This window comes from Callorhinus ursinus, unplaced genomic scaffold (assembly GCF_003265705.2).
Source record: "Callorhinus ursinus isolate GAN/ISIS: 27379988/994484 unplaced genomic scaffold, GSC_fseal_2.0 scaffold14, whole genome shotgun sequence".
NCBI classification, from domain to species: Eukaryota; Metazoa; Chordata; class Mammalia; order Carnivora; family Otariidae; genus Callorhinus; species Callorhinus ursinus.
The window spans coordinates 14,001,624-14,125,393 of NW_027397076.1; the positions used below are offsets into that span (position 1 = coordinate 14,001,624).

At 39.6% G+C, this 123,770-nt stretch overlaps 2 protein-coding genes and 1 long non-coding RNA gene across 7 annotated transcripts; 2 read left to right on the top strand and 1 right to left on the bottom strand.

The window, feature by feature from the left end:
- Window positions 1-1,689: 1,689 nt before the first annotated feature.
- On the top strand, window positions 1,690-46,189 carry NR2C1 (nuclear receptor subfamily 2 group C member 1). 5 transcript variants are annotated; one of them, XM_025881250.2, is made up of 14 exons: window positions 1,691-1,923; window positions 11,924-11,997; window positions 14,526-14,756; window positions 17,687-17,768; window positions 19,310-19,489; window positions 20,525-20,672; window positions 20,771-20,861; window positions 24,970-25,154; window positions 26,735-26,900; window positions 33,133-33,254; window positions 38,809-38,948; window positions 40,290-40,427; window positions 42,631-42,736; window positions 45,486-46,189. In XM_025881250.2, the coding sequence occupies exons 2-14, from the start codon at window positions 11,944-11,946 to the stop codon at window positions 45,658-45,660; spliced, it is 1,818 nt and encodes a 605-aa protein (XP_025737035.1). In that variant the 5' UTR covers window positions 1,691-1,923; window positions 11,924-11,943; the 3' UTR covers window positions 45,661-46,189. The 5 variants fall into 5 exon arrangements, with proteins under 5 accessions (XP_025737039.1, XP_025737041.1, XP_025737035.1 ...); XM_025881251.2 differs by having other exon boundaries at window positions 40,305-40,427; XM_073900504.1 differs by lacking the exon at window positions 1,691-1,923 and adding an exon at window positions 2,691-2,829.
- A 5,914-nt stretch (window positions 46,190-52,103) lies between these two features.
- Window positions 52,104-58,387, bottom strand: LOC141374151 (uncharacterized). Its single transcript, XR_012380796.1, has 3 exons — window positions 58,318-58,387; window positions 52,625-52,653; window positions 52,104-52,528 (listed from the first exon to the last, which is right to left on the bottom strand). It is a non-coding gene; the product is annotated as an uncharacterized lncRNA (long non-coding RNA).
- Window positions 58,388-58,458: 71 nt separating this feature from the next.
- On the top strand, window positions 58,459-88,273 carry NDUFA12 (NADH:ubiquinone oxidoreductase subunit A12). Its single transcript, XM_025882599.2, has 4 exons — window positions 58,459-58,625; window positions 59,734-59,816; window positions 62,237-62,324; window positions 87,995-88,273. Exons 1-4 carry the CDS (start codon window positions 58,540-58,542, stop codon window positions 88,173-88,175), a joined length of 438 nt encoding a protein of 145 aa, XP_025738384.1. The 5' UTR covers window positions 58,459-58,539; the 3' UTR covers window positions 88,176-88,273.
- Window positions 88,274-123,770: the final 35,497 nt, after the last annotated feature.

Here is a 123,770-nt window from a genome sequence, read left to right on the forward strand (position 1 = left end):
CAACCTTTCTTCTTTGTTCTCACCCTCTTCCCAACCCATTTCTGCCTGTGTACCCAAGACTTTTCTTTCTGTGATAGTTGCTCCTAGTCCTTCCTCCCTTATTCCTCAGATTTAGTCTCTCCTTTCTCTCTGTCTCCATAGCCTTTAGCTAGAAACACACTTTCATTCGGTGCCTATCACATTCTATCCTTGAGAATCAGACTCCTCAGCATCTGGCAGAGTACCTTGCATGCTATGGACACCCAGTATTTGGTGAGTTAAATTACTCCAAATGGATACTTTCTGATTTTTTTTTTTTAAGCTCCCCTTGAGCTTTCTCCAACCCCCGTCTCTTCCCGGAATTCCATATACAAATATTCTGGAGCCTATGCCACATTTAATATTCTCTAAAGGAAAATCTTATCTATGACTTTCCCTTTTAAGAAAAAAGATAATTTCTAGTAGGATTTAATTTTATTTTAAGATAAAGGTAGTAGAAAATTTTCAAAAAGCCTCAATATCAAATTCCCTTCGTGGGGGGAAATGAAAGGGGGCAACTCTCTTTAATATGAGTTGGTCATAGCATGTTAAGAACCAATCTTGAAATACTATATTTTTTTTAAAATGACATGAATTTCTAGAAACACTTTTTACTTAAAGTGATAATAGTTTGTATCTTATTGTCCATATAGATATAGATCCTTTATAAATACTAGTATTGTAAATAATGTCCATATGTATTATATTTATACAAAATAAATTTACTGTATCTACTTTTGGTGTGATGATGTCTTTAAGCCATATATTTTTCTAGAGTCATAGTTAAAGACGAACCACAAAGAGGGGTTTTCAGAGAATGAGGCATAAAGCATATTCCCCTTCCTAGGGATTGTTGCATGACATTTTTCTGTGTCCTGCTGCCTAGTTCCAGAGGGAAAGGACAGAGGAGATGTTCTCCTTCCCAGTGCACCTTTGTTTTTCCTGACTTGGGTTTCTGGCGTGAATCTGGAACTGCTTTTCTAGTGCTGATCAATACTAAAGAAATTTCAAGGACCCCTTCTCTTAAAAGTCCAAACCACAGTGCTTTGCACACAGGACAGCTCTTCCTGCCACACCTCTGTGCCGCAGGTGGTCACCGTCATAATGTTCTGTCAATGCCTCTTCTTTTCATGAATCTTTATTGACCACTAGGCATTGTCCCGTATGCTTGGGAATACACCACTGGACAAAAAAGCCAGCCTTCCAGAAGTTTACATACTAAGTGATAATAATTCTTTTTCTCCATTTAGCCATTATACGTATTTACCCACAAGAGCTGATAAGTAAATCTTTGCCTGACTAGAGGATTCTGCCCTAGCTTGTTTTATTTAAGGGAATTTTATTTTATTGGGATCTACCCAGACTTGTTAACTCCTAATAAACTATAAGGTAAGAGATACCCTAAAACAGAGCCCAATTTTCCACAAGTTAGAAACCAAACCGCCCCAAAATGATGAGGTTATCTAGTATTACTGAAATCTGAAACGTCTCAAAACTTCCTTTAACGACCTTTGGCAAAAGGGATGCTAAGCGCACGCGGCTTCCGAAAAGTCCTTGATGGGGCTGCTCTGGCGGGGCAGTTTCCCTCCCAGCCGATAGGGGGCACCGGCCTTTCTGAGGCTCGGTTTTCTCTTCCGACCCAGGGAACGTCACGATCTCCTCACCGCTTCTCCCCCAGTAATGCGCAGGCGCGGACGGGAGCACGTACTGCAGAGCCGAGGGAGGGGTCACGAACTCTGACCCCCCAAATACACAAACCCAGAAAGCTCCCTGCCCCCACTTTTCTTTACCCTACCCCCTTGAGCTTTTCTCCAACCTGTCTCTTCCCGGAACCCCAAGCAGCCACCAGAGCGGGACTGTCCGGTCTACGCCCAGCGCGGGACGTAGCTCGTCGGAGAAGCGCCGGTAAGAAGTGCCGAGTAGGGAGAAAAGCAGTCGTGGCCGTGCCTGGGGCGGAGGGCGGGGTGTCCCTTCCTCGCAACTGCCAACGGACGCACCCCCTGGTCCCCCAACAGCCTCCGGGCTGCGGCCGGCACGACCGGCCCGTATGGCAGCGCAGCGGCAGGCTGCTCGGGTCGGGAACGCGCAGAGTGGCCGGAGTGGCGGGACGGAACGTGCGGGGCTCCCAGAGTGGCTGAGGCAGTAGCCGGAGCGCGGGGCACGGAGCGGGGCCGGGGCGCGGGAGGCAAGTCCGCGAGCTGCACGGCGCGCGCAGCAGCCTCTCCCCCGGCGCCTCCTGCGGCGCCTCTGACCTTTCACCTACAGGAAAAGCTTCCGTCTCGGCGCCGCTGCCGCCGCCGCCGCAGTTTTCCCCGCCTCAGAGAGCCGCGCGCAGCGGCCGGGCTCCGGGGGCGCACCGTGGGCTCGAGCGTCCGCGAGCCGAGGCCTCCGTCCCTCCCGGAGGCCGCTTACTAAACTCGTGCCTGCGCGGGACGGACGGAGCAACGCCCTTGACTTTCACGACAAATAGGGCGAGAGCAGCCGCTGCCTTTGGACCCGTATCTTTTGAGAAAAACGGAACGGCCCGGGGTCCTCACTGCCCTGGGCATGTCTAAACTTCCAGGAGTTCTTTTGTTAAGGAACTCTGCCTGCAACTCTTGCACCTAATCGTTTTATGAGTTACAAATGTTGCCAAGGTGTCTCATAACCTTCACTAAGTAGGTCGGCCAGTTTAAAACAAACAAATAACTAGAAAGGAGAAGCAAAAAGACTGGAAATTAAGGCCTTTCAGGTTTTTGTTCCTCTGGATGTTGTAAAAAGGCCTTCGATTTGGACGTTCTTGAACAATGTTGTGTGGTTGCTTGGTACACGGTGATTGATTTGAAATTTTGCTTTTATGTCCAGTTGGTAGATCTAGAAGAGGGATGTTTCTGTTCTTGTATATATTTAAAAAAAAAGGTGGATCGCATATAAATGTAACAAATTTCATTATTTGTAGGGGCATTTCAGTCTTTTAGGAAGAGTTTTGAGGGAGACGCAAATCAAAGGCATCAAACATTCCTAATATATGTTCTGTTTGTGTTTCTGCCACACAAAGCCTTTAATTCCTGACCTTGGTGGAATAGAAAAGACAAAAGAAACAGCATAAATAATGGTATAAATATAGTTACCTTTTTTTGATTCATTGGACTCTGCAACTTAAAATCTTTTATGAAAGCCCTGGGGAAATGTATCTTTACAGAAATTTTACATATGATACTAGAAGTTAACAAAAGTCTCAGTGAATTCTGGTCGGTTGCTTTAGTATACACAATAAATGCCGGACCCATCTCAAAGGACTGGATTTTTTAAAAACTTGAACTGAGTGTTAAAGGTCAGGTGGAATTTAAGGGAAGGAAGAGGAGCTTAGAATGGTACATTGAGGCATAAAGAACATCCCTGTTTGACCCAAAGAGAGGCCCCTCTAGGGAGCCATAAGAGGTAAAATGGGAAGATGGGGAAGTAAGACTATAAAGAAACTCTGTGTCCACAGTGGCAGGCATGTTTCAGATGCTTAATAAATACTGAAAAAATAGGAGAAGGACCGAAACTTTATCCTTTGTCCATTAAAAAGACATTGATGGTTCTGAAGCAGGGGAATAAGGATGTTTCAGTCTTTAAGTGTCCTGAGATACTGTTGCTTGTCAAGGATGCTGAACACTAATGGTTTTTGCCTTCTTGGCACTTCAATATACACAAAGATGGTTCTTGCCTAATAGGGGCTTTTCATGTACACAAAGTCGTATATATTAAATATATGTTCCGGAAACTCAAAAGTAGCTGAAATTTTACCTGAAGAGTTAACTAGAAGGCCTTCAAGGCTACGAGAGGCTTTATGAACCCCTTGAAATTCAGCATATACTGTCATTTGTAGTGTGAGTGAATGTGAATTTGTGTTTTCTAGTGAGAGAAACCTTACCTTCCATCAGTTTTCAAAGAGAGATTTGACCCACTCTACTGGAAAAAATAGGATCATTGTTTTATGTCATATTTATATCATATTTTCAAACTTTGCATCCCCCCGAAGGAAATACATTTTGCATGATGACTCAGCACACTCACAGATTAAACTGAAATAAAGTCTTAATGAGACTATTCTTATCCTCACTATATCTGATGCAGTCTTCCATTTTCCTTTTAAAGAAAATCTGACCTAATAAATTAATTTCCCCATCCATAAGTGGCTCACAACACAAAGTTTGCAAAATACTGTTTTGGATAATAGCAGCATTCAGTTGATGGTAGAGGGGCTGGTGGGGAAAAAATGAACTGTTTCTGTTGTCAAAATGCACAGACTTAAAACTTTGAATGGAAAAAGGATAGCACCATTCATACTCTGCTTTTCTGTGGAAATAAGTAGAAATGAGATCTTGGTAAATTGGAGAAACCCAGGGCCAAAAATGCAGGACTGTTTGTTTTCTGTATGTTAATTAGCTCTAGAGCAGTAAAGACAGCATCCTCATGCTTTTTGCTTTGTTCCTCAGGCTGGTGAAAATACTTAACCTTCAGTGCCTAACTCAGATGTCTCTTCTATAAGGTTTTTCCAGAGCCTACCTCTCTAGTGTGGTGGTTCTGAGCTCCTCTTGTTCATTTATTGAACACTGTTCATTCAGCTTTCAGGAAATAGCTCTTTCCTATAAAGAAACTTAACCACTGGGGTAGATATTTTCACTGACATTGAATTTTTACAACCTTTTGAAATAAATTATATTGAATCCATTTCATTTGTGAGGAAACAGCCTCACAGTGAGTGACATGTAGTCATTTAATAAATAGTAAAATGGGTTTGACTTGAGGTCTAAGACACAACCACCTATGTAAACTTTCGCCGTTTCTCTGTTTTTCTCTTCATCACTCCTTCCTAGTGTGCTTCATAGCATTTAGCACATGGTAATTTTTAAAAATCTGTTTTCTCACTAAAATATAAGCCCTGTAGGGCAGAGATCTTTTCTGCCTTGTTCACTGTCAAGTCCCAAAGTCTCACAGTGCCTGGTAAATATGTTCCAGTAAATACTTACTGAAGTTAGATATGAATACTAGGCACTGCTAAATACTAGAGGTTCGTTGAAAACTACAGTTCTTTTCCTTAGAAGTCTGTTAGAGATGGGTCATCTACGCAAAGGACAGGGTGCTGTAGAAGATAAGTGGGCACAAGATACAGTAGGCTAAAAATGAGGGAATGCTTACTTTATCATTACAACTGTAGATACCCATTCAAAAAGCAGAAAAAAAAGTAAGTAGCTTATAATTCTCACCTAGAAAAGTCACTTAACATTTGAGAATGTTTATTTTTAGTCCTTGTGTGTTTTGCATAGTTAAAATCAGTTAAATAACATTCTGTTTCTTGATCTTTGCATTTAGTTTGGCATTGGCATTTTCTCTTTGTCATTAAACATTTTCCTCATGTTAGCAAAAAAAATTTTTGTACAAATCTTTGTTCTTTGTCTTTGCTAAGATGTCACCTCAGAAAGGCCATCTCTGACCTCTTAATTTAAAAAAAAAAAAGTTCCTTTCCTGCCCCAAGCATTTTGTCACTAGTCCCTGCTCTACTTTTCTCCATTCCACTTTTTGCCATTTATTGGTATCGTGTATTTATTTGTTTGTTGTTTGTTTAACCTCACCAAAATAGAAACTTCACAAGGGGAAGTTTGTTTTAATACTATCTGCTGTATCCCTAACACTTAGAAAAATGCCTGGCCTATAGTAAGCACTCAGCAAGTATTTGTTGAGTAGAATAGTGAATGAATTATTGGGTCAGTGAACCTCTTGATACACATTGGCAAATTAACTTTTCAAGAAGGTTATAACAATTTAGACTTCCATCAGTATGTGAAGAATGCTTGTTTTGCCTAATTTTGGGAGTTAAATTTAGTCTTAGAAAACAAACATTGATCTCGTGATTTCTTGGTCATGGTAGAAAGAGAAGCCATTAGCAAAGACATGAGAAACATGGTAAATTCAAGGAATTACAAGTAGTGTGTATGGCTAGAATATAAGATTTAACAAATGACACCTCAAGTCCTATAGATGAAGGGAGGGCTTTGAAGAATATTAAGAGTTGAAATATTAAATACATATTTAATCTGGCAGCAATATATAGTTGCGATTGGGTGGGTATTATTGGACTTTTAAGTCAAGAAATATCGGAACTAGATTGGTTGGTAGTTTGGATTGTCAGTGGTCACTGAAGTCATCCATGTTGGTGGCAGGAAAGGGACAACACTCAGTGTCAAAATTTTCGATGAATAATGGTATTAGAGCAGAAGCTGATGAATGACAGTAATAAAGTCGTTAGAAGTATGCTATAACTTAAAAGAATCTCAGAGGAAGTATTTTTGGTGTGGGAGAAAATAAGCCTTGTTCAGAGGCCTACAACATTAGCACTGTCCTTGAGCTGTGTACATGTATACATATACATATAAATACAAGATAAATAGTTTCATGCTCATTTGCCTATTTTGAAGTATTTTATTGACTTCATTAAGAATAATGAATGATTCCTTTAAGAATAATGATATCTTTTAAATTTAATTTTTTTAATTTAGATTGAATTAATTAACATATAATGTATTAATTGTTTCAGGGGTACAGGTCTGTAATTTATCAGTCTTACACAACTCATAGTGCTCATCATAGCACATACCCTCTCCAGTATCCCATCACCCAGCCACCCCATCCTTCCCACGCGCCTCCCCTCCAGCAGCCCTCGGTTTGTTTCCTATGATTGAGTCTCTTATGGTTTGTCTCCCTCTCTTGTTTTGTCTTGTTTCATTTTTTCCTCTCTTCACCTATGATCCTCTGCCTTATTTCTTAAATTCCACGTATCGGTGAGATCATATGATAATTGTCTTTCTCTGATTGACTTATTTTGCTCAGCATAAATTTAATTTTCTGTAGAAAGCATCAAGACTGTATCTCTTTACCCTGTTACTGAATTCCACTTTATGAGCTTCCTCATTTTTTAACTTGAAAGCTGGGAATAAAATCTGGACTGGAACCCAAAACTAATTTGATTCTTTTCTAATGTCAGTAGTCTCTCCTCATCAGAAAGATTCTGTTTATCAATATATCAGGGTAATTGGTAACCCCTAATATCTTTTTGTTTCATGAGAAAGTTTAACAGCTTCCAGTCCTTAAGGCTCCAGGCCTCAAGTTTTTAATATGGAGGATTAAAAGCTGCCTTGCCCTCACTCCTTATGCCTTTTTATCATCTTAAAACAAAAAAGTTTTGTTATGTTCAGAAAAAATTCAAAATTAATTTATTTTGTGAATGCTCTAGAAACTGGAGGTTGTTTTAAAACAATATGGCTATAAAACTAAATTTGTCTTTTACTAAACTCACAGAGCAAGAAGTTAGAAGGACTTTGATCTGGAAGTAGCCAAAAGGAGAACTCTTGATAGAATATTTTATAAGTGTAAGGGTTTTTTACCCTTCTTTTTTGGGGGGGATTTCTCCACTGACAACAGAAAATTAGAGTCAATGCTGAAGTAAGCTTTTTGAGCAGCTTAGTGTTTAGTGGACTTCTGATTGAAAAATTCTGTGTATCAATAGTAGAAACAAATTGAAGTGGTTGTCTGGCTCATGATGATTGTATCAATAGCCATGTCTATGCTAGTCTCCCATCTTTTGGTAAATAGACCTTCCAAAAGTGGAAGTTGCCAATCATTCCTTTCCCTTTTCCTGGCCTGCCTACAGTGATTAATTCCAGAGATAAGCACATAACCTAAGCTGGGCCAATCACAATCTATTAACCAAATTTTAAAATTGTGATTAGAGAAGACTGCTTTTCCTTTCCTGGTGCTTTACTACAAAGTAGAAAATAAGCCACATAGGTGAGAATAGAGATAATAAAAGTAATAGAGATAGAATAGAGATAATAAAAAAAAGACAGAGATAAGGAGATTCCTGACAGCATCAAACCCAAGCTCCAGTTTTTCCCAAGGTCCGCTCTCCTTGGGTCCTCGCTGTGTGTATCCTTTTTCCCCCACCCCCTGCCTTTTTGCTTAAACTAGCCATAGTTGAGCTTTTAGCACAACCGAAGTGACTAAATGCATTATCATAAATGCCTAATTTTATGCCATATACCTACTTCATTCTTACCCATTTTTAACATTTCCCCCTTGCAAATACTTTCATTTATCAGAGTGAATAATCCTATCCTCTGGGAATTTCTAAATTTTAGTAAAACTTAATACATTTGGATACAATTTGTAATTTATTTATTTATTGTTTTAGAGTGAGAGAGAGCACATGAGGGAGGGGGGCAGGCAGAGGGAGTCTTTAGCAGGCTCCATGCCCAGTGCGGAGCCGACACAGGGCTCCATCTCACAATCATGAGATCATGACCTGAGCCAAAATCAAGAGTCCTGATGCTTAACCAACTGAGCCACCCAGGCACCCCATAATTTGTGATTAATTTAGATATTCTGCCTCTTTTTTGCAAAAGGTGGAAAAAATTTTTAATGAACAAGATTATATGATGTATTTGAATTATTCTGTGGATTTATTTACACGTAAATATGTATTGTATTCCTTGATAATTTAATGAGAAGAATAAGTAATAATGAAAATGAGATTACAGATTTGACTTTATATCATTGTGTCTGTGCCTTTCTAGACTCGAATCTTAATAAGCTGGCTTTACAGACACATAACAGGCTTTACAAGTAGGATAAGTAAGTAGTTTGATACTGCAACGTATGCACCATACATATCTATGTTTGGTTGGAGAGGGGTCCAAAGGGGAAAAATTGTTCTTAATCCACCTTTCTGGTCAAATCTATTCCCTAAATTCCTCTCATTTCTGTTTCACTCAATACAAATTTAGGTATATGCTCATTGAGGTAAGTATTTCAAAAAATTTCCCTAAGCATTGGTTTGCTAACCAGTTTGGATTATATGGATCTATCAAACAATATGAGATAAGGGCTCTAGACTACTGCAGTAATGCGGAAAGTTTATATACAAAGAAGTAGAAAGAGGCACCTGGGTGGCTCAGTCAGTTAAGCATTCGACTCTTGATTTTAGCTCAGGTCATAATCTCAGGGTTGTAAGATCAAGCTCCACATTGGGTTCTGTGCTGGGCATGGAGCCTACTTAAGATTTTCTTTACCTCTCCCTCTGCCCCTCTCCCTCCAAAAATAAATAGAAAAAAGTAGAAAATTGATGTATTGGATCACAAAATGGAATCTACCAAATACATGCATGTGTACGTTTTTCTGAAGAGGGTGTATAGCTTTTGTCAGATTCTCTAAGCTTAGAGTTTGTAACTCTAGAAGTTAGGAATCCAGTATCATTTCCTGCTCTTTTCTTCAGAAGCAAAAAAAATCCAATCCGAATATCCCTGAATTCAGTACTCAAGAATACTATTCCAAGAATATTAACTTTCAAATCCTTTAGCTTTGTATTACCTGTAGCATTGCTGATGACAAAGTATACAATTAAGCATGAACCTATGCATTTGTATATATATATATACCATGCACATAGGTGCATCACACATAATACCCTAATACTCTTTGGTCTCTGGCTAAAATGATAGTTGATTTAGTGTAACTGTTTGCTCATATAATAGCACTGAGATTTGACTTCAGTCCTTTCTATTCATACACTTTTAAGTAATCTAACAATAACATATATCAATAGTTTATCTACCAAAGTTTTCATTATGAAGTAGCTTCTTTGGGTCTGATGTGCTGATAACACTGTGTTGATTTTAGGATTTCTGGAAAAGATTCCTTTAAACTGGCTTTTTGTTTTCTACTTAAAATTAGTTTTTTTGTGTATGGTAATACTTGTAGGTAAAATTTAAAAGAAACAGACACTTATTCAGTGAAAAATAAGTCTGCATTCTACCCCTGTTCTAAAACTTCCAGTTCTCCCTGGAGGGAGTCACTATAATCATTTTCTTTGGTGTTCTTTCAGCTAGTTTTTCTTCTCTCTAGGTAACATTTTAAAGCTTTCCTTACATATATCGTGCGTGTTTCCTGTTAGATTTGTGCCTAAGTGTTATGGGCTGCCCCCAAAATTCATATTGAAGGCCTGGCCCCCAGTACCTCAGAATGTGACTGTATTTGGCCATGAGGCCTTTAAAGAGATAACTGAGTTAAAATGAGGTCATTAGGGTAGGCCCCAATCCAATGTGACTGTTATCCCTATTAAAAGAGATTACAACACAGGCACAGAGGGAAGACAGCCATCTACAAGCCAAGGAGATAGGTCTCAGAAACCATCCCTATTTGACAGCTTGTCTCAGAGTTCTAGCCTCCAGAATTGTGAGAAAATTAATTTTTAAAAAATTTATTTTAGAGAGCTCGCACAAGCTCGGGGTGGGGGGAGGGGCAGAGGGAGAGAATCTCCAGGAGACTCTTGAGCTGAGCATGGCGTTTCATCTCATGACCCTGAGATCATGACCTGAGCAGAAACCAAGAGTCAGTTGCTCAACTGACTGAGCCAACCAGGCGCCCCTGTGAGAAAATTAATTTTTGCTGTGTGAACTACCCAGCCAGAAGTAGCCCTGTTAAGCCTTTGTTATGTCAGCCCTAGCAAACCAATATAGATTTTGGTACTGGGAAGTAGGGTGCTGCTGTAACAAATGCCTAAAAATTTGGAGCTGGGAAATGGGTAGAGGCTGGAAGAGTTTTGAGATGCATGCTAGAGAAAGCCTGGATTGCCTTGAAGAGATTGTTGGTAGAAATATGGATGCCAAAGGCAATTTTGGTGAGGGTTCAGAAAGAAAAGAGAACTGTAGAAAAGCTGTTCTCTTAAGAGATACACAGATAGCTTCGTGAATGGAATGTTGATAGAAATAGTAAACATTAGGGGCGCCTGGGTGGCTCAGTTGGTTGGGTGTCGGACACTGGTTTCAGCTCAGGTCATGATCTCATGGGTCGTGGGATCGAGCTCTGCTTGGTGCTTCGTGCTCAGTGCTCAGCAGGGAGCCTGCTTGAAGATTCTCTCCCTCTGCCCCTCCCTCCACACATGGGCACTCTCTCTCTCAAATAATAAATAAATAAATCTTAATAATAATAATAAAGGGGCACCTGGGTGGCTTAGTTGGGCCTCTGACCCATCTTTGAATCTTTCTGCCCTTTCCTTGAAGGATAACAGATGTTTGAAACTGAATAGCTCTACTGGCCCATCTAGAAGAATCACACAAGTCTGACAGTTTTTCTTCATTTCATCCCATCTGTGTCCCCTTCATTCCAAGCTGTCAACGTTTCTGCTGGTAGAAAATTCTCAGAAATTTTACTGCCTTCCCTTCAGTTCATGGGGGTGGAGGCCCAGAGGACACAGGCCCAGGGAGCAGCTCTGTTTCCTCAGTTGGTTCCAGAGAGGATGAAGCCACTGCTTTTCAGTCTAGTGAGAAATAGTTGAATAAAGCTAAATATTGAGCATTGCTTTTAGTACAACTAAAGTGAATTTATGACAGATATTATATAATGTGACAAAGTCAAATAATTTTTGTGTTCTTGTCTGATAGAAAAAGCAAAAGTCAAAGTCAATGCGTTAATCTTTCAGTCTCTCAAGGCCATTTGGAGAAAGTTTTACCTTAAATGCAAATTAACCTTAATATTTAAGAAACTGCCACTAATGAACAATCACATAATTCTGGAGAAATCTTTCCTTCTGAACAAATGCAATTCTTTTGTCAGTTTTTACAATATATTCATAAAAGAGTGTGTCAAGTAAATAGATATTTTCAAAATATATAAACGCAGAATAATTTCATGAACCCCTCGATAAACTTCATCAGTTTTTAGTAATTGTCAGTGCATGGCCAGTCTTGTTTATTCCATCCTTCCCCCACCCACCCCAACTGGATTATTTTGAAATAAATCTTAGCTATCATGTGATTTCATTTGTAAATTCAGTATATATGTTTTATGAGTATAATTGTGAAAAGGCATCTTTTTATTCTGGCAGGACATTTTGGCAATTAGAACATGGCAACCATAGAAGAAATTGCACATCAAATTATTGAACAACAGATGGGAGAGGTATGTTTGATTTACAGTTCATTTGCAGATCCATCAAGCCTATTTAAATCAAATGTATAGGGGCGCCCGGGTGGCTCAGTCGGTTAGGTGGCTGCCTTCGGCTCAGGTCATGATCCCGTAGTCCTGGGATGGAGCCCCACATTGGGCTCCCTGCTCGATGGGCAGCCTGCTTCTCCCTCTCCACTACTTGTGCTCTCACGCATGCTCTGTCTCTCTCAAATAAATAAAATCTTTTAAAACATAAATCAAATGGATATGCTACGTTCTGAAGGTACAGAAACAAAAGATATTCTCAACTTTCAGGTAGCTTTAAATCTAGTGGGAGATAGTCAAATCATCCTACAGTCACAATACGGTGGTAAGGGCTCTAACAGATGACTGTGTAGAGTGTTACGGGAGTGCAGAAGAAAGCCAGCTAACAAAGAGTTGTGGAGGGGTGATGAGACCTGGAACAGTGATGCCCAGTTCTTTAGTAAGAGGTACCATAATCCAGAGGCTTTCAGAGTATCTTCTGGGGACTCCTCACAGAGGGTCAGCAAGGTCAAAACCATTTTATAATAATACTGAAATGTTCATTGCCCTTTTTCCCCCAGGGGCTGCCTGCCATGTAATGATATGGTATGATGAAACATGTCAACATATAAAAGATGTACATCACTCAGTGGGCCAGTGTGATACTACAAAATCACTGACAAGTGAAGGATCCATTCAAATTACAGGATAGATCAGTGGATTTTGATACAGTTTCTGATTTCACATTACAACTAGCCTTTAAAAAGCTACCACTTGTGAAATTTGAATGTGCTGTCAAAGAACTACCACACGTTGCATGCACCTAAAGCTCTTCTCTAAGAAATAAGTTTGTCAGCCATTAGAATTTTGTTTACTTCACAGTAATAATACTGATAGAAATAATCCACAGTGAAGCCTACAACAGCTTAAGCTTTACATGGTAAAATTTGTTATAAACCGATTCAAATTCACATCATAGAGATAAAATTGAAAATTGTTAGGGAAGATAGTGGTGGAAATAACCTATATAGAATAAAATTGACAGAAAAGTACACCCAGAAAAATAGGACATACTGGCAATAATGGTCAACAAAACTCAAATTGGCAGCAGTTATAATTGGTACAGTTCTACTCTAGACAAAAACTGATTAGTAATTTAGAACTTTGCTGTAAATTTTGCATAGAAAAGAATCTTGAAAATAATTTCAGGGAAAAAGTAGGAAACAAACCAACTTTGCCATTTTAAGTTTGAACCAAGGGATTAAATTGGGTTAATGAATTTACTCTGTAAAATATTTGCTCAGCAACAACAAAAGCCCTCAGTGCTGGGCTGGTTCTCTTTATTAATGAACTTGCTCTTCCCTAGGCTCCTCCAACTCAGTAGATAGCAATCCTGTCCTCCCAATTGCTCAGAGCAAAATCTGGTAGTCATCCTTGACTCGTCTCTCCTTATATTCCACATCTAGTCCATCAGCATGTCGTGTCAAATTTTCCTTCATAAAATATCCCAAATCCAATAATTTTTTCCTCCAGCATGGCTACTACCCTGTACCCTGCCAGCATCTCTGCCCATGTATAAATCCCAGATATTGCCAGTGCGTGAGCAATAGTATCCTTTCTGGTCTCCCTTAATTCTTCTCTGGAACATCACAGGCTAATCTACACACTAAATCTAGAATTACCCTTTTTGAAAAAGATCTTGCCACTGTGCTCTGTGACCTTCCAGTGGATATCCATTTCACACAGGAGAAAATCCAGATTTTGTAGTCCTTATGAAGCCCCGTACCACGTGGCTCCTGCTGTCGCTCGGATCCCGTCTTTTACCATAATCCCTTCTGCCACTCTGTCTCACTCACATAGCTCTCTTGCAGTGTCTCTTGCCTCAGATGTGTCACACTGCCCCACGGCCTTCTCCCTGTGTCCCAAGTAAAGGATGCACTCCTCTAGCTAGTCCTAAGCTTTGGTCTGCTACTTCACTCAGGTCTGTGCAAAAATGTCATCTCCTCATGACTTTTGTTCCATCAGTGACTCTCACCATCTCTGCCCTGCTTGATTTTTTCTTTGTAGCACTTGATACCATCTGACAATATTATTTGCTTGTTTGTTTTTTATCTGCCTTTCCTCACTAAAATAGAAACTTTATGAGAACAAAGGTTTTGTTTTGTTTATTGCTGTATTCCAGGACCCAGAACAAACAGTGCTTGGCAATCGGAATGTACCCAATAAGCATTTGTCTAAATGGAGGGTGGGAGGGAAGGGGAAGGAAGGAATCAAAATAGGTCCAAATGTTTTTACTATTGTACCTTTATTTGCACATTTGTTTTTCTATAGGATGGGATTTTGTGGGAGTAGAATTGCTAGTTTAAAAGGTATGTATGTATGTACGTGTACTGTATTGAATATATATGTAATGGTATGCTTTCCTAGCTTTGTCTGAAGGTAGGAGAAAATTGTGCCCTTAGAAAAAAAAAAAAAGATAAGTTGAATTGATTACTAATTTGACATGATTGTGTTAGATTGTTACCGAGCAGCAAACTGGCCAGAAAATCCAGATCGTGACGGCACTTGATCATAATACACAAGGCAAGCAGTTCATTCTGACAAATCATGATGGCTCTACCCCAAGCAAAGTCATTCTGGCCAGGCAAGATTCCACTCCAGGGAAAGTTTTCCTCACTACTCCAGATGCAGCAGGTGTTAATCAGTTATTTTTTACAACTCCTGATCTGTCTGCACAACATCTCCAGGTAAATAACTTTAGAGTATCTTTTCATCTTACACTTGAAAGAATTAAAAAGCACGTCATAAGTATAAGTCCTCATGTTAAGACATTACGTCCTCCATGGTCCATAGGAAAAAAAATGTTGCATAAAATTATGTGCTGTGCAGATTATCTGTGGTGACTGCCCTCTCCTATCTGCCACTGTACTTTTCCTCACGCACCCTCACATCCATATATTTTGGGGGAGTTCTTAGTTACATATAGTAAGATCCACTCTGGCTAGTTTGCCCAGGAAGGGGTTTCATAAAGGGTATAGAGAACTCACAGAACTGTTGGGAAGGCTGAAGATAGAGCTCCAGGTCAGGTTTCCAAGAATAACCACTCAGACGTGCTGCAGAACTGGCTTCTAAGAGACTTGCTGCTTCTGCATGGTTAGGAAACTGCCAAATTAAGAGCCTCTTCTGTGGTAGCAGCACTTCCCAAGACCACGCTACCTGGGCAACAAGAAGCTGCCAAACCAAAAAGTCGGTATTATGGCTGCATCTTTGTCACTTTGCCTCCTTGGTTGTCATTTCTGTTTTCCTTGATGTAGCAGACAGTTTTATCCCCACCGTCTGCTTTAACAATGAAAGTCAGTCAGTGGTCTATGATTAACTTCACATCATTTTAATTTTTGCTAGTTATATATTATTTGAAGAGTTAAGGCTTATACACACTGCATGCCTGTGATTATGTAGATAATTTTCACTGCTGTTTGCTGTGATTGAACACAAATCCAACAAACCCTTAAGTTTGCCTTCAGAGACTTTTTGGTGGAGTGCCCACTTAAAATTGAATTCTCTATTTTGTGATGAAAACCTGATCAAAGAAAGTTCCTTTTAGGATTGAAAAACTAATTCATAAAATACAAAATTTTGCCTGTATATCCTGATAGATTCTATTACTCTTCTAATTGCATTATTTATATTATTTTTAGAAACAGCTAAGATAAAAAGTGGATGGGATTTATAAGAAGTTATTTTATCAACAAGACAGAAGTCACTAAAAAATGTGTAACATCATGAATACCTTAATTTCTTTTTATCAACAGATTTGATTTTTTAGAACAGTTTTATAGTTCGCAGAAATATTGAGCAGTTAGTACAAAGTTTCCATATAACCTCTCAACACAATTTCTCCTATTAACATTTTATATTAATATGATACCTTTATTATGATTAGTGAACTAATTTTGATATATTAACTAAAATCCATAGATGTTTTTAGCTTTCCCTGACTTTTACCTAATATTCTTTTTGGTTTCAGGATACCATATTACATTTAGTCATCATGTCTCCTTAGATTCCTGTTAGCAGTGACAGTTTCTCAGACTTTCCTTGTATTTGATGACCTTGACGATTTTGAGGTGTATGGTCAGGTATATTGTAGATGGCCCTGCTATGGGACTTTGACTACTGTTTTTCTAATGATTAGACTGGGATTGTTGGTTTTGGTGAGGAGGATCACAGAGGTTAAGTGCCATTTTCATCACATATCAAGTGTACTTCACTTGATAACTATCTTCATGTTTTATAACTGGTGACATTGATCTTCACCACCTGGCTGAAGTAGTGTGTATCAGATTTCTCCACTGTAAAGTTATTCTTTTTAAAAAAATTTCTGTTTCAAGAAGAAAAGATAGTATTGGTACTTTGCCTACTTTATGGATCACCTCTCAGGGCAAAGAAATAGAAATAAGTACGGGATAAAATTCCCCTGGGCCAAGAAGATTGAATTTCTGATCTAGTGACCTAAAGGATGTGGGCAAGTCCCTTAATCTCAGTATTTCTTCTACCCTTAGGAATAATAGATAAAAGATTAGCACCATTCACAATAGATGTGCTGTTAAGGAAGAGTAATGCCTTTCATAGATGCTTTCAAAGGACAGCTCTTTTTTTTTAAAGACTGTTGAAGACTTTTTTTAAAAAACTGTTAAAGACTAATTTTTATGATGATATAAGAAGAAATGGTGCTATTATAACATAGCAAGGGACAGCTGTTTTAAGGACTGTTTGAAGTTTTTAAAATCAGAATTACTCCTGAAGGCATTCACACCCCTAAGAGAAGAAAAAGAAAAGTGGAGGTTACTTTGTGGGTTGTTTTAAAGCCAGGGGAAGGTGATATGGTCAATGTCCTATCACATTTTTGGGATTGAATTAATTTGTTCATGTTTCAAAAGATTTGAAAAAAAATGATTAAAAGGTTAGAAGATAAACCTAAAAGAAGAAACTGGTATTTCTTTTACAGCATTATATTGGCTATAACTGGTGATTAGCTCTTTATATAATTTATAAAGAGGGTTTGTAATTTGCCCAAGGCCTCTCCACCCAGTCCCACTAACCTGCTACAGTTTATCAGACTCTACAGCCCAGGTTGTCAACGATTACACTAAGATCCAAATCTTAGACAACTCATCGATGAAAAGTTTATCAATCATTTCCATAATTATAAATAACAAAAATTTTTTAACTACTTTTCTATTTAAAAAATTAAATTATCTTTTTATGCTGTTATAGCTTATTTTTCCATGTGGAAAAATTGAGCTGTTCAAAGACACGTCATGATAGGGCTGATAATTGCTGCAGTAATTTGATGTGTTGAATGAATAACGAATAATAAGTGCTTAATAGGTAAGATACATTAAATACTCATGTATTTGAGTGTTTAACAGTATTTAATGAGATTGTTATGGAACAAATTTGAAAGGTATTCCGATCTTTGCTTCTAATAACATTGCAATTTTTACTTAAATATGAAGAAAATTAACAGTAGTTTAATATATGCATAATAGAGTTCAAAGTTTCAGAATAACTTATGAGAAAGAAAGCAATAATTAAGACTTTTCTTTTACATTTTAACTAAGAGCATTATTAACAAATTGTTGTTTTGTTTTTTGTTTTGGGGGGTTTTCTTTAGCTCTTAACAGATAATTCTTCCCCAGACCAAGGACCAAATAAGGTTTTTGATCTTTGCGTAGTATGTGGAGACAAAGCATCAGGTAACATTTTAAAAATAACCTTCTGTATGTGTTGTGTTGTTAAAATAACTACCACACTACCATGTTTCTTTTTCTGAAAGTAAAAAGAGCATGTTGTTTTTAGAGTTCTCATTTGAAGCCTATAAAATTTGACTGATTTGCCCCCAAAGCTTTTTATTCACCTAAAGATTTTTTTTTACTTGAATGCAATTTAATTTGATCTTGCAATGACATAAAATGTATATTTTGAAGAATTGTGAAAAACAGTTTTTAAAAACAAAAAAAGATTTATTTATTGGGGTGGGTGGGGGAGCAGAGAGAGAAGGAGAGAAACTCAAGTGGACTCCACACTGAGCATGGAGCCCCACACGAGGCTCAGTGTCCTGACCCTGAGATTATGATCTGAGCCAAAACCAAGAGTCAGGGGCTTAACCAACTGTGCCACCCAGGTCCCCCAAAGAGTTCTGCTTTTTAAATGTAAACTGAATATGTGGAAATTTTTCTTGAAAGTAAAATCAGTTTTGTCAAAGGAATTGCTTAAAAATGAGTTGTGGTCCTTAATGATACGTAACATTAAGTTGTTAACTTACCTACTGAGCCCTGTTGCTAGTCCAGGAATATAGAGTAACTTAAATTATTGAGATGGAAAAGCTCTGGTTACTCTTTATTTAATGCTGTGCATAACTGAGCAGCATTTCTCCAAGTACTATTACTAGTACTCAGGGTTATGTCATTTTAGTTATGTTCATTGTTATTTTATGCCAGGAAAGCACCCATGTTCACTCATATATAATCTTTAATCTTTTCCATAGCTTTATTGCAAAAATCTCCACTACAGCTTTTCCCAGAGTATGTTCAATTTAATAGATGTTGTATCAAAGAAATGGCTTGTGAAGTGGTAGGTTAATCAAAGTGTGACAGATTTCTCCAGAAATTTAAAAAGTGGAACCCACAATGAGAAGAAATTACTACAGGGGTACCTGGGAGGCTCAGTTGATTAAATGTCTGACCCTTGATTTCGGCTCAGGTCATGATCTCACGTCGTTAGATCAAGCCCTGTGGAGGCTCTGTACAAGGCGTGTAGCCTGCTTAAGATTCTTTCTCTCCCCCTCCCTCTATCCTTTCCTACCCCACCCTGCAAAAAAGAGAATACTATAGCTCAAATACTAATTGATGTATCTTTTTTTCGAGCAGAGTTTGCAGAATAATATCCTTATATAACATGTAAGAGAATTATAATTTGTAAGTGATCTCAGAAGTGAAAATAGTTTTTACTTATGGTGTTATGGGTGGTTTTGTTTTTTCTCTTTCTGAAATTTTCTGTATCATAGGTAAACTTACTTTACAGAATTAAAAATTCATATTATTTAATATATTTATCAAAGAATATGGTTGTTTCATTCTCTGTTTAGTAACTCCTAAACAATTTTTCCATGTCACAAACTCAAAAATCTCCATTTCATCACATATATTATTGTTACTTAAAGAGAAGAAATGGGCTTATTTCTATTTCTGTTCTAAAATATTTGACTTTTGTGTTTCCTTAAACATCTTGTCTCCAGGGCGTCATTATGGAGCAGTAACCTGTGAAGGCTGCAAAGGATTTTTTAAGAGAAGCATCCGAAAAAATTTAGTTTATTCATGTCGAGGATCAAAGGACTGTATTATCAATAAACACCATCGAAACCGCTGTCAATACTGCAGGTTACAGAGATGTATTGCGTTTGGAATGAGACAAGACTGTATGTATTAGCTTTAAAGGAGAAAATAATTTTAAGAATTCAGGCAACCTCTAAAAGTATGTCAAAATTAACACAATGTGTCAATATATATGCTTTTTAATTTACAGATTTCCAATTAACAGTTTAGAAATGTGTACATATGCATGTATTTTTTATTCAACAAGATACTCATCGAATGCCTATATGCTATGCATGTATGTATGTTTGAACATGGTTTTTTAAAAAAAGCACAACTAATTAGATGCTGGTTTAGTTTCCGATTAAACTACTAAGGTGATAAGTAGGGTAGCTAATATTGATTGAGCTCTCACCATACCTAACTCTGTGTATAGCATATGAATTATTTATTTCTATAGTAAAACACCACGCACTAGGTACTACTCGTACCCATTTTACATTTGAGTAAACAGTTTTAGAAACTTGCCCAAGGTCACATAACTAATAAGTGGCAGAACTTGGATCTGAATCTTGGCAGGTTTTTTTTCCCTCAGAAAATGTACATTTAACAACTAAACCATACTATCTCCTAAGTGTCATGAAATAAAATTCCTATAAGTGAAATATACTACCTATATTTTATAAATGAAAATTAAACAGTTGAATTACTTCTCAAAAATCTTGCCCTTAACTAAAAAAAGATTTAACTTTTTGTGGCTCTCTATTAGTATTGTTTTCAATTGATCAAATATTATTTTTTTCAACTCTCACACAGATAGGTAAGAGACTCCTATTTTCAGTTTTTCCTTCTTGACAGTATCTTTTCCTTCTTGACAGTGAGATTTTAAAAAATAAGAATTTCTCTACATTTCTACCACAGCTGGGTCAGGGAGAGAAAAGAGAGCAAGAGATGCAAATTACTATTCTGAAGCAACTTCATTGAAGTTGGAAATAATTTCTAAAGATTAAGGATTACCTTTAGAGTTCACTTATGGTAACTGTCTCCCATGAGCAATGAGCATTGCTGACCGAATGGTTACATTTATAATTGCCTATAAATTCCTCACTGTGATGTAATAGTTTAATGCATTTTTGTAGCTGTTCAGTGTGAAAGAAAACCTGTTGAAGTATCACGAGAAAAATCTTCCAACTGTGCCGCTTCAACAGAAAAAATCTACATCCGAAAAGACCTTCGAAGTCCATTAGCTGCAACCCCAACTTTTGTAACAGATAGTGAAACGGCAAGGTATAGTAAAAACAAGCAAAACATAAATTAAGTAGAGTGGGTCATTTGTTTTTGTTCCCAGTGAAACTAAGGCTAAAATTTATACTTGTTTGTTACAGGTCAGCAGGACTGTTAGATTCAGGAATGTTTGTGAATATTCACCAGTCTGGAATAAAAACTGAGTCAACTGTGCTGATGACACCAGATAAGGTGTGTTTAGTGCAATTAATTTAAAGCTTAAATTTTTTTAAGCTTTTAGTATCTTTTGCCTTTTCTTAATCTCTGCGATTACGTTGGTTAATTGATCTGGTCTTAAATATTCCTATTACAAACTGCTTTTTTTTTTAATATAAATGATCAACTATTTGATAGTGTCAAATGACAGCTAAAACAATTTAGTAACAAATTTGATGCCTTTATTCAAGGGAAAACAATCCATAGATCAGGAGAGCACTCTTGCTGAGGGATTTCGGGCAAGAGTGAGTTTTAGAGAACATTAGAAGCAGCAATATGGAAATGGCCTTACTGGCTAGGAGCTTGAAGATTTCCTTGTAAGGCTAGTGGGTCCTGTTTCTTAGGGTAAGGTGAGCTAGTTAAAGCAGAGTTGCAGATTGTGATTGGTGTATGTTAGGTTTCCTTAACAGGTGTTTTCTGTAAGTGCTTGCTGACTTGGGTTTACATTTGTGACCAGGATAGCTTCCATTTTGTGTGTCCTCATATATGAATAACTATCAGTAGAAACGTTCATTATTCCACTAGGACAATTACAGCTTCAAAATGGAAGTGACAGACAAAAGTCTTCTAGGTTTCTTTCATCTCAAAAGTCCTCAGAAATGGAAATTTATATTAAGTGCAAAATTCCCCTTTTTTTTTTTTAAGATTTATTTATTTATTTGAGAGAGAGCATGAGCAGGAGGGAGAGGGAGAGAGAATCTCAAGCAGACTCTGTGCTGAGCACGGGGGCTTGATCTCATGACCCTGAAATCATAACCTGAGCTGAAATCAAGAGTCCGACGCTTAACCAACTGCACCACGCAGGTGCCCCAGGTGCAAAATTCTTAATATTTCTTTTATGCTTCCCTACAGATTTTATAGTAACAAAATATCTAAAATATTTCAGGTGAAGAGAAATTCCTAGCATACCTTTTACTCAAAACATTGACTTGAGTCAAGAGTAGGAATAGGATTGCAAGAGCTTTCATTATGTGTCTGAGTTATCTGGTTTCTTTTAAAGGTTGGAGTCCTCTTTGAGCAAGGAGTCTCAAGGAAAAAAGGTTTATTTCTGCAGTATTCAGAAACCCCTTATGAGAACAAAAAGAAAAATTTCTCCTGAAGACTTGTCTAGAAACAGATTTTAGGAAGCCTATGATTAGTATTTCTCTCAGCCTGTAATGTGATCTGGTTTTATATAAACTGTAAGATTATTCATCCAATTTATGGCCAAGTTTATTATACATTTGTTTGATATTCTAAAGGCACTCTCTTTTTATGTTAGTCACCATACATTACATCATTAGTTCTTGATGTAGTGTTCCATGATTCATTCTTTGTGTATAGCACCCAGTGCTCCATGCAGAACGTGCCCTCCTTAATACCCATCACAAGGCTAACCCATCCCCCACCCCCCTTCCCCTCTAAAACCCTCAGTTTGTTTCTCAGAGTCCATAGTCTCTCATGGTTCATCTCCCCCTCCAGTTCCCCCCCTTCATTTTTCCCTTCCTACTATCTTTTTTTTTTTAACATATATTATTTGTTTCAGAGGTACAGGTCTGTGATTCATCAGTCTTACACAATTCACAGCGCTCACCATAGCACATACCCTCCCCAATGTCTGTCACTCAGCCACCCATCCCTCCCACCCCCCACCACTTCAGCAACCCTCAGTTTGTTTCCTGAGATTAAGAATTCCTCATATCAGTGAGGTCATATGATACTTGTCTTTCTCTGATTTACTTATTTCACTTAGCATAGTACCCTCCAGTTCCATCCACATCATTGCAAATGACAAGATTTCAGGTTTTTTGATGGCTGCGTAATATTCCTCTGTGTGTGTGTGTGTGTGTGTGTGTGTGTGTGTGTGTGTGTACACACACACACCACATCTTCTTTAGCCATTCATCTGTTGATGGACATCTTGGCTCTTTCCATAGTTTGGCTGTTGTGGACATTGCTGCTATAAACATTGGGGTGCACGTACCCCTTCGGATCACTACATTTGTATCTTTGGGATAAATACCCAGTATTCTTAAGGCACTCTTAATACTTGAGCTCTGGAATCAAATTTCATCTGCCACTTATTAGCTGCATAACCTTAGGCAAGTTATTTGACCTCTCAGTGCTTGTTTCCTTCATCGTCTGTAAAATGGGGCAAATAAGAGTGTCAACCATACAGGTTGGGCTTTAGCATTTTGTTATTAAGTGGGGAAATTTGACCTTTTACCATATATTTTGGAATTACAAGATTTTGCTTCACTTTATATACGTGCTTCAAGGTTAGGACGGTAGTTACGATTGCACTGACGTATTAACTCCTTTAGGAAAGGAAGACAGCTAAGTTTTGTTGAGAAATTATTTGCCCAGACACTACTTTTCTGTATGTCTTTGTATTAAATTATAACAACCTTGCGTGTAAGTTTCTGACAGATAGTCACAAGATGAGGTCTTTTCACATTGCTAAGAGTTTTCATTGGCAAAAGCTTAATCTAGCTAGATAGGCATGTTAGAAAATGGAAGAAAATAGATATGTTTAAGTTTTAGTTGAAATTAAAACACTTAAAAATGTTAACTCCTTTTACTCATGTATACGAAGCCTGGAACAGTGGTTAGAGCACAGGCTTTCCCATCAGACCTGACTTCCCAGTCTTGCCTCCACTATTTGCTGCCGCAGTGACAATGGATTCTTGTCAGTAATAAAGGGTTGATGGTTCCTATTTCACAGGGTTGTTATGAGGACTAAATAAAATACATATATTAGTAGGAACCAAGTGAGAACTCCACACAACTGGTAGGTTTCTCAGTAAATGATTCTGGGACCATTCATTAGTTTAGGAAGCACAAAAATTGTTTCATTGTGTTCACTAAAACCAATTTCACACAAACTGAAGAATTTGATAAAATGTGAACCATCAAGGAAACATGTATTTTCTTAGGATTAAAAACACTAAAAACTGTAAAGGAAGAATTAAATTTCATTAAAGGATTCTGTCAGTTGGCTATATTGAAGCAATTGAAGGGACTCTCATTAGGTTAGAATGGAATAATTTGAGTATTTAAAAAAGAATGATTCATTTAAACACATCAAATATATAAAAATCTATGAATTTAAAGTGATACTTAAAACTCTCCTGTTACCAGTAGAGGTTGCTAAGGGTATTGACTCATTGCTCTGAAAATTGATAAAGAAAAATCAAGCATCTATCTGCCTTTCCTACAGAAATTATATTTCTGGGTAGTCAAAGAGTTAAGGAGAAGAGAATACTTTTTCACAAAATAATTCTAGCTAATTAGTGAATAAAGAATATATACATGATTAACAAAAATATAAACTAAAGACAAATGGGAAAATATGCAGTGTGTAGCAAAAGCCCATTATCTTGGGCTCATGGGTGGCTCAGTCCGTAAGCATTTGCCTTCAGCTCAGGTCATGATCCCAGGATCCTGGGATCAAGTCCTGTGTCAGGCTCCCTGCTTTGCGGGGAGTCTGCTTCTCCCTCTGACCCTCCCTCCACTCGTTCTCTCAATCTCTCTCTCTCTCTCAAATAAATAAATAAAATCTTAAAAACAAAAACCATTATCTTAAATATGAGATTTTTCACCTACACAGCACCTGGTATTTAACATATTTAAAACAGTGGCTGGTAAAAGTTGGCATTCTAAGAATTCTGTTCAGTAATACATTTACCTTTTTTTCTTTTTTCAGTAATACTAATTTTAATACATTCTGCACAACTTTATAGTTCATATAGTAAGTTTTGGAAATTGTCAGAATTTTAATTCTAAAAAGAACTTAAAAGATCATCTAAGATCGTCTTACAGAGGAAGGGATTGTTGATGTGAATAGATTAGTCATTAAGTACAGTTTTTGGTTTAATGTAATTTTTGTATAAACATTTCCTAGGAAATGTACATCATGTTTTTAAACTTATATTTTCCTCAGAAAGTTTTTAAAAGCTCAGAGCTCTTTGATTTTACTTTCTGGGTTTCACTTATCTTAGAAGTACTTTAATTCTGGCATTTCATAATCTAGAATTGGATATTTCAGACAAAAAGTTCTCTGATACCAATTTGCAGATTTTAATACTTTTTTTTTTCTTTTAAGGCTGAATCATGTCAGGGAGATTTAAGTACATTGGCCAGTGTGGTTACATCATTAGCAAATCTTGGAAAAACTAAAGATCTTTCTCAGAATAGTAATGAAATGTCTGTGATTGAAAGCTTAAGTAATGGTGATACCTCTTTGTGTGAATTTCATCAAGAAATGCAGACGAATGGTGATGTTTCAAGGTAAGGTCTGTTTTGATCTTATTAGTATGTCTTACAATATTCTTATGTTGAATACTATTTACAGAAGTTTCAGAAAACAAGTATTTCTGTTAGATTTAGAAAATTTAAAGCATAGTTTTAACTGAAAAAGCACATTCAAGAATTGTAAGATGTTATTGAGCAGGTTACATTCTAAATAATGAGCAATAAATGAATATTATAAGCTTAGAAATGTCATAAAATTAAGGATTTTTTTTTTTTTGCTAAAGGTAATATTTTATCTTCTGTGTATTTTTTTTTTTAGATTTCCCCATACTTTTTTTATTATGTTATGTTAATCACCATACATTACATCATTAGTTTTTGATGTAGTGTTCCATGATTCATTGTTTGCGTATAACACCCAGTGCTCCATGCAGAACGTGCCCTCTTTAATACCCATCACCAGGCTAACCCATCCTCCCACCCCCTCCCCTCTAGAACCCTCAGTTTGTTTTTCAGAGTCCATTGTCTCTCATGGTTCGTCTCGCTCTCCCGATTTCCCCTCCTTCATTCTTCCCCTACTGCTAGCTGCTGCTGCAGCTTTTTTTTTTTTTTTAACATATATTGTATTATTTGTTTCAGAGGTCTGTGATTCATCAGTCTTGCACAATTCACAGCTCTCAGCATAGCACATACCCTCCCCAATGTCTATCACCCAGCCACCCCATATCTTCTGTGTATTTAGAGTTAAACATTTGTCTTACCCTAGGCAGCCATGTTCCTTTTCCCCACCAATTTTTAATGATGAAAATAGATTTAAAACACTTAATTGAATCAACTACAATTTTAAGTTACACTTTGGGAAACTTACATAAGAATTCTATTTTTCATTCTCTTGATATTAATACATGGGATGTAGAAACTGGATCTCTTCAGGCTTTTTTCACACTGTTCATCATCTAAATGTTGAGGAAACTGCATTTAAGAGTCTCAATAAGTACTTTGTTGAACATGAGATTTTAAGTAACTCTAAAAGGCTTCTCATTGAAAAATATGGGGAGCTATTTTAAATAATTATTTGCTAACATTAGTTCATTATTTGCCATCCTAATCTCAAATTTTTACAGATGTAGCTGTGTTAACACAAGTTTTAAAATAGTTTCTGAATTTTTAAATAAAATCTGTTGTGTGGAATGCAGTAAAGTTGACATAAGTTCTTGCCCTTATTCTTTTTAAATAACTTCTGTATGTAAAGTAAATGGGCTGTTTTCTTGTAGTATCAAATGTATAACTTGTAAAAGCATATTTTTAGACCAAAGTATAAGGGTTTTTCCTCCTGGTAATTACATAAATTTTTTTAAAGACTTTAATTCTCTGGTAATTTATTAATATAATACAGCTTTTCATACTATACATATTCAAATTTAATTTGCTTTTGGAAACAGCAAATATGTAGTGTGTAGCAAAATAGAGTAGAAATAGAGTAATCAGTGATACATCAAAGTTCTGTATTCTCAATAATTTTTTTAGGCCTAAATATTAATTCCAGAATTTTATGTAGAATTTTTATTTTATTGTGGAGATTGACCAAGCTCACAGCATCTGATGTCTCCTAATAGGGCATTTGACACTCTTGCAAAAGCATTGAATCCTGGAGAGAGCACGGCCTGTCAGAGCTCAGTAGAGGGCATGGAAGGAAGCGTACATCTAATTGCTGGAGACTCGAGCATAAATTACATCGAAAAAGAGGGGCCACTTCTCAGCGATTCACATGTAGCTTTCAGGGTATTTCCATATTTTTTAATATAGTTTTTATGTTGTGTTATCCATTTTGATTTTAACCTTCCCTTCAGAAATCAAAGTATATTTGTTGTGCTTTTGAAGTCACAAATATTCCTGATAGAATTCAAAATAGCAACTGAAACATACACATCTGGCTATTTAAAGTAATGGCACAATAAAGCATCCTATTTATAAATCATTGTTATAATATCGATTAATGGTTTTAAGTCTATAAAAGCTAGCTTTTAGAACATTTTAGACATAAGTTTTGGATGTTGTTGTTAACTCTAAGTATTGGCATTATGTTTGTATACACTGGTTTTGTTCAGTGTTTTGGTATAAACCAGTATGTGAGATGCAGTTATTCCTTACCATAGTAACTATAAAGAACTCCATTTATTACGTAGTCCCCTAATTAGCTAGCTCTCAGTATTAAGAATGTAAAAATTATTTAATACATTTTAACTTTTGGCTTTTAACTTTTCACACTTTAACCATTTTGGAGGAGGTACATTTGTAGTTTCTTTTTTGCTCCCCTAAATACATTAATTTACGATGGAAACAATACATGCAGAATATCAGAAAATAACTTTGTCAATCAGATAATATTCAGACTACGGCTATAGATACACGACCACTGAGGCCCTGCATTAAGACTCTGATGTTTTGACCCGTCCATTTTAACCACTCTGTGTCTTTTCTGTGTCAGCCATGAGTACTATCAGCAAATCATATGCAGAGTGATTAAAAGTATATAGGAGATTTCAATTAGCAGTACACAGCAGTCTTAGAATACCTCATGGAAATTGTGTATAACTTTATTGTAGATTATAAATTTCCATGGGTTTCTAATGAAAATATAAACAGTTATCAAATAGTGGTTTGTGTGACTGGTACAAATAATACAAATCTAACATTGGCCAAAACTGCATACAATAAAATTTATATTTGTAAGATTTGACTTGGTAGAAGTAGCCACAGAGAAAACTCAGGTGACTTAGTAAATTGTTGTAATTTGATATAGACCATAAAACGTAACAGTGAAACCAATCTTCATATAAAATTTTACCAAAGATAAACCTATATGAAAAAATTAGAAATGTTTTATGTGTACTGTACATGAAAATTTTTTATGGGGGCTGTAAGAAAAGATAATGAGAATAATCAGTGTCATCCTTAAAATTTATGGTAGCTATGGACAAGGGTGGAGCAAGGCAAAACTGATTTTTCCCAATTGCACTTTTTATTCTAAATAAAAGACATGTTTTTGTTGTCTTATTTTCTACCTTTAGATTTAAATAGGAAGGAAAGAAAAAGACATGTAGGAAGAGGACCCATTGCAAGAAAAAGTATAGAGTACTTCTATAGAAAGTAGAAATAGTCCTTTTTTAATTGTTGATGTTGGTCCTCAAAATGTTTGATTCTTTTAAATATTTGTTATGGACAGATGAGTTAGGCAAATTAGAACTTTTTTCCTTTCTCTGGAATTGGTTTTTTTCCATACAGTCTTTGACCTGCTGTTCTCTGGGTGTCCTCAGAATCAGCACTGTGAAGTTTCTTGGTCTCCTGACAAAGACAGCTTCTTTCTCTGATGCTTGTTTACATTTCCAGCCTTTGTGAAATCAAGAGTTTTACTTTTCCCTCACTTCCCAGCTCAGTACTTTGATAGTTGGCTTTCTCATTGAGGTTTTATAGTCATGAGTTTCAAAACCTGACATCTGTAATCAAAAACTCAGTTCTTTCTTAACTGTGCTAAATAGCATTTTGTTCCTATCTTGCATTTTTATGTACAGTATAGTTTGCAGCATGCTTTCATGTGTACATTCTTACATTTGATCCTTAATCACGGTTGTGAAGGTTTGGATTTTTACTGTCATTTGGTGAATGAAAAAAGATTTGGAGGTTTTCAGTGTCTTGTTCAAAGCAATCCAAACAGAAAGGAGAAATAGTCTAATAATGCATCTTGGAATTTGGTTCTGGAGAATCTAGGACAATAGAAATATTAAATATTTTTATTAAATTTCAGAGTTTTTGGTGTGATTTCATATACTTTATTCTTCATTCTTGCAATTTGATTACATAGATCATCAAGGTAGATAGAATTCCCATTTAGAAATAAGTATATGAGACAGAGGTAGGTGATTTCCAAAACTGTTCTCTCATATGTATCATCTCAGTATTAAAACCATAGTCCTTCTGGTCACCATGTTTGATGTTTGGGAGTCATCATCATTTTCCCCATACTTCACTCCCCTCCATTCCCTGAATCCTAACCATTCTTTTGTTTGAATTTCTCCCTTCCTCTTCATTTTTATCACCATATTTCAAGGCCTTTTAAAATTTCTTACCTGAACTGTTAGAGTAATATCTTTGCTTCCAGTCTCTTCATCTTGTCCTGTGCTCTAGTAATAAAGTGATGTTTGTTAAAAATCAGCCCAGTTATGGGACACCTGGGTGGCTCAGTCAGTTACACGTCTGCCTTCAGCTCAGTCATGATCCCAGGGTCATGGGATCGAGGCCCTAGTCAGGCTCACTGCTCAGCAGGAATCCTGCTTCACCCTCTCCCTCTGCCCCTCCTCCCCTCTTCACATGTGTGTGCGCTCTCTCTCTCTCTCTCTCAAATAAATAAATAAAATCTTTAAAAAATCAGTCCAGTTATGTTACTCTGCTACCTAAAAGCTTTCATTAGCTTCCTATTGCCCGTGTGAGATAAAGTTTATGACCTTTTAGGACCTTCCACATTTTTATTCAGTTGCCCATCATTTATCAGAAATGCCATCTCTTTCTTAGCCCTTACTTTTTTCTTTTTTTTAAAGATTTTATTTATTTATTTGACAGAGACAGCAAGAGAGGGAACACAACCAGGGGGAGTGGGAGAGGGAAAAGCAGGCTTCCCGCTGAGTAGGGAGCCCAGTGTGGGGCTCGATCCCAGGACCCTGGGATCATGACCTGAGCCGAAGGCAGACACTTAACGACTGAGCCACCCAGGTGCCTCCTCTTAGCCCTTTCTGTAGCTCATTCTGTTTCCCTTTATTCTTCTATTGAAGCCTCAGCACTTAGTACCTTAGAGTGAAATCTCAGTTGGGGCACCTAGCTGGCTCAGTTGGTAGAGTATGTGACTCTTGATTTTTGGGTTGTGAATTTGAGCCCCACATTGGGGGTTGAATTTACTTTTAAAAAAAGAAAAGAAAGAGATCTCAAGATGTAAGTGCTGAATTATAATGTGTAATCCAGGGTCACACAACTAATGACATGTTGGGAATAGAATTCAGATCTCCTAACTCAAGTCAAATGATTTTTTTAAAGTTCTATCATTTAGCTTATTGTCAGAATTACAGAAAGTGCTATAAAGGTAATGGTAGACAAGTAACTTCTAAAATGGGTAGCCAAGTTTAATTCATGTCAACACTCTTTTAAAAATCATCTCAATATATTGGGGCACCTGGGTGGCTTAGTCGGTTAACTCTCCAACTCTTGATCTCAGCTCAGGTCTTGATCTCATGGTCTCGTGAGTTCTTCTAACCCTGTGTTGGGTTCCATGCTGGCCATGAAGCCTACTTAGGAAAAAAAAAATCATCTCAATGTACTGAATGTGTATCATTTTTAAAATATGTGTATTTCAGTTTTTAAACCTAAAAGTCCACAGGCAGTTTTGGGACGCTCTTTAACATCTTCAGTAGAAACTCATCTTCTCTATATAGAGGAAGAAATCTTTGTCTTTGCAATCTAAAAGACTTGTTGAATAAATTCTTGTTTCTTAAGCCAGTACTGGCTGATTCATGATGCTAGAGGTGTATCTTGCTTTAAGAAAATTAAGTATTAAAACAGATAAATTATGAGATATTTCTTCTTTATAATACATGCATACATACAATGCATGGCAGTCTTTTAAATAATGAATTCCTCTAGTATGTATTGCAAATGATTTCAATTTTATGATTAAAGCACAGAAAGTTTTCAACATTATCACCACTCTTGTGTCAGTCAGGGTACATCTGTATCTTTTAGCCATTTTGTCTAATTTTTAATACTGTAACTATTTTACTTTCTTAAAAGTGACTAAACTATTTGTTTAAACAACAGTTGTTGTTTTACATCTTAATTACTCCAACCCCCTAAAACTAGTAATCTCTGGTAATTCCCCTGATCTTTCAGGCTTTTCTCCCCCCTGTACTCTCCTTGGGCAATTCTGAAAAGGTATGATAGTTCCCAGTTTGTTTTTTATATACTTACATATAGAAACAGTTACATCCTGATAATTACATTTAAGATGTTTAATATCTGCTTGCCTACAGTTCTATTAAGAATTCTCTTTAAATAGTGGCATTTTAATTTGCTGCTCCAGTAAACATTTCTCAAGCATTTAAAAAATATTCTCAGGGTGCCTGGCTGGCCCAGTTGGTGGAGTGTGTGACTCTTAATCTCAGGGTTGTGAGTTTGAGCCCCACATTGGATGTAAAGATTACTTAAAAATAAAATCTTTAAAAAAATTTTTTTCTTTTTTTTTTTTAAAGGTTTTATTTATTATTTATTTGAGAGAGAAAGCACATGAGAGGGGGGAGGGTCAGAGGGAGAAGCAGACTCCCTGCTGAACAGGGAGCTTGATGCGGGACTCGTTCCGGGGACTCCAGGATCATGACCTGAGCCGAAGGCAGTCGTTTAACCAACTGAGCCACCCAGGCACCCAAATAAATTTTTTTTTAAATAAAAAATATTCTTCTCAGAGCACCTGGGTGGCTCAGTTGGTTGAACGTCTGCCTTCAGCTCAGGTCATGATCCCAGAGTCCTGAGTCCCGGGATCAGACCCTGCATGGGCTCCCTGCTTAGTGGGGAGTCTGCTTCTCCTTCTGCCCCTCAACCCACCTGTGCTCACTCTCTCTCTCCCTCTCAAATAAATAAATAAAATATTTAAAAATATATATATATATTCTTCTCATACATGAAATTTCAACTGTTAATTTCTCTGTTAAATAGTTTTATTAGTTGGCACCATTTATAAATAGATAAACCATTTGTGGCTAATAATGAACAAAGGCAGTTAATATTTTTTACCTAACATGTCTGGAGAATTTTTGTATCATTTTGATGAAAACCTTTTGATCTGTTAGGCATCATAGACACTTTGGAGAATCTGATTAAAGCTATCCTTTCCTCAGAAAAATACATATGGGTACATCCACCTACTCTACCCCTGAGGTAGCCACTGTTAACTGTGTGATAGATCTCCATCTGTCCTTTTTATATATACATACACACACACACACACACACTCTCTCTCTCTCTCTCTCTCTCTCGTCCCTTTCTCTTTAACATAAATTAGGTCATCTACATATTGTTTCGTAGTTTTTCCACTTAGACGTCTGTGAGGTATTTTTTTTCTATGCCATTACATCTCAGTTTATCTCACTAATTTTAATGCCTACAAAGTACTCTATAGCATAGGTTATTTTCCTTAGTGATAGAAATTTAGGTCATAGATGAAATTACATTTCATTTATAGTAATGAAAGTTCTCTTTAACAAGCTTTTCAAAAATGCTTCTGATGTGGGATATTTATTTTCAACAGTTGACACACACTTAAAGTAACTACCTGAGGTCAGGAGTACAAACTGACAGCCTGTGAGTATTATAGTCACAGACACATTTTGTTTTACCTGTAGATTAAACAGGGAGTTGCACACAGAACCTGCTCTTTGAAAAATAGAGCAGGCAGTCCTTAGTCCAAATTGCCATATGTTTTCAGTATATGGAATTCGAGTCCCAGGTAAAGGAATATGCACTTCCCAGATGGCACCAGCAGGCCCACTTCACTCATTATTCTCCTGACCCTGTAAGATTTGAATTTGTTAACTGCCCATAGCCTGCATGAATGGAACATTTAACACACAGGGATTGCTCCTTAAACAACTATACCATTATTGATAAAGGAAGAGAAGAAAGGAAAAAAAGCACATTGTTAGACTAAGACAGAAATAACTTAAAAACACAACCAGAGAATATCATACCTGATATTTATTAATGGGATTCTGCTTGTCTGAATATTGCTTTGTTAGCAACTATGATCTACTCATTCTAAATCCTATTTATAGCTGTAAAATCCAGTGACTTGGATTATTTCAAGATTTGCCTTTTGGTGAATATATCAACCTCCTATTTGATATGTTTACGTGTAACTTTTTCAAAGAAATTATCATTTAGAACTGTCATAATTTACCTCAGTCCCTGTTCACACTAGCTCACCATGCCTTCTCCTATGCCTGAGTACCTGAATGTGCACTACATTGGGGAGTCTGCCTCCAGACTGCTGTTCTTATCAATGCACTGGGCACTTTCGATTCCTTCCTTCCAGGCTCTAGGGTAAGTATTTTGAAGTCCTTGAGTATAAATATGATTTTATCGCACAAATGTACACTAAGCAAGAACTTTTATTTTGGATGGATTTGTATTAAAGGAAAAAAATGGTATAACATTATATAAAGTTTTGTTATTTATATGACAGATTATGGCAGTTAGTATTTTCTTATATTATTTTTATATAGGAAGGGTATCCATGTTTCATAATTTGACTGAGTTAATAATTCAAGTGGAATATATGCAGTGGAGCTGATAAATCATGGCCAGCATTTGTAATAGGCTGTCTTTGACCTGAAGATAGGGAGGCTGTAGATATGCCCTGGGTGTTTCCCTCCCAGCCCCACTGTTTTCACTGTTCATCTCAGGCATGTTCATAAGGAGCTGAAACTTGCATACAGTGAATGTTTCAAAATAGAAACAGTTGTTTTCCAATCTGTGATTACAAAAAGTGGGGAAGGGGGAGATACTGTAGACCCCATAGTACCACAGTGATAATTTGGAGATACTCAACCACCAAGAAACACAGCAGTAATCTGTATTACGTCTGTATTACCTGATGTTTGCCAGATCTATTTAGATTGTGTTAAAGTAACTGGTATGAAGAGGCAGAGAGACCATGGAAAAAGTTAAGTCAGTAGTTAGAGAAGTATTTTTCTAGTCACAGGGCCCTACTCACCAACATGATTTCATGAATAATGTGCTTTCATATCCTATACTTCTGTTCTCCCATTTGCCAAAGGAATGATAACTGTCCATCCTTCATTCTTAGAGTATTTAATATGACTAAGAAATATCTCAGTCATGACTTTAAAAAGCATACATAGGGGCACCTGGGTGGCTCAGTCAGTTAAGCGTCGGGTTCTTGATCTCAGCTCAGGTCTTGATGCTCAGGGTCATGAGTTCGAGCACCACGTTGGGCTCTTCACTGGCCATGGAGCCTCCTTTAAAAAAAAAAAAGGCACACATAGAACCCCAGTGTAATTTGGTGTTGGGTATACCATGCATTAAGTCACATACTTAACTAATATAGTTACATAGATTAAAAGCCTAATTTAGAATGGTTAACCTTTAGAACTGTTAGCCCTTTCTCTCAAAATAATATTTGGTTTTCAGAATTTCTCCAGTCCGCTTTTTTTAACAAAGAATTAAAATGATATAAATTTACATATTAGCAGTTTATTTTAAAGGGTTAGGTTTACTTAGTTCCCTAAGCTTTTAACTGGAGTACTTTTGTGTTGAAAAGTAATCTGGTGATATTTGTTATAATAGGCTATCAACTATTATAGTAAAAAAACAAAAACAAAAGGAACGATTTTTAGGGAGTGCTTTGAACTCTTTGAATTATTTATATAACATTGATCTTCAGTACTTCTGTTAAATTAAGTGTGATTATCCTATGGAAACATTCTCCACAGGGCACCTGGGTGGCTCAGTCGTTAAGTGACTGCTTTCGGCTCAGGTCGTGATCCCAGGGTCCTGGGATCGAGCCCCGCATCTGGCTCCCTGCTCCACGGGAAGCCTGCCTCTCCCTCTCCCACTCCTTCTGCTTGTGTTCCCTTTCTCACTGTGTCTCTCTCTGTCAAATAAATAAAATCTTTAAAAAAAAAAAAATTCTCCAAATGTTAAAGATACCAAAAATAAAACCTGAGGTTTCCATTTATAATCCAGTCTTACAGTGGCAGCCACATTTCCCTCTGATCTGTACTGAAAAATGGTTTTAATGTAACAGCCACAAGATTCTTTGCAATCAGAATTAACCATTGGTGTAGCATGTGAGGCCATTAATCGCTACATAAACTCTTACTTACTGTCCCCATCTAGATTGTTTGTAGTTCAAGTTAATCAAATGGAAGAGGACTAAGTACTGATGATGGGAAATTCTGTTGAGTGGTAATAAAAGCTATTCTGAGTCTCCTAGAAACTGACATTGGTTGCATTTTTATCCGTAGACCCAAAACTTGGGAACAAAGCCCTAATATTGCAGAGAGAAACAGATAAGCAACATTAATCAGTTACTAAAAGTCGTTTGTTTTGATTACTTATTAAATGGAGAACAGTAGCTTCAAGAACCTTTCAAACAGTGGGTGGTTAATACTGTCTGTATTGTACAGTCCTTTATGTTTTACAAGGATTTTACTTTTTAAGATTTGTAGTTTCAAAACTTACAGGAATTCAGTTGTTGTTCACTTCTACCTGCATAATTTAGGTGATTACACCGTAGTAAGTTCAGTTACGGGCACTTGGCATGATTTGTCAGCAGTCCTCTCTACCTGGATTCTCATAATATAACCTGAAGTTCTAAACCACCACTATTTGCTACAGGAGACTTTATTTTTTGAATAACTTAAGAAACCTTCCATAAATGCGAAGTCTGAAAGTTGAATCTTTTTTAAAATCCCACTGAAACAAAGTAATGTTTACTATAGATGTGGGTTTAAAACCAGCTTTATTGGGCACCTGGGTGGCTCAATTGGTTGGGCGACTGCCTTTGGCTCGGGTCATGATCCCGGGGTCCTGGGATCGAGTCCCACATCGGGGTCCCCCTGCTTGTGCTCTCACTCTGTCAAATAAAATCTTTTTTAAAAAATTAAAAAAATATAAAACCAGCTTTATTGTTGTATCACTGACTACTTTTCCCTAAGGACCATGCCTTCCTTTCAAACACATGCTGCTAGGTAAAGTGTAATGCCTTGGGTTTATTTGTGTAGAAGAGAAATGGTTAGGTTATCCCCACGTATACGTGACTTCAGAAGTCCTATTTTATCAAAATAAATAGTATAAACAATTATCTGATCTCCAATTCTGAGTACTATGTACATATTTTAATGAACTTAACAATATAGAAGACTAGTTAGAGAAAAATAACCTATGCCCATTTGTAAAAGAAGTTGACATATTTACTGTTATGCAGCCTAATGCCTCTATTAATTAACACTGGCATTGTTTCAGTGTACCTGACTGATACTTTAATTACCCCTATCCAGCTCCTTTTGCTTTTCAAAGGAAAGATGTTTAGAAAATAGGTAGTATAATGTGATTACAATAGTTACTTGTTTTTAACAGAAAAAACAAAGAGCAAACATGCTCTTACTGTCACAAAATACTAGCTGTAAAGGGGAGTCTCTACTGAGAAATTTGACTTTAGCATTTTACTTGCTAAAACTTTAATGAGTTATACAAAAGCATAGATTTTGAACACCTGGGTTCAAATTCTGGATTTGTTCATCTGCTAGCTTTGCTACTTAACTAGGCTCTATTTCTCCATCTATAATTTAAGAGCAGAAGTGCGTTCTTGCTGGCGAGGCTACTTAGCTGAGATGAGTGTAAATCATCTAATGCAGCGCTACTGCAAACTAGATTATCAGTGCTCGTTTTCCTTCATTCTCTTAGGAACCTTCTCTTTAAAAAGGACTTGCCGTTTTCCTTTCCTAATGAACTTTTTAAAAACATTTGAACAGCATAGCTAGCTATACTACAAGGATATTTGGGGTTTTGTTTTGGATGAAGTTGTAAATATATGTGTCTTTCTGCAATTAATCTCCATATTTAGTTCTTTCACTTTTCCTTTGGAAACAGAGTAATCTGGTGGCTTATTCCTCATTTGCCACTTTTTATCATTTTTCCTTTAGGGTACTCATAACAATTTTGGTGTCCCTCATCCTCTGCCCGGTTACTCCTTAATCTTTTCTCTGAGCCTCCCACAACAATGTCAAAATACTTTCATCCTACTAGGTATAACACAGGCCAGAAAGAGCTTTGACTTTTTTTTTTTTTGTCAGTTGGCTCTGTTCATTTTCCTATCCTGTGTCCACTAATTACCTTAGTTAGCTGTTTCCTCTTTAAAACTTCAGACTCAGAGGTTAAGGTGAAAACTGAATTACTATGAACTTTCCCATCATGTTTGCTTTTAACCTTTTCCTCCTGTTTAATAAAATTTTAAAGTAACACTGAAGTATAGAAATATAAAGTAAAACTTCATTCTCCAGAGGTAACTAACCCCACTAATTAACAGTTTGGTGTCCTCCCAGACCTTTCAGTGCCATATTTTAACAATCCATTACACACTTGCATATCCTATTCTTTGCCTTTCTTTTTATACTTAGAAGACGGGTGTCTTCCTATGTCTGCACATGTCAGTTTTACCCTGTTCTCCTTAATGGTTGCCTAGTATTCCCTTTTACAGGATCTGTTATTGATTTACTCATTCTTTATTAGTAGACATTTGGGTTCTTGCTAATTTTCTTATTCTATCCAGTGCTACAATAAGCACTGTAGCATTGTATGTATAATTTGCCTACTTTGTGTATTTCTATAAAATAGGTTCTTACAAGAGGAATAGCTAAGTCTCAGAGGGTATATGTTCTAGTTTTTTGATAGATACTATTAAATTGTCCTCCAAAAAGATGTTGAGCCAGTTAACACCTCAGCAATGCTTACGTGAGAATGAATGCTTATTTCCTCACACCATCCTCAATTCTGGATTTTAGCTGTCTTTTCTGATACATGAAAATACTATCTTGGCCTCTTTTATTTTCTTTGATTTTAAGATTTAAATTTTACATCATTTTTTATATGGAGATTTGAAAATACTGATTTTCTTTTCATTTAAACTTCACTTTCAAATAGATTTTGATTGCCATAAGAAATTGGCAATACCCTAGATCTTTTTGTTTTTTAAGTTCTTTCCCATCTTTCTCTACTCAGATGTCAGCCCCTCAGACGGGCCTTCTCCAGCCACCTTACCTGAACACCTCCCCCCCAGTTTTTTAATGCATAATCCTACTTTATGGTAATGTAGAATTTTTATTACCTGAGAGAAACCTAATGTATATATAACCATATGCATGTGTATATAATATATAAAATATTTGAAATGGTATATTTTTATGTTTACCTTCTGTTTCATGAAGGCGGACTTAATCCATCCTGTTTATTGCTGTTTCTCCAGTGCCTTGAATAGTGCCTGGCATATACTTTATGGCATCCCTTATCCACATAATTCTTACATTTACATCTCATAATAATGAGAGCAGGGAATAGGACGTGTAGTTTCTCTTCATTTTATATAGCTAGGCAGCTGAGACCTGGGAAGCTTATTAGCCAGATTTCAAATGGATAATCAGTAGATCTAGTTTTTAAAACTGTGGCTGACTTCTAATATTTTTTCTACTCTCTCATGCTCTGGAAATTTCTTATTCAGAAGTTCAGGAAGGGACCATTCTTATTTTCATTTCTCCTAGCAAAATCCAAAATTAAGTATCTCATTTATAGGGATACTAATATCCCATCTGAAACATGCTTAAAGAATAAACCGTTTTGGGATACCTAGGTGACCTAGTTAGGCATCTGCCTCCGGCTCAGGTCATAATCTCAAGGTCCTGGGATCCCGCCCCTGCTCAGCAGGGAGTCTGCTTCTCCCTCTCCCTTTGCCCCTCCCCCTGCTCGTGCTCTCTCTCTCTCAAATAAATAAATAAAAATCTTAAAAAAAAAAAGCTTGTAAAGTTTATAAAATACATGTTAATATCCGATATGTGTTTGTTGTGTTTCATTTTAATAGGCAAGAAAATAGCATATCATTGGTGAAAGCTTATTGGAATGAACTTTTTACTCTTGGTCTTGCCCAGTGTTGGCAAGTGATGAATGTGGCAACTATATTAGCAACATTTGTCAATTGTCTTCACAGTAGCCTTCAACAGGGTAAGGAGCATCTTGTTTATTTCTTTTTCCAGGATATAAGAGGGGATGTCAATTTTATAAACTATGTTATCATTAAAGTTAGATAGTTGATTAATGTTTTAGATACCAGCAGCCTTTTTACTAGAGATAACTTTTCCATTTTAATAAATTCACCCATTAATCACCCAAAAATATTTTCAAATGAGAGCATAACAAAATTGAAACAATTATATTTAACTCTGGCAGGCTGCTTCTGAGTAGGCCCCGTGAAGTTTTGCATATTTGGACATAGATACCAAAGAATCCAGGGATTAGCTTACATAGAGGTGACCAGATATTGTTAAATGTTTACTTCTCACCAATTTTCAAACTGCCTTTTTTTAATTATAGTCCTTTGAATCCCAGCATAGGCTGGGTTGTTTTTTGTTTTTTTGTTTTTTTATCAGTTCATTGGGATATATTCTTTCACTTAAACAGAGCAGTCTTTACTCTTTTTTCTTGATCCATGGTGATTACGGCTTTAATTGAGGATACAGGCGGTCATTGATTTGTAAACATTTAATTTTAAATTGGCTTGTGACTAACCATGAGCATGGGAAGAACTGCTTTTTGAATTTAGGAATAATTTACAAATTGGGAATCATGTTTTATTTCCTTAGCATGTCCCATTTCTCATTGTTTTGCGTTATTTTTAAATCATCTGGTTCCACTTCCTGTTTGAGGGCAGGAAAATCACCTTAAAATGTCATCAGCAGTAGATCTGCTAGAAGGTAGCACTACATTCCATCTTATTTATGGACTCCTGGTCTTGATTCATTTCTCATGAATTTGTAATGGGTTATATATAGCTTACTTCTCTAAAGCTGTGGTTGACTAGTCAGATGTGTTTTAAACAAAAACACAATAAATTTTAAAAGTTATAAAATTTTATTATACTCAACTTTTCTTTGGTCTTGGCAGTGTTTTTTTGCTAATGTTTATTTTAGTAGTGTTGGTAACTTTAAAAAATCTAGGTGCTTTTGCTCATTTTTTTCAACCAATTACAAGCTTAAATAAAATCTTGTTACCAAAATTTGAGTCTTTTGTAGGCCACTTTTTCAGGAGGTTATCTTTACAGCTTATCTTCTCAAAGATATATCTTGAAACACTAAATTTCTTGGGGTTTTTGTTTTTTTCTAACAGCTTTTTTTCTTGAATGAGAAAGATCACAAGTTTCATCTTGCAGAGATAATGAATTTTAAACATTTACAGATTGGTTATATTCAAAGCTAGAAATTAGTGAGAAGGAAATATATTGAGTAAAAACAGTCATACATTTTAGCCAAAAACTAGAAGCTTTCGTTTGTTTGTTTTTAATTAAAGATAAAATGTCAACAGAAAGAAGAAAATTATTGATGGAACACATCTTTAAACTACAGGAGTTCTGTAACAGCATGGTTAAACTCTGCATTGATGGATATGAATATGCCTACCTGAAGGCAATAGTACTCTTCAGTCCAGGTACATAAACATTTCTTTCTTATTTAAAACACAGTATTGGGAGAATCTCATACATTACTAGTAGGAATGTGAAAGGATGCACTGAAAGTGGAAACAACCCAAGTGTCCATGAACAAATGAATAAACCAGATGTAATATCTACAGACAGTGGGGTATCAGCCATAAAAAGGAATGAAATTCTGACACATGCTACACCGTGGTTGAAAACAGTATACTAAGTGAGGGGCGCCTGGGTGGCTCAGTCGCTGGGCATCTGCCTTCGGCTCAGGTCATGATCCCACGGTCCTGGGATCAAGCCCCGCATCGGGCTCCCTGCTCTGCGGGAAGCCTGCTTCTCCCTCTCCCACTTCCCCTGCTTGTGTTCCCTCTCTCGCTGTCTCGCTCTCTGTCAAATAAATAAATAAAATCTTTAAAAAAAAAAAAAAAGAAAACAGTATACTAAGTGAAAGAAGCCAGTCACAAAAGACCGCATTTTATATGATTCCATTTATATGAAATGCCTGGAATAGGCAAGTCTGTAGAGACATAAACTAGATTAGTGGCTACCTAGGGACTAAGGAGGGGGAGCATGGGAAGTGACTGCCAGTGGGCACAGAGTTTCTCTTGGGATGACAAAAATGTTCTAAAATTCAGTTGTAATAATGATGGTTGCACAGCTCTGAATCTACGAAAAACTATTGAATTACACTTTAAATCAGTGAATTTTATGGATATTAGACATTGATATAGGTATGAAAAGGAAAGTTGAAGAAATCATTGAAATGATATAATTATGTTCACATCAACATTTGAATTCTTAGGCATATTTTGGTGTAGGCATCATGAGAAGGCAAATGAAAGGTGAGTACTGGTTTGTTAATGGGTTAAACTTCTAAACATTTTATTAGAGTTACCAGCAAATAGAAAAATGTCTCTTATTTTCCTGCTAGTTTCTAGCTTTCACATACAGTAAAGTGACAGTAAGCTCAATGATCAATTTATGAATAAGAAAAATTGACTATTCTCTTAGACCCTGTATTTTTTATTTTGGTATGTATTTTTATTCCTGTGCATCATAATAAAATTATATGAGGAAACCTGCTTCTTAAACTCTGTGATACTAATATGACAATTAAACCTTTTTTTTCCTGTTTCTTATAATGTTTCATATAAGTTAATAACTTGGATTTCCATTTTAATCACAACCAATTTTCCACCTTCATTTTCCTTAAAATTGAAAGAACATAGATTTGATTTAATGTAATTTTATTAAGTATTCCCAGTATTTTCTATTTATTTTTTTTTAATTTTTTTATTGTTATGTTAATCACCATATATTACATCATTAGTTTTTGATGCAGTGTTCCATGTTTTCTATTTATTTTTTATTCTCTTTAGTCAGAGCAGAGCTTTCCATGTTTTTCAATATTGCCTAAGTTAGGCATAATTTTATTGAAGTTCTCCTAATATTCCTATTTTTGTGAAGTTTTATAGTGACTATTAAAATGTTTATATAGATTATTTCATGTTTCTTTGTTACAGTTTTTCTGATAGAAATACTGTCCATTTTTTGATAATTTCAGAAGTATCTTTTTACCTAACAGTGATGGGGAGGTTCTTATGAAAAAAGTAGTGTAGAATATAATCTGCAGATATTTCATTGGATTAAAAATGCTTTTTTAACTAAGCTAAGTCATTTTATTTTTTTGTTCCCGTTGAAGCAAAATGATCAAACTCCCATGACTTTTGGAATAGAGAAAACTATTTTAGTAGAAACCAGAATATGTATATGAGACAAAATCATTATGAGGGTTAAAGCACAGGCGTACCTGGGTGGCTCAGTTGGTTGAGTGTCTGCCTTCAGCTCCGGTCATGATCCCGGGGTCCCGGGATAGAGCTCCACATGGGGCTCCCTGCTCAGCTAGAAGTCTGTTTCTCCCTCTCCCTCTGTCCTCCCCCCCCCAACTCATACTCTCTATCTCTCTTTCCCTCTCCAATAAATAAATAAAATATTTTTTAAAATAAATTTTTTAGAGGGTTTAAAATACAGTGTCTGGCATTTAGTAGGTGGGTTACTAAATTTGTGGAGTGAGAGAACCATGCATAGGATAGCGCCATTTTTTTTTTTTTGACTAAATTTTTTTCCCCCCCCTTCTTTCTCATCTCTCTGTGCCTTATTAAATGAGCATTCAGAACTAGGGTAACAATATATTTAATGTTTCAGATCATCCAGGCCTAGAAAACATGGAACAAATCGAGAAATTTCAGGAAAAGGCATATGTGGAATTCCAAGATTATATAACCAAAACATATCCAGATGACACCTACAGGTATCTAAAAGTTAAATACTATTTAATTAAATCCATCTTAAAATTTTTTATGAATCTATTTCATTATTTTCCATTCCAAGAATAAATCAGTGTTTTAGTCAGCCTGGACCTTTGAAATAGCTAATCCTATTAAAAGCAGTAGTGCATTGTTGCAAGTGATAAATCATTTCTTACAATTTATAGAAGAAGACTTGAGCAGAGAGAGGTTAAATAACTTGCTCAGGGTCACACGCAGATGGCAGGGTCTGCCTGTGAGCTCAGGTTGTCTGGCTCTAGTGCCCAAACTCTGTTTTCTTCAGATGAAATAAAGGATTTTACTTACTTAATTTTTAAGATTTTATTTATTCATTTGACAGAGAGACACAGCGAGAGAGGGAACACAAGCAGGGGGAGTGGGAGAGAAGCAGGCTTCCCGCTGAGCAGGGAGCCCGATGTGGGGCTTGATCCCAGGACCCTGGGATCATGACCTGAGCCTAAGGCAGACGCTTAACGACTGAGCCACCCAGGTGCCCCAAGTAAAGGATTTTATTAGTGAAAGGGAAAAAACAGGAATAAATGAATAGAAACACCATTCGACTATTTTATAAATAATTAGGAATTTGGTTTATGATATTTCTACCAAGATATTTCTTGCCAATGTCCCTTGAAAAGTTATTTTTTTATAAGATCCAACTCAGTTTTTGAAGAGCAACAGTAATGGAGAGTAGTTCTGCTAGCACGTGGCTGTCAGAGCCAGAATACCAGGGCTTGACTCCTGACCCCATCACTTACTAGCTGTATGACCGTTGGCAAGTTACTCAACTTCTGTGTTTCAGTTTGTCTGTAAAATGTAGATAATAGTACCCACAATTATTATAATGATTAAAACAATTGATATATGTAAATAGCTTAGAACACTGCCTATTGTATAGTATATCATATTGCATATAGTGTAACATATGTAATATAATCGCTATATAAATGTTTACTAAGATTATTAAATTAACATGCTTCGTACTAATAAAAGAATGTTTTACATAAAGTAATTGTTTACAGATATTAAATAATAGATTTTTAAGCCAGTTCCATCATGAAAATCACCTTTAGTTTATCTAACCAGTTTTCCTACCCTGCTTCCTACCAGTGTTATTCCTGCAGCTCATGTGGTAGGAACAAATAGGAACTGGGTAATTTGAGGAGGAGACTAGTGACTAGAAAGGTGACTAGGGACGCCTGGGTGGCTCAGTCGGTTGATAAAACATCTGCCTTCGGCTCAGGTCATGATCCCAAGGTTCTGGGATCGAGTCCCACATCAAGTTGCTTGCTCAGCAGGGATCCTTCTTCTTCCTCTGCCTGACGCTCCCCCTGCTTGTGCTCTCTCTCTCTCTCTGACAAATAAATAAGATCTTAAAAAAAAAAAAAAGGTGACTTAATCCTGTTTTCAAGTGGTCACAAATGTTAGAGTGCAAGGCCTTAGAATACAAGAGGGATACACATACCCAAGCTTTTCAGAAAGTTGTTTTTTGTTGGTGGTGGTGGTTTTGTTATGATTGTTCTCAGTTTTTTAAAGTCTCTAAAGTTGTTTTATACCTCATTGTACAAACAAATACAGTATTTAAATTTTTCCTCCTTCTTGACGTATAGCTCTTGGCTGATCTCTGTTCAAGTAGGTTCCAGGTGCTTTGATTGATCTCTGAACTCTCAGTTTCTTACATTCTGATTTATTTAAAAATAATAAATTAGCTTTGGATAGTAGTTTTCAGGTTATACCTTATGGAAAGTATGGTTTTGCCTTTAAGATCCTCAGTAGCACAGAAACTGGCAGGAATCATTCATTTCATTAATTTTTACCACGATACAGAGAGATCGGGAGTAAGTGGCTAACACGCGTTCACATAGGTGGAGCGTTAGTTGAATCAAGATTTGAACCCAGTGGTCTTGATTCCATATTCTGTGCTCTTCCCCAGTCTTCCCAGTAATAACTATTGCCTGTTTTACCATTTCCATTTGTTTTTTGATTACCACTAAGCCCCATGTGTCCTGATAACACAAAACATTGCTCAAAACAACCTCAACTCAATCTCTAAGCCATTCTTAAATGTATAATTTGATCTGTGCTTTAATAACTTAGTTCCATGGTGGAGCGCCTGGGTGGCTCAGTTGGTTGAGCGTCCAACTCTTGATTTCAGCTCAGGTCATGATCCCTCAGGGTCGTGGGATGGGCCCGTGTCGGGCTCCAAGCCCAGTGGGGAGTCTACTTGAGATTCTCTCTCTCTCTCTCTCTCTCTCTCTCCCCCCTCTCCCTCCCCCTCCCTCTCCCCCTCTCCCCCCTCCCTCCCTCTCCCTCTCCCTCTCTCCCTTCCCCCTTCTCCCCCTCCCTCCCTCCCTCTCTCCCTCCCTCTCTCTCCTTCTCTCCCCCTTTCTCCCCCCCACAGCGCTCAAGTGTGCGCATGCGCTGTCTCTAAAATAAATAAATCTTTTTTAAAATATATAACTTCTTAGTTCCATGGTCCATACAGCCAAGTGGAGGCAACACAGTATAGTAGTTAAGAGCAGAGCTTTCCTATGAAGTCTGTTGGACTGCATTTATATCCAGATGATTGTCATACCCTCTAAGGCTTGAGAATACTTAAGTTTTTATTTTTTAACTTTTTAAAATTAGATCTTTATTAAATTAGACCACAACCAATATACATACAGAAATTACTCCTCTATTTTTCTACTAAATCTCTTTTAGATTTACACTCTTGTTTTTCCTTCCCCTTTTTAGGTTGTCGAGACTACTACTCAGATTGCCTGCTTTGAGATTGATGAATGCTACCATCACTGAAGAATTGTTTTTCAAAGGTCTCATTGGCAATGTACGAATTGACAGTGTCATCCCACATATTTTAAAAATGGAGCCTGCAGATTATAACTCACAAATAATTGGTCACAGCATCTGAAGGCTGAGATGTCAGTATAAACTTACTGTTGTTTCCCAGAACACAAGAAGACACCAAATTGAACTCATTGCTTCCAGGGTATTGGGAAATTTTGACTTTAAAGAGTAACCAAAAACCCAGGGTGTTTTTATTTTAACTTCTTAAGAATTTTTGAAGTGACTGGGCAGGTGGCAGGAATTAGAATTTCCCTTCCTGTCTTAAGTGAATAAGAAATACTATGAATTTATTCTTGGTTAAGATGACACCCTAAGCTATCACTTCTTGACATCTAAACTAAGACCACTTACTATATTTTATCTTATGAAACAAATAAATTAGTCTCTTTTTTTTTTTCCAGAATTGTGTTCTATTCATGTTTTCATTATGAATTAGTACAAACATTTAATCTTCAGAAATCCCTAAGGAGGATTTCCTTGCATTTTACTCTTCCATAATATAATCTGTTTTAATTACCATGTAAAAGATTATTTTATGCTTGATGGTATAACGATAACATTAGAACCATAGGAAATAATAAAATATATATATATTTTTTGTCTTTTGTAAATATTATGGCACCCTTAACATATACCACTCTCATTGCTGGCAATGAGACATAAGCCTACATGATCTCAAGACTTTTTTTAGTGTTGTATATTATTAGTTACAAGCACTTTTTATTTATGTATGTAGCAGAAAATTGTTTTTGAGAATGAGATAGGGTTCATGTTTTAATATTTTTGGTTTACTGCTGTGTTTTAAAAGCAGTAGAGACTGAGCCCAAAATGTTTCAGTATTTTAAAATAGATATTAAAATTGTTGCTCTTCCATTCCACAAAAAGCATTGGACTTCTCTCCCTCTTTTCTGACCTGCATTAGAACTTCCTGACCCTTCAGTGAGTTTTAGCCCTTTTCTTTTAGGTCATTAGAAATACCCAGTTTGTTAAATAATGGATTTATCATAGCCAATCTGTGTTTTCAAGGTGAGTTAAACAATTATTTTAAAGCAGATTGATAATTTTTAAAAATTTAAGTTTTTTAATATGTAAGGGAATATGCACTGATGTTTCACTGTAATGGGGCAAAGCTGTTTTAACAGTAGTACGAGCATCAGCCTGAAGCCTTGTTGCCACAGCAAAACCATTCTAGACTCCTTGGATGCCTTCCACAGTAATGTTTTCCTTAGCAAAACTGAGACTGTTAAATCTTTCTTTGCTCTGATTGTCATGATGAATTATTTTGGTATGTCTATGTGTTGATTTAAAAAAAAACAAATATGGAGATTTTATTGCACTCAGTACATTTTTTATAAAGATTTTTGCAATAGAAAAGCTGAATTTAGGGGAGGATGTGGATTTTACAAATTGCTGCTTTATAGTAAATCAGAAGTTTAAAAGTATCCACTTACAGTCTTCACCATCTTATTAAGGGAAACTTTTTTCCCTATTTAAAATGTGATTTTTATCAACAGGTTTATTTATAATTATCAGCTAGGAAAAACTACATTTAGTAGAAAATAATTCAAATGGAAAAATCAGTAGGTTTATATCTTTATAAACCCAATGAAGTAAGCCAAGGATTCAGGAAAATAATTCTTTAAAATAATGTACTAATGGTTAATTAAGATACATATTCCTTTCAGGTATTTGTCCTGATTAAATTTGTAGTTATATTTGGAAGTGTTTTTAAAACTATATTAAAATGTGAACTACATTAAAAATGTCCATTTATTTGATTTCAGAGTCCTGTTTGTTCAGTATTTGGTCATCCATTTGTTCTATTGTTAAGAAATCTCTAACAGGATTTATTAACTAGGAAGGGAAATGAGTGGAAGACATTTCCATATCCACTATTTTAGGACTATTTACAATTCCCTTTGAAGAATTTCTTCTAAAACTGCAGATTGACTATTAATTTATTTTCTGTCTCCTGAAATTTCAGTAAAATAACAGTAAAATGTAACCACCCAATGATAAATAAAACAGGAAACAAGAAATCAAAGGATAAGAGAATTCAGTAAATTCTTGGAAAACAAAATGCAGGTAAAGAAAGACTGACTTATTAGCAGAGCCAGAACGAAGGAAGCTCTATTCTGAGTGCCTGCAAAAGGCAGTTCAGTGAAAAAGGCCAGTATCCTCAGAAAAGATGCTTAGTACTTGGAAGAACTGGTACTCATATTCCGAGATGATGCTTGGGACATTTAAAAAAAAAAAAAAAAAGATTGGTTGAAAGTCTGTGTACAAAATCATTGAATTACCTTTTCCTGCCCTTATTTAAGCCAGCTGATCTCTTTTTGTCCTTCTACCTTTTTGATCAGAGGGTCAGAGGTTAATTCTCTTGAGCAACTGAACTGGAAGATCAGACTTAACGGCACCAGGAATAACAGAAAGCCTGGGTTAGATATGTATAGGCTTGAAAATACGGGTTAAGTGAAAATCTGCATTCTGAATGTGGGCTCCATAATCATGTTCCCACAATGCTGGCCATGGGTATAGGCGCCTCTGCCAGGGTTTTTTTCTTCAGAGAAATTAATTGGTCTTAGAGAAAAGATCTCCAGATACTCACTTTTGGTTGTATCTTGATGCTTGCCACTTTATCATTCTTCAGTGAAGCCCACTAATTTCAAGTCATAGAAGTATACATGCGGTTTCTATTCAATTCTTTATTGCCTACTATTAAATATGAACTTAGAACCAGGATCACCGATAATTGAGGAAAGTATCCAATACATAAGAGATCAGACACTGTTAGGGCTGAGGGCAGGCAAATAAAATCCAGGGATCAGAAAAATATTCACCCTCAAGGGTAATTAACATTTTGAAAGAAAGTCAAATGAGAACAGGATGCTTTTGGGGGGGGGGTTTCAAATTTTTATTTAAATTCTAGTTAACATACAGTGCAGTATCAGTTTCAGGAGTAGAATTCACTTACATGCAAAACCCAGTGCTCATCATAACGTGCCCACCTTAATACCCATCCCCCATCCAGCCCCTCCCCCACCTACCTCCCTCCATCAAGCCTTAGTTTGTTCTCTACCATTAAGAGTCTCTTATGGTGTAAATACCCAGTAGTGTAATTGCTGGATTGCATGGTAGCTGTATTTTCAACTTTTTGAGGAACCTCCATACTGTTTTCCAGAGTGGCTGCACCAGTTTGCATTCCCACCAACAGTGCAAAGAGGGTTTCCCTTTTTCCGCATCCTTGCCAACATCTGTTGTTTCCTGTGTTATTTTAGCCATTCTGACAGGTGTGAGGTCGTATCTCATCATGGTTTTGATTTGTATTTCCCTGATGTTAAGTAATGTTGAGCATCTTTTCATGTGTCTGTTAACCATCTGGATGTCTTCTTTGGAAAAATGTCTTTCATGTTTCTGCCCATTTTTTAACTGGATTATTTGTTTTTGGGTGTTGAGTTTGATAAGTTCTTTATAAACTTTGGATACTAACCCTTCTCTTAGTCCATAGGCTGCCTTTTATTTTTTATTTTTTTTAAGGTTTATTTATTTATTTGAGAGAGAGAGAATGAGAGAGAGCACGAGAGGGAAGAGGGTCAGAGGGAGAAGCAGACTCCCTGCTGAGCAGGGAGCCCAACGCGGGACTCGATCCTGGGACTCCAGGATCATGACCTGAGCCGAAGGCAGTCGCTTAACCAACTGAGCCACCCAGGCACCCCCATAGGCTGCCTTTTAGTATTATTGTTTCCTTCGCTGTGCAGGAACTTTTTATCTTGATGAGGTCCCAACATTTTTGCTTTTGTTTCTTGCCTCCGGCAACATGTCTAATAAGTTGCTTTGGCGCTCTTCTAGGATTTTGATGGTTTCCTGCCTCACATGTAGGTCTTTCATCCATTTTGAATTTATTTTTGTGTATGGTGTAAGAAAGTGGTCAGTTTCATTTTTCTGCATGTTGCTGTCCAGTTTTCTCAACACCATTTGTTGAAAAGACTCTTTTTTCCATTGGATATTCTTTCCTGCTTTGTCAAAGATTAGTTGACCTTATAGGATGCTTTGAAAAGGTACATTTGGAGCAAGGAACTGTCCTTGGAAATTAAAAATGATAGCCAAACCAATTCATTAGAAGGGTTGGAAGATAAAGTTGTTGAGGAACTCACCCTGAAAACATATAACCAAAACATAAAGAAGAAAAAATAAAATTAGAAAATCAAATCAAGAGGCCTAACATTTTACCAGCAAGAGTTTAAGAAGACAGAAAAGAGGGGCACCTGGGTGGCTCAGTGGTTAAGCATCTGCCTTCGGCTCAGGTCATGATCCCAGGGTCCTGGGATCGAGCCCCGCATCGGGCTCCCTGATCAGAGGGAAGCCTGCTCCTCACTCTCCTGCTCCCCCTGCTTGTATTCCCTCTCTCGCTGTCTCTCGGTCAAAAAAAATAAATAAAATCTTTAAAAAAAAAAAAAAAACAAAAGACTTGAGGTAAGGAAATTATTAAATAATACAAGATAAGTTACATAAAAGGATATGTGTCTGTCTCTAGGTTGAAAGGATCCACCCTTTTTTAAAAAGATTTTTTTATTTATTTGAGAGAGAGCCTGTCTAGAGTGGTGGAAGGGGCAGAGGGAGAGGAAGAATCTCGCCGCTGAGTGTGGAGCCCTAATCAGGGCTGGATCCCAGGACTTCAAGACCAAGACCAGAGCTGAAATCAATAGTCGGAGGCTTAACTAACTGAGCCACCCATGCACCCCAAGGATCCACCCTTTAAATGAGAAAGATCCATACTGTCTTAAAATCAGAACAATATAGTCAAAGAGAATATATTATATAGCTGCTTCTAGCGATATAGTGGAATAGGTACTGTGAAGGCCTTTTTTTCTATTGCTGGGCTTGTAAGTTTGGCATGAGTTCTCAAAGAAGGGTAAGTTTGGTGCAGGTCATGAGATCCCCCCCCCCCACCTCTGGTTCTGGCAGAAGCAAATATACATCTTCTCTGGAGAAAATACCCATAATTTAGATAAGTTGGCACACTTTTGTAAAGGGCAGAAAGTAAATATTTTTTACTTTGTGGGCCATCCCTTGTCTGTAGCAACTACTCAAATCTGCTATTGTAGAGCAAAGGAGTCAGTACATAATGAATGGGCCTGGCTGTCGTCTGGAAGAACATTTACAAAAGCAGGTAATGGACTGAACTTGGCCCTTGGGGCATAGGTTGCTGGCCCCTGATTTAGAATCTCAAGGCTGTCCCAGATTAAGCTCAACCATATATGAGCTCACAAAATTATTAAACTCACAAGGAAACAAGCCACTTGAACGAGTCCAAAATAAGCAGCACATAAAGACTCTGAAAGACAATATGAGATACAGAAATTGCCACATCCAGATTATAAATGTATATGACAGGTTTTAAGGAAAAAAACGGAATCAAAAAGTAAGCAAGAAACAGGAACAGCAGAAAAGACCAAACTTTAAAAACAAACCAAAACAACATTTAGAAATAAACTTAATGAATTTTTTTAAAGATTTTATCTTAAAGAGAGAGGACAAGCATGGAGAGGGGCAGAGGGAGAGGGGAAGCAGGCTCCCTGCTGAGTGCAGAGCCAAACATGGGACTTGATATCCAGGACCCCAAGATCATGAGCTCATCTGACACTTAACCAACTGAGCCACCTAGGCACCCCAAAAAACTTACTGAAATTTTAAAAATCTATCCATGGTGGAAGATCATGCTGCTGACACATTTAATTCTGACTCCCTCCTTAAATGTCATTAAAACAGCCAAAGAATTTGTTAAGGCATTATCTCAAAGACAAAAATAATGGGAGAGAAACAAAGCCACAAAATTTTGAAAGCTGGAAAACACATTAGTGGTGGTCATCTTATTAGCAAACCTGAGAAGGTTGACTTAGCCTGCAGTGCAGAAAGCTGGGAAGCAGCCCGATTTGCCCCACAGATCCTCCAGAATGCTTTAGTATTACAACATCTACTTTGGAAGAGGATATAAAGGGATTTGTTGAAAGTCTATTAAGGAGGCAGATACACACTAGAATGATATTTCAAAGTCTGGGGATAAGAAGTGTAGAGTATGTAGAACAGAAGGATATGTGTTGAAGATGGGAGTGTCCATTGATACAAGCATCTCAAAAGTAATTTAACATTACATAGTTAAGTATAATGTGCACAAATCTGCTATTTTACCCTAGAAAAACTCTTTAACATGTGCTGGGAGGCATACAAAAGTGTTCATGTCAGCATTGTAAGAACAACAACAACAAACTCCAAATACCCATTGACAGGAGAATGGATAAGTAAATTGCAGTGTAGTCACCCAATGGAGTATTATGTAACCCCAAAAAAGGAATAAAATACCAACATCAATGAATCCAGAAGTCATGTATGAAAAAGCAAGCCCAAAAGTATGATTTAACTTGTTTACTGAAAACAGATAAATACAATATATTGTTGAGAGGTACTTATGTATGTGGTAAAATTAACTTAAAAAGCAAGGAAGGGGCACCTGGCTGGCTCCATCAGAAGAGCATTGGACTCTTGATCTCAGGGTCATGAGTTCAAGCCTCATGTCAAGTGTAGAGATCACTTAGGTAAAAAACTTAAAAAAAAAAGTAAGGGAATTATAAGTACTTAATTTAGAATTCTAGTTACTTCTGGAAGAGTAAGAAGATACAAACAGGGAGGGACATATAAGGGGGTTTCAAAGTATTAGCACTTTATTCGTTACAAATTCTCTTGCTTTGTAACAAACCACTCAGGCTTAGTGGTTTAAAACAACATTTGTTACTCTCATGAATCTACAATGAGGTTAGAGATTGGCATGGACAGCTTTTCTGCACCAAGCAGCTCAAGGGGGGCGTTGGAATTTTTGGAATCACACACATCTGGAGGTTGATAGCGGCTGTTTGCTGTGCCAAAGTGGCAAACATCTGGAAGAGCATGAAGACCAGAAATATGTCAGCCATTCTTGGGGAAGGATGTATCTCAGCAGCCTCCGGAGAATCTCAATGTAGAGAAGAGATTACCTTGACAAGATTTCCGGATGGGTCTTCGTCTAATGAAGTTGTTTATAAATTGACACAAAAAATTGTAAGAACTTAAAACAATTGTAGCATTTTGGACTAAAAGATACACAACAGTGCAAAATAAAGAGACTTTTGGCCCTTCAAATGTATATGGGCTGGAAGAAGGCTAAGAAAACTACTCAGCTACAGACGTGGGCTCCTTTTGTGAGAAATAAAGGGTAATTTCTGTGTGGCTATTGGGTTGAGTGTTGAGAGAGACAGAGACAGATGGAAGCCAGATAGTCTTCTAACCTAGCCTCAGTGTCTTTGTCCATTTGGGCTGCTATACAAAACACCACAGACTGGGTGTGAAACCACTATAGAAACGTAAAGATGGATGGAAATTAAGATGACTACACTAATGCTTCAGCAAGCCTTGGCTTTAAACTGAACAAATTTTTCTCTTCCTCCTTCCTGAAGCCTCCTCCTCCCCTTCGCTTATTTTTCTGTAGAATCCTTTGTTCCAAGAACTCAGTATCTATACTGACATCTTTGCTGACCTCAGTGTATACTTAGTAATGAGACTCAGATGGCCAGCCCCGGCACTGGTCATGAGACCACCTTGAAGACATGACTAAACGTGGTTGGCAGCATGTACCAGATTCCTCTGAAAACCACCCGGCGGGGGGAGCCTGGGCAGCTCAGTTGATCAAGCATCTGCCTTCTGCTCTGGTCTTGATCCCAGAGTCTGGCCTGTTTCTCCCTCTGCCTCTCTCCCCTGCTTGTGCTCTCTCCCTCTCTCTCTCTGTCAAATATATAAACAAAATCTTTAAAAACAAACAAAACCCAAAAAACCACCCAGATCCTGTATTTTCCTATAAAACTTCTCAGCCTTTTACCCCGGGCAGGTCTGCAGTTTTGAAGGTGTTAGCCTGCTGCAGCCTCCTTTGCCCGGCAAAGTAATAAAACCAGCGTTCCTCTTCGTCTCCAAATTCTGTCTTTGTGTTATGTTTTGGCTCTGGAGCACAGAGGTTGGTTTTTGACAACAGGTCGCTTATAAGTAACAAACATTTATTTCTCACCGTTCTGGAGGCTGAAAAGTCTAAGATCAGGGTGCCAGTATGGTCAAGTTCAGGTGACTTCTTGACCGTGGGTTGCAGGCTGCTGACTTCTGCAGGGTCCTCACATGATGGAAAGAGCTAAGGATCTCTCTGGAGCCTCTTTTAGAGGCACTAATCCCATTCATGAGGGTTCCACCCTCATGACTTAAACACCTCCCAAAGCCCCCACCTACTATCACCTTTGAGGGTTAGGATTTCAACATGAATTTGGAGGAGGGAGCACACATTCAGACAATAGCACTAAGAAACCAAGCATCATTGGGGCACCTGGGGCTTCAGTCGGTTAAGCATCCATCTTTTTTTTTTCTTTAAGATTTTATTTATTTGAGAGAGAGAATGAGAGAGAGAGAGCATATGAGAGGGGGGAGGGTCAGAGGGAGAAGCAGACTCCCTGCTGAGCAGGGAGCCCGATGTGGGACTTGATCCAGGGACTCCAGGATCATGACCTGAGCCGAAGGCAGTCTCTTAACCAGCTGAGCCACCCAGGAGCCCAAGCATCCATCTCTTGATTTCAGCTCAGGTCATGATCTCAGGGTCCTGGGATTGAGCCCTGCATCAGGCTCTGCACTGCCCTCATTGAGGAGTCTGCTTGAGATTCTCTCTCCTCTCATTGTCCATCCCCCCAATCACATGTGTGCGTGCTCGCTCGCTCTCTCTCAAATTAAGCTTAAAAAAAAAAGGCATCATTCTTCTTCATTGAGACAGACACAAAGGCCTCTCAAATTCAGAGGAAGATAAAATATACTTATTTTTAAGATTTATTTATTTAAGAGAGAGAGAGCAAATCGTGTAAAGTGGAGGGAAGGGCAGAGGGAGGGAATCTTCAAGCAGACTCCTGGTGCAGCACAGAACCCAACTTGGGGCTCAGTCCCCCAACCCATGAGATCATGACCTGAGTGGAAACCAAGAGCCGGAGGCTTCACCCACCGAGCCACTCAGGTGCCCCTAGACTATACTTCTTAATGGGAGAGTGGCAAAATTCTGGAACAGTGTAGGGAACCAGAATTTTTTTGTGGCCATTTTTAGAAAACAATCTGTCACAGATAGTATTTGCTTAGGCTCAGTTGTAGACTCTTAAGATTAAATACATACATATATATATATTTCACAATATTTGATAGAAAATAATCCTTAAGTAGAAAAAATTAGGTGGTCTTAGACCCTCAGAATGCCACAATTTCCTGTATCTAGAAGAAGGGAATAAGTTCTTCAGAGGTTGTAAGCACAAATTGGCCTTAAATAGATGTGTACGAAAAAATTCAGTGAACTGTTATTAGGAGAATGGAACATGAATATGTGTGTGTGTGTGTGTGTGTGTGTGTGTGTGTGTGGTGTTGTCAAAGAGCGAAATCCTCATCTTCTATGTTGGGAAGTCAGATAATACCTAAAATTTTAAAAATCTAGAAATAAGAATAATCTAGCATTATGTTAGTGAATACCAAAATAAGCAGTTAAAGGGTTGAAACAATTCTCAGACTGACTTTGGAAGTTGGAAATCAGATCAGGAAGCAGACCTATATGATTCTTTAGACCAGGTATGTATACTAAATGTATTAAATTTTTAAAAAGAAAAAAAATGGAAGAGCTAAACAGCAAATTAGATTGCAAAAAACAGAATTAAGATTTCTGGCGATATTTTTGTTCACATGAGGACAGTATTATCTGGATTCTGCATGTGCCTTTAGGTTTCTTTGGCTCTGTAATAATACTACTAATATCAAGTTAATGACAAAAATCAGAACCGGGTACTATGACAAAAGAGCAACCAGGGATCAAGAAATCAAATAGAATAATGTTGAAATTGAAAAAAAATCTATCAAGACTGTATGGACCATACCCACATAAGGAACAAATGAGTGAACTGGTACATAAAGGTGAAGAAGTGGCTCAGAATGTAAAATGCAAAGGTAGAAATGGAAAATATGCAGGTAAAATTTAAAAATACAGAAGATGAATCCAGAAGGACAAACGTTCAGCTAATATCCAGATTCCAGAAATGGGAGGGGTAATAAATGATAATTCCAGAAATTATCAAAAGAACAATATCTACAACTAACAACGACACATCTCCAAATTTAAAGATGGCATTGAATTCCAACAAGGATCAACCAGAAAAAGCCCAAGATAAGTCCACATGAAATTTCAGAACTTTTAGAAACAAACAGAAAAATCTGAGAAACAAGTTTCTTGCAAAGGAATAAATCTAGTTGACCCTTGAGCAACACAGGTTTGAACTACATGGGTCCACTTAAATGCCGATTTTTTACAATACAGTACTGTAAATTTATTTTCCTTATGATTTTCTTAACATTTTCTTTTCTCTAGCCTACTTCATTGTAAGAATAAAGTATATAATACTTGTAACATACAAAACTTGTGTTAACTGGCTGTTTATGTTATCAGTAAGGCTTCTGGTCAACAGGTTATTAGTAGTTAAGTTTTGGGGGAACCAAAATTTATACATGGATTTTCAACTGTGTGTGGGGGGGTGGTCAGTGCTTCTAATCCCTGTGTTGGTCAAGGGTCAACTGCATTAGGTTGGCAGAAAGATTTTTACCAATGATACTAGATATTAGAGGGCAATGGAGCAATATTTTCAAAGTTCTATGAGAATTCCATGTCCTAGAATTCGTTGAGCCTAGAATTCTATGTCCCTGCAAATGATCAGTCAAGAGGGAAATTTAAAAAAAGGAAATTTTATTTCCTACACACATTAAAAAAAAAAGCTTCAATCCTACCAAAACAAATACAAACAAAACAGAAACAAGCAAACAAATGACAGAATTCCAAGAAAGAAAAATATGCAGGATCCAAGACTCATTCATATAGAAGCATGAATAATAATAGCTGTTCATCAGGCCTAAATACAATTGATCAAAATTCGAACAGGAAATCAAAGTAGTCTGAAAAATTTATTCAATTAGACATATGCCTCTTCTATTATTAAGAAGCAATTTATCCAACTCATGTACTTATAATAATAATACCAGGCACTGGGGTAAGGATTTTATGTACCTTCTTATTTAATCCTCACAATGGTCCCATAATGTAGGTAATATTATTAACCCCATTTTACAAATGAGTAAAATGAGGCTAAGCACCTTGCCCAGTATAGCTAGTAAGTGACAGAGCTGAGATTTGAACAGACAAAAAATCCTAGGGAAGGGATCCTTAGAGAAATAGCTGCTGATAGCATGTCTAGAGCAGAAAACACAAGATATGCTGGGGATCCATCCAAAAGATTGGAAAACAGAATCTCGAAGAGATATTTGTACTCCCCTGTTTATTGCAGCATTATTTACATTAGCCAAGAGGTAGAAGCAACCTAAAATGTCCAATATGTCCATCACAAGATGAATGGAGGAAGAAAATGTGATATATACATGCAATAGAATATTATTAAGCCTTTAAAAAGAAGGAAATCCTGTCATAGCTACAACATGGATGAAACTTAAGGACATCTTGCTAAGTAAAATAAGCTAGTTGCAAAAAGACAAGTACTGCCTGGTTTCACTTATAGCAACTATCTGAAGTGAAATGGAATGGTGGTTCAGTGCATATAGGGTTTCAGTTTTACAAGATGAAAAGGCTCTAGAGATCTGGCGTACAACAATGTGCATATAGTTAACACTACTATACACTTAAGAATGGTTAGGATAGTACATTTTATGTTGGTTTTTTGCCACAAAAGAAAAAAAAAGGTGCTAGGGAACCAACTTATAATTTTGAATACTTGAAAGAACCAAGCACCCATCCTGCCTTTTCTATATGAACTGTATATCAGGAACCAGATAGTTGAAGGGAAGTGTCTCTTTAACAATTATGACTAATGAAGAAGAAAATGAAATTACTTAGGCAATGCTCACCAATGTCTGCTAAAAATCACACAAAGTTAAACACACCATGTATGCTTCCTGATGGAAAGATATCATCAGCTATAAAATATACCTAACAACATAAAAAAAACCCCACAAATCTGGGCAAGCACCTAGGTGTAATTAATTACAAATACACAGGAAATACAGGGGTAGAGGAACACAGGGACATGATCAACAAAATCCAGACTGTGGAACACTACTGGAGAAACCTCCAGTTTTTTCGTCAAATAAATTGGAAGGACACACACACACACAAACGAAACAAAAACAAGTTTAAAGCATACTATGTAAAATAAAATAGTGGAAAACTGAAATATTCATTTAATATCTTTTATTATTTAAAAATTTTAAGTAACACGCACGATTTAGTTTTCTAATAAATTTTTAAGTGTTTAAATTTTGAATTTTAACTTTGCAACTAAATCTGAGAGCAGATATTAAACTTATACTTTTCTATACATCCTCCTCGCTCGCCTACCTACACTAGTATATGTACTCATATCGAATGTATTCAATATCGAATTTGTTAATGGTATCGTTTCTAAAGAATCTTGGCGCTAGAAAGGATTTTTTGAAGTAGTCTAAGCCAATCATTTTAGAGGAGGACACTGAGGTCCCTCAAGGAGGAACCTCCACCTACGGAAGCCTAGTCTGGGTGAACTCTCTACCACATGCCCCGCACTTTAAATAGAGCCCCTAAAAACTTAGTAATTACCGTGCCTTCGCTTCCCAGGGAAACTAGCGGAGCGTTTTCCCGCAAACCGTAAAGTGGTCGCGCAGAGGAGCTCTAGCTGCGCGCATGCGTAGAGCCATCCCCGCGTTTCTCGCGCGCATGCGCGAGCGGGAACTTTTCATGGTCGGTACGGCCAGCCGAGTGTTCGCTTCCTCCGGGTGCGTTTTGAGCGTCGTACCCGGGAGGCTGGGTCTACGGGACAAGATGGAGCTCTTGCAGGTCCTGAAACGCGGGCTGCAGCAGGTCAGCGGCCACGGCGGCCTGCGTGGCTATCTACGGGTTTTCTTCAGGTAGGCGGCCAGAGCCATGCTCTTGGCCTCTGGGATTATGCTTGAGTTAGCTGGTTTCTTGGAAGGAGTCCCGGGCTTGAGTCCCCTTGGCGAATTCTCAGCTCTTGTCAAGGACAATCTGCCCAATCTCTGCCCTGCTTCCCCAGACTGAAGTGTGTGTCCAGGAGTCTCCCTGAGACAGGATCAGAGCCAGCTGTAGAGACAATGTTAAGAGTCGAGGGCGTGTGGACTGCACCCCTGCCCGGCTTCCTGGAGAGTAGTGAGCTTTGCCCAACGCTCTGACCTTGGGAAAGTTTTTACCTTCACTGGCCTTCAGTTTCCTCCTCTGTACTAGTAAGGCATTGTCGGAGATGATTGTAACGGCCCCTACTAGTCCTGACATTCGTTCAGTTGGAGGAGCAGCATCGTCCGCGGGAACCGAATTGGAGACCCAGAATCAAATGAAAGCCTTGGAGACATTCGAATCATTTTAAGATGAAATACTTTGGCTTTGTGATTTCCTGAGGGTTTTTGCTAACTCCAGTGCTTCATGGCCTTGGAGAAATAGATAAAAGTAGTCTTGTAATTTGAAGATATTGCATCTGTATATTTGTAATTTTAAGCATATCCGTTGAGTCGATCTATCTTTTCTATCTTTCTATGTGTTTACCTGGTACTGGGGGCGACATGAGCAGGGATTCTAGAGTTCTTACCTGAAGCTGATTCTTCAGCAGTGGCTGGCTTGATCCTGAAGATGGAGGCTAGAAGTATACAAGTAGTGACCATCCCCACATCTCCTCATTTTACTAGTCGATGCAGCGGACTTTGTTTCTTTTTTTTTTTTTTTAAGATTTTATTTATTTGAGAGAAAGAGAGAGAGTACATGAGAAGGGGGAAGGTCAGAGGGAGAAGCAGACTCCCTGCCGAGCAGGGAGCCCGATGCGGGACTCGATCCTGGGACTCCAGGATCATGACCTGAGCCGAAGGCAGTCGCTTAACCAACTGAGCCACCCAGGCGCTCCGCAGACTTTGTTTCTGAAAGTTGTTGTACTCACTATATTTTGTGCTTTGAACAAAGAATCGTTGTAAAATGTCTCTCTCTCTCTCTTATTTTTTTGGATATTCACAGGGCAAATGATTTGAGGGTTGGTACCTTAGTGGGGGAAGACAAATATGGAAACAAATACTATGAAGACAACAAGCAGTTTTTTGGTGAGTACAGTATTTTTTGTTATAAATAATGAGAATGAGATTGAGACTTGATATTTTTTTTTAAGATTTTTTATTTTATTTATTTGAGAGAGAGAGCAGGGGCTGGGGGGGAGGAGCAGAGGGAGAGAGAGATGCAGACTCTCCATCTGGGGGCCCTGGGATCATGACCTAAGCGGAAGGCAGATGCTTAACCGACTGAGCCACCCAGGCATCCTGAGACTTGATTTGACTCTGTTTTCCATAATATACAAAGAGCTTCTTTATGACTGCATAAACAACATACATTGTTTTTATAATTTCATGGGATTATGTATGTTGCTTGTAAATGGAAATATTTTTACTTAAAACTATGGGCCATTTTTCCATAGTGGTAAGTTGGATGTATCTATAGCATTCTTCTGTTTGAATTTTTGTTTATCTTTTTTTATTAAAAAAGTTAGCATTCTTTTTAATAGCAACACAATATTCCACTGTATGAAAGAATCATTCTTTTTTCAAGCACTTCACTATTGATAGATATTTAGATTGCCTTCAACCTTATGCTATTAGAAACAATGCTGCAGTGACTCGCTTGTAACTACCTCCACATTCATTTAAGTATTGAAAGAATAAATTCCTGGAAGTAGAACTGCTGAGTCTGAGTATGTAAATTTAAAATTTTGATACATGTATATTGTGAGATTGTTAAGGCCCATCTCTATCATCATGGCCTAATAATTCTGTGAAACCTTTTCCAAGGTTTTTTCTCCTGCCTTCACATTCCCCTCCCTAATTGGATTGTAATTTACTTTTAGTTACTTATTCTCAAGATTGATTTCTCTAACAGAAGAAGCAAATCTTGAATTTTTTTTTCCCTGAAAAAAGCTTGATTGTTTCCATTTGGTCTAGGGCTTGGGAGAAGGCTTCAGGATGGTTAAGAAGCTGCCTAAGGCTGTAGGGAGAGGCCCAGGCAGATGCCTCAGCACCAGGGGGATGCCAGAGGGGCCCCTTAAAGGCACCTGGGCTCCAGAGGATCCTAGATGTGCTTGAGAAATCTGTATTTCCTTTAATAGATAAGGTCATATTTAAATAGCATTAGTTGATATTTGTTGATTATGTATTGACCTAGGAAAACTCTATAAAGGGCGCCTGGGTGGTTCAGTCGGTTAAGCGTCTGCCTTCAGCTCAGGTCATGATCCCGCGGTCTTGGGATTGAGCCCTGCATCCGGCTCCCTGCTCCATAGGGAGCCTCCTTCTCCCTCTCCCTCTGCCTGCCACTTCCCCTGCTTGTGCTCTCTCATGCACATGCACTCTCTCTCTCTGTCAAATAAATAAATAAAATCTTAAAAAAAAAGAAAACTCTATAAAGTAAATGCAGATTACTTTTTGTTTATTGGCTTAAAATACATTACAGGGATGAATTCAGTATTTTCTGTTTGGGGGGTAGGGGCGGTAAGGAAGAGGTGGAAGGAATTAACATTTATTATGCACTTTTTTGCCCAGTGCTAAGCTAGATGTATGTGTGTGGTATTTAATTTTCATAGCGACCTGAAGGTGTAGGTATAATCATCCACTTTTTTTTTTAAGATTTTATTTTTAAATAATCTCTACACCCAGCATGAGATCAAGAGTCTCATGCTCTACTGACTGAGCCAGCCAGCGCCCCTATATTCATTCACTTTTAATAGAGAAACTGAGGCTCATAAAACTTATCTAAAATCCACTGATAATAAGTGACAAAGTCTTGATTAGAATCCAGGTCTCTGCTCAACTTAGTAGAATAGAAGCATTCCTATAAATTGTAATTAGGCCCCCAACTATTCCACAGAAATTTGTTAAATAAAGAATGCTGCCATACTGTTTTGATGACATGAGCTGTCTTAATTATCTGACCATTGTTTATAATGTTTGCTTATTATGTATGATCACCAATTTCCAAAAGGATCTCTGGTGGTCATTTTAAAATAATTTATATGGAAACATATAATTTGAGTATGACTACTGTGAATACATTTCTCCTGCCCCGGTCTCAGAAGAGCACTTTCTCTCCTGAATACCCTGAACAGCTGGGAACACATTGCCCTACTGTCCTCTACTCCCTTGGCAGGACAGGGGAGAAGCAAGAGTTCTCCACTCTGGGAAATGCCTGAGCCCCAGCCACAGAGTGGGTCTCAGTCTCAGTGTAGGGATTTTGCTCTTGTAGCTGCCCCGCTATTGATAAAAGCTTGCCATATACTTCCTGAGACATGCCTCCACGAACATACCTAGGGTGCTATTCCTCTAACTTTTCTCTTACGTGAGAGCACATAAAAGTCTTTTATTAATAAAAAATAGTTGTCTTCTTTGATATTATACAATTATGCTTATTTTTGTTTGTTTTTGTTTTGTTAAGGTTGTCTTTATTTCCTCACATCTTTATAAATGTTGATCTTTCCACCCAGGCCGTCACCGATGGGTTATATATACTACTGAAATGAATGGCAAAAACACATTTTGGGATGTGGATGGAAGCATGGTGCCCCCTGAATGGTAAACTAAGTCAACATTTTATTTTATTTGGCTTGGCAGTATTTGTTTCATTACACAAATATTTGTTGAATATCTATTTATAAAACAGTCAGTGGTATTCTGAAAGCGTCTGTCCCAGGTATGGTGACTGTATAATAAAGAACCCTAAAGCTTTGTGTCTTAAAACAGCAAGTATTTATCTCTCATAGTTTTTATGGGTCAGGAGTTCAGGCAAGACGCAGTCAGGATAGCTTATCTCTGCTCCTCAGTGTCAGGTAGAAGACTTAGAGGTTGGATGCCAGAGTCATCTGAAGGCGTATTCATTCAGTATCTGACAGTTGGTGCTGGCTGTCAGCTAGGGGCGTAGCTGGGGCATTGGGTTGGAACACCCTCAGGTAGCCTGGGCTTCCTCAGGCAAGTGCTCTAGAGAGAACACTTGGCAAAAGCCCTATTTCCTTAACTGACTTAGTCTTGGAAATCATCCAGTATCATTTCTGCATTCTGTTGGTTGAGGCGAGTAGAAAACTGTGCCCAGGCTTAATGAAGGAGAACAAAGACCCTACCTTTTAACGGAGGCATGTCAACATCACATTATATGTTGGCATACATAATGGTGTGCCTGTCTTTGGGAAAAACAGTATGCCACATTATCACCTGCCTTGGGTAAAGGAAAAAGCATAAAGAATTCTGACTCTGAATATTTGGCAATTTGACTTTAAGCAAGTTCCTTAATCTTTTGGGGGCTTAGTTTTCTCATCTGTAAAATGAGAGCCCTCAAATTCCTTAGCTCTGTAAAAACTAATTTTATAATATACCTAAAGATTTTATTTATTCATTTGAGAGAGAGCAAGAGAGCACAAGCAAGGGGAGCGGTGGAGGGGGAGAAACAGGCTCGCCGCTGAGCAGGAAGCCTGATGCAGGGCTCGATCCCAGGACCCCGGGATCACAACCCGAGCTATGCCACCCAGGCACCCCTATAATATACCTATTTTGACACTGAATTCTAAATGCTCTTACTTGAATTATCAAATTTTATATAAAATATTTCAAAGCAAAGTACTCATATCTATTTCATAGATTGCTAAAATAATGCCATTTGTTTGATACACAGTTATTAAACTCTGGATATCTGTTACAGTCAGTCTAGAAAATTTCCCCAAAAACTAGAACTAGGGTATGTTAGGTAACCGTGATGTTTTGTTTTAGTTGAACTTGAGCATCAGAAACAGTTTCGGGCTCTGTCGAGTAGAAACTGGAATAATCTCAGAGTATTCACTTCTATTCTGAAGACTCAATTAGAAATCCAGGCATGTAACATGAGTGAGTGAAGTACAGTGTGAGACAGTAGGGAGTAGTGGGGACTATAGACTGAAAAGCACACTGTGTCAAAGAGGACAGCAGTGCTATTCATCACTTCCAGTTCCATCAGCTGAGAATTCAGCCAGTGGTTTCTAGATACGATTTTTCAAGAGAAAGTGGAAATGTGTATTTCATTGGGAGGTTTCTTGTTTTGTTGTTTTTTAAGATTTTTATTCATTTTTGTGAGAGAGAGAGAGAGCACACATGCGCGCCCATGAGCATGAGCAGGGGAAGGGGCAGAAGGAGAGGGAGAAGCAGACTCCCCGCTGAGCGGGGAGCCTGATGCGGGACTCGATCCCGGAACCCTGGGATTGTGACCCGAGCTGAAGGCAGACGCCTAACCAACTAAGCCACCCAGGCGCCCAGACTTCTTGTTTTTTAAATGTTAATTTAAAATATTTGTCAGCTTAAATACAGCACTATCCAATAGAAATTTTTCTGATGATAGAAATGTTCTGTGTTTGTGCTAAGGTAGCCCAGGGCACTGTGAAATGTGACTAATGTGACTAAGGAAGTGAATTTTTTATTTTATTTAATTTAAATAGGCTACTTGATTGGACGGAATGGAAATTGTGAACTAAGCAAAACACATTTGTCAGATTTCACCTATAATCAGTTTTCAACCTCTCGTGTGCTATTTGGACTAATTAGGAGCATTGACCCTTGTCAGTAATGTTGTTTGAAGACCATGAAATAGGCATACCTAGTTTCATTATGCTTTGCTTTATTGTGCTCTCCATATCAGATAATAAGTTTTTTACAAATTGAAGGTTTGTGGCAACCCTGCTTTGAGCAGGTGTGTTGGTGCCATTTTTCTAACACCATTGGCTCACTTTATGTCTCCGTTTGGTAATTCTTGGCAGTATTTCATTTTATTTTTATTGGGGTGGCACTGGGGGTAGAGGGAGAGGGAGAGAGAGAATCTTAAGCAGCCTCCACACCCAGCATGGAGCCTGACGCAGGGCTTGATCTCACAACCCTGGGCTCAAGACCTGAGCCAAAATCAAGAGTTGGGTGCCTAACTGAGCCACCCACACACCCCAATTCTCACAAGATTTCAAGTTTTTTCATTGTTACTGCATTTGTTGTGGTGACTCATAATCAAGTGATCTTTGATATTACTATTGTAATTATTTTGTGGCACCGTGCACTGCACCCATATAAGACAGTAAACTTAATAAATGTTGCATATGTTCTGACTGCTCCACCAACTGGCCACTCCCCTGTCTTCCTGTCCTCAGGCCTCCCTATTCCTTGAGACACAGTATTGAAATTAAGCCAATTAATAACCCGCCGAAGGCCTCTGAGTGTTCAAGTGAAAGGAAGAGTTGCACATCTATCACTTTAAATCAGGAGCTGAAAATGATAAAGCTTGGTGAAGAAGGCATGTCGAAAGCCAAGATAAGCTGAAAGCTAAGCCTCTTCATTCAGTTAGCTAGGCTGTGAATACAAAGGAAAAGTTACTTTCTTTTCTTTTTTTTTTTAAGATTTTATCCATCCTTTTGACAGAGAGAGAGAGAGAGCACAAGCAGTGGGAACAGCAGGCAGAGGGAGAAGGAGGAAAGCAGACTCCTGCTGAGCAAGGAGCCCGATGCAGGGCTGGATCCCAGGACCATGGGACCATGTCCTGAGCTGAAGGCAGACGCTTAACCGACTGAGCCACCCAGGCGCCCTGCAAAGGAAAAGTTCTTGAAGGAAATTAAAAGTGCTACTGCAGTGAACACAAGAATTATAAGAAAGTGAAATAGCCTTATTGCTGATATGGAGAAAGTTTTAGTGTTCTGGAACCACAACATTCCCTAAGCCAGAGCTTAAGCCAGAGCAAAGCCCCAACTCTCTCCAGTTCTCTGAAGGCTGAGAGAGGTGAGGAAGCTGCCCAAGAAAAGTGAAGCTAGCAGGGTTTGGTTCATGAAGTTCAAGTAAAGGAACTGTCTCCACAACATAAAAGCGCAAGGTGAAGCACCAAGTTCTCCAGAAGATCTAGCTCAGGTAATTAGTGAAGGTGGCTACACTCAACAACAGATTTTCAGTGTACACAGAACAGCCTTCTATGGGGAGAAAATGTCATTGAGGACTTTCATAGCTAGAGAGAAGTTAATGCCTGGCTTTGAAGCTTCAAAGGATAGGGGCTAATGGAGCTGGTGATTTTCAGCCGAAGCCTGTATTTATTCACTGTTCCGAAAATCCCATGGCCCTTAAGAATTAAGATTAATCTACCTGTGCTCTATCAGTAGAACAACAAAGCCTGGATTGACAGCACATGTGTTCACAACATGGTTTACTAAATATTTTAAGCCCACTGTTGAGACCTACCACCGAGAAAAAAAGATGCCTTTCAAAATATTGCTGCTTACTGACAATACACCTGGTCACCCAGGAAGTCTGGTGGAGATGGACAGTCAGATTCATGTTGTTTCATACCTGCTAACAGCATCTATTCTCTAGCCCACAGAACAAGGAGTGATTTTGATTTTCAGGTCTCTTTTAAGAAATACATTGCATAAGGCTAGAGCTGCCATAGGCAGTGATTCCTCTGATGGATCTGGGCAAAGTAGATTGAAAACCTTCTCAAGGGGCGCCTGGGTGGCTCAGTCATTAAGAGTCTGCCTTTGGCTCAGGTCATGGTCCTAGCGTCCTGGGATCGAGCCCCGCATCGGGCTCCCTGCTCGGCGGGAAGCCTGCTTCTCCCTCTCCCACTCCCCCTGCTTGTGTTCCCTCTCTCGCTGTGTCTCTCTCTGTCAAATAAATAAAATTTTTAAAGAGAAAAAAGAAAACCTCGAAAGGATTCACCATTCTAGATGCCATTGAAAACATTTGTTTTTTCATGGGAAGAGTTCAAAATATCAACATTAACAGGAGTTTGGAAGAAGTTGATTCCAACTTATCATGGACGGTTTTGAGGGTTCAAGACTTGAGTGGATAAAGTAACTATGGAATTAAATGTAGAAATAGCAACAGAACTAGAATTAGAAGCAGAGCCTAAAGATGTGACTGAATGGCTGCAATCTCATGATTAAGCTTGAACAGATCAATTGCTTCTTTTTTCCAGATGAATTATTTATAAGTTTTAAAATCAATTTATTAAGGCATAAGTTACAATCAATAAATGAACTAATTTCAAATGTGCCTTTAATGACTTCTGACAATAAACATTCCTGTGTAATCACTGCCCAAATGAAGATACAGGATATTTTTATTCTCCCAAACACTTCTTATGCCTCTTTCCTCCTGTGCTTCTTATGGATGAGCAAATAAAGTAGTTTCTTGATACAAAATTTACTTCTGGTGGAGGTGCTGTGAAGATTGTTGAAATGACAACAAGGGATTTAGAATATCACATAAACTTACTTGATAAAGTGGTGGTAGGTTTGAGAGGATTGACTCCACAATTTTGAAAGAAGTTTTACTCTGGGTAAGTGCTGTCAAACAGCATCGCATGTTACAGAGAAATTGTTCATGAAAAGAAGAGTCAATCAGTGTGACAGACTTCATTGTTGTCTTATTTTAAGAAATTGCCACAGCCATGCTACCACCCTGGTCAGTCAGCAGCTGTCAACCTCAAGGCAAGACCCTCCACAGCAAAAAGATTAAAACTCCCTAAAAGCTTAAAAAAAAAAACCCTCTCCCTAAAAGCTCAGATGATGGTTAGTATTTTTAGCAATAAAGTATTTTTAAATCAAGGCATATTGGTTTTTGGTTTTTTTTTTAGACATACTGCTATTGCACATGTAATAGACTATAGTATAGTATAAACATAACTTGCATGTACTGGAAAACCAAAAATACTCATTTGACTTGCTGTGTTGTAATATTTGCTTTATTGTGTTAGTCTGGAAAACCTGCGATTTCTCCGAGGTATGCCTGTATTGGATTATGTCTTTATAATAAAATTTGAGCTCTTAACATGAGAAGGCAGCAGTGATGTTACATTTGAGGCTGCATTTTGTGCTCTTTTTATGTGTTTTTTAAGATTTGTTTATTTAGGGATGCCTCGGTGGCTTAGTTGGTTAAGTGTCTGCCTTCGGCTTATGTCATGATCCCAGGGTTCTGGGATCGAGTTCCTCATCGGGCTCCTTGCTCAGCAGAGAGACTACTCCCTCTGCTGCTTCCCCTGCTTGTGCTCTCTCTCTCCTACAAGTAAATAAATAGAATCTTTAAAAATATATATATATATACTCTCCCTGGATTGGAAGCAAATAAAAAAAAGATTTATTTATTTTAGAGAGAAAGAAAAAAAGAACATGCACACATGAGTAGCGGGGAGGGGCAGAGGGAGAAGGAAAGAGAGAGGCTCAAGCAGACTCCATGCTGAGCATGGAGCTCATTGTGGGGCTCTGTACCATGACTGAGATCGTGACCTGAGCCAAAGTTAAGAGTCAGACATTTAACTGACTGAGCCACCCAGGCGCCCCTGTGCTCTTTTTAATGGGCAGTAATAGCCTATGGTTCTGTTAAGGTCTGGGGGACTGTGATTTTAGGTCAAGAGCTATCTACTTTCTCTGAAGGGACATTTTATATGTCAGAGGCACTATTGGAGTCCCAGGTCTCAAAGTGGAATTTGGTTTTAGGAGGCAAGGTGACCTAGTTATTTGTTTAGTTGATTGTTTTGGGGGCAGGGTTGGTCCTGGGAGGATGGAGAAGGCCTGTGGGTTGTCTTGTTCAGATCTCAGATGGATTGAGATCTGTCTCCTTCAAAGCACTCATCTTTACATCAGTGCTCATGGTCTGTATTTTGGGAGACTGTAGGGTGGGGGCAAGGGGGAACTGATTTAAATTATGTGATGAAACACATTTAAAATGATAAAGTAGTAAAAAATCTGAAAAGGTAAAAGGACTAAAATCAGCCAAGCAGGTTCTTTTATATGATCTGAGATCACACGAAAAAGGAGGTTCAAAGCTGTAGAAGAAACACCACTCCAGCAGGAGCCTGAGGGCAGCTGAGGGTATAAAGCTGAATTTCTTTGTGGAGAGGATCCTCCTAAGGGCTGAGGACCTTTGATGACCCTTGTTTGTAAGGGAAGCTTAGTCTTATGATGTAGGGAGAAGTGCTGTTGGACAAGTTCAGCTGTTTGTTTCTCAGACCCCCCTTTGCTGAGTGTAATAAACTGGAATTCTAAATTTGTGAATTCTTACCTTTGATCCATGAAAAAATTTGAAGTTGGGTTGATTCATCTTTAATTAGAGTCAGGTATTATCTTATATTTAAAGTAGTGAATAACAAACACAATTTATCATCGTTACTCATTCAAATAACTATTTATTGCATGCCTATCAGGTGCCAAGAACTATTGTAGGCCCTGGGAATACAACAGCAATCCAACAAAGTTTTTGCTCATTGCGGGGAAGGCAGAAAAACAAATGTGTTCTATATTTTAGGCAATGATAAATGCAAGGAAGATAACATGAAGCTGGCATTCATAACGAGATAAAGAGTAATGGGAAGGTCCGGTGGCTGTTTTATTTGGAGGTTAGGGAAGGCGTCTTTGAGGAACTGATATTTGAAGAGGGGAGGAAGCAAGCCAGAGAAAGGGGGGGGGAAGAGCTCCAGGCAGTAGGAGCCACAGGGCAAAAGCCTGTGTGTTGAGATTTATTTGCTTATATTCAAAGAGCAGCAATATGGCCAATTTGACTGGAATGGAATGAGTGAAAGGAAGATTTTAGGTAATGAAGTAGGAGAAACAGCTAGAGCCTAGATCATGTAGATGTGGTGAGCCATGGTTTTTTGGCTTTTTTTCTAAGTTTCTTTGAAAGTCACTGGAAGGTAAAGTAGGATGTGATCTGTTTTACAATTTTTTAAAATTGGGAACAGTCCTAAACTTTCTGAGAAGTTACAAGTATCTGAATCATTTCAAAGTAGGTTGCCAAAGGGGTGACCTGAATACTCAAGTGTGTGATTCCTACAAACAAGGATATTCTATGTAACCACAGTTTACCACAGTTTACCCACCAAAGGCAGAAAATTAACAGTGGTATACCACTACTGCCTAATCTTCAGACCCCGTTCCATTTCCATCACTTTGCCAACAAGGTCTTTTATAGCCAGAGGATTTAATCGTGCATTTCATATGGATCTCATTTCTCTGTAGTCTCACTCTAGATTTGTTCCTTAGCTTTTCCTTGATTTTCATGATCTTTGTACTTTTTAAAAAAATTTTTATTGTTATGTTAATCACCATACATTACATCATTAGTTTTGGATGTAGTGTTCCATGATTCATTGTTTGTGCATAACACCCGGTGCTCCACGCAGAACGTGCCCTCTTTAATGCCCATCACCAGGCTAACCCATCCCCCCACCCCCCTCCCCTCTAGAACCCTCTGTTTGTTTTTCAGAGTCCATCATCTCTCATGCTTCATCTCCCCCTCCAATCTCCCCCCCTTCATTCTTCCCCTCCTGCTATCTTCTTTTTTTTTCTTAACATATATTGCATTATTTGTTTCAGAGCTACATATCTGTGATTCAACAGTCTTGCACAATTCACAGCACTCGCCATAGCACATACCCTCCCCAATGTCTATCACCCAGCCACCCCATCCCTCCCACCCCCCCACCACTCTGGCAACCCTCAGATTGTTTCCTGAGATTAAGAATTCCTCATATCAGTGAGGTCATATGATACATGTCTTTTTCTGATTGACTTAGTTCACTCAGCATAACACCCTCCAGTTCCATCCACGTCATTGCAAATAGCAAGATCTCATTCCTTTTGATGGCTGCATAATATTCCATTGTGTATATATACCACATCTTCTTTATCCATTCATCTGTTGTTGGACATCTTGGCTCTTTCCACAGTTTGGCTATTGTGGACATTGCTGCTATAAACATTGGCGTGCACGTACCCCTTCGGATCCCTACATTTGTATCTTTGTGGTAAATACCCAGTAGTGCAGTTGCTGGATCATATGGTAGCTCTATTTTCAACTGTTTGAGGAACCTCCATACTGTTTTCCAGAGTGTTTCCACCAACTTGCATTCCCACCAACAGTGTAGGAGGGTTCCCCTTTCTCGGCATCCCTGCCAACATCTGTCATTTCCTGACTTGTTAATTTTAGCCATTCTGACTGGTGTGAGGTAGTATCTCATTGAGGTTTTGATTTGGATTTCCCTGATGCCGAGCAATGTTGAGCACTTTTTCATTTGTTTGCCATTTGGATGTCTTCTTTGGAAAAATGTCTGTTCATGTCTTCTGCCCATTTCTTGATTGGATTATTTGTTCTTTGGGTGTTGAGTTTGATAAGTTCTTTTTAGATTTTGGTTACTAGCCCTTTATCTGATATGTCATTTGCAAATATTTTCTCCCATCATGATCTTTGTACTTTTGAAGATTACAGGCCAGTTATGTTGTAGAAAGACCTTCAGTGTGGGTCCGTCAGTCTAGTCTCACGACTAGATTCAGGCTTTGTGTCTTGAGCAGGAATATCACAGAAGCCATATCATGTTCTTGTTGCGTTCTGTTAGGTGGCACCTTATTTTGATTTGTCCCATTAGTGATAAGTTCTCTCGCTTGAATAATTCAGGGTAGTTTTTCCTTTCTAAAGTTTTAGTGGCTCTGCCAGGTTTTTCCTTTCTAAAGTTTTCCCTTTGCAATTAATTAGCATTTTGTGTAGTTGTACTTTGAAGTTATATAAGTTACACATATTACTCATCAAACTTACAGTCTGCTCATTTATTTATGTCAGTATGAACTCCCCTTTTAATAATGGGTTATAATTCATTACTATACTTGTTTTATTTATTTATTTACCCACTCCACCTATTTTGCTTATCACCCTATCTCCCTCTCCTCTGGCAACCATCAATTTGTTCTCTGTATTTATGGGTCTGTTTTTGCTTTTTACTTTTTTGTTTTGTTTTTTGTATGTTTTGTATGTTTGTTATACGTGAAATCATATGGTGTTTGTTGTCTCAGTCTGACTGACTTTGCTTAGCACAATACCCTCTAGTCCATCCATGTTGTCACAGATGGTAAGATCACATTCTTTTTAATGACTGAGTAATACTCCACTGTATATGTATACCACATCTTCTTTATCCATTCATCTATGGGTGGGCACTTAAGTTGCTTCCATGTCTTGTCTATTTTAAATAATGCTGCATTTAACATAGGGGTGCATATATTTTTTTGAATTAGTGTTTTCATTTTCTTGGGTAAATACCCAGTAGTGGAATTACTGGGTCATATGGTAATTCTATTTTTAATTTTTTGAGGAACCTCCATACTGTTTTTCACTGTAGTTGCACCAATTTCATTCCCACCAACAGTGCACAAGGATTCCTTTTTCTCCATATCCTCACCAACACTTGTTATTTCTCATCTTTTTGTTGCTAGCCATTCTGACAGTTATAAGGTGATATCTCATTGTGGTTTTGATTTGCATTTCCCTGATGATTAGTGATGTTGGGCATCTTCTCATGTATTTGTTGACCATCTCTGTGTCTTTGGAAAAATATCAGTTCAGGTCCTCTGCCCATTTTTTTTTTTAAAGACTTATTTATTTGTGAGAGAGAGAGAGATCACAATCGGGGGGGGGGCAGAGGGAGAAGCAGACTCCCCAGTGAGCAGGGAGCCTGACGCGGGGCTCAATCCCAAGACCCTGGGATCATGAGCTGAAGGCAGACACTTTACCAACTGCGCCACCTAGGTGCCTCTCTGCCCATTTTTTTTTTTTTAAGATTTTATTTATTTATTTGAGAGAGAGAAGGAGAGCATGAGTAGGGTGAGAGGGAGAAGCAGACTCCCTGCCAAGCCGGGACCCCAACATGGGGCTCATTCCCAGGACTCTGAGATCATGTCCCAAGTCAAAGGCAGTCACTTAACTGACTGAGACACCCAGGTGCCCCTGCCCATTTTTTAATCAGATCATTTGGGGTCTTTCGGTGTTGAGCTCTATAATACATTTTTTATATATTTTGGATATTAATCCCTTATTGGATATATCATTTGCAAATATATTCTCCCATTCCCTAGGTTGCCTTTTTGTTTTCTTGATGGTTTCATTTGCTGTGCAAAAGCTTTTCATTTTGGTGTAGTCCCAGTAGTTTAATTTTGCTTTTGTTTCCCTTGTCTGAAGAGACATGTCCATAAATATGTTGCTAAGGGCGATGTCCAAGAGATTACTGCCTATGATTTACATTTTTAAAGCATCTCTGTCATTGCTGTGAAGAATGAGGAAAGGGGCAGTATGGAAACAGGCTAATCACTTAGGAAGCTGTTGTATGTAGTTGTCTGGGCAAGAGATGTTGGAGGCTGGACTAAGGTGCTAGTAATGTAGGTTGTGAGTTTTGGGGTATTAGTTATCCATTACTGTATAACAGATTAAGCCAAATTTAGCTTAAAACAATAAAGAGTATCTCAATTTCTGTGGGTAAGGAATTAAGTGCAACTTAGCTAGATGCCTCTGGTTTAGGACCTTTCAGACTACATTCAGGATACCATTTGGGCCTTCAGTCACCTCAGGGTTTGATTTGGGAAGGATCCATTGCCAAATTCATTCACAGGCTGTAGGCAGACCTCCAACATTTGCTTCTGCGATCACTCCTGTGGGCCCCTCCACAAGGCCATCTCTGGATGTGGCTTCCTGAGAGCAAGTAAAGAGATCACCTGAGATGGAAGCCACAGCCTTCTGTGTGTGAGTAGTTTTCTTTTCTTTTTTTTTTAAGATTTATTTATTTTAGAGAGAGAGCAGAGGGAGGGGCAGAGGAAGAGGGAGAGAATCCTCAAACAGACTCCCTGCTGAACGCAGAGCCCCATGCGGAACTTGATCCCAGGACACTGAGATCATGACCTGAGCTGAAACCAAGAGCTAGATGCTCAACCGACTGAGCCACCCAGGTGCTCCTCTCTCTCTTTTTTTTTTTAATTGAAGTACAGTTAACACAGTATACATTAGGCCACAGCCTTTCTAAAACCTAATCTCAGAAGTGACATTCTACACTCAACTTGTATTTTAGTTATTAGAAGTGAGTCAGTGAATGCAGCCTGTACTCGTGGAGAGAGGGTGAAAGGGGAAAAAAACTTCAGTCTTTTCCTTCCTTAGGGGAAAAACCCCATTCTTCCCTACTGTGTTTTTCTCTTGTGAGTCTCCTTTACTACTTGTACAAAACTCTTCACTTCTGACACTTCTGGTCACCAAATGTGTAGAGATTTTTACCCCACAGCGAGTAAGTCTCGGACACCAGCGGGGTGTCCTGTAGTTTAACCCATTTTTGACACTGTCAACCCTGGAGGTAGCTAGCATCAGATCCCACAGGTAAGGTTCACTTCGCACAAGACTGCGTGCATTCTCTACCTCTTGTTCAGATGCCACTCACAAGCCCTGGTTATCACCTGTGCATCTGACCAGTCAGCTATAGATCGGTCAGGGAGTTAGGGGGTGAGGCCGAAAATTTCAAGCTTTTGATCATGGCTTGGTCTTTCTGATGACAAACCTCATCCAGGACCATCCAGGAGCCTACCCAGAGTCACCTTGTTAGAGCAAGAGATGCTCTTACTGCTCTTACTACTTAGGAATTTATAAGGGTTTTAGGAGCTCTGTGTCAGGATCAGAGTCAAAGACAAATATTAAAACAGTAGATGCTCCTAGTGTTACCACTAGGAAATTATGAGAGTTTTAGGAGCTTTGTGCCAGGAGCTGGGTGCAGAGACCAGTATATACATTTTCTATTATCTCACAGAGGTTACACAAGGATGTGCATACCAAGAGTCTGTGATCATGGAGGCCATCTTAGAGGCTGCCTACCACAGGGATAGATTTTGAAGTAAGAGGATTTGCTGATGGATTAAATTTTGAAAGAAAAGAGAGTGAAGGGTAACTTGAGAATTTTTGACCTGAACTATTAATGGTATATTTACTGAGATGAGGAAGACAGGGTAGGATGGGGAATGCAGAACTGGAAGACATAATCAAGAGTTCTACTTTGTCTGTGTAACTATGAGGTGCCTGTTAGACAACCAACTAGGGTTGGTGGGTAGACAGATAAACACTGGTCTTTAGGTCAAGATGGAATGTTCATAATGGAGATAGGACTTCATTGTAATTTTGCTAGTGTACTATACAATTCAACTTCATGAATTGTGGATAAAGGATTAAGTGAATCTGATGTTTTGTTAAATGCCTAGCTTTGTTACCCTAGAAACCAGCTTAGATTGTATCAACTACAGTTGTCCCTCCTTATCCACGGTTTTGCTTTCCATGGTTTCAGTCACCCCTGGTCGACCATGGTTTGGAAACACATGATCCTCCTGATGTATAGTCAGAAAGTTGATAGTAGCCCAACACTACGTCACAGTGCCTGTGTCGTTCATCTCATCATGTAGGTGTTTTATCATCTCACATCATTGAGAACAGTACAATAGTATTTTGAGAGACAGGGGGCAGGGGGACTACCATCACACAACTTATTTATTATAACATATTCTAATTGTTCTATATTACTATTAGTTATTGTTGTTAGTCTCTTACCATGCCTAATTTATAAATTAACCTTTATCACAGGTATGTATGTATAGGAAAAAACATAGTATATGTAAGGTTTAGTACTACCTACAGTTTGAGCCATGCACTGGGGATCTTAAAACTGCAGAGGAGTGGGAACTACTGTATGTTGCTAGATACAGTTGATCCTTGATTGGTAAATTGCATCTGATGAGAGGAATTAGAAATGCCTGGTGAGTTAGCTATGTTTGGGCTTCCCTGAGTATTGCTGCTCTCAGAACTGGTATGTCCTTTGTGAAAATGGGAATCCGGAAGCTCTGCTGTGGAGTTGTTACTGGAGATGTTAGCTTTTGTGGAGCATGAAGCCTTTAAGTCAGGGTAGCTCCTGCACCTGATATGACTCTCATCTCCTTTGAGCCTGTGCTTTGTCACCTAGGGAGCCAAAAAAATACGAATCTGTCCTGGATGGCTGGGTGAGCAGCTGCCGCCTTCGAGAACTACTGTGAAGTCTCCCAGTGAGAGGGACGCTGGATGTTGCCCAGCTGGCAAGCTGTGCTTCTGGTCCTCTTGTCTCTCTGAGTCGCCTAGTGCCAGGGATGGCCTGTGCTAGTGTATGAATCCGTTCAGTAGCTGCATAATCTCACCTAGAGAAGGATTCCCTTCTGAAGTGTGAAGCGTTGGGACGCCTAGGGGCTCCATGGGTTAAATGTCCGACTCTTGATTTCAGCTTGGGTCATGATCTCAGGGTAGTGAGACTGAGCTCCACATCAGGCTCCATGCTGGGCGTGGGGCCTGCAATTCTCTGTCTCTCACTGTCCCTCTGCCCTTCCCCACCCCTCTCCCACTCTTAAAAGAAGTGTCAAGTGTTCTTCATAGAATCAGGGAATTTCTTTAATAAACTTCTATAGTTCACATGACGTTCCCTAATCTTGTGGGAACATTAGAAATCTGAGGAGGAGGAAAAAAAAAAGAAATCTTGTGGGAAAATGAGTTCATTTTATTTATCTCATTGCAAGGCCTTCATTTCTTTGACTCTGTCAGAAGCCAGGAAGGCTGCTAGGGCTACCACATACAGGGGGTATGTGCTGGTGCGAATGTCCGAATGGGCAGTCGAGCTACATGCACCCTGAAAATAAAAAAAAGGACTGCCTAGAACCTAGCACAGTACTCAGCTTACAAATCATTTCTTCAACAAATCTTTATTAAGTCTCGGGCACTGATGGATTTATACATTCACAGTGATAAGCAAAATATATGGTCCTTGCTGTCTTGGAGTTTATAGTAACTCAGTGAATACTAGCTGGTAGACTAATACTGTACTCTAACTTAGTGTCTGTTATTTTCCTTTTTACAGTACCTTCATTCTCTTAGAGAAGTTCTATTCTCATAGAATCAGCAGTGAGATTTTAATTTATTTTTCAGGAGTTTATATTAGCTTAACTTGACTGAACAGAATACTCAAAGTATTTCAGTAGATTACAAATACTGTTTTATACCACTTCTGATTGTCCTTAGTTTTATCTTTGTTTTAAATGAGCTAATTGCCGCCATCTATATAGTAATGCATAAAAGTCTTTATTTTCATTTTTATGGTAGTTAGCTTTTGCATAGAATTAGTGACCAATAAACCAAGTAAGTAACTACATGAAATTTGACAAGATAAAATGTTGAGAGTAAATTGGTAGAAAGTTTGGGCTCTTTTATGCATAATAATAAAATTACTGTTTCTGCTTATATCAGGAAAAACAAAGATGCTTTTTTGTGGTTTGAAGTGTTATACCCTGAAATCCTTTAAATCAAGTTAAAACCAACAAATAGGGCATGCCTAGATTTTGCTCTACCGTGTATATAGTTTTTTCCCACTTGGTGGCACCTTATGTTCATTTCTACACTAACGTCTCTTCTGCCTCAGTATAGTATGGCCAGTATCTCCTTGTATATTGTTTTTCTTACTAAGATTAATGGTTAAATTACTGAACTAATACATAAATCCATTCTTTTAAAAATAATAGCATATGTTGAAAATTTCCCTTTTTTAACAGAAAATAATTTTGATCTTGAAGATTTTTTCCAGGGCCATGGTTAAATTAAATGTTTTGCTCTTGTGAGAATTCCTTTTCCTTGTGGTCAGCTTTTTTTCAGTTAGCATCTGATGTTCTAGATGCCTTTGTAGAAAAGCGGGTTGCAAGTTGGGATTGCTCGGGGGTGGTAGGAATCAAGGATGCTTCCGAGGTTTTGAGCATGAGAGGTTGGGTAGGTGGTAGTGCCGTCATTGAGGTGGGAATCCTGGGAGAAGGGTGGGAGGGGGAGTGGAGGGTTGCAATCGGAAGCCTTTTTTGGATGTAGTAGTAGGTTTGAGATACCTGTCAGAGAATAAATATGTCAAGTGAACAGCCAGTATATAAATCTGGAGTTTAGGACAGAGGTTAAGCTAGCAGAGACGAATGACACGTAGCTAGCAACATAGGAAGGCGAGAGAATAGCATTTCAACAGAACAGGCTAGCTGTATCCATTGTTGCTGAGAGATTCCATAGGATCAGGATAGAGAAGTGTCCGTTTGATTTGGCAGTAGGCACCTGTTGAATCTAAATGGAATTTGTTCTTAAGAATATGAGAGATCATGGGACATCTGGGTGGGTCAGTTGATTGAGCGTCTCACTCTTAATTTTGGCTCAGGTCATGGTCTCAGGGTGTGGGATGGAGCCCCTGGCTCCACACAAGTCTGCTTGAGGATTAGCTCCCTCTCCATCTGCCCCTCCCACTGCCTGCATGCGCCTCTCTCTCTCTCTCTCTCTCTCTCTCTCTCTCTCTCTCTCTCTCAAATTAATTAATTAATTTTAAAAAAGGGATGTGAGGGGGCGCCTGGGTGGCTCAGTCGTTAAGCGTCTGCCTTCGGCTTAGGTCATGATCCCAGGGTGCTGGGATCGAGCCCCGCATCAGGCTCCCTGCTCGGCAGGAGGCCTGCTTCTCCCTCTCCCACTCCCCCTGCTCGTGTTCCCTCTCTAGCTGTGTCTCTCTCTGTCAGATAGATAAATAAAATCTTTAAAAACAAAAAATAAAAATTAAAAAAGGATGTGAGAGATCAGGGAGGGGTGCCTGATCTAGGTTGCTCAGTTGGTTGAGCGTCTGACTCTTGATCTCCACTTGGGTCTTGATCTGAGGGTTGTGGGTTCAAGCCCCGTGTTGGACTCCACACTGGGCATGGAGCCTACTTAAAAACGTGAGAGGGATGCCTGGGTGGCTCAGTCGGTTAAGCGTCTGCCTTCGGCTCAGGTCATGATCCCAGGAGCCCCACATTGGGCTCCCTGCTCAGTGGGGAGTCTGCTTCTCCCTCTGCCTCTGCTGTTCCCCCTGCTTGTGCTCTCTCTCTCTCTCAAATAAATAAATTAAAAAAAAATGTGAGAGATAAGAAAAGTTGAAAGAATCTGGCAGGGAGCAGGGATAATCTATTTAGCCCCCTAAGAGACAACCACTGTCAACATTTGGCATATTTCCTTTAGTCCTTTTAAATAATTTTTTATGTAGTAGTTCATAATCATACAAGGTTTTTTTACCTCTTAGTATTATAAGCAGTTTTCCGTGTTATTAAAACAGTGCAATCACTGTTAATTTTTTTCTAGTTATAAAAATGTACAATTGTTATAGAAAAACCTGGAAAATCCAGAAATATATGAGGTGGAAACAAAAATTCTAATTCCTTGGGCGCTTATGTGGCTAAATTGGTTAATCTGCCTTCGACTCAGGTCATGATCCCAGGATCGTGGGATTGACATTGGGCTCCCTGCTCAGCGGGGAGTCTGCTTCTCCTTTTCCCTCCACCCTCCCCACCCCACCCCCGCTCGTGCTCTCTCTCTCTCTCTCAAATAAATAAATAAAATCTTAAAAAAAAACCCAAAACTCTAATTCCTTGGCCCAGAAACAAGCACTGTAAATATTTCATTCATTGATTGAATGAATATTTGAGGATCTACTTTTGAATAGGGAAGGAATATTTTGAAAAGATCACAGTGTGGAGAACAGATTGTAATTTATTAATCATACCCTCTTTAGAAGAAGGTTTGTGATTATAAATAACTATACATAGATAGGTGTATGTTATATATATCTTTATTACATATAATATTTTGTTTGATATCCCCCTCTTCTCACTTAAAATTCACAGACTTTCCCCCATTATACTAAATATTCTACTTGGCAGTTTGAGGTTTTTAGTGTCTGAGAGGCTTTTGGTGTATAAAGGATTAATGGACATTTGGGTTTAATATTAATATGCTGTTTAGTACAGCTGCAATTTTTATTATCACAATTCTTTTTTACTTTTTGTTTTAGTTCCAACTGGTTAACATGCAGTGTTCTATTAGTTTCAGGTGTATAATATAGTGTTTCAACACTGCATACATCATCTGGTGCTCATCACAAGTGCACTCCTTAATCCCCATCACCTGTTTTGCCCATCCCCCCACACCTCCCTCAGGTAATCATCAGATTGTTCTCTGTTAAGAGTTACAGCTGCAAGAACCAGGCTCAGTCGGTTAAATGTCTGCCCTTGGGTCAGGTCATGATCCTAGAGTCCTGGAATCGAGTCCTGTGTCAGGCTCCTTCCTCAGCGGGGAGCCTACTTCCCCTCTGCCTGCTTCTCCCCCTGTTTGTGTGTGTTCTCTCTCTCTCTCTCTCTCTCTCTCTCGCTAACAAATACATAAATAAAATCTTAAAAAAAGAATTACAGCTGCAGTTTTTAAAACCTAGTTGTTCTTAAGCCTTGAGGTCCAATTTATAAATAGGATAACAAGATTAGTAAATTGAACATTTTTGCATAAAAATAAAGAATAATTATTTTCTCTTGTTTGATGAATGTCTGATAAATTCTAATGGAAAGGATTAAAATCTGAACAGTTGTCTCCATTTGCAATTTTAGTTAATTACATTCCTTTCAACATTTTAGGTCACATTTATAAATGTAGTATATTTTATTTTTTTCAGTATCTTCAAATGTCCAATGTAGATAGATGAACAGACCTATCAAGCAGAATGTTTCTAAGCTCTTAGATGACTCATGTTTAGCCAAGCCAGAAACTTAAGGGTCATCCTCACAAGTCTTCGTGATGTCCAGTCTGTCAGCAGGTTCTTTGTGCTTAATTTCCGAGTAGGTCCCACATCTGATCATGACCTCCATCACTGTTACTGTGGTTCAAGTCACAGTTCTCTCTTTCCTGAAACAACTTTTTTTTTAACTATTTACTTGTTTCTTTGTTTGTATATTGAGAGAGAGAGAATCTTAAGCAGGCTCTGTCTTATGACCCTGAGATCATGACCGGAGCCAAAACCTTATCCTTTAATCTTGTTTGCAGAGTTTTAAGACATAGACATTTCAGTTTCTATGTAATAGAATTACACCTTTTTTTTTTCTTTATGGCTCTTTGCTTTTAATGTTAATCTTAGAAATGGTGCTTCACATTTTATAAATAATCACTATCTTATGAATATATTCACTCACATTTTATCTGAGCATTATTAATCTGTCTGGAATTATTTTGATACATGGTTTAGGAAATCTGTGTTTTTTTCCCCCAACAAAATTAATCATCCTAGCATAATTTGTTGAGAAATATTTAGTTTCCCCAATAATTTGATATGCCAGACTTATATATACTTTAGTCTGAGGAATTTTTTTCTAGTATTATTGTACTTTTTTTTTTTTTTTTAAACTAGTTTTTATACCAGTCTAATGTTTGGGACTTTAAGGTCTGGTAATGTCATCCTTTCCTGATTGTTGTGAGTTTTCAAAATTTTCTTGGGTAGACTTTCAGCTGATCCTCAGAATTAATAATTGTCAAACCCTATTAGGACTTTGATTCATGTTGCATTTAATTAAAAATAACAGTTGCTGAGCCAGCGAGATTTGGAATAGTCTTTTGTTGTTGTTGTTGTTGTTGTTTTTATCAGAGAGAGAGAGAACACAAGCAGGGGGAGCGGCAGGCAGAGGGAGAGGCAGGCTTCCCGCTGAGCAAGGAGCCGATGTGGGACTCGATCCCAGGACCTTAGTATCATGACCTGAGCTGAAGGCAGCCGTCCAACCCCAACCGACTGAGCCATCCAGATGCCCCTGAGTTGATTGTCTTGTAATGAACTTTTTTTTTTTAAAGATTTTATTTATTTATTTAACAGAGAGAGACACAGCGAGAGAGGGAACACAAGCAGGGGGAGTGGGAGAGGGAGAAGCAGGCTTCCCGCCGAGCAGAGAGCCCAATTCGGGGCCCGATCCCAGGACCCCGGGACCAAAACCCGAGCCAAAGGCAGACGCCCAGTGACTGAGCCACCCAGGCGCTCCTATAATTTAAGTTTCTTGACCAAAAGGTTCTTTTCATCCATTGGGAAGTTGTGTTCAAGCCTTAGCTTTGTAGCATATGTGCTGTGGTATCTTGGGAAAGTCATTTCAATTCTGTTTGCTCAGTTTTAAAATATGAAGTACCTACGTTAGTATTAAATAAGTGACTGAATGTTGTGTATGGGTATGTTTCATAAACTAAAGTGGGAAAGAGTAATCATTTTAGTGTATATTTTTATTTTATATTTATATTATATAAATATATATATATTATATTTTAGTATATTTTTACCTCAGAAAACAATCACATTTTTCTTTAGTCTTTCATATACTTTTTAAAAATAATTTTTATTTATTTTTTAAGTAACCTCTCCACCCAACATGGGGCTTGAATTCACAACCCCGAGATAAAGAGTTGTATGCTCCACCGACTAAGTCAGCCACATGCCCCTCATATCCATTTTTTGAAAAACTGAAAAAAAATCTTTGGAATTTCTATGCCTAGTGATGTTAAGTGAAAACATCTGAGGGGCGCCTGGGTGGCTCAGTTGGTTAAGCGTCTGCCCTTGGCTCAGGTCATGATCCCAGGGGCCTGGGATCGAGCCCCACATTGGGTTCCCAGCAGAGAGTCTGCTTCTCCCTTTCTCTCTCCCCCCGCTCATGCTCACTCTCTCTCTCAAATAAATAATAAAATCTTAAAAAAAAAAAAAGAAAACATCTGAAACATGAACATTATGGTGAGAAGCCAGCCTTGATTCCCATAATTAATAATGTATATTATCCAAGGAGAGGAAAGATTCAAAACTGCCTAGATTTTTGTTATTGTTATTTGCTGTTATTTAGTAAGATTTTATTTCTGGGAATTTTCTGAAAGGGAAAATTAAACTTTCTTTGTTATTAATAACATTTTTTTAATTAAATGAATCTTGATTTGAAAAATACTATTTTAAAATTATAATGCTCTTTCTATTTGAAATAGCAATTGTAGCTCTAATTAAATAACAGTAGCTAAACCAAAAAGAGATAAATCAAAAATCACTTTAAAGAAGAAAACACATGCAGATGTGCCATGGTTGTAGGTGTTCAGGACCTGGCTGCTGTGAGCTGAGACAGACCTGCGGGTGACTCCAGACTGTAGGCCCTCAGAGCATGACCCTCCTCCTTCCTGGAAGGACTGATGGTCCAAGGGACCCCCTGACACTTCTGGGCCTCTGTGGGCTGCAGGTGGAGCAACAGGAGTAAAGGGACCACTTGGGGAAGGGTGGAAGTTGGACTTCATGTTGGCAACTGTTGGCCTGTTGTGATCGTTTTCTTTTCTTAGCTTCTTGAGTTTTCTGTCCATCAACACAACTGCCATACTGCTTTCTTGGGCTCTTTTCTCATGGAAGAGGAACTCCTTTCTATAGTAGGAAATGTTTTTCTCCAGTTCTTTGCCCATGTGTTCCACCATCTTCTTGTAGAGGTTGTGAATCTGATATGTGGAGTTCATGTTTCTACACATGTTGGGAAGTTTCTTCTTTATTTCTAAGCAGTGTATTTCCTCGTCAGATAATTTTCCCTGAAGTTGCATGACATGTTCTTAATGTAATTTGGAGCTTCAGCTGCTGGATCTCACTTTCAAGCTGTGAATTTTCACATGCAAAGATGCTTCCTCAGTTTGGAGGCTTGTTTGTCCTGTAAGCTGTTCATTAGTTTGCTTTTCTTCCCACAATTTTCTGGTTATTTCCTGATTTTCCTCTTCAGAACTTTTGAAAGGATCCACTGAAGTCAGCATCATCAGTGACACACTTCAGATCAACTTCTGTCCGATAGACAAGGTCATTGCCATTTTCTGCTTCACTCTTGTGCTCAGTTTCCCAGTTCACGTGATCCAGGTGTGATCTCTAAGGAGATAAGGCAAGGGGATGGTCCTTAGCAGGTTTTCAGCCATTTGGCTGACTTTACCTTTCCATTCCTGTTCCATTCATGCATTTAACTGCTCCAGCCCTTTCTTCTCCTTTTCCTGGGCTGTGCTTCTATCTAACAGTTTCTTGGTGGAGTAGTTCTGGACTTTCTGGGAAATGAGTATTTTCATTCAAATCATCCATTATTTTCTTCTGAAGCTGTTCTCCATCCTCTGGTACCTTTTTTAAAAGATCTTATTTATTTATTTGACAGAGCAAGCATGACCAGAGGGAGAAGCCGAAAGGGAGGGAGTAGGAGAGGGAAAGAATCTCAAGTAGACTCTGCTAAGCACTGAGCCCAGCATGGGGCTTGATCCCAGGACCCTGAGATCATAACCTAAGCCAAAGGCAGACACTTAACCAACTGGGCCACCCAGGTGCCCCAAAGATTTTTATTTTTATTTATTTTTAATTGAAGCATAACTGACATATAATATTACATTAGTTTCAGGTGTGCAACATAGTGACTTGACATTTATATACATTATGAAATGCTCAGCCCACCCATCTGTGATCATACAAGGTTATTACATTCTTATTGATTATATTCCCTATGCTGTATTTTACATCCCTGTGACTTACTTATTTTATAACTAGAAGTGTGTGCCTCTTCATCCCCTTCACCTGTTTCACCCATTTTCCCCACTCCCTCCCCATTGGCAACCACAAATTTGTTCTCTGTATGTATATATAAGTCTGTTTCTGTTTTGTTCTGTTTTTTTGTTTTTGGATTCCACATATAAGTGAAATTATTTGATACTTGTCTTTCTCTGACTTATTTCCCTTAACATAATACATTCTAGATTCATCCATGTTGTTACAAATGGCAAGATGTCATTCCTTTTTTTATGGCTGAGTAATATTCCATTGTTTATTGTTTATATATAACACGTCTTTATCCATTCATTTATTGATGGATGCTTAGGTTCCTTCCATATCTTGACTATTGTAAGTAATGTGGCAAGGAACATAGAGTTGTATGTCTTTTTGAATTAGTGTTTTTGTTTTCATTGGGCAAATGCCCAGAAGTGGTATTAGTGGATGATATGGTATATTTTTTTTAAGATTTTATTTATTTATTTGAGAGAGAGCATCAGTACCAGGGGGGTGGAGAACATGGGGAGAGGGAGAAGCAAGCTCCCCGCTGAGCAGGGAGCCCAGTGCAGGGCTCGATCCCAGGACCCCAAAATCAGGACCTGAGCCGAAGGCAGAGACTTAACTGACTGAGCCACCCAGGTGCCCCTGATAATGGTATTTCTGTTTTTAATTTTTCAAGGAACCTCCATACTGTTTTCTATAGTGACTTCACAAATTTACATTCCCACCAGCAGTTACAACAAGAGTTTTCTTTTTTCCACATCCTCGCTAACATTTATTTCTTGTCTTTTTGATACTAGCCATTCTGACAGATGTGAGATGATATTTCATTGTGGTTTTGATTTGCATTTCCTTGATAATTAATGATGTTGAGCACCTTTTCATGTGTCTGCTGACCATCTATATATGTCTTTGATGAAATGTCTATTCAGGCCTTCTTCCTGTTTTTTAATTGGATTGTCATGTGTGAGTTGTATGAATTCTTTGTACATCTGGGATATTAATACCAATCTTAAAAACTTTTCATTTGCAGTGATTTTTTTTTTAAGATTTTATTTATCTATTTGTCAGAGAGAGAACACAAGCAGGGGGGAGCAACAGGCCGAGGGAGAAGCAGGCTCCCACTGAGCAAGGAGCCCGATGCGGGACTCAATCCCAGAACCCTGGGATCATGATCTGAGCCAAAGGCAAATGCCCAACCTACTGAGCCACCCAGGCGTCCATCTCATTTGTAGTGATTTTTAAAAATTCATTTTATATGGCATATGTTTTAATTTTTTAAAGATTTTATTTATTTATTTGTCAGAGAGAGAGCAAGAACAAGCAGGGGGAGCAGCAGGCAGAGGGAGAAGCGGGCTCCCTGCTGAGCAAGGAGCCCGAATTGGGGCTCAATCCCAGGACCCTGGGATCATGACCTGAGCTGAAGGCAGACACTTAACTGACTGAGCCACCCAGGCATCCCATATATTTTAATTTCTTAAATTTCCTTTTAGGCTATTTTATTCTTCACAAATAAATCCCTCCATTTTGCACTTTGAATGGTGGACAGCCTCACACTGAGGGACTATTAAAGTGAAGTATATTTTCAAAGAAGGGGAGTGTCTTCCTTCCCTGTTCCTTGGCATACTCTTCTTAAACAACTGAAAATACGATCAACCACTGATGGGATTTATGTCCATTTGAGTTATGTTGTAATTGTGATTTAATATCTTTGTTTTCAGTTATTTTGACACACTTCAATATATTTGAATACTGGGTTTTTTTCTAAAATGTAATATATTTTCATTATTTCCTAAAATGTAATATATTTTCTTTATAAATATTGATCTCTTTTGAATTTATAACATTTTCCCTTTCTGTCAGTTTTCTTGTATTCTCACTGACTTTACCATCAAGTGTAAGCAGTTTTTTTTTTCCCCCAAGTGTAAGCAGTTTTATATTTTGTCCTTTAGGATAATAATGGTGGTATAAAATTGAAGTGGGTTTAATGCCAGCTACAACATAGTTTTTTAGACAATGCTGTTAGGTCATTGGCGTCTTTAATTTATTGGAATAAAAATGACCCCGCTGAGTGTGCTTGGCTGGCCCATTTGGTGGAGCATGGGACTCTTGATCTCAGGGTTGTAAGTTTGAGACCCACCTTGGGTGTAGAGATTACTTAAAAGATAAAAAAATTAAAAAAAAAATTTATGACCCAGCTGAAAATCTGTTTTGCCAAAGCTCTTTGGTGTGGAAACCTAGAAGGTATGATTTACTTAGCCTTTATTTGATAACAACAACAGAGGGTTACATCAGCCTAGCAGATTATAAACATTTTCTTGTTTCTTATAGCTCTTCATAGTGCCATCATGAGAATAAATCATTGCTTATTCATTCCTTACTCTTGCCTGTAGCCTTGCTGGATAAACATTTTCAGATTTTATGTATTGTGGTAAAAAATATTTTTAGTTTTCTTGAGCAGTTTCTATTTCTCCATGAGATCTTCAGTCCCTCACTTAAGTAACTGAACAGGCATATATAAGATTTAGACTCTGATTCCTTAAATATCATTTTAACCTTCAAGAGTCTTTACAGCAGTTATTTGAATAAATTTTTCTATTATTTTATTCAAATAAATTAGTTGCTTAAGCTGCCTCAACAGGGTAAAAGTTAAATATTTCTACTGTGCCTTAAGCTTACATAAAGCCCCTTGAGAAGTATCAACCTTGGTTTTGACAACTAATCCCTCCTTTGAGTGGCTAGTGGAGCCTGTCTCACCGCCATCATCTTGGAGGTTCAGAGTTCACGTTCATAATCGCGGTGTATTGGTCCAGGTCACTTTGACTAATCCCATTTCTGCTGGAGGATATAAGAGGGACGCCAGCCCAGTGTGTACAGACGTCTTCATTCTTTATTATGTTAGCAGGTCATGATACATCTTTAGACAAAATATAGCAAGAGTAATAATAATTTATCATCTCTCTTCTTGGTTTGGTCCAATTACCTAGCTATATCTATCAATTACTGCTTGTAAATATTCTTAAACTTAAATAGCATCATAAACTTCTCATTAGCTGTAGTCTTAGTTATTTTACTGAAACCTCCTCCATTTGCCCTATTCTCTATAGCTGGGAAGTTCCCCCCTTTTTTTTCTTGGAGCCACATTTCTCTGCTTGTTCCCTCCCCCCACGCCCTTTTCCCATGACATCATCCTGTCTTGTGAGCGAGCTCCCAGCCTTGGGGGATCTGGAATGAATGCTCTCTCTCCTTCCTGTCCCATGTAAACTCGGCGTGGCTTCCTGCTCAGTTCTCCTCTTTGTCCGGTGCACTTTGTGCCTTCTTTCTCTGCCACGAGCGGCAGCATCATTGGCCTCGTCCCTTTCTTCTCCATGTCCCCAGCTTCCTTTGAAATTAACTTGTTAAACACTCAAAACTGAAATACCTGTGAACTTTAGGCTGTGATTTAATATTCTTAATATAATAAATTGTATGTTCTTTAACATTCGGTCATGAGCTTGAATTTAAGATGCTAACAGAGACCTCTTCTTCAGCAGGAGCCTTGTTGAGTTTTAAGCTAGAGCTTCATCACCAGAGCTGCCTAAGTAAAATGAGACTCCAGAGCAGCCTCTCGCATCTATCAGCAATACTGTATGCATCAGTTCTGAAATACCTTTTTACATCTAAAAGTAGGTTATATATTTTAATCAATAGTAGCCTGAGTTAATTGGCAGCATTTTTGTCTTAGAGACACATAAAATAATGTATATCTTAAAATTGCTAGTGTCCTCGAGATACCAGTAACAATAAAAGCAATAGCTAACATTGTTGAGTACCTAGTGTGCACAGGAATTTTTCTAGGTGCATTTAATCCTTATGCCATCCTTCAGAAGTCAGGATGCTCAGATGAAAAAGCCAAGGCATAGCAGTTGAGCTTGTAAGTGAGGGAGATTTGAGCTCAAGCCACAGAATAGCCCCAGAGCTGCCCACTTAGCCCTCCTCCCACCACACTACCCCGCCTCTTGTAACTGTCTTTCTTTTCCTCTTTAAGGCATCGTTGGCTTCACTGTATGACCGATGATCCTCCAACAACAAAACCACCTATTGCTCGTAAATTCATCTGGACAAACCATAAGTTCAATGTGAGTGGCACTCCAGAACAATATGTACCTTATTCTACCACTAGAAAGAAGATTCAAGAGTGGGTCCCACCTTCAACACCTTACAAGTAAAGACACTGGAAAACAGTTTGAACATGTGGAATATGGGGCTCTTCATGCAATTGCACTTTTACTGCTTACTATTCACCCGATTAAAATTGTTTGATTAAGCAATGTCTTGTGCCTTTTTGCCCTTACCTTTATCGTTCATGAACGGCAAAATAGAAGCTGATAAACATGGGTCATCAAAGTAGACTTCTATTGGGGTGGTGCCTGGTTTACAGCCCCCCCTTGCCGCTGTGGTCACATCTGTGCTTCCTGACCTGCCCTCACACAGTTGATCAAGAGGGGAGAAGACCTAAAGCTGAGCTGAGCCAACAGATTTTCTCGTGGGAATTGGCAACACAAATGGAGGGACACAGAAGCTAAGAGTTACCATAGCTGGATGGCTTTCATGGTAGCTCTCTAAGGAGAAGGTTATCAGACATTTCCTATTTCCTGAATTTTGGCTCTTTCAGTTTATTTGGACCCGTGAACTATCCCAGGATCCATTCCAATATATTCTTATTTCCTTAAGCTAATTAGGGTCATTGATTTTGCTGTTGTTGTGTTGTTGTTGTTGCTTGCAAACAAAAGAACTTTAATATCCAGATTGGTTCCAGAGAATGGGTTGTAGACAAAAGACCTTCAGGGAAATGTGGGATCTCTGGACCTGGTTGTATCTGGGTGGGATGAAAGGTAATGCGACACACCTCTGTATTCTGGAGGGAAAGCTAGCAGCTTCAGTGATCAAACAGCTTAATAAGGCTACGTTGCCTTTAGTCGCCAGTTTCCATGAGCCCCTGAGAAGGTGGCCTTTGGATACTGGTTAGCAGCCACCATAGGACAATTTAACAGTGTTAGGAAAAAAAATGCTGGGATTATGGGACCATACGGTTGCTTTCAAGAGCACTGGATGACTTATAGGAGAAAATGAACTTCAATTCCCAAATCTCAACTCAAGACATTGAGTAAAACTCAGGGCATTTATATGATTTTGCTAACCTCAGGTTTCTTATATGAAAATTAAGAGAGAGAATTGACAGTTGGTTTGAGGGACATCTGGAAGTAGCTAGAATATCATTGACTACACATTAGAGTTACCTGGGGTGTTTTGTTTGTTTTTAATAAAGAGGTCCAGGTTACTGAATCAGCATCTCTGAGAGTAGGCTCCCAGCACCAATATTTTTTAAAGCTCCCCACTCTGTTCCCCACCTGATGAATTCATTTGCAGCCAAGATTGTGAACTATTGAGCTAAAGAAATCAATACACCAAACATTCTTCTGAAACATTCTCAGATCGTAAGACACAGAAGTGTGCTCACAGCCTCACTGCTGAGTCTCCCTTACTTTAGCTGGATCGAGTTAAATTCGTTGCCCTCAGGAGATACCGTATGCATTGTGCTATGTCGGACAGTTTGCTGATTGATTAACGAAGAGCAAAACCAAGCACTAAAAGCTGGCCTGTGCTAGATTGGGATTTCCTATGCTCTGTCCATCTGCCACTTTACTAACTTTTCTGTCAGGGCCCCAAAATTGCTTTCTAATGCCATTGGGAATAGATCAGACTTGTGAGCAATTAGAAGTTCTGTTCAGGCTGCTATACTTTTCTGGGTCAGATATGCTGGAGGTGCACCTGTTAAAAGAAAATGTGTGTCATCCTTATGAGGAGGGAGAAGATCGAAATACACTTGAGCAGCTGCTAGTGAGTATTGTTTAACATCTATAAGCTAGACTTATCGTTCTGCATTCTTAGTTAATTAGCCAACAACTCTCCACAAGAGCGAAGGGACAGATTGGTAGCAGCAGGGTATGGGAAGAGGGTGGCTTAAAGGCACAGAGTGGGGAAAATCTGCTCCCACAAACTAGAAATGCCTTCATGGCAAGCTCTCCTACCACCTAAGAAGTGATATAGTTCTACTGGAAATGGTCAACTTTGAGTAGGTGGATCAGATAATACATGGTGTCCCACTGTATCCAACATACAGAGCAAATGGAAGTTGTTTCTCAAAGGGAAAACAGTAACCTTTCTGAAGGGGGTCATGGCCTTGCTCCAAAATCCTGTGGGCTTCCATTGTGACTCTTGTGGAGAGACTTGTTTCTGACTTCAGTGAGTCTCCCGATCATCCAGATACCGTGAGAGCTGAACAGCTCTGCTGTTCATAATGAAGTAAACCAGTACTGATCAGATTTCCTAATGTAGCAGGTAAGATAGGAACTGAAATTGAATAGCAGTGGCCCTGAACAGCAAATTCTGAAGTTTCAGAAAGCAAAAGCCCTCATGGGGAATAACACGAAAGCATGCAAATAGTTATGAATAGGAAACCGAAAAAGGTTCATTGAGCAATTTTTAAGAGAGAAAAGAAAAAATACATTAGTTGCCATGATGTGCTGCGTGTCCAGAAAGACCAGTTATTATTTGAAGGGTTTGTAGTCACATGTGTGGTCAGCTTGCAAAGACCTCGAGGCCTGCTTCAGTGCTTTAAATCATGCTCCTCCACATGGAGAAACCCCATCTATAATATCCTCCTCGAGACCAAGTTAATTCATATTCTGGTGCCAAGTGTCCATGAGTATGAAAGGTGGTTGCATCGTGAGTGCACAGTAATCCAGCCACATTTGTCAGCTCTGGCTCGAGGAAGGTGACGTGTGAGACTTAAGCAGATAATGGAATTACACAAGTGGACTTGTCATGGTAGATTGTTTAACAAACCCACTGGGATAGAACTGGCCTCTGAAAAGTTGTTTCCCAGGCTGACATCTGGGGTTGATCCAGCCTCCCTGTCCCAGAGTGAGGGGGATACCCAAGTGCTGCTGTGCTGTGCATTTCATCTATGTGCATACAGCGTAAACGGTGTCCCCTGCGTTGCACAATACGTTAGTTCTGGGTTACTCACCAGGATATGTCAGAGAGAGGATCCAGTTCCTGGAAAGCATATGTCTAGACATCTGCTGTTTGTGCTTGCCCAGCATTGCTTTTCCTTTCTTCTGTCAGAGAATCCCGATTTCTCTCGGGGACCATCCTTCGCCTTCTTTTAGTCTATATGGGTCAGCGGATTTTTCACCACTCTGTAATTCTCAGAATATTGTATCCCACTGGCTTCGGTGATTGATTCTGGAAAGAATAAGTGACCCAAGACATGCCAATGAAACTCAAGTACAGGACATTAGTTGGAAAAACTGGAAAATAGAATTCTTCATTGGGTAAGAGCTGAAGCTTGGAGGATATGTGTCCAGTGTGGGAGGCGCTCCACTAAGGAAGGAGGCAGCCTGACAGTAAAGTCAGTGCAAAGGACAGTGAAGCCGAGACAGGGAACAAGACAGATTCCTGATGACGGTGTTCAGCACCTGGCTCCAGAGGTGTCTGAAGCTAGAACTCAGGTAGACTTTTCAGTTCTGTGGACCAATACATTTCCCTAATGTTTTTTCCTGAAGCTAGATTGACTTAGGATTCTTCCCTTGCAACTGAATGTCCTCAATGATCTAACATCCTTATGACTTGATTGTTTCTCTATAGTAATGAAATTCGTTATTGGTATGCACTATCTTTCTTATTAGATATGGCCCTGATTGGGACGCCTGGATGGCTCAGTTGGTTAAGCATCTGCCTTTGGCTCAGGTCATCATCCCAGGGTCCTGGGGTTGAGTCCCACATCAGGCTGTCTGCTTAGCAGGAAGCCTGCTTCTCCTGCTCCCTTTGCTTGTGCTCTCTCTCTCTGTCGAATAAATAAAATCTTAAAAAAAGATACATATAGCCCTGATTATGAATTTTCTGATTCATAAATGTGGGTATATGATGGACCAGTGGTGTCTGTTAGGTTTTATTACCATCAACTAATAAATAGCTATATTTAAATTTTTTTAAGTTTGTGCTGAGGTGGATACATGCATTCCATGAAGCCCCTGCATGTGCATTTGAGGTATGTCCAGGTCTCTAAAATTCCTGTAAGTGATGGATGATTCCAGTTGGAGAGGCCTGTGGATTTGCAGATTGAGTGGCTTGTTGCCTGGTATTGGAACTTCGAGCTGCAATAAAATTGCTAAAAAAATGGACAATCATTTTTATATCACTAAATAAGGCTAAGCATCAACCCCACAATTTTAGGTGATTTATAATACTCTTTTCAAAGCAACAGAAGGAGGATGAAAAATTCCATGCCAGGAAAATCTGTATCCTAATTTGAAATTTAAATTAAGTTTCCACAAAAAATTATTTTCTCATTTATGAAAAGCTATCTGTTTCAGGTAGGATTAATAAATTTGCAATGTTAATGTTAAAAAAATACAGAAGAAGCAGTTGGCTATAGAAAGGCCATCCACACAAAATATATATATGTATCACAAGTATCATCTAATCAAATAGAGCAATATTCAATGAGGGCTAAGAGAGGATGCCCATGGGGGAGGGTGTTGGTCATTAGAATTCGGGAGGCATCTGTATTTTGAAAAAGAATATACAATATTAAAACATAATTTTGCATTGGTAAAATGAATGAAACAATCCATCATATAATTTTCATGATACAAACTATAAGTAACAACTCAGCAAAACTCTTGGCTGTTTGGACATGTGAGTTAAAAAAGTATTGAGAATTGGGATCGACTGCTAATAGCGGTTTCTTTCTGAGGTGATGGAAATGTTCTAGAATCAGATAGTGATGATGGTTGCACAACACTGAATATACTAAGAACTACTAAGTTAGACACTACAAAATGGTGTCTTGTATACCACATGATTTTTATCTCGATTTTTAAAAAGGGTTTAAGAAACTTAGTTTTAATAGATTATTGACAGTAATCCTGTATCTGCAGCACATAAAAAAAGTGACATTTACCCTACTATAGATCTTCTTAAAGTCAACTCTGTCTCCTGGGCAAGCACCATATGATTATTCCATCTTTTGGCAACTGGGCTTAACATAGTTTGAATTGAGTCTTCTGCAGATTCCATTATCTGAAAGCAAGGGCAATGTGGCTTGAGGGTGGATAAAGTATGGAGTAAAGGTCTGGGAGGAGAGTGGAAAGGAAGGGAGGGAGGAGAAGGTAGGTGAGGATGGCAAATTCCTAAGCATTCTAAGACCACACAGAAGTTGGACAGCTGTTAGGGAGGGCTGGATTCTGATCTTACCGGGATGTCCTGATATTAGATTTTGATACCTCTGGCTCACAGAGAATCTCAGGAAGCTTTGGCCAAAGAGAAAAACCAATCTACAAGTGCCATCAATAAGACATTTAATAATACACATATTAAAGAATCTGTAGTTAGACTTAAGTAAGTAGTAGTTTCTAAGTTCAGTGGTTCAATACCATTATCAAGGACTCTGGTTTTTCCCATCTCTCCACTCTCCCATCCTCAGTATGGTGGTTTATTCTCTTAATTTGGCTCCTTTCATAGTCCTAAAATGGCTACCGCAGTTCTAGGCATCACACGAAGATCACAACATTCAGAACCAGGAAAAGGGGGATGCCCCTGTCTTATATCCTTTCTGAGAGGACAAAAATCCTACCAGAAACTTCCAGCAGTCCCTTGGCCAGAACTGCATCTCTTGCCCATGTCAAAGCCAGTCATTTGACAAGGATCATAAGATGACCAAGTTTGATTTATTTATCAACAGTCATCTCCAGAGGACCAGACAGGGACTCAGTCTTGTTGAAAGACATGAAAGGCAAACAAAGTTAAGGTTCTGTTAGCAGGGGTGCCTGGGTGGCTCGGTCATTAAGTGTCTGCCTTTGGCTCAGGTCATGATCCCAGGGTCCTGGGATCCAGCCCCGAGTCGGGCTCCCTGCTCAGTGGGAAGCCTGCTTCTCCCTCTCCCACTCCTTCTCTCGCTGTGTTCCCTCTCTCGCTGTGTCTCTCTCTGTCAAATAAATAAAATTCTTTAAAAAAGAAAAAAAAGGGGGCACCTGGGTGGCTCAGTTGGTTAAGCGACTGCCTTCGGCTCAGGTCATGATCCTGGAGTCCCGGGATCAAGTCTCACATCGGGCTTTCTGCTCAGCGGGGAGTCTGCTTCTCCCTCTGACCCTCTTCCCTCTCATGCTCTCTATCTCTCATTCTCTCTCTCTCAAATAAATAAATAAAAATAAATAAATAAAATAAAGAAAGAAAGAAAAAAGAAAAAAAGGTTCTGTTAGCAAAGGCTGGAGGAAAACTGTTGACCAGCATTAATGGTATCTGTCATGGAGAATCCTAATCTGAGCTTGGTGATGCCAGCTGACTCTAGTGGTGTCATGATCAATATTCCCCAGTGGAGAAAAGTGGCCTTGTCTGCTGGAAAAAATACAATCCTACTGAGACTTTGTACAAAAATGTAAAGCTCTTTTGATAAACCTCTTTGTATTTTGAATTATGTACTTAAATTCAACCTCAGATGACCTCCTTTACTTAGGTAGGCTTTACCAGAGAATCTCAAAAAAGGCTGTTGCATTTGGAGACAGCTTGCCCTGCAGGTTGACCTGGATTTTTCAGTTTGAGAATTGAGATGGACATTAATATTTGTCATATAACTATGTTTGCTTCAGCTCCCCTAATTAAAATCCTTAATTAATTTTCCGTTGTTGAAGAGAGCTACGATCTTCTCATATTTTCCCTCATCATCCCTTAGAGCATACTTTCTCCCTGACTTTTGACTGAACAATGGCTGCCTTGCCTTCATTTCTTGTTGGTGTGTTTGCTCATTGAGTTCGATGTCGAGATATCTTTTAGGGCCCTAGAATTAGCCACTCATTTTGCACACTGCAAATTTGTCTTCTGATTTTGAAGAACATTTTGGAATCTAAGAAATTAACTTCTTTGACCAACTTTATAGCATATTCATACAATTTATGAGTCAATGATTATTTCAGAACATTTGATTGTTAGATTCCTATTTTATTAACAAACACCCTGCACAGTTTTGTTCTTCTCTCCAGCAATGCTTAGTCAGGGAAGCAGTGTGACAGATTGGAAAGGTAATTGTTTCTAGAGTGGACCTAAGGCCACCCTAGAGGTTATTAGCCGTGTAGCTTGGAACAAACTTCTAGGAACTCAGTTTCCTCATCTATAGCATATTGATAATAAAACCCTCCTCACAGAGTTGTCAGGCAAAGCATCTGATACATGGTAGTCATTACTATTATTATCATACCTTAATTTTTTGGTAATTTTAATTTTATTTGTTTTTAAACCACTTTACTGAGGTATGATTGACGTATAAAAGCTATACATATTTATTGTATACAACTCGATGAACTTGACAGTAAGTATACACCCAAGAAACCATCATCATCTTCAAGGCCATAAACATACCCATCACTTCCCAACTCTTTATTATAATTGTTTGAGATAATAATGCTTAATATAAGATCTACTTGCATAACAAATGTTAAGTATGCAATATTGCATTGCTAGCTGTAGGCTCTGTGCTATATACTGGATCTCCAGAGGACATACCTTAATTATTTTGATAGGCTCATAGGCAAAAGATCCCAAAACCTAACAAATTTTAGAATACTGGCACCTGGGTGTCTCAGTCTGTTAAGTGTTTGCCTTCAGCTCAGGTCAGGATCCCAGAGTCCCGGAATCGAGTCCCACATCCGGCCCCCTGCTCAGCGGGGAGTCTGCTTCTCCCTCTGCCCCTCCCCCCCCTCACGTCTCTCTCACTCTCTTTCTCTCAAATAAATAAAATCTTTTTAAAAAAATTTAGAATAATGGTAATTTAGTTTACTGATTTATAGTTCTTAAAAGCATGATCAATTTTAGGCCTTTTTACCATTATTTATTGTAAATAAATAGAATCAAATAAATACTAGTTCAACTAAACCTTATAATAGGTGTCAATATAGGTCACTATATAGTACACTTACTATGACGAACACTAAGTAATGTATAGAATTATTGAATCACTATATTGTCTACCTGAAATTATTATCACACGATGCTAACTATGCTGGAATTAAAATTAAAAACTTAATAAAAAGTGTAGGTCATTATACAAGAGTGACTTAGAGATATTTTTAAAAGTTATTTTATGGGGCACCTGGGTGGCTCAGGCAGTTAAGCATCTGACTGTTGATTTTGGCTCAGGTGATGATCTCAGGGTCATGAGATCAAGCCCAGTGTTGGGCTCTAAGCTCAGCATGGAGTCGGCTTGAGATGCTCTCTCCCTCTGCCTCTGCCCCTCCGCACACACCCGCCCACTCCCCCAACCCTGCTTGCACGCACGCGCATGTGCATACGCACTCTCTCTCTGTCTCAAAATAAATAAAAAACTTTAAAAAATAAAGTTATTTTATGCAGTATTTCCTTAAGTTTTAATAAAAACTTAATTTTGAATTATTATTATTTTAAAAAGATTTTGTTTATTTGAGAGAATGCATGGGTGGGGGGAGGAGCAGAGGGAGAGAGAGATGCAAACTCCCCACCGAATGCAGAGCCCCACATGGGGCTCAATCCCAGGACCCTGGGGTCATGACCTCAGTCGAAGTCAGGTGCTTAATCAGCTGAGCTGCCCAGGTGCCCCTTGAATTATTATTTTACTGATTAAAAAATCCTTAATAAATGTAACATATTTGGAAACAAAGCTAAAAATATAACTATGATATTAGCTTTTATCTTTATACTATCTTCCTTTAATTTATGGGAAATTTATATTTTATATTTTCAGTAATGTACAGCTAATGTCCCCCCTCCTATGGGGGCTAATTAAATGATTGAGGAAGATCAAACCAAATCCAAGTACATTCCAGACAGCTGAGATTCTGTAATGTTTTGCCTTTGCCAAGACAACTTAGGCCGGCTACAGGGACTAGCAGTTTATGAAAATGACTTTCCTCGCTATTTCAATAAATGTGGGCGACATTTGTTCTTTGTCTGCTCAGCACCAGTTTTTTCTCTTTGAAAATAGCATCCCCTTCCTTCAAGGAACGTCTCCTTCCCATCCCAGTCCTGCTAACTAGAGTACCCCACCTCCTATCCTCATACCAAGAGTAAGCATGTGACAGAAGCCTGGCCAATCCGAGGACCATCCTCCTGGCCCCAGTTGGTGGCCCGCAGATAGACGTGTGACCCATGCCAGGCTAACCAAATCCTTCTCTAGGGTTTTTTTTTTCTAAGTAAAACTGTAGAGAAAGTGCTCTGTCTGACCAGGGCCACAAAACTACATAGAGCACTAGGGTTGTAGGTGGCCATGTTTTTAGCCTCAAGAAGAAAGCCATAGAGAAGGTAACACCCATAGAAAAGCAGAGAGAAATATATATACTGTGTATATAATAGAATATTACGCAGCCATAAAAAAGAATGAAATCTTGCCACTTGCAACAACATGGATTGACCAAGAGGGTATTTTGCTAAGTAAAATAAGTCAGGCAGAAGGAAGACAAGTATCATATTTTACTTATATGTGGAATCTAGAAAACAAACACACAAAATAAAACAGAAAGAGACTCACAGATACAAGAAACAAACTGTTGGTTACTAGAGGGGGAGGGGTTGGGGGCTGGCGAAATAGGTGAAGGGGATCAGGAGGTACAAACCTTCATTTATAAAATAAATTAAGTAATGGGAATATGACGTATAGCCTAAGGAATATAGTCAACGATTTGTAATAACTTTGTATGGTGACAGGTGGTAATAACTCATGGTGGGGAATCATTTCATGATGGATAAAAATACTGAATCGAGGAGCACATAGGTGGCTCAGTTGGCTGAGCATCAGTTTCAGCTCCAATCATGATAACACCGTTTGTGGGATCGAGCCTCCAGTCGGGCTCCGTGCTCAGCGGAGAGTCTGTTTGGGATTCTATCTCCCTCTCCCTCTGCCCCGTACTCACCAGCTCTCTCTCTTTCTCTAAAATAAATAAATAAATCTTTAAAAAAAATACTGGATCCCTGATATACACCAGAAGTGTACAGGATATTGTATGTCAATTATACTTCAATATTTTTTTATACTTCCATTTTAAAAAATTAATTTAAAAAAAGAGGGGCACCTGGGTGGCTCAGTTGGTTAAGCGTCTGTCTTTGGCTCAGGTCATGATCCCAGGGTCCTGGGATTGAGCCCCAGGTAGGGCTCCCTGCTCGGTGGGAAGTCGGCTTCTCCCCGCTTCCCCCTGCTCGTGTGCTCTCTCTCTCTCTCTCTCTGCTCTCTCTTTCTCAAGTAAATAAATAAAATCTTAAAAAAGAGAGAGAGAGAGAGAGAGGGAGAAAGGGTCCCGGGTGTGTGAGGTCCATGGTGCCTAGCCCTGGAGAGCCCCAGAGAGCTGCCTGATTCCCGGATGTCTTCCTTTGATTCTATGACTTCCTCCTTCCCACAAGTCCCCTTTTTGCTCAAGTGAAGTTCAAGATGAATTTCTCTTATTGGCAGTAAAAACAGCCCTGACAAATGCAGTAGGACATTAGTAGTCTTCTGTGGCATTTGGCTAACAATCAGTGCTTTCCAAACTTATAAAAAGGGTTATGGAAGAGAGTAATTTTTACTGTTGTGAGATATGATCATTAGTGTCTTATTTAATACTATGTGGCTTTAAAGGAATAAATGTCATTTGTAATTAGATTAAAGGGATTTATTTGACAGCCTTCACTGACCTTCAGTTTTCTACAGATGAAATGGCTTTCTCTGGCTAAGGTTGTCGCTTCGAACCTGGACTTTGTTTGAACATTGTTATTTTGGGTCATTTTTATGAGGCCTCCATTAGCCTAACTCAGCCTTTTGCTCTTGCTTTATCTGTGCAGCGTCCTAACAAAAGGTCAGCTTATGACTGCACGGTTGGGTCTGACAGTCATTACCTAGGCCATGTTACTTCTGACTGTGGTTCAGAGGATCTTTTGCTTCTACTCATGGCCTCCATCACTTCACGTTGATTTCTTTTCAGCCGTTGCTAGGATACGCCATCAGCATCCATTCATCCTTTAGAATTACAGCCAACTCCAGCTTTTCCTGACTTCTCAGTATTGCAAAAGCAGAGGCAATGTCGGAAGATTCCCATTCGGGTTTTGTGGAGGGTCATGCGGAATGTTGCTGGGGCCTCGGGGAGGGTAGGTGCTGGCCACACGACTCACATATTGGGTAGGGTCTTCTTGCGCCTTTAGATTTAGATAAAATGGATTCAAACTCTCCCCGCTCCTTTCACATTTGAAGAAAGCCCAATGCTCTAACCAAAGATTCAGGGAAGGGTACAGTTTATGTGCTTACAGATTAAGCTCTGGCTCCGGATTCCCATTTCTGCTGAACTAATATATTCAGAATTAGTCCACTCAATAGAATATATGCTCTCCATTGCTCTTCTGCATCAACACAAATATGGAACTTAGCCCCTTCTCATACTTAACATCAAAAATTACAGTAGATATTTTTGTGCCAGGCAAACTTTAAAAAGAGTATTTGGGGTGACCCATGGTCTTATTTTTGAAAAAGATTATCAATCTCAAAATTAATATCGGGTATTTGTAAATGTCCTCCTGCATGCCACTGTGTTGCTTTGCTTCTCCTCTCTTCCCTCACTTTCCTGTTATTTCCTGCTCTGTAACGAAAAAAAAAAAGGAAAAGGAGTTCTCACTTACATAATATAAGGCAATTCAGTTTTCATCTATCCGATGTCCAACTCTCTTTGTATATCTCAGGATTTTGCTTTGTCCTAACAGTGTGTAAGGGCCCAGGTTATCAAAGAGTGTGTATGGGTTCATTCTGTCTCACACCAGCATTCTGGGGGTTGCTGTGCTAAGTACTCTGTAAAGCTCTGTGCTGAGTGCTTTCCGTGTGTATCTCATTCAATTCTCAAAACCCCGCTGTGAGGCAGGTGCTGTTTGTGCCCACCTCACAAATGAGGAGACAGAGGCGTAGAAAGGGAAATGGCTGTGCCTAGGGACACTCAGCTAGTGGATTTTGAATGCAAGTTCCAGTGTAGTCTAGCAACCACTAGAAAGAACCCCAAGCCAGCTGATTTGAACATGATGGCCTCCTGGAGCTGCCCAGAGCCCTGGACTGCCCACCTTTGAACTACTTGCAGGTTGTCAGCAAAAGAGAATATCAAGTCTCTATCTTAAGCTATATTATTTCTCATCTCTTTTACTAGCAGCTGAACAGAATTCCTAACCTATCCCTAACAGAATTCCTAACCTATACTGGGGTTAAAAAAATAAACTAGTTGTCAATATTTAAAAATTGGGGGATTACACATAATAATCTAGATTTCTGCTTTCTCTTGAAAAATAAACCTTTCAACATGGGACCTGTATTACCCTTGGCAACAATCCACTACAGCTTGACAACTAGTGGATAACTCATTTATATTACTTAATAGGCTTTGTCACTTTGTGTCCCCCAGTCCAGCAGGCTGGTGAGCAGAAAGGAGAGGTACTGGGGGACTGAGGAAGAAGGTTGATGCGTCCATCTCCTTCCCTACTTGGGAAAAGCCCTATGGTGGGATATTTGCATTTCTAGACCCTGGAGTCTGTTGAGAGGGCGTTTCTTTGTCTCTGCTCAGAACTCAAGAAGAAGGGAGTGATCTCTAACATATCTGGAGGAGCATAGTGGCTGCAGCGAAGGTGGCCACTTATGAGGGCTATATAGGGGGGCCAGTGCTGGAGAAGGTGGTTGAAGCAGTGGACAGCACCTGAAACCCCAGCACGAATGGTCAAGGAGCCCCTGAGGTCCAGCAGTGACAGCATTCCCTCCAATACCAAATGCGCCCCACCTAGGGGGTACTGGAAGGATCTAGGGATCATGAGACGAAAAATTCCACAGGGGTTTGAAGGGGAAGGTGACTGATCCCTTACTAGAGTATGAGAATCTAGACTCTTGAGACATCACTCCTGGGAGCAAGAAAACTTCACCTCTGGACCTAGAAATACTAAAATGCCCCGTGTGGCTGGGACTGGTACTATTCTCCTACGATGGGATCTCATTTAGATGTTAACTGAATCCAAGTAAGGGAACAGCCAGTCAGCCTTGGGATTCCCCAGAGTTTCCTTTACTGCTCTAATTGGTGCTGTGTTTATTCATTCACTCATTTATACGTGCGTGTATGCATTTCTTCCCCTACCTCATTCCACAGAGGATATGTCGCTGCTTACAAGAAGAATACCGAAATTTTTCAAGAAGAAAATATAAGGACAATTAGAGATCTACAGATGTAGTGGGTATAATTTTTTAATTAAAAATATCTCTGTTGTGTTTTTCTTTTTTTTTAAGATTTTATTTATTTATTTGACAGAGAGAGTGAACACAAGTAGGCAGAGTGGTAGGCAGAGGGAGAGGGAGAAGCAGGCTCCCCGCTGAGCAGGGAGATGAATGCGGGGCTCAATCCCAGGCCCCTGGGATCATGACCTGAGCCAAAGGCAGATGCTTAACCGACTGAGCCACCCAGGCACCCCTGCTGTGTTTTTCTTATTACAAAAGTAATAAATGCGTATTGTAGAAAATTTAGACAATATAAACAAGAAGAAAATGATTCAAAAAGAATATTCATAAAAAATTTAAAAATTGCTTAAAATTAAAAAAAAAGAATATTCATTATTATCCCACCACCTGGAGAAAACCACTAGAAACATCTTATAGGATATCTTCTCATTCTTTCTATGCAAAAATGTAAATATTTTAGTATTTTATAAAAGTGTAATTATAACCTCCATGTTGTTTTGTAACTTGTTTTTTTTTTTACTCAACAATATATTGTGAGCATTATGCAAACATATTTTCATCTACAGCATCATTTTAAATGAATGAATAGAATTCCATTGTAGAGATATGTCATAGTTTATTTAAACAATTACCTGATTACCGGGCAAACTTTGAAATCTACTGCCATATTCCAACATACCAGTTGGAAACTTATTTCAGATAAATATATTGGCTCTCTCAGCCTGCCGGACCCCTGGCATGAATCAAGGACAAGTAGCTCAGGAGGTAAGAAAAAATTTATTGAATAATCATGCCACCAAAACTATTTTACTATTCTCGTCTAAGCACAAAAGAATGATTGTTCTCATTATTTTCTATCTTCCATGTTATGTAACTTGCTAGAGTTTTGAACTGGGCTACCCTAACATTATTAATTATATCTCTAACTTGGGAAATTCTTCAGGGAATGAACAGTGATCCATCTTCCTGTGGCTTACTTGAACCAAAGTGACATGCAGAATGTTAATAGAGTGCTGGGTTTCAGGAAGCAACCGTCCTTGATAATGAATAAAACAAGAACTTAACAGAACATTAACTCACTCTTTAGGGTGTGCCCCATGAGTCCTTCCAAGAACATTGGGTAAAGTACAGGTATCGAGGTCCATCTTCAGAGATTATTCATGTGAGTTGTTTTCCTGTGTCTCATTTCATTTGGTGGAACAGCGCTGGTCAGCTGAGCAGGGCCACAATCATACCATGGGAGCCTTCTTTCCAGTCATCCTTTCCCGTGCACACTCTCTCTCTCGCTCTCTCTTTTTTTTTTTTTTTTTAAGCAAAAGCCACTTCCAGGAGAGAAACTTTCACTATTTGCCTTTCTCTTTGATTTAGAATATACATTACATACATTTCACCTTTCCCTGTACATCTGATACTCAGCAACCGGTTGTCGGCTCTCCAGCCATTATTCCCTTTCATAATGATAATGATATCCTATTTATCTTAGGAAACCATCACTCCCACCATTTTTCAGCCATCAAGAGTTATGTGAGGGACTCCACAGCCACCTCTGATTAGAACCTGATTTCCCTTCCTCCAGACCCAGTGATTGGTTCAAAGTTGCTCACAAGACCAAAGCCAGTCCAATTAGAAGTCCCTTGACAGGGCTTCTGGGACACAGAGTCCTTTCTTTCCTATTTAATGGTACAGTAGTCCTCCCTCTTATCACTTTCCAAGGTTTCGGTTACCCCAGACTGTGGTCTGGAAGCAGATGATCCTCCTTCTGTTGGATTGTTAGAAGGTCAGGAGTAGCCTCATGCTGTGTCACAGCCGACATCATTTCCCTCCCTTCATCTCATCACACTGGCATTTTATCATCTCACATCATCCCAAGAAGAATGGTGAGTACAGGACAGTAAGATATTTTGAGAGAGAGAGGGACCACACTCACATAGCTCTTATTACAGTATATAAAAGAAGATGGACCTCGGTACCTGTACTTTACCCAATGTTCTTGGAAGGACTCATGGGGCACACCCTAAAGAGTGAGTTAATGTTCTGTTAAGTTCTTGTTTTATTCATTATCAAGGACGGTTGCTTCCTGAAACCCAGCACTCTATTAACATTCTGCATGTCACTTTGGTTCAAGTAAGCCACAGGAAGATGGATAACTGTTCTATTTTATTGTTGATTATTGTTGTTAATCTCTTATGGTGCCTAATGTATAAGTCAGAGTTTATCACAGGTGTGTATGTATAGGGAAAAACATGGTATATATAGGGTTCAGTACTATCTGCAGTTTCAGGCATCGACTGGGGTGTCTCGTCTCCAGATAAGAGGGGACTATGTAACGAGGAAGAATGCTCCCTGCCCGCCCCCCGCCCTAATGGTACCCATCTTGCAACAATGAGGAGAGCCAGCCTTAGAATGAAGAGAGTAGAAATGGGCAGAAACTGAATCCTTTGAGTTGTTAGATCAGATCTTGCCCGAGTCCATTTTACATTTGTCCCTTTCAGATATATGAGCCAATAAATTCTTTTTCTGTTTAAGCCAGTTTGGCAAAGGTTTTCTAATGCTTACAGCTGAAAGATCCCTAAACCAATTGATGCCATTTGTGAAGAATCTACAGCAGACTTCCCTCTCTTTCCTTTGACACCCTTCTTATTTACAAATTCCTTCTCCTCCGTAACCCATGGGTTTCCTGCCCATTAAGCCTCCACAGCTGCTTCTCATCACTGCCTTTCTGCACCTCTTCTCTTTTCCATAGGTCCCAAGCAACCAGCCAGCCTCCCTTTTTTTTCCCCAAGCCACCATCCCCTTCTCCCTGGGAGATCTTCTGTTTGCAGGAAGAACAAAGAAAAGGGACACGATCCTCCCAGTTTCCTTCTTCTTTCCTTTCTTAGAAGGCAGGCACTGGGCATCTTTCTGACTTCAGGAGTTGTTGCTAACCACGGTGGGCGGGGCGGGGGTGGTGGTAAACGTTCAGGCAAACAAAATTGCAAACCTGGGGTGTTTCCGCGAGTTGCAGAAAGCATTTGCTGAAGGAACTAGTTCCTGGCTGGTTCCAGGGTTTCTCCCTCACATGACATTAGATAATTGTCTGAAACTGATTAGCTCAGGATAATTCAAGCTCATGCCTTTGCTAGTTTTGGGGACATCTTAAGTTGCCGCCTAAACTTGCTTCCTCATTTTTGCGGCAGGTATGGATTCTTAGGAGAACTAGAAAGGTCTCCTAAGAGGAGGAAAGCCTTTCCTACCTCATCCCCACACATGATTACGTTGGTTGTCAGGCCACTTTGCACCTACTTTGTAGATACCTCATCTGCCCTTCTAGGACAGCCTCCAACCCTGACCCTTGGAAATCCTACCCTACTGTAAATAACACCTGTTTATTCCTCAGCATTGTCTCTTCCTTCATGGTGAGAGTACCCCAGTTACCTCGCAGGAGCCACCTCTCCCCCGCATAGGCATGTAGCTTGGGCAGGAATGCCCTTGGCTCCACAGGTGGGCTCTGATTAACTTGAACAAAGCAGTAAACCCCACACATCGGAGTACAGTGATTGGTTCAGGATGGGCGCGTGACCCCATTGAGGCCAAAGAGACATGAGGAAAGTTAAAGTTCTTTATCATGTCTTGCAACTTCACGGTGCTCTCTTGGCTTCAGACCCTGGAAGTCCTCCCTTCTTTCCGTGTCCAGATCTCTCTGTCCTCCTGAATGTGCCTCTCTAGTGCTCTCTCAAGATAGATATTAATGCGGATTGTACTCAAACTAAAATTTGGCTCCTTTACCTCTTGTTCTAAACCAGGGATAGCAAATTGGTTTTTCGTTTTGTTTTGTTTCTGTTTTGTTTTTTTTTATTAAAGATTTTACTTATTTGACAGAGACACAGCGAGAGAGAGAACACAAGCAGGGGGAGTGGGAGAGGGAGAAACAGGCTTCCCGCGGAGCAGGAAGCCCAATGTGGGGCTTGATCCCAGGACCCTGGGATCATGACCTGAGCCGAAGGCAGACGCTTAACGACTGAGCCATCCAGGCGCCCCTCGTTTCTGTTTTTTCAAAAAGATTTTATTTATTTATTTGTCAGAGAGAGAGAGAGAGAGAGCGCAGAAGCCAGGGGAGTGGCAGGCAGAAGGAGAAGCAGGCTCCCCTCCAAGTAAGGAGCCTGATGCGGGACTTGATCCCAGGCCCCTGGGATCATGACCTGAGCCAAAGGCAGATGCTTAACCAGCTGAGGCACCCAGGCACCCTTGTGGGTCAACTCTGAGCCATCAGTATTCATTCTCTGGGATCTGTGCCGAGAAGGATTCTGAGGCTGCCTCTGGCTTCAGCAAGAAAGTGTATGATGATCACTTAGGGACGTCTGCCGTGTTCGATGAGTGGAGAGTGACCGTGTACCTCATGTTTCTGGTATCACTGTTCTAAGTCAAGGTCTGAGCCTAGCTCCTGTAGTAGTCACATGGCCTCCCAGTGACTAAATGTGTCCTTTTCTGGTTCATGACTCTTACGTGTACACCCAATAAGCTTTCCTTGTCTCAGGAACACATTGAGTTCTCGGTCCTTTTACAGACCTGAAGTGACTGACCTACCCCTAAGACAAATGATTCGCTCAGCGACCTTCCTGGCGCATATTATTTGCTCCTTTCATCTGCTCGAGTCTCTGATGGCTCACTCGAGTGTCCCAGTGGGGTTCCTCCCCCCTTTTCCCCCAGCTACAGAGGTCATTTTAGAATGATAAATTTATAATATAAATCTAGCTTAGGCACAAGTAGATATGATTTCTACCAAGAGAACATGTGGACTGCTGATCACACACCAACTCCCATCCATGACTAATAAGGTTTCATCCTTTTTATAGACCTATCCGAGCCAAACTTTATTCATCATTCTCTCCTCAAAACCACAGCACAGTCTTTTGCCACTGTAGAAATCCTGATCCCTGAACAAAATCCATTTGTATTGCTATTTGAGCCCTGCAAATACCTTAGTATATTTATCCTGTTTTTAATGGGATAACTTTACATCCTATGATTATAAACTACTTCTTATATGGGTATCCAATATAGTGTATGATCAGTGTCAAATTTCACTTAATATCTCAGCTCAGGGACAGATTTGTCTGAGGGCCCACTCACCTCTGTCAACAAGTTCTTGCTAGTGACTGGAACAGTGATGTAGCATTTGCAGAGGGGTGTCTCGTCTGTGGGCTCCTTACCTCATGGTCTGTGCTGTGGAAGTACAAGAGGCCCAGAGTCTTCTGTGAGGATTAGAGAATCCCCATCTCAAGATCCTTAATTCAATCACACCTGCAGAGCCCATTTTACCATATATGGTAGTAGGTCCAGGGATTGAGACACAACATCTTTTGAGGGGGCCATTATTCAGACTATCACAGACCTGTTTCTATAGGGATCCTGCTGGGGCTCAAAAGGAATGAGCTTGGCATTACGTCACTTTCTTGTCCCACATTGTACCTGTTGGAAGTATGATAATGCTGCATACAGCCCATGCAATTTAATGAAAATTTTGGAACATAAATCATGGCTCTCTCAGTAGTAGACGAGTAATGGTTTTGCCACTTGGGATCCATGTCTCCCTCTCACTGGGGCCAGACTGGGCTCATCTGTAGCCCTGCCACTTACTAACTAGGTGACTTGGGGGAATGTCCTTAAACTCAGTGTCTCAGGTTTTTATATGTAAAGTAAGGTGATACAGGTACCTCCAGCACACGATTGTTATGAGAATTAATTGAGATAGTGCGTATAAAGTGTTTTAAACACTGCTTGACCCAGAGTTTACTTATGAGCTTCTATTACTATTCCCCCAGTTCTCCCCTGGGGAAACCGCTCTGTCCTTCCTTCAGCCTCTGTGAGAGAGCTGCTTCTCCTTTACCTCTGCTCGAGGTCTGGTTCCCAAGCCCAGGCTCTCCAGAAAGAACGCTTCTTGGCCAAGGAGTGGATCTGGGTAACAACTGACTTGCTTCCGATTAACTTAAGTGATCCACCTTATAAAAGAAAATATTCCCATCATATGTACATTCAGAATTAATTTGTGGAAGCTGTCTGCTCTGCTCTAAAGTGATAGGAGCTGAGCCAGTATTGCGGACACAGCTTTCTCTGCCCTGCTGAGTCCCGCTTCTCAGGGCTACAACTTCCAGATGTTGTTGAGTCTTCAGCCTGCTGTCATCTTCTCTCTCATTCTTTTTGTCCTTATAGATTTAGACCTATTTTATTCTTTTACAGTGATGTTATGGGGATTTCAGAAGGGAGAAGAGATAAAAGCCTGTGTTCAACCCACTTTATTTTACCACAAAGTTTTTGAGCCATGAAAAGAACTTGGCTGGAAAAGGGTCGGGTGGTATTGCCCAGGGCAGCCCACCTTTTACCAGTCCTCCAATTTACCAGACTATACCAATTCAGGTAGGAATCACATCCACAAATCTTGGTAACTATTTCTGAGGAAACGTGAGCACCCAGAAACATAACACCCTTCAGGGTGAAATGTCTTCACTTTAAAAGAAATAATAAATTACACAGTAAGAATGAGTCCCTGTGCTTTGTTCAGCGAGAAGAATGGTCTTGGTGCTGCTGCCTATATTCTTGCCAACAAAACCAGTGCTTGGGTTCCTGTTGCTTTATAACCAGCCCTGCTTTGTCTGCTTCAGGGATTGTCCTTGGGGCTCCCAAACGGATACCAGCTCTTTGTCAGGATTGATAGCGCGTTCTGATAGACCGCTGGTTTATTTTTTGGCTTTGTTTTTTAACCATTGTCTTTCTTTGCTCTCTACTGTGTGAGAAACTGTGGAGTCAGGCTAACAGTCATCTGCCCCTTGCCCAGGTCTCCCTCCAGTATCAGCTGCCACCATGACTACAGGACAAAACCAAGGAGAAACGGGGACAAAATTCAGTCATCTGAAAATGGCATTCCGGAAGTCACAGCTGCTGATTCGTTTACCTTGCAATAATACATCTTGACATCTTGGGGGTCAGGATGAGCTGCCCACTCAGATAATTTTCTATCCATTTCCCCAGACAAAACCCCCAAGCCCCTCTGGAAGCCGCTTACAAGGATAAAGTGGAACAAAAATCAAAATGGCTGCACTGATGCTTCAGCTAAGCTCCATTTTAAAGTAACCTTTTCCCTCTCTCTTCCACAAACCTCCCCACCTCCCTTAGCCTTTTGTTTCAGGAACCCAGTACCACCCTGAAAACAAACAATGGGGCTGATAGCACTCACACAATTCCTGTCAAACTGGCTCGATCCTGTATTTCCCTTTAAACCATCACCGCCCCCAGCCTTTGGGCACCTGGGTGACTGTCTGTTGAGGGTCAGACTCTTGATTTTGGCTTAGGTCCTGATCTCAGGGTCATGAGATCAAGCCCCGCCTTCGGCTCCATGCTCAGCAGAGCGTTTGCTTGGGATTCTCTCTCCCTTCTCCCTGCCCCTGCCCTTCCCCACTCTGCTCTCTCTCTCTCCCTCTCTCTCTCTCTCTCTCTCTCTCTCTCATATAAATAGATAAATAAATACCCTCCCAGCCCCTTCCTCTGGGCGGGCTTGTAATGTTAGAAGGCCATATCCTATTGCAGCCTCCTTTTTTCGGCAAAACAATAAAGCTATTGGTCCTCTTTCTTCCAAACTGTGTCTTTGACTCCAAAGCACCAAGGTCATTTCTTGACAACACTCTCACTTTACCGCTCCACACCCAAACACCTCATAATGAATTATGATGCTGGGGAAAGATTCAGATTTTGTGGACACTAAGCTTATACAATTTGGGGATAGGTGGGTTCCTTCCTTAGGAAAGAGAATGGAAAATTATGAATATAAAATTGAGTATGGGGGCATTTGGGTGCCTTCCTCAGTCAAACACCTGACTCTTGATTTCAGTTCAGGTCATGATACAGGGTTGTGAGATCAAGCTCCATGTCGGGCTCCATACTGGGTGTAGAGCCTGCTTAAGATTCTCTCCCTCTCCCTCTTCCTCTTCCCCTCCCCCACCTCGCTCTCTCTCCCTCTCTTTAAAAAAAAAAAATTAAGTATGAAGTTGAATAATACTTAAAATGAGGAGAGAAATTATAGCAAATGACAAAATTTAAAAAGATCACAAATGCTACAAAAATCTAGAAAAATAATCTTTATTATTTGACAGCTTGATATAGCTCTTTAATACCTTTATCTCTATTTTTTTTGTGACATACCTGTATACACTTCTTTTTTCTTTAAAAGATTTATTTATTTGAGAGAGAGAGAGAGAGAGAGTGGGGGGGAAGGGCAGAGGGAGAGAATCTTCAAGCAGACGTCCTGCTGAGCGTGGTGGAGCCTGATGTGGGACTCCATCTCATGACCCATGAGATCATGACCCGAGCCAAAAACCAAGAGTTGGCCGCTCAACTGACTGAGCGGCCCATACTCCTGGTACCCAGGTACCCAGGTATCCTGTATATACTTCTTTATATGACAATGATTTTGTAATAGCATTTTCTATTGAAAGATAAATCGGTTTTTCCTTTAGTGTGATTGAATACTTTTTTTATTGTTGTTATACTAGAAAAGGTTTTTCAGCTGGTTATTAGTAAGTCATGTAAATTTTTAAAATTATTGTCAAATTTGGGAAACCCTCTATCAAATTTCTTTCCTATATGAGCTGTAAGATTTCATGCACATTTCAAGTTTTCTTGCACAGGAACTAAACTTAGATACTTTTTGAACTGATGACTCTCATTAACCAGTTTGTTCATGGTAACCCCATTGTGCTGGTGGCTTATAATGTCAGTATTTCATGTTAGATCAAGAATAGATTATCAAACAATATAAAAGCCTATTCTTTACTTCTATTCAAAATGTATTTCTTCTTCTTAATGAATTCCTACTTTGGGTATAATTTGAAACAATTTACTATTTTGGCTTATAATGTGCTTCTCAGTGTCAGAATGGTTTCTATTGATTTTATTGCTTGTTTATGACCTCCCTTCTGTTCCCATTCTTAACTCCATTCCAGACCATGAGAAATCTCTCACAAACATCTGTGACAATCTAGTCCACACATCCAAGATATATCCATAACCTCCAGCAACCAGCCATGTCTTGGCCACCTCTTGGACCTAGAGGTATGGTTGCATACAGCATGGTCCACTCTCAGAAGGCTGGACTTAGGGGAGAGGCCCATGAAGATCCTGGAAGCAGGCCCAGGGCCATTTGGGCAGGGAATTCTAGGGTCTGAGGTACTCAAAGTATGGTCAAGAATGGGAGGGCATAAATTCTGAGTGGGCATGTCCCTTTGACACTGCATCTCATCTCAAGGGCAGGGGTGCAGCAGGAGGAGAGCCAGAGGCCCTCTAAAATGTGGGGCCCAGGACAGGAGCCCCTGTTGCTCAGGTCCAAGGATAGAGCTGATACCCTACCTCAGCTTTCCTTTAACCAGATCTTCAAAATATCCACACCCTCTCCATTCCACCCCACATGACGGGAAGTGTGATACAAATTTTACTAGAACATGGGAGTGTGTTGAACACATTCTTAGGGCCCTTCCAGGGGCTTGGAAGGTACCTGTACAAGTGAGGGATTGCTTTGGTGTCACAATAAGATGCCTGTGGACAATGTGCAGCAATCATCTGGTGATCTGGCACATTGAATGAGCACCAGTCTCAAAGTTCGACCTCAGATTTATATTTTTGTCCTCATTTAGAATCAAAGTTTTAAGGTAATCCTTGTCCTGATTCTGGGCCTGCATGCTCAGAACCATTCCTTGCCTTTGATTTGCTCTGAACGTCAGGAAGGCAGCATGAGCCTGAAGGAGACCGAGGGACAAGAGAGAAGCCAATGTATTTCTCCCTTTCCCCTTCTGTCTGGGGCCTCTTCTTCCTGCCTCTAACTCTCACTGGACAGACCCCTCTGCCTCGTGGTTCCAGCTTTTCCTGGGTGACCCTGGATGACCCTGGGTTCTGGTAATACCACCTCCTCCTTTCGTCCCTTTAGCTCAGTGTTTCTCAACCGGGAACATTTCTGTCTACCCCTCCTCCCTGCTCCTCCCTCCCTACAACTCAAAGGACAGTTAGCAATGTCCAGAAAACTTTTTGGTTGTTACAACTTGCATGGGTGATGCTTCTAACACCTAGTGATAAAGGCCAGAGATAAAGGCTAAACATCTTATGAGGAGGCACGGGACAGCCCTCCACAACAGGATTATCTACCCCAAAATGTCAGTACTGCCCAGACTGAGAAACCTGCTCCAGCCTGAGACAGTAGTGGCTCCTTTGGTTGTTAATTTCAGGTTTGCCTCATTGTCCTATTGGGTGCTTAGCTCTCCCATTATGTGTAATCAGTTCCCTGTATTAAATTCTCTCTATTGTAAACACTCAAAGTGGCTTGTTTCCTTGGTTAGAGTGAGTAATGCCTCCCCAAAGTATGAACTTCTTTTCTTTCTTCTTCTCTATTCAAATCAGTCAATGATAATTTCTCTGTCATCTCCCCATGGATTCTGGAAACTTTCACCTCCCCATATGTATTAGAGTTCTCAGAGAAACAGAAAAAATAGGATATATATATATAAAGATATACATAACAGATTTATTGTTGGAATTGGCTTATGCAGTTATGGAGGCTGAGAAGTCCCCATTCCTGCTGTCTGCAAGCTGGAGAACCAAGAAAGCCACTGTCTGAGTTCAAAGACCCAAGAACCAGGAACGGCAACGTCTGAGGATAGGAGAAAATGGATGTCCCAGTTCCCGTAAAGAGCAAATTTGTCCCTCCTCTGCCTTTTTCTTTCACAGAGGCCCTCAACAGATTGGATGATGCCCACCTGCTTTGGTGACTGCTTTACTCAGTCTACCAACTCAAGTACTAATCTCTTCCAGAAGCACCCTCACAGACATATCCAGAAATAATGCTTTACCAGCTCTCTGGGCATCCAGTCAAGTTGACACAACCTTTTTTTTTAAGACTTATTTGTTTACTTTAGAGAGAGAGAGAGGGAGAGAGAGAGAGCGGGGGGGGCAGAGGGAGAGGAAAAGAGACAATCTTAAGCTGACTCCCCTCTGAGTGTGGAGCCTGACGTGGGGCTCCATCCCAGGATCCTGAAATCATGACCTGAGCCGAAATCAAGAGTCAGCCACTTAACCGACTGAGCCACCCAGGCGCCCCAAGTTGATACAAACTTAACTATCTACCATCTCACTGTTTCAGTCCAGACCTTTACAGTTTTTATAAATAACTTTTTATTTTTTATTTTTTTTGAAGATTTTATTTTTAAATAATCTCTACACCCAGTGTGGGGCTCAAACTCGCAACCCCAAGATCAAGAGTTGCATGCTCCCCCGACTCAGCCAGCCAGGTGCCCCCATAACTTTTTCTTTAATACACTATTTTATTTAATAATGAGACTCATCCAAGTTTATAAAATGAGAAGAAGAAAATGCTTAACTTTCTTTTACTGAATAAAAATAGAGCATTCAAATTAATATAATCAGTTTCCACATACATTATTATTATCAAAATGCATTGAGTTAGTTTAGTATCACTAAAAATATAAAATGTAGATTAATTTAAACCTGATTAAAAGAAGTCTTTGGAGAGTCTTTTCAATTCCCTCTTAGGCAAAATTGAGGAGAGTGCTCTTTTTTTTTTTCCCTGTATTTTTTCATTCTTTAGCATAAAGAGTTAAGTTTATGGAGTGCCAAAGTGACAAAGCAAATTTGGGCTCTCTCCATGTTGGGGAGTGTATTCATTTCCCAGGGCGCCATAACAAAATACCCAAAACTGGGTGGCTTAAAACAACAGAAACGTGTTATCCCACAGTTCTGGAGGCCAGAAGTCTTAAATCAAGGTGTCAGCAAGGCTGGGCTCCCTCTGAAGGTGCTAGGGAAGGCACCATTCCAGGCCTCTCCTAGCTTCCAGCAGCCTCAGGTACTCCTAGGCTTATAGATATTCCATTTTCACATGGCATTCTCCCTGTGGCTTCCCTCTGTGTGTATCTGTCTGTCTCTGTCCAAATTCTTCCTTTTTATTTTATTTTTTTTAAAAATTTTATTTATTTATTTGAGAGAGCGAGAATGAGAGACGGAGAGAGAGCACAGGAGAGGGGGGAGGGTCAGAGGGAGAAGCAGACTCCCTGCTGAGCAGGAAGCCTGATGCGGGACTCGATCCCAGGACTCCAGGATCATGACCTGAGCCAAAGGCAGTCGCTTAACCAACTGAGCCACCCAGGCACCCCAAATTCTTCCTTTTTATAAGGACTCCAGTTATATTGGATTAGGGCTCACCCTATGGGCCTCATTTTAACTTGATTACCTCTATAAAGACCCTATTTCCAAATAAGGTCCTGTTCTGAGGTATTGGGAGTTAAGACTTCAACATATTTGGGGGTTTGGGGGTGAGGGACACAATTCAGCCCACAGCCAGGAGTGTTGGTACCTTTTAAGATGATTTTTTGAGCGAGGGGACTTGTATGTGTATTCAGGTTCAAAAGATACATTTTAACTTTGCTTTTTTTTCCTTTAAGGATTGTTAGAACTTCTATTTGAAATAATAGTCTTTAGGAAATTTATTCAACAAATACCTAGTAGGCATCTCTTGTAGATTAGGTATTATGCTGGGCACTAATGATGCACAAAACACAGTCCCAACTATAAAGAAATTCATAGTCTAATGGGTGAGATCAATCGGGAAACAATTCTTTTTTTTTATTTTAAAGTTTTTATTTATTTATTTGAGAGAGAGTGCACACGCACACAAGGGGAGGGGAGGGGAGGACCGGGGGGGAGGGGAGGGGCAGAGGGAGGGGAAGGGCAGAGGGAGAAGCAGACTCCCCACTGAGCAGGGAGGCCAATGTGGGACTTGATTCCAGGATCCTGAGATCATGACTTGAGCCAAAGGTAGATGCTTAACCGACTGAGCCACCCAGGTACCCCAACTGGGAAACAATTCTAATGCAACCTGAGGAGTGCTGTATTAGAGATCCAAGCAGGGGTTTTTTGTGAGATCTTAGAGAATGGCTCAAACAACATGGTTTGGAGGTAGAATCAGGGCTGGGTCAGGGGGGCAACATCCATCAGGAGACAGGCAGGTCCACGCAGATCCGAGAAACCGCACAGACCCAGAGCGCGGTGTTGCTAAGAGAGATGGGACCAGCCCGTGGTTGCTGCTCAGAGGAAGCTCGGGCAAAGGAGTGGGGAATGAGAGCAGATGGAGGCCGAGCTGGGAAGAAGCAGGCCAATATGTCTTGCTGAGGAGTTGGTGGTGAGCCACTGAATTTTGTAATCAAGGGAGTAACATTATCAGATCTGTTTTAGAAAGAGATCAGTCTGCTAGCAATGCTGTAAAGGGTAGATTTTTTTTTTCCTTCTAAATGTAAAGCTCATTTCACTAACCTCTCACAGCTCGTACCAGAGTCGACTGCTTCCTTCTTTTTGAAATATTTTTCTCCCTTGCTATCTATCACCTCAACTCTTCTCATTCCCCTCCTGGGTCATGGCTTCTCTTCCTGGCTGACTCTTCCTCTATGAGTCTCAAGGCTCATGCGGGAGAGCCTGGGGGCTGGGGCTTTCCCCCTTCTTCCCATCTTTCCTGATGATCTCATCTAGTCCCATGATTTGCGGTTTGTACCCCAACCCTGGGCTCTCCCTTGAGACCCAGCCTTGTTCATCTGACTATCTAATCCACTGCCACCTGGTCCCTATAGGCACCTCAAACTCAGTACCTTAAGCCTGTTTCTTCCCAAGATTTTTCCATCTCAGTAAATGCTTCCACATTCGCCCAAGTAGTTGCTCAAACCTCAGAGTCAAGATTTATCTTTAATTCCTCCTTTTCCCTCCTCTCCCACGTAACAAATTCATCGCAGGGGCTTCCTGGATTGTAGGCAACCAAAACATATCTCTAATCCATGCATTTCTCCCCATCTCCACTACCACTGCCTTAGGCTACGTCCCCACTGTCTATCACAGATTATCACAATGGTCTCCTAGCTGGTCTCCCTTCACATGCCCTTATCCATTATGTTCTACCCTGGATAATTCTAATGATCTTACTAGAATTTTAACCAGGTATATCGCTGAGCATGGAACTTGAAACTCTTACTAAGGCTTGGAAGGCCTTTTCTTTTTCTTTCTTTTTTTTTTAAATTTTATTTATTTATTTGAGAGAGAGAGAGAGCATGAGAGAGGGGAGGGTCAGAGGGAGAAGCAGACTCCCTGCTGAGCAGGGAACCCGACGTGGGACTTGATCCTGGGGATCATGACCTGAGCCAAAGGCAGTCACCCAACCAACTGAGCCACCCAGGCACCCTGCAAGGCCTTTTCTGATCTGTTTCCCACCTACCTCTTTAATCTCACCATTCCAGCCACTGGTCTTCCCTCTGTTCCTTGAATATGCCCATCCCTTTCCTGCCTCAAGGCCTTTGCCCTTGCTGTCCTCTCTAGAACCCCCTCCCCAAACTCTTTGTCTAGTAACGTCTCTGCCTTCAGGACTCGGTCCATATGTCACCTTCTTAGGGAGGCCATCCTGGTCTCTCCTATCTAAAGGAGGCTTCCACTCATTATCAGATTTTTTGTTGGTGGTTTTCTTGTTTACTTCCATCAGAGCACTCAGAGCACTTTTCAGAATATGAATCTATGCTTGTTAATTTGTTTATATATTTTTTCTTCCTTTTATCGCCAAACAGCATTCCCTCCCTCCACCCCACAAGTTAGGAGCCTGTCTACAATATTTGTTGTACAACTTGATACCTCGGGGAGATTTCTAAATACCCATATCCACCAAGCACCTCCAATTCTCCCAGCACTGTACTTCTTTGTTTACATGGTGTCATTTTATCTCCCCAACAATCTCATGTAGGTGGAATTATTATCCCCATGCTACCAGTGAAGAAACTGTCTTAGAGAAGGTAGATGACTTGTCCAAGGCCACTAAGACGTAAGGGAGGCAGGATTTGAGTCCATGTCTGGGTGGTTCTGAAAGCCTCTCTCTAACATGCTGTGTGCCTCAGAGGAGCCCAATGCAACACAGAAAAAGCATAACTTACAATGCTACTTCTTTTCTTCTTTTACTTGACTGACGTTAAACATCATCCCTCTGACATTTTGGTGGACAAACATTGATTAGGCCATCATTCTTTCACTGGGGAAACTACCTTGTCCCATGCCGTAGGAATCCTGCTCAGCCATACGGTGCCAAGGAGACTAACACTGCCCCTCCCTTCCCCACCTAGAGAGCACACATGGGACCTGGGCTGGCCAGTCAGATTATTCCTTTCCCAGTCTCCATACAAGTATAGGAATGAGCATGTGATCTCAACCAAACCAGTCATCTTCCCTGAGACTTTGCTGGAGTTTTGGGGTTAATCGTTCCTCTGGGATCGTTATTTATTAGCACCACAGTAGTCAGGAGCTGCAAGTGGTCATCTTAGTCACGTCGGGAGAGGATGCTGGAAGAGGAAGCCAAGAAGAAGACAGCAGAGCTAAGAGATGGATGGAGAGAGACAGAATCAGAGACCTAATAATGTAATTTCAGCACTCAGTCCTTACCATTTATTTATTTGATTATTTGGTTAACATCCATCTCCTCACTAAACCAGCTCCCCGAGGGTAAGGATTATGTCTTGCTTTTGTTCACCATTGTCTCCCTGGTGCCAGGACAATACCTGTCATAGAGTAGGTGCTCCATATGTATCTGAATGATTGAGAATATTGTTTCTACCAGCAGTGTCTGAGCTCACAGCATAATAATATCCAAGAGAAATCATTTCTAGCTCCAGCTTTTGGAATAAGCTGCGTGGGCATGTGAGGCTTGATTAAAATTGGAGGAAACTTGGGGCGCCTGGGTGGCTCAGTCAGGTAAGCGTCTGACTCTTGATTTCAGCTCAGGTTATGATCTCGGGGTCCTGAGATCGAGCCCCGCGTCATGCTCCTCGCTCAGTGGGAAGTCTGCTGGAGGTTCTTTTTGTCCCTCTCCCTCTACCCTTACCCCTTGCTTGCTCTCTCTCTTTCACAAATAAATAAATCTAGTAAACAAGTAAGTAAATACAAATAAAATTGGAGGAAACTTTAAAGTCACATTCGACCTTAGGATGTATAATGGGTCCTTTAGAAAAAAATTTAGGCTCTAATGCATTCTGGCTCTAGTCTTTAGAAATGTATGTGATGTCTGAGGCACCGTAATTTAATTTGCCTTAAGTGTGCCTGTAAGCACACTGTCGGATTATAGCCTGATTCATCGCTCACTTGGAGGCTAAAAATAGAGGCTGATACAAGAGGTTAACATCACCTTGCAATGAGCATTTTCCCAAAGGGACAGATGGACATAAATCAGAGGCAGCACGTCACTCACTCCTGTCCAGTGCCACAGGCTGGGTACGCCTCCTGCTTGGTGATTGTTTCAGAATAAAATGGACTCTTGCGCTAAAACTGCCGTCCCTCAGGAGAGGCAGTTTGAGGGGGTTTCAGAAGATGTGATGACCAGAAATCCAGGCCCAGCTGGCTCCTGCTGAACACTGGGGGTCGTGCAGGGGTTCCTGATTACCAGCTGCCGCCATCTGGTTTCCAGAGGGAGCAGTTCGAACACTGGGAAGGACTGCAGGAAAGGAAGAAAATTTGGAATTTCTCTCAAACTTTTCTGGAAAAACCATTGATCTTGCATTGTGTCTCAGCTTTCCTCTTAGTAAAATAAAAATGGTTCACGTTTCCCTCTGGAATCAGCCAGGTCCTCAGAGCGTCTCAGAGGAGGGGCATACAAAACTAGAGGATGCAAATTGTAACAGTGCTAGCAAAAGAAAGGAGGGTATTGACCTCTGACAGCTCAAATCCACACAGCAGAATGAATGCAACTCAGCAATTTCTGCTCACATGGGGGTAGGCAGAGTGCAGGACTAGAATCCTGGAGGAGGGAAGGAAACCAACACGTGGGGAACAGGGACCCTTGCTCCAGACATGCTAGTAGGTATCGCCTTAATAGGGATTATCTGTTCCGTATTACCTGCTTACCTAATAGGTATTACAGGGCTTATGGTGTTACCTTAATAAGTTGTTGGGAACCTGTTCTTCGGCTGAGAAAATGGACTCTCAGGGACGTTAAGTAATTCCTCAGCCAGTAATTTAAAGAGGCAGCATTCATCTCCAAGACTGGCTCTTAACATCCTTCCTCTTGCCATTACATCGGGCTAGCCGTCTTCGTCTATGAGACATAAAAATGAGAGAGAGATTTACCCGAGTGTGACGATGACTCCAGGCTAATTCTAGGTAAGAGTGGGCACCTGCTGTGCAGGACAGTGATAAGAATAATTATGGGGGCGCCTGGGTGCCTTAGTCGGTTAGGCGTCCAACTCTGGATTTCGGCTCAGGTCACGATCTCAGGGTCGTGGGATCAAGCCCCGAGACAGGCTCCATGCTGGGCGTGGGGTCTGCTTAAAATTCTCTCTCTTTCTCTCTCTCTCCCTCTGCCCCTCCCCACTTGCTCTCCCTCTCTCAAAAAGAAAGAAAGAAAGAAAAGAAAAAAAAAAAGAATTACAGGACATGAAATTTTATTATCCGCTGTCTCAGGGAGCACTGTAGTATAGGGGTGAAGATGTGAGCTTTGGGGCCTGACGACGCTAACATTAGCTCTGCCACTTGTAAAGCTTGGATAAGTTCCTTAGTCTCTCTGTGCCTCGTTTCCTGAGCCATCAAATGGAGGTAATAATAGTCCTTACTTAAAAGGGGTCTCATGCAGATTGCATGGTAGAATCCGGGTAATTCCATGTAAAGTATTTGGAATGTTGCCTGACACACAGTAGGTGCTCAGTACATGTAATGATTTAATACCTGTTCTTTGTAGGCTACCAGTTGTATTTAAAACAATTCACACTTGGGATATTCAGCCAGTGGTTCATGGTATGACCTTTCGACAACACACAGTGGCCCGACTTCTGCTTCCTGTTGCTCTCGACCATAGAAACCTATCCCTCAAGGTCCAGAACCAAGCAGCCTCCTCTGAGGGCCAGCCTCGAGTTTTCTTTTCCTTTCTTTCTTTTTTTTTTTTTTTAAGATTTTATTTATTTATTTTACAGAGAGAGCACAAACAGGGGGAACGACAGACAGAGGGAGAGGGAGAAGCAGGCTTCCCGCTGAGCAGGGAGCCCAATGTGGGGCTCAATCCCAGGATCCTGGGATCATGACCTGAGCCGAAAGCAAGCACTTAATCGACTGAGCCACCCGGGCACCTCAGCCTCTAGTTTTCCATCAAAATCTCTGCCCATGACCTTCAATTTCTGAACCAGGAGGCTGCAAGGTGAGCATAGAGGCTTTGAATCTAAACACATCTACCTCTGTGATTTATCAGGTAGGTGATCTTAGACAAATTGCTTACCTCTCTTAAGTCTCAATTACCACCTCTGTAAGGTGCCTTGGGAATTTCTGTGATGATTGGATATAATGTATTTAAAGTACGTAGATCAGCATCTGGACCATGGTGGCCAATCAATCAATCATGACTTTCTCTAGAAATACCTTAAATAAATTTGGTATGTTTCCAAAAGTTGTCCTGTTAAATTGATGCTAATCTATTTTGGAAAGCTTTAAGCTAGGCAGTTAAAGAGTTAATAATTAATTAAACACGATGCCCATCACTTTTTAAAAGTTTAGCTTTAGACTCTTGATTAGGAATGTCAACCTGTTATAATGTACCTTCCTCAAGAAAATCAGGTGCAGGGGGCGCCTGGGTGGTTCTGTCGGTTAAACATCTGCCTTTGGCTCAAGTCATGATCCCAGCATCCTGGGATCAAGACCTGCATCAGGCTCCCTACTCAGGAGGGAGCCTGCTTCTCCCTCTCCCACTCCCCCTTCTTGTGCTCTCTCTCTCTGTTAAATAATAAATAAAAATCTTAAAAAAAAAAAATCAGGTGCAACAGAAGGCTGTCCTTAAAATGCAAAGAATGGAACCTTTTACAATTTAGTTTACTGCCTATTTCTATTTTCATAACTTTGCTAGGTATAAGCCAAATAAATGATTCTCTCTCACAGTGGGAATTCTAGGGACCCTCCCCCCGTTTGTTGGGAAGGTTGCTGTTCTACAGTGCCTAGGATGTTTCTATAGGAAAGGCTTTGAGTATGATTTATGAACAGGTTTAGCTCAACATTACTGTATCAAGGCAGGCCACATTGTAATAAGTCCCAGTCATTGAGGGGCATGAATATGGAAGTTTGTTTCTTGCTCATGAAACTACCCGGTGTGTGTGTGTTCCCGGTTGGTAGGTGCAGAGTACTCTGGGACTTAAGCTCTCTCCACCTAGTGGCTCACCCTATCAAAAGACCCATTATTGTCTGCATGGTCTGAGTGCCGTCTCCAACATCCAGATTCCAACCGGCGAAAAGGAAAGGAGAATGTGACGATACGTGATGGGTGCCTGCCCAGAAATGGTACCCGTCACTTCCTGTCTTACTCTATAGTCTAGAATTTGGTGGCGTGACCATATCTAACAAGGGAGCCTGAGAAGAAACCAATTTTGTCTCTGCCATAATAGGGTAAGGAGGAATTCTCTATTGGTGTCAAGGGTCCTCTGGCAGATCCCTGACCTAAGTTCTAGATCTTTGGCTCTGCCAAGGACAGCTTCATGCCAAGGCATGGGAGCAGCTAACAGGATACACACCCTCACTCTATAACCCCACTTCCAATTATCCCCCTTGATACTTGGGCTGTGTCACCCATGGTATCTCCCTTTTCTCTTGATGTCCTCTTTTTATAAGCATGGGCAATTAATTGTTTGTAGAACACCTTGTTCTTGCAGCCCTAAGAATGACAACAACAAAAAAAGAGCTAGGTATTAACTATTGTTGCTAGCCCCATGTTGTTGTTGTTATTATTATTATCATCATCATCACCATATTACAGATAAAGAAACTGAGGCACAGAACAACGAAGTAATTTGTGCAAGGTTAGTCCCCGGGGGCACTTGAAAAGGGATATTTTAATCCCTTTTCAATCCCTTTTGCTGGGTGAGGATTTTATTCCAGAATCTGGCAAGGAGCATGCTGTGAAAATGCTCCCCTTGCCAAATTAGCAATCTGTATTCGTCAAGGATTTCTTTTTTTTTTTTCAAATTTGCAGAAGCACTCTTTCCTAATTGTTGTTTACTATTTGACTTCCTCTATGAAGAGTTGTTCCTTTTTCCCTGACGGATAGAAGTTTTATGTTTTTATGCAGTAAAAACTGCTGATCTTTTCCTTTATGATTTTTTTTCTCCTTATTTCCAGGCATAAAAAAATCGCCCCCCCTTTGAGAATGATGATAAATAATTTTATTTTCTTCCAGGTTTTTACTGTTCGATTTTTAATATTATTTACTCTTATCCATTTTGAATTGTTTTTGTCTGTAGCTGTGGAAAAATGAAGATTCCTCTTGTATTTGGATTGGAATCTGCCAAAATGTTTATTTCAGACAGGCTTAAATGGCGGGAGCTAATACGGTGATTGACCACCGAGAAATCTATGCCATACCGACAGTGGTGAAGATCCCTTCATACCAAGCTTGTGGGGTTCTAGACAGTGGGTTACTCATCCCCAGGCAAGTGCGTTCATTTTGCAGCTGTAGGGAGCTTCCCGGCTGCTGCTGGTGTGCCCCCCACATGCCTTGTTTGGCGTGTGCCCCCCTCCCCCACGTGCTGTGAGCTGGGGCTGCTAAGCATTCCCGGCTGCCCCCTTCTCCACAGAATCGCCCTCAGCCCAAAGGGAGCCACCCCACCCAGGAAGTTACACCCATCCCTGGTGGGAACCAGCAGCCAATGACCAGTTGACACAGAGGTGTGAAGGCCTGGCTCCCTGACCACAAAATGAGACCAACTCTGAGATGCAATTCACACTGCAGAGTGCCCTGTGGGATCTCTCGGAAGCTCATCTCCAGCTGAGACCGTGCCTTGGCTCAGCTCCTTCTCCTGCCCTGTCCTCCCTCCCTCCCTTTCTCCCAAGTGTACTCCTTTAGTAAACTGTGTGCTTTCCAATCCCTGTCTCAAGTTCTGCTTCTAGGGAGTATGATCAAAGACAGTAAGAACATCTGATTTCCCATAACATTCCAATGCATGTAATTTATAATCTGAACATATAACAAACATGTTTTACAAACTTTGTAGATGTTATAGACATAAGGTTAAAGGTTATATGTATATTTTTAAAGATTTTTAGGGGTGCCTGGGTGGCTCAGTCGTTAAGCATCTGCCTTTGGCTCAGGTCATGATCCCAGGGTCCTGGGATGGAGCCTCGCATCGGGCTCCCTGCTCAGAGCAGGGGCCTGCTTCTCTCTCTCCCACTCCCCCTGCTTGTGTTCCTTCTCTCACTGTGTCTGTCTCTGTCAAATAAATAAATATTTATTTTGAAGATTTTTATTTTTAAGTAATCTCTATACCCAGCATGAGGCTTGAACTCACAACCTCAAAATCAAGAGTCACATGCTCCACCGACTGAGCCAGCCAGGTGCCCCTCAAAGTTATATTTTTGAAAGTTTTCACATGTGTGTAATAAATTGTTAACTGTATTGGAGAGGTTTCTTTGTTTTGTTTTGTTTTTTTAAGATTCTATTTATTTAGAGAGTGAGAGTGCGTGCACGTGCCTGAGTGTGGGTAGGGGCAATGGGAGAGAGAGGAAAGGAGGCTCCCTCAGCTGAGGGTGGAGCCCTACTTGGGGCTCGATCCCATGACCCTGAGATCATGACCTGAGTTGAAATCAAGAGCCAGAGGCTTAACCGACTGAGCCACCCCGGGGGCCCCCTATGTTGGAGAGTTTTTTATCCTTAAACATTGAAACTGTAGTGATCAGGATTATGGGAGATTAGATTTTTAACCTAAGGTATTTGACCCACCTGGATGATATTTATTGTTCCATGTTTTTCTGAGGTTTCTGGGGTATAAATATTCTCTAATCCCCTTTCCTCATTTTACTGAGAAGAGTAATATAAGCCCAGGATTTTGAATTCTCCGTGTACTTTCGTCAGTGAGACAGAGGTAAATACCGCCTAGTTTGTTAGCTACAGTCTCTTAGTTTCAGTCAAAGTTGAATGAGAATATTTGCACAGTGGCACGAGTTGCTTTGGTCCCGGCTTGTACCCTGCCCCAGCTAGAGAATAAAATACTTCCCTTCCCCTCATTGACTGTTTTCCAAAGCAACACCGCTCGGACACCAGCATTGCATTTTCCTTTTCATTCCAGGCTTGGCCTCCAAGGATTTTGCTTATTCTCTACTTCACATCTGAAGAAGCAGAGATGCCGTGACTTGCAGACAAGAAGGGCCCTTCTCATGCTCGGAATCGCAGGTTCCAAAGGTGCTGTTGATCCCTCCTAGCCCCAAACAGCACCTCAGTTTGCTGTGTTTGTTTGCGTGCGGACTCCGCCACTTACGTCCGTGTCATTGACCTGCCAAGCAGCGACCCTTGCCTCGGTTTCGTTCGATTCTGTCTCACTCCACAGGTCCATTAAGAATGAACACTGCCACCACTCCAGCATCCCTCAGTTTGTTTCCTGAGATTAAGAATTCCTCATATCAGTGAGGTGGGGGGTGGGAGGGATGGGGTGGCTGGTGATAGACATTGGGG

Bases quoted from the DNA above. Each gene is read 5' to 3' on its own strand.
- NR2C1 (XM_025881250.2), top strand. From the start codon at position 11,944: ATGGCAACCATAGAAGAAATTGCACATCAAATTATTGAACAACAGATG. The intron at 19,490-20,524 runs GTATGTATTAGC...GCATTTTTGTAG, and splicing joins GTTTGGAATGAGACAAGACT to CTGTTCAGTGTGAAAGAAAA. The intron at 25,155-26,734 runs GTAAGGTCTGTT...GTCTCCTAATAG, and splicing joins ACGAATGGTGATGTTTCAAG to GGCATTTGACACTCTTGCAA.
- NDUFA12 (XM_025882599.2), top strand. From the start codon at position 58,540: ATGGAGCTCTTGCAGGTCCTGAAACGCGGGCTGCAGCAGGTCAGCGGC. The intron at 58,626-59,733 runs GTAGGCGGCCAG...GGATATTCACAG, and splicing joins TATCTACGGGTTTTCTTCAG to GGCAAATGATTTGAGGGTTG. The intron at 59,817-62,236 runs GTGAGTACAGTA...CTTTCCACCCAG, and splicing joins AGACAACAAGCAGTTTTTTG to GCCGTCACCGATGGGTTATA.